At 38.8% G+C, this 107,424-nt stretch overlaps 1 protein-coding gene, 1 long non-coding RNA gene and 1 other non-coding gene across 3 annotated transcripts; 2 read left to right on the forward strand and 1 right to left on the reverse strand.

The window, feature by feature from the left end:
* Positions 1–8,553: 8,553 nt before the first annotated feature.
* Positions 8,554–64,452, reverse strand: SECISBP2L (SECIS binding protein 2 like). The gene is made up of 18 exons (XM_061157102.1): positions 64,254–64,452; positions 56,567–56,745; positions 53,830–54,154; positions 52,077–52,212; positions 45,649–45,881; positions 45,331–45,355; positions 44,871–44,986; positions 38,469–38,603; positions 36,780–36,860; positions 36,085–36,252; positions 35,672–35,813; positions 32,311–32,480; positions 31,430–31,562; positions 29,652–29,814; positions 27,572–27,792; positions 26,464–26,618; positions 22,149–22,368; positions 8,554–12,814 (listed from the first exon to the last, which is right to left on the reverse strand). The coding sequence occupies exons 1-18, from the start codon at positions 64,275–64,277 to the stop codon at positions 12,132–12,134; spliced, it is 3,309 nt and encodes a 1,102-aa protein (XP_061013085.1). The 5' UTR covers positions 64,278–64,452; the 3' UTR covers positions 8,554–12,131.
* Positions 39,983–40,089, forward strand: LOC133067605 (U6 spliceosomal RNA). The gene has a single exon (XR_009695373.1). It is a non-coding gene; the product is annotated as a U6 spliceosomal RNA (small nuclear RNA).
* Positions 64,453–64,604: 152 nt separating the features above from the next.
* On the forward strand, positions 64,605–70,824 carry LOC133067205 (uncharacterized). The gene is made up of 3 exons (XR_009695221.1): positions 64,605–65,222; positions 65,387–65,507; positions 68,007–70,824. It is a non-coding gene; the product is annotated as an uncharacterized LOC133067205 (long non-coding RNA).
* Positions 70,825–107,424: the final 36,600 nt, after the last annotated feature.

The raw sequence follows: 107,424 nt of genomic DNA on the forward strand, positions 1-107,424 counted from the left end.
AAAAGCTCGTTTGTTTTTTTTTTTTTCTTTGTGTTTTTCCTAAATGCCTGGGCAGTTTTATCATCTTGAGTCTTGTTCAGATTTCATGGAAACTGGTGGCAGCCGACCTAAATTGCTGCAGAAGTTGCAAGGACATGAAAAAATTTTCTTCAATTCTTGGAATAGAGAATTTGGTCAATATTTCCGGGGATTGGAGATAGGGGCCATTATAACTGGCAAGGGTGAGTTGGCTGTAGAAACAGGTCCAGTGTCTGCTAGGTAACTGTCACTTTAGCAGTTTGCTGTCTGAATAGCCAGGTGTGGAAGAGTCTTTGAAGAGGTAAAATATCCCTGAGCAGACTCAGGGCACCAGGATCAGGCTTACTCAGCTTCTATTCTGAGCAAGGGATGCCATCATCTTAAATACTATGTTCTTGTTGCTAAGGAAACCAGATAAGTGTGTTGCCAACACAATATTCAATCTTTTCAAGATTAAAGCACCTTGTTCCAGCTAGAGAGCAGATGGGAAAGCCATAGGTGTGAGCCATATTTCTCATTACCTAACTTAGGCCAGGTGATGGATGAAGTGAGACAGTTTCTGGTATATGGCAAGAAGATAAAATTTGTAGCTCTTGGCAACTATTTGCTAAATCAATGAAGATAAGGATTTAATCCTGACTTCCAGCTACATTTTTTGCAGTAATTTTCTTTGTCAATGTATTGAAGGCAGACGGAGTACAAAGTTTGGGAAGTCAGCTACAGAATAGAAAATGGCTGTATTTTAGTTGGCCTGTTTCTTTTGGTTATTCTTATTAAATAAGTATATAAAGAATAATATACCACACTCTATGCACTGGTCATATAGCTTAAAAATTGACACATTACAAATATACCAGAAGTTGCTTGTGCATTCTTGCCCTCTTCCTGTTTAATCTCATAGAATATAATAAGTATATAAAGAATAATACACCACACTCTATGTACTGATCATATAGCTTAAAAATTGACACATTACAAATATACCAGAAGTTGCTTGTGCATTCTTGCCCTCTTCCTGTTTAATCTCATAGAAATGTCTCACATACTTGTCACCTCCACGTATAAAGGAGTCATTAGATACTAAACCTACCATTTGATCAGCGACACATGCACTCTGTCATGTCCAATTCTTTTGCGATCCCATGGGCTGTAGCCTACCAGGCTCCTCTGTCCAAGGGATTCTTCAGGAGTGGGTTGTCATTTCCTTCTCCAGGGGATCTTCCCTACCCAGGGATCAAACTCGCATCTTCTTCTGTGTCTCCTGAGTTGGCAGGCAGATTCTTTACCCACTGAGCCGCCTAGGAAGCTTTATCAGCAACACAGGACCATTAAATATAGAGTATCTCTGGGAGCCCCCTATTCTAGGGTAAAGTCTTTCTCTTGAGATTCAGGTTAGTTCTTCTTCCAATCCCAGACCATAAACAAAAGGGAAAACGAGGGAAATCAAGAAGTCAGAGCATGAGTGACTGCACAGAGCATGGCTGCTCTGCAGATGCTGACTTCCTTCCTTAAGCCTTCCCCCATTCATTAATTCAGTGCCTATTTTGTGCCGGGCATCATGCTAGGTGCTGAGGGTAAGAAGAAACAAAACAGTTTTAGTAAGGAAGGAGAGACAAGATGAATAAAAATAAAAGTTACAGCTTGTAAATACAGATGAGGTGGAGGGATAAGCAGGTTTGGGAAATAAAATGATAAAGATATGTTACATTTCAGATAAAGTAGGTCCTTGACTCCCCTGAGGCCTCACTGTAAAGGTGCATTTGAACAAAAACCCAAAGGAGATAGAGGGATGGGGTGGGTGGGGGGAATAGACTTTCCATCAGAGGGAACAGACAGTGCAAAGGCCTTGAGACAGCGGCATGCTTGAAGTGAAAAGTGAAAGTACAAGTCGCTCAGTCATGTCTGACTCTTTGCAACCCCATAGATTTTATAGTCCATGAAATTCTCCAAGCCAGAATACTGGAGTGGGTAGTCTTTCCCTTCTCCGGGGATCTTCCCAACCCAGGGATCCCACATTGCAGGTGGATTCTTTACCAACTGAGCTATTAGGGAAGGCATGTTCCAAATCCAGCAAAGAGACCAGTAGAGTGAGCAAGGGTTGAGTGGAAATGTGTGGCAGAAGATGAGGTCAGAGAAGGTCTCTGTGTGTGCACACGCATGTAGACCACTGTAGACAAAGAAGGTGGCTTCTTCTCTGTGTGAGTTGGAGCCACTGGAAGGCTTAGAACAGAAAACTGACATGATCTGTCTTAGGTGTGTAATAGGATTATTATGGCTGCTATATCGAGAACAGATCACAGGAGGATAAGAGTGAAGACAGTGTGACCAAGGGGCAGATGGCTGTGAGAATCCAGGTGAGAGATGGTGAAGACAGGAAGGAGTGAAAAGTCATTGAATTCTGGATATATTTTGGTATGAAACTAACAGAATTTCCTGACAGGTTGTGATGTGTGGGAAGAAGAGGGGGTCAAGGATGATCTCAAAGCTTTGGACCAGTTGTCTCTGGATGCCCTACATGGGTGTTGTACAGTGGTTGGAGTGGCTGAAAGGCTTCCGCACTCACAGTTCCACCTGGAGGGAGGACTCTGATCTTCTTGTGTCCCACATGCAGACCCCACTGAAGCCCTGGGACCAGCCACCCACTCGGATATAATGCTGGTTCTTGCCACATGTGACCACAAAGGTAAAAAGTTCTCAAAGCATTTACGGTGAACCCTTCTCTTCATAGAAACATAAGACCACTTGGGTTTGAAGAAACCTTAAAGATCATTTTTGTAAGCCTCTGTTGATTGTCAAAAACAGATAAGCTCTCTATAATTAAAAAATAGTAGTGATCAAAGACCTAGGAACAGGTTAAAAATGTAAAGCTGTCAGCATTCAGTTCAGCTCAGTCGCTCAACTCTTTGCAAGACCATGGACTGCAGCACGCCAGGCTTCCCTGTCCATCACCAACTCCCGGAGTTTACTCAAACTCATGTCCATCAAGTTGGTGATGCCATCCAACCACCTCATCCTCTGTCGTCCCCTTCTCCTCCTGCCTTCAATCTTTCCCAACACCAGGGTCTTTTCCCAATGAGTCAGTTCTTCTCATCAGATGGCCAAAGTATTGGAGTTTCAGCTTCAGCACCAGTTCTTCCAATGAATATTCAGGACTGATTTCCTTTAGGATGGACTGGTTTGCTCTCCTTGCAGTCCAAGGGACTCTCAAGAGTCTTCTCCAACACCACAGTTCAAAAGCATCAATACTTCGGTGCTCAGCTCTCTTTATAGTCCAACTCTCACATCCATACATGACTACTGGAAAAACCATAGCTTTGACCAGATGGACCTTTGTTGGCAAAGTAAGGTCTCTGCTTTTTAACATTGTGCCTAATTTGGTCATAGCTTTTCTTCCAAGGAGCAAGCGTCTTTTAATTTCTTGGCTGCAGTCACCATCTGCAGTGATTTTGGAGCCCCCCAAAATAAAGTCTGTTGTTGTTTTCACTGTTTCCCCTCTTATTTGCCATGAAGTGATGGGACCGGATGCCATGATCTTAGTTTTCTGAATGTTGAGCTTTAAGCCTCCTTTTTCACTCTCGTCTTTCACTTTCATCAAGAGGCTCTTTAGTTCTTCTTCACTTTCTGCCCTAAGGGTGGTGTCATCTGTGTATCTGAGGTTATTGATATTTCTCCCAGCAATCTTGATTCCAGCTTGTGTTTCATCCAGCCTGGTATTTCTCATGATGTACTCTGCATATAAGTTAAATAAACAGGGTGACAATATACAGCCTTGACTTACTCCTCCTTTACCGATTTGGAATCAGTCTGTTGTTCCAAATCTGGTTCTAACTGTTGCTTCTTGACCTGCATATAGATTTCTCAGGAGGCAGGAAAGGTGGTCTGGTATTCCTATCTCTTTAAAAATTTTCCACAATTTGCACGTGAGAGCCTTTCTGTGTCCCCTATTTCTTGTTTGTAATGAATAGACTCCAGCCTCCATCACTTTCCCTGGGTCCCAAAGATTAGATTCAAACAGTTGCTAATCAGGGAAGAGAGGGGGGGTGCAGAGATAAGGGAGAAACAGCAAAGAAACAATAGCCCAGCTTTGGGGCAGGGCCCTTTTTCCACCTCTAGTTATACACATAACAATATCTTTGAGCTCTTTACAGAACTAAAACCCCAACAAGTGGAAGATATTAGCATTCTTCATTCCAGAGATCACAGTTTGATAGCCTCAAGAAACTAATCAGAGTTTAATGTGCCCTGCCACATTAAAGGAACTATAGAAGCTTATCAGGAGACCACCTGAGACCAAATTAAAGGCGTGCAGACCCTGCACACACCCTGATCCTTGTCAGCAACTTGAACCATTATTATAGAGAAAGAGTTGCTCAATCACATCAGACTCTTTGAGACTCCATGGACTGTAGCCTGCCAGGCTCCTCTGACCGTGAAATTCTCCAATCAAGAATACTGGAGTGGGTTACCTTCTCCAGGGGACCTTCCCAATCCAGGGATCAAACCAAGGTCTCCTGCACGGTAGGTATACTGTTTACCATCTGAGCCACAGAGAAGCCATTGCTATAAAACTCCTCACCAAATCCTCCAGGGTTGGGATTTTTCAAAGCACGATCCTGCTGTGTCCCCTTTTGTCTGCCAAAGCAATAAAATGATTTCTTTTCTACTTCACCCAAAAACTCTGTCTCTCAGATTTGATTTAGCACTGGTGCAACAGAGGCCTTTTCAGCATTAGTGGCCTCTCTACTGTGTTGGCACACCCGCTCCAATTCACTTTCTGTGGCCTCCAGTTCAAATTTTCAAGGAATCTAGGTTGACTGACTTAATTACCATAGCCCATTCTGGGTACCAGCTTCCCTGGTGGCTCAGATGGTAAAGAAGATGCCTGCAATGTGGGAGACGTGGGTTCGATTCCTGAGTTATGAAGATCCCCTGAAGAATGGCTACCCACTCCAGTATTCTGGCCTGGAGAATGCCATGGACAGAGGAGCCTGGTGGGCTACAGTCCATGGGGTTGCAAAGAGTTGGACATGATAAAGCCAGTAACACACATAAACAAAAAAAGTGGCACGATGAGGATTAAAATCACAGAATCAGAGCCAACGTAAATTCAAAATAACCCTTCCCAGTTACACTATGATTGAGAAACCAATCATTTTCAAACATTTCTCTTATTCCTCCTTAAAACACAAAATTAACTGCTTAAATTTCATTCATTATCCTTTCTCAAGCAGAGCACTTGCAACGCAATGAAAATGTTTCAACTAAAGAAAACAAAGAGGAAAAGATAACCTGAGGCGTCTAGACATAAGTAGGAGCCACTTTTACTCACATCACTCTTCCTGTAATAGGTAACGGTACAACAAAAACTGCCTTAAATCAGAGTCCCACCATGGGAAGACTGTGGCTATTATCTGAGTAATTCAAGGCTATGACCAAGTCTGATGCTTCTGAGAAGACAAAGCTTCCACAGAAACCTGTACTACTTCAGTCCCCAAACCACAGCTAACTAACTCACAGTTGCATTCTCTGGTTCCTCAGCAAGTGGCTAAAGAACACTATGCTCAGCTAGGAGCTTCAAATTTCATGCAATTCAGTATCTTACTTGCTCTAACCCTCTGCATCCAAAGGCAGTCAGATTATAGCCACACAATTATCCAACTCATTTCTGCAAAAATAAAGCTCTCTTTGCTTGGCAGAAGGCTGCCAAATAATTATTCAGAGTGTGAAAAAAATGAAAGGAGCAGGGTAAGGGGAAATAAAAGAATTGAGACTGGGCCCAAAATGGAAACATCTTCCCCTTTCCAAATTCTGCATTGGGGGAGCTCTACTGAAACATGCTTTGGCCCTGTAATCCACAAGGTTGCCATTAATACCTATTATCTAATAAGGCAGGTGTCATATTTCATACAAGTTAGCAGAACCCAAGTCAAGCTAAAATACTGAATTGCTCATTTAGAAATTTCAAAAAATTGAACTACTTAACATATTATCTAAATGTCTTTTGATGGTGCTCTCTTTCTAAAATGAAAGGATACCTATATGTATGGCTCCTGATTCTGAGCTTAGACTCAGCACTAAGCACCTTTTATGGTCAGGCCCATAGTTCAGGAAACTTCTCATTCCTCTCCCCTCACTTTAAAACATTCATTAATATTACAGTCACCTTTGTTTTCAGGTGCCATGCACACCCTCTTCTGGTCAGTTCAAAGAAAAACTGGTCACTGTTAGGAAAGGAACTCAGTCAGTAGTACAAATTTTGATCCAAAAATGGAACTATTACAATACATATGAAAGGATTTGTGATTCTTCTTTCTCTTTGTGATCATTAAAAATTGTTTTCATCATGAAAATTAGAGAACCTACTATTTTCTAACAGATGAGTTTTCAGATTCCCCTTACTTAATTGCAATGTAATGACAAGATCTAGGACAACTCCAGGCAAGAGGTGATCAGGTGAGGCCCAGTAAATTCAGTCTCTGGGGCCATCAGTTCAGTCCTGACACATGGCACCCGCAGGACATGTGACAGTGAGGGGAAGCACTGCGTAGTCTGCACACGCTGAGCATCTGGTGCTGACATACAAGACATAGTGAAGAAAAGCACAGACTTGATTGGGACTTGATTAACACACTACAATATATAAAATAGATAACTAGTAAGAGCCTGCTATATAGCAGAGAACTCTACTCATCCTGCTGTTACAAATACTCCTGTTACTGAAAACACAAGTCTGTGTGCCCGCTGCATAGCGAGGCCAAACAATACCAAAACATTGGAGTCTGGAACAGAGAAAAGTTTACTGAAGGCCATGCAAGGAGATGAGTAGATCATGCCTTAAAAACCCCAAATTCCCCAAAAAGCTTTCAGCAAAGCCCTTTTCTAGGAAAGGTGAGGGATGTGGTTAGTTGTTGCAAACTTGTGTCAGAATCTTTGTTCTTGAGATCTGGTCATGGACAGGGAATGATGTTCCTATAAACCTCTACTAAATCTCTGTTCTGACAAGAAAGGGCAAGACTCCCAGGCACGACTTTCACACCCTGAGGACTTTGTCCTGGCTAAAAGGAGGCAGATCTCAGTTGGCAGCTGGCTACCTCAGGGCCAGATCCCCAGAACCTGTCCAGCAGTAGCTAATGGAACCAGGCGCCCAGGATCCAGCCAACCCTCATGCTCCTTAGGCCACCTAAACAGTGGGGGCCAGGACTCGTGGTCTGCACAAAGGCGAGGATCGGGCAGAGGTTCACTGCTGCCCCAAAGCCTGGGCCTGGTCAGTTGGTGGCCTTGGCGAGGGCCCTAGAGCCCTGCAGGACACAGCCCTGTCTGTTCCCCGGGTCCCACTGCTCACCCAGTGGCCCAAGGCTGGGTGAGCTGGAGGGCCCCAAGCAAAAGGCCAGGATTTGCTTCTTACCTTACTCTCTGTGCAACAACTACCTCTCCACAGACCGACTAACGGTTGCTCACTGACAGGCGGTTACCTGGGGGAGGGTCCCACTGCAGCACTGACCAGTGGCTGAGTAGGGCCACTAACGGTCTTTCATTGACAGTTGATCCCTTGGGGGAGGGGCTGGCGACGACCAATGGCTGAGCAAGACCACCAGTGGTCCCAGGGTAACTGATGCCTGCTAATGAGGTGCACGGTAATGGGTGCACACCAACGTTTAGTCGCATGCTAAAAGCTGTGAATGACTGGCCATGCTGTAGTACAAATATTCTGTAATGGTCTATATAGGAAAAGAATGTGGATATATAGATGTGTGTAACAGATTCATTTTGCAGTACACCTGAAACACACACAACATTGTAAATCAACTACACTTCAATTATTTAAAAAAAAAAAAAAGGCATGCCAACCACAGGACTGAATTTAAATCCTAGTTCTGCTATTTATTTACCAGCTGTTGAAACTTGAGCAAGTTAACATCTCCATGATTGTTTCATCATCTAAAAAGTGAGAAATTATCATAGCATTTCCTCACAGGGTTGCTGTGAGGATTAATGAGTTAATATTGGGAAATGGCTTAGAACAATATCTGGCACAGAGTAATTAGCATAAAAAGGAGATGGAATTTGTAGGAGCCTTTTCCTTTTGACTTCCCTAGTGGCTTGGATGGTAAAGCGTCTGCCTACAGTGCAGGACACCCAGGTTCAATCCCTGGGTTGGGAAGATCCTCTGGAGAAGGAAATGGCAACCCACTCCAGTACTCTTGCCTGGAAAATCCCACGGACAGAGAAGCGTGGTAGGCTACAGTCCATGGAGTCGCAAAGAGTCGGACATGACTGAGCGACTTCACTTTCACTTTTCCTAACACTAAGATAGTAAGATGGTCACTGGAGAGATTGTTAGACCCATGACACAGATCACACTAATCATCCAAAACAGAGATTTTTACTAATGACTTTGTCTTGCAAATTTCATAACCTTCTTTGGACTAACCCAGGAGAGCACTAAAGGATACTGTAAGCTGAACTCTTCTTTTCCCTATCCTACATGTTGGGAAAGTCATAAATTCCTTAAGCACCTATTCTGAAATGACAAGATTACATTTCAATAATCATTTTATTAGTTACAGAAGAATCTCCACTAGTATTTACATAGTGCAAAAAAGCTGTTATTACCCTCTAAAATGTGATATAACAATCATCCTTCATACAGCAAGAGAACAAGATGAAAATCCCTTCATGTTATAATTCACAATAATTTTGCTAGCTTTTAATTAGAGCATTACAATTAAGACATTAAATTATAAATTCATGTGGTATATTTAGAAATTAAATTATAAAATAATACAAATCCTTTTAAAGTGTGATGTGCCAACAAAGGTTTAAATTTTTATCATTAATTAGCATTCAGATTTCAGATTAGGCAAACAGTTTGGCTGATTCTGGGAAGTGTGTAAAGTTTGGAAGGAACAAGGCAGGAGGAAGATAATAAATTACTTCACAAAAATTTTTTAAACATCAAAAAAAGATAAAGTGTTTAAACGGATAAGTTAATGTTCTACCTTGTTGGCACAACATACAGAAAATACTTAAATGACAGTTTTATTTTTAAAAGCAAACAGCAGCTTTACAAACAGTAATACTTCTTTATACATACATTAAAGTAACAATGTGTTAGGATTGAACAGTTTATGTAAGAGTTGAAAAAATGAATGTGGAGTTCACTACTCATTTGCACACTGTAACTCCCACCCCACCCACCTCCCCCAGCTTATTAAGAAATCAGGCAAGTACATTATTTGGATATTAATTTCTCAATATTTAAACTATGTGAATTCCTTTTGACTAATTCTTTTCCAAATACTGGAAGCATATAAAATACCATCTCTGCAAAAATGACCTCCAGTCAAAGCCTTTAAAAACTTTTCAATGTATAACACACATTTTTCCCCCCATCTTTAGTCAAAAGAAATATATTACATCATTTACAAACACATTTAAACCAAGAGTTAAGCTAATATGAACATTTTGTCTTTTGAGAAGTAATCTTCACAGCAAACAAACCTACTGAAGCAGAAATCTAATTGTGGGAGTGCAATTCATACTTGAATTCATATACTTATGTACTGAAATAGAAATCTAATATCAATTATTGCCAGTAAAACAATCTCTACACACACAGAAAAAAAATCACTATGGTTTTTATTTCTCGTGATGATAAACCCTTACTCTTACCATTAGATCTCTCTAGATCTCCAAAGAGCCACTCACCCAGATCCAGAAAAAAAACCTTTCCTAATTTCACACCTCCGCCGGCATACAATATACACACATGCCAGAATTTATCTAAAGGAAATGAATTATAAAGACATTATCAAAATTACTTAAGCATACATCCTACATAGTAGCATTTCCTTTAATAAATTTTGGGTTGTCCTCTAGAGGTCAACTGTCTCATATAAAAAACGCTGTGGTCCCTTGGTTTGCTTTGCTGGCAGAAGATACTGCACATGCAAGAGCATTTATCAAACACATAATTGAACACTTCTGAAGTCTATAGCAAAATTCAAAGCTACTGGTGTTCTGAAGATTTCCTCAACTTCCCTTTTGATACAAATGTCAAAAATCTAAAATGACAATTCTCATTCAGTAGAGGTATAAAATATAAGAAACCTTTGAAAAGTCATTCATTATTTTAAGATCAAGAGTTATCTGAATCACTGACACAAAGCAAAGGAAATTTACACCATTAAAAAGTATGAAAAGTTTTCAATTTACTTTTAAGACTGTCAGTAATTCAAAATCTCTATCATTTCTTTAAATCAACGAACACTTCCAAATGTACAGAGACACTAAGATCTGCCACATATAAATCCATGATTACCACTTGAGAGGCTTCATTCCTTACATGCTACATTCCTTTAAGTACTGGACACTTTGTGCCTAAGAAGTCTACGCTGAAGAACAGTTTAGACAGGACACTACAGTAATGTCCCCTTTTAGCACACTAATAAAGTTGTTAGACTGACATTTCCTACACAGCAATGCTCGTAAACTTTCACAATTCACAAACAAATAAGTCATCAACCAAGAATCTGGTTTCACCAGTAATTAAATGCCAGGATTATAAAACATCAATATCAGAACAGTAGTCCCAATGCTTCAGTAAAGAATCTGCCCAATTCACCGTGGTGAGGCAAAGCTCTCTGCCCCATAAAACCTGGACAAGGAAAACACCCCTTCCTCTTCAGTTCTGTGCCTGCTTATGGGAGTTGAAAGTGTAAAGCTGGCATGCATCTGTATGTGTGCACGCACACACATATTGGCCAACTGGAAGTGGTTGGAGAGAAGACAGAAAAAAGATAATTCCTAATTCTCCCACCATTATAAACCTGCAAAGGTTACTACCAGGTGGTGACTGATTAGTAAAACATTTAGCTTATTAACTTTAATTTCTCCCAAGAGTTTAAACATCCCAGAAGAAGGGCAGAGATAAACAATGATCTAGAATTAATACCTGCGGCCTTCCTACGAACTCTAAAATCTAACAGTTTCGGCACAATTAGAACAACTTTCTCTTTTCTTCAAAACTTCTTCCAAGCCTTGATTATCAGGATACATGTTACAACTGCATACAGTTTCTTTCCCTGACTCCCATCAGTAACTATGGTCAGTGTTATATAGCAGGTGCTCAAGGTTAGGGACAAAGTAGTTTTCTTAAAAGGCGCAATGATTTTTCACTCTGGACAAGTCTGAATACCCAATCAAATCCATATCTCAAGTCCAGAGAATCCCAAATCAGAAGCATGCAAGAGAACACACTAGTTAAGACTTTGTTTCTGGGTAATTTACATGTAAGTGCTGTAGTCATACAACTGGTTACAGTTATTCACCTGTCAAAGTTTGCCTAATTTTATGCAAATACAACTATGTACAAGAGCATTCCTGAGGTAATAAGAAGCGAATGTGAACCAGAAACCAGAAGGTCCTCTAAGGGGCAACTTCTCACTATTTAAACATCTATCACTTTCCACAAATAAGGCCAGCTCTCATCTGTCATGGTGGTTCCCTTGCCAGCCTAAGTATTGGAGGCTCTACTTGGCCAACCAACTTTAATCAATTATAATGATCAGTGACTACTGAAACAAGCATTTGTGAACTAAATACAAGTTGCATCAATTTTTAACACAAATCACTCTGTGAACTTAGTTATTTACCCTCAGCCATTTTTTAAGTTTTCTAACTCTACCTCCTTCTTTAAAATAAAAGAAACCAAAACAACTTTTTGGTCAGACAATTAAGAGTATAGGAGGTGTTGTCTTGAAGCAAACATTGGTAATTGCTCCTGTCCTTAGAACCTCAATCTTTAGCTTTCAAAATGACTTAATAGGCATTTTAAAATTACTTTCTTTAAAACCTGGTGGTCTTTTAAAATCATTATTGTCCATAAAAAAGCTGAAACAACTCCAAATTTTCCACAGTTTTTAGAAAGACACAAATGCTAATTAACAGTTAAGCCATGGATCACAAAACAAGTAAAAGGCGGCTAAAAAATATTTGTCAGGAATTAAATACATATATTAAATACCAGACAGTGTAAAATGCTGAGATGAAGCATGAAAGATAATGGCTGTAACCCTTGTGTAGTTGGAGACAGACAGCTGACATTTCCTGAGTTATAGATTTGGGGGTGTGTAATTCGAATCAGAGAGCTCCTCATTCAGCGAGCCGCAGTTGCTGGGCTTCTGCTGGTCCTGGCTTGCGTGGTGGTCAGCAGTCCAGGCCTCGCTCTCCACCCCCGGCTCTAGCACCTCAGCTGCCTCCGCTTCCTCTTCCCCACTTTGCTCTGCATTATCTTCCTCAGAACCATTAAGGGTTTTTCCAAGCTGAAGAGTTTCCATCGTTCTCTGGGTCTCAGAGACCCAAGACTCAATTCTACTATTGAGCTGTACTTCTACAGATATGGGTTCGTGAGCATAATCTTCCTCCTCCTCCTCCTCTTCATCATCCTCTTCTTCAAGCATGCCAGGTACAAGGGTGCTGGTGGTGCTGGTGATGGAGGAATTCAAAAGATCCCGGCAACTGCCATCCAAAGAGCCAGTCTCTGTACTCTGCTGTGAGGCCCACTCCAGGTCATCTGGCTTCACTTCCTCTTTATCGCCCACTGTTGATTTTCCAGGGTTTGTAGCTGAGGTAGTACTGCCTGCAGTCACCAATGACGCCTGCTTACCAACAGGGGCTGTGTCAAGCGGAAGTTTATTCGGTTTTTCAGATGTGCTGTGCTTACAAGAAACTTCTCTCTCGTTTTCTGATGTTTCTAGCCCATCTGAAGTTTCCACCATGTTTCTCCAATTTGTTTCTGCAAATATCAAACAGATTTTTTAAAAACCAGAACACTGCTTCAGAATCATGCAACTTTTAGAAGTGGGAAGAATAGGCTACAGAAATCTGTTGGTTCACTAACTGAAAAAACTAAAAACTTAGCTTATTCTAGCACTAGTTTAAATGTTATAAATGGAAAACAGCACTCAAAAAATTTTTTTTTAAATCAGTACATTTAACATAAAGAAAGAGGCCAAAATAAGTATATTAATACTTCAGAATGCAGAAGATCCAATAGTACCAGAAGCTCACTGACTCTCATATATAAAACCATGTATTCACAAAATCAATGAACTGCCTAACATTTTTTGGCCCTAAAGTGTCCTGGGCTCAAGGATCCACAAGTCACAGATGGCAGAGCCAAAATGCCCATTAGAAATGCTCTGATTAAAAAAAAGAAAAGAAAGAGTTCTGACTTGACAGGTTTATATTGTGCTTGTTTAGCAAGTTATCTAAGAGCTGTCTCTTGGTCTGTAATGGAACTTGTATTTCCATTTATAAGCAAAGAACCCATGCATGCATTTCTAACATTTGTGAAAATGTGTTTTATAATATATGTATGTTTATAATATATATATGTTTTATAATATATATATGTATGTTTATAATATATATATGTTTTATAATATATATATGTATGTTTTATAATATATGTATGTTGCTTGGCTTACCAAGTGACCCTGGAGCCAAAAAAATAATGTTACTGTTTAATACAGTGGTGATAGTCTGTATTATTTTTAACAACAGGTAGTCAGTTTACAGCAAAAATGTACTAGGAATCAGGAGATGAAGAGCAAGTCTCACACATACTTTTTGTGTGTTTTACTTTTTCCATTTGATTTTTTATCACTGAGATATAACTGACATAAAACATAACAGCTTCAGGTGCACAACATGATTCAGTATTTGCACGTACTGAGAAATGATCACTAGAAGAAGTCTAGTCAACATCCATCCTCATTCAGAATTACAACTTTTTTTTTCCTTAAGATCTACCCTCTTAGCAACTTTCAAATATGCAGTACAATATTATTATTATAGTCACAATGCTGTACATTAGATCCTTGTGCCTTATTTATTTTATAACTGGAAGGTGGTAATTTTTTAACCTCCTTCATCCATTTAACCCACCCCTAGTCCCCATGCTTCTGGCAACCACCAATCTGTTCTATGTGCCTGGGGAGTTTCTTTTTCAAGATTCCACATGAAAATGAAATCATATGGTATCTGTCTTTCTCTGACTTATTTCACTAATGCCCTCAAGGCTCATCCTTGTTATCATAAATGGCAAGATTTCATTCTTTTTAATGGCTAAATAATATTCCAATGTATGTGGCACACACCCACACTACTCCCCCCACACACCCGCATCTTTATCCACCGATTTTCTTTCTCTCTTTAGTTACCGATGGATAGTTGCTTCCATATCTTAGTTACTATAAATAACTTTGTAATAAACATGGAGGTGAATACCTCTTTTTGAGCAAATGTTTTTGTTTTCTTCAGATAAATACCCAGAAGTAGAAGTGCTAGATCATATGATAGTTCTCATCTTCATATTCTGAGGAACCTCCATGTTGTCTTCCTTAGTGGCTGCACCGACTTACATTCCGACCAACAGTGTACAAGGGTTCCCTTTGCTCCACATCCTTGCAAACACTTGTTACTTATTGCCATTTTGACAATAGCCATTTTAACAACTTGTGAGATGTTTCACTGTGGATTTGTTTGGGATTTCTCTGATGACTGGTGATGTTAAGCATCTCTTCATGTACCTACTGGTCTTTATTTGGAAAAATGTCTATTCATATCCTCTGCCCATTCTTAAATCTGATTGTTCTTTGCTATTGAGTTGCATGAGTTCTTTCTATGTTTTGGATATTAACCCCTCATCAGATATATGATTTGCAAATACTTTCTCCTATTCCATAGGTTGCCTTTTCATTTTGTTGATGATTTATTTCCTTTGCTGCAGAGAGCTGTTTGATTTGGTGTAGTCCCACTTACTTATTTTTGCCTTTTCTTAAAAAATAAAAATTTCCTTCTATTTGCATTGTAGCTGATATCTTCATTTTATAGGCATAATGATCAAACTGTAGTGATTAAGCAAGTCTCTTCATACAAATATACTTGATTGCTACCTATCAATTATATGTTGCTCAGTTCAGTTCAGTTGCTCAGTCATGTCTGACTCTTTGCAAACCCCATGGACTGCAGCACGCCAGGCCTCCCTGTTCATCACCAACTCCCAGAGTGTACTCAAACTCAAGTCCATTGAGTCAGTGATGCCATCCAACCATCTCATCCTGTCCCTACATACCATATTGTGGCCACCTGAAGTTAGGGCACATGGTTTGGGGAAAAAAATCTTTCTTTCCTGCAGCTACTTCAAGTGTAGAACAGGTCTCTCTACTTGCATTCCTACCTCATGACAAAAAATCTAGCACTCCTTCTCATTCTCAGTTAATAATGTCCTTTTCAGTCTCAAAGCAGAAGAAACCTTACAGTAATCCTTAATTCTCTTTTTCCATTGAACTCATAACTATACCATGTCACTTAAGAGCTAAAAAACTACTAAATTTGGTCACTGCTGCCTTTGTTCAAGCCTTCTTTATCTTGCTGTACATCTACGATATCTTTCTAATTGGCTTTGTGAACTGACCACATCACTAACTGGCTTTTTATTACCTTAGTAATCCAAACTCCTTAATTTAGTATATAACCAAGAATTGATGCTTTTGAATTGTGGTGTTGGAGAAGACTCTTGAGAGTCCCCTGGACTCTCAAGGAGATCCAACCAGTCCATCCTAAAGGAGATCAGTCCTGGGTGTTCACTGGAAGGACTGATGCTGAAGCTGAAACTCCAGTACTTTGGCCACCTCATGAGAAGAACTGACTCATTGTAAAAGACCCTGATGCTGGGAAGGATTGGGGTCAGGAGGAGAAGGGGACGAAAGAGAATGAGATGGCTGGATGTCATCACCAACTCGATGGACATTGAGTTTGAGTAAACTCCAGGAGTTGGTGATGGACAGGGAGGCCTGGCGTGCTGCGATTCATGGGGTCGCAAAGAGTCGGACACGACTGAGCAACTGAACTGAACTGACTGAAGCCCCTTCATAATCTTCCTTCTGGTCCCATTCATTTTAACCCCCTGTCATGCATTCCAGGTCAAGGTCACTTTGAATTTCCACTGCTCACAGAAGTCACACCCTTTCTGTTTACTATGCTTGACTTTGCATAAGCTGTTCTTTCTATATGAAATTTGCTTTCCTCCTTTCCCCTTCAGAGTCCTACTCAGCTCTGATAACACCCTTGAATGTCATGTTTTTTGTAAAGCCTTTCCTGACTTTCCTAGGAAAGAAGATCACTAACTTGAAGTCCCACAGCACTTTCTGCATATCTGGTTCAAATGCATTTGTTATGTGTTTGCTGTTCTACCTCCTCCTCCTTCCCCATTGCCATCCATCTGTGTTCCTAGGTTGGCATGCAGTGTGTGCTTGGAAAATAAGCCTTTACAATAAATGAAAATTTCACATATATAATTAATTCTGCAGAAAATAACTTTAAAAAGTAAAAAAATTTAGGTAAACAATTATATTTCCTTCCAACACTTATTTTTCTCTTTCAAAAGCACTGTAAGAATTCACATGGGGTCTCAGAAAAAGCCTCACTTCTCCCCTGACAGTGAGCCAAAGGAACAGGAGAAAGAAAAAGACTGAGTAGGGCTGATCTCTCTCTAGGTTCTATCTTGGGCATTCTGCTACTAGGTAGGTAAGCTGAAAGCCAGATGGGTCCTTTGGAAAGGAGAGGGAGATATGACCTTGGAAGCAGAGACAAGGGACTCTGTGATTAGCCATCAAGAGACTTATCACAATGATCAAAGAGTTCACATATGCAGGGAAGGGCCCAGGCTGCCACCTTAGAGTAACAGGTGAAGCCTGATCAATAACTAGTGAGCACACAAACACATGACTGTGATGGGGAGGAGAAAAGAGCAAGTATGAAAATGCCATCTTTGGATGAGGGGTTGGTGGGTAGGAGGGAGGGAAAAACATAGGCAGTCAAAGCCAGAACAGCACATCTGGAAGTCCACTTTTGAAGAAAGGATTAGGAAGCAATTCAAAGGCAGAGTCACAAATCTCAACAAACCTGGAAATATTACTGATCCAAAGCAAACCTGCTTCTAAACTGCTTATTTTAGCAGAACTTATTCAATACAGCTGTTCTTTTGCTTATGAACCCCTCAGTGCTTTCTGTTTTGTTAGCTGGTTCTTTGTGAAAGTAACTTTTCAACTTTCAAATCACTACTGGGTTTGTCAGAGGATGAGGTATGTATATTTCTCCCTTCAGTTATTACACAGAGGGAAGCCATCCATCTTTAGATTGTATACAGTAAAGGAACACCCAAGTCACTTCAAGAGCCGAGAGAAGAAGGTGTGGTGGCAGAGAATGAGCTGGAAACTCAAGACAGACAGAGGTAGTCCTCCCTCATAAGTGGTTATTGAAAACCTACTGTATGGTCCTACTGGGAATTCATTCAACAGACAGGAAATTCACATCACACTGGCTAAGAATATAGGTTTTACATTGAAACTTATGAGTTGTGTGACAATGGCAGGTTATTTACCTCATTTCATTTTAGCTTTCTAATCTGTAAAATTCTGTACAATATTTCTTATCTCCAAGGACTACTCAGAGGATTAAATGTCTTAATAAACATGAAGAGTTTTAAAAAGTGCCTAATAAGAATTCAGTAAGTGAGCTTTTATTATTATATGTAAAGTGCCCATTACGTGCCAAATTTCTATCTCAAAAAACTTACAGTTTAATTGGGATTTATGTTTGAAACTGTTTCACCTAAGTATGACAGAACTGAGACTCAGCTCAGGTGGAAAGAAAACACAAGCAAACAAAACAATTAAGGTGCACACAAAGAACAGTAACACTGGACCATGATAGGAGCCTTTCTTTTTTTTTTTTTTTTCTTTTTGATAGGAGCCTTTCTATTCCACCAATGTCTAGCAATCCTTTCCCCATTTCGCTTTTTCTTTACACTGTAGAAATCACAAAAAAACATTTTCGAAATCTTACACAAGGATGGCATGGAAGATACTATTTGTTGTCTACCCAACAGTAACTCCTCATTTTCCTCCTGCCCAACAGAGCCCCCAAACTTGGGATGGACTTGAGCTCAGTCCCACAGGAGGAATTAAAATTGTTCTCAGACTATCACAACTATCCCATTCTCCTTTGCCAAATAATCTCTTTCCCACATCTCCCTTGCAGCTAAAAGCAGTGACATGGATTGGCTCTGGCAAAATGAAACAAAAGGTGAAGGCTTCTGAAAACCATTTCCTTCACTGATAAGAGCAGCCCACTGCCTGAACGTTCACTTTCTGACTACGGTTGTGATGACCAGAGCCAACGCAGCTGTTTATGGATAGGAGACGAGAAGCACAGGAATAAGAAGTCTCAGACTGAAAATGGAAAAGAGAAGGAAACAGCTAGAGATCTTGACAACACAGTAAAATAATTAAACACTCTAATTTTTGAGGCCACATCAGTGGGCTTCATGTCTGTGCCAAATACATCTGATACCAATAGAGTAATTTTGTGCTTTATTCTCAAAGCAAATTATTTATGATTATTTCCACTTGTTTTGTTGGCATCCTGGTAAATCAGATCATACACCAGAATCTTTAGTTCAGTTCAGTCAGTTGCTGAGTCATGTCCGACTCTTTGCAACCCCATGGGCTGCTAGACGCCAGGCCACCCTGTCCATCACCAACTCCCAGAGCTTGTTCAAACTCAGTGTCCACCAAATCGGTGATGTCATTCAATCATCTCATCCTTTGTCGTCCCCTTCTCCTCCTGCCTTCAATCTTTCCCAGAATCAGGGTCTTTTCAAAAGAGTCAGTTCTTCGCATCAGGTAGCCGAAGTATTAGAGCTTCAGCAGCAGTCCTTCCAATGAGTATTCAGGACTGATTTCCTTTACGACTGACTGGTTTCATCTCTTTGCAGTCCAAGGGACTCTCAAGAGTCTTCTCTAACACCACAGTTCGAAAGCATCAATTCTTCGGTGCTCAGCTTTCTTCCTGTCCAACTCTCACATCCACATATGACTACTGGAAAAACCATAGCTTTCCTTCCAAGGAGCAAGCGTCTTTTAATTTCATGGCTGCAGTCACCATCTATCTGCAGTGATTGTGGAGCCTAAGAAAATAAAGTCTCTCACTGTTTCCATTGTTTCCCTATCTATCTGCCATGAAGTGATGGGACCAGATGCCATGATCTCCGTTTTTCGAATGCTGAGTTTTAAGGCAGCTTTTTCATTCTCCTCTTTCACTTTCATCAAGAGGCTCTTTAGTTCCTCTTTGCTTTCTGCCAAAAGGGTGGTGTCATCTGTATATCTGCGGTTACTGATATTTCTCCTGGCAATCCTGATTCCAGGTTGTGCTTCATCCAGTCCAGCGTTTCTCATGCTGTGCTCTGCATATAAGTTAAATTAGCAAAGTAACAATACACAGCCTTGACGTACTCCTTTCCCAATCTGGAACCAGTCTGTTGTTCCATGTCCAGTTCTAACCAGTGTTTCTTGACCTGTATACCGATTTCTTAGGCGGCACGTCAGGTGATCTGGTATTCCCATCTCTTTAAGAATTTTCTCGTTTGTTGTGATCCACACAGTCAAAGGCTTTGGTGTAGTCAATAAAGGAGAAGTAGGTGTATTTCTGGAACTCTCTTGCTTTTTCTATGATCTAACAGATGTTGGCAATTTGATCTCTGGCTTCTCTGCCTTTTCTAAATCCAGCTGGAAAATCTGGGAAGTTCCTGGCTCACGTACTGTTGAAACCTGGTTTGCAGAATTTTCAGCATTACTTTGCAAGCGTGTGAGATGAGTGCAATTGTGTGGTAGTTTGAACATTCTTTGGCATTGCCTTTCTTTGGGATTGGAAGGAAAACTGACCATTTCCAGTCCTGTGGCCACTGCTGAGTTTTCCAAATTTGCTGGCATATTGAGTGAAGTGCTTTAACAGCATCATTTTTTAGGACCTGAAATAGCTCGGCAGGAATTCCATCACCTCCACTAGCTTTTTTCGTAGTGATGCTTTCTAAGGCCCACTTGACTTTGCATTCCAGGATGTCTGGCTCTAGGTGAGTGATCACACCATTGTGGTTATCTGGGTCATGAAGATCTTTTTTGTACAGTTCTGTATATTCTTGCCATCTTTTCTTAATATCTTCTGTTTCTGTTAGGTCCATACCATTTCTGTCCTTTATTGTGCCTATCTTTGCAGAAAATGTTCCCTTGGTATCTCTAACTTTCTTGAAGAGATCTCTAGTCCTTCCCATTCTATTGTTTTCCTCTATTTCTTTGCACTGATCACTGAGGAAAGCTTTCTTATCTCTCCTTGCTATTCTCTGGAACTCTGTATTCAGATGGGTATATCTTTCCTTTTCTCCTGTGCCTTCAGCTTCTCTTCTTTTCTCAGTTATTTGTAAGGCCTCCTCAAACAACCATTTTGCATTTGTTTTTCTTGGGGATGGCCTTGATCACTGCCTCCTATACAGTGTCAGGAACCTTCATTCATCGTTCTTCAGGCACTCAGTCTATCAGACCTAATCCTCTGAATCTGTCACTTCCACAGTATAATTGTAACTCCTCTTAGAATTCAACCATTAGTTTAGAGAACTTTAGTTTTGAATTAAACCTTATAGGACCTAGATGAGCCCTCTTCATTTTACTGAAGACAAATCTGAGGCTCAGAAATTAGCCAATTATGGTTAAATGCCCCAGGCAGAGTGTGGAAAAATCAAGGCTTCAATATTTGAACATTTAAAATCTGGTACTTTGTTCTTCCATGGGCCCAAATGTGCCCAGATCACTGTCATTTCCCTAAACCCACAGCTTTAGGAATTTACCATGCAGTTTATCTTTGAGACCTGGCACACTGCAGTACAGAGAACTGATCTCATTTACAAAGTTTGCCCTTTGACTTATTTTCAACTAGTATCGTTTTAGTTGAAGAAATATGTCTGCCTCTAAGCCAGAATCACCTTTCCTTGGCCAAAAGAGTTTCTAAAAGGTGCACAATAACCTGTTAATTGCCTCTAGTCTGGGGCATCATCAAAGTGTTTCAAACGGTGAACAACTCAGTTTTTTACATGTTAAATTTTAGGTGGCAACAAACTATTTGGTAAACTCTCAGGTAAGATTGAAGAGAGAAAGAAGAAGTCATGTTGAAGGAGGTGGCTAAGCTATTTAAAAAAAAAGAACTGAGGAAGTGGATCAGAAACGAGATCAAGAATGTGAGCTAGTATTCTAGTACAAAGTATTATAGAGACAAGGTAAGGCAACTAACTACTAAGATGTAGATTACAGTCAATATTTGTTACCTTAAATCTTATACATAAATGCTGTATTTAGTCTGTATTTCTTTTTGATTACCATCAGATTTAACTCAGGACAAATCTCACACATCTAGATTTGCTAAGTTTAGACTGAATAATCAGGACTTTTACTTATTAGATACAAAATTTTAATAGTCAAGTATGAAGTATCAGGATCTTTGCTAATGTTTTGCTTCTGAAACAAACCCTCTGACCACTCATTCTTGGCTTCCTGTAAGAATTCTTCTTCAGATTTTCACCTACAGAATTTTGTCTTTCATCCATTGCTGTTCACCTGTCTCACATGCCCTAACCTTAATAGTTTTAATTTTTACCTTTATAAACAGATGAGGGCTTAATCACTTCCCAGCCCCAATGTCACATTCTCAAATTATCTGGATAATAGCTTTCTCTACACTGTATTGCAAACTGCAGAAGAATAAACATGATGTTAGGCTTAATCTCTCCTCTATACCCAGAGGGTGTGGCACAAAGTAGATGTTCAATAAGTATTTTTATATGAATGACAGTGAATTAAAAAATAGTATAAAGTATTAGAATGAAACTTCCTACAATTTACTTAGTTATAGGTCAGAAGAATGGTACATTTGGTTTTTTTAAATCCCTTTGGGATTTTTTTCTTTTTAAGATTTTGGAAATGTAACTAATTTCAGGGTCTAACAGAAGCTCTCAGCCCCAAATATTTTCTTAACTTTCAAAGGAGGTGTTTAATGCAATTTTTAAAACAAATATGTGAGCAAAATTTGCATAATCAAGAAAATTAAAACAAAAGGTACTCATGGAAAGTCATTTTTAAAATGACTTTAAAAAAAAATAAATTAAATAAAATAAAATGACTTTAATCATTAAATTATTTCAAAATTTCAGTCATTTAAAATGGTATGTAACAACTTACCATATTCCTTTTCATTTACTTCAGAGATGGGTTCAGAAATAACACTGCAGAAAGAAATGGCACTTGCTGCAGAGGGATTCCGAGAATGCCCCATGTGGTGAGGCACCTTCTTCACGTTCTTTAAGGCTTCCTCAGCTTGCTCCTGTTCCATTGCAGCAACCATATCTTTATATGCTTTCCTGGCTTCCTCAGTGAGTTCTACTAACTTATTAAACAGGCTCTAAAAAAAAAAGAGAGATTGCCTAATCCATTTTGTGTTATACTCTTTATTACCATCATTAGCAATAAATATCTCTACTGTTTCAGGGCTGGATACACTTTCCATCAGCACAAAATCCAAAGGTATGCAAACCACAGAACTCTATAAAATATTGTAACTTATTTTCTTTTTTCTCTGTAACTTATTGATTCTCACAAGTCTGAAGCAAATTCTTGATTCAGTACTAGCCACTAAATTATGCACTATATTAAAGTTCTTGCAGAGTTTATTAACTCAACAGAGTTTACTAATTCAACAACTGCACCCTATAGCATCTAGCACTACAGTGGGTAGACAGACTACTGGAACGGCCACTCTGCTCTCAAGGAACCTTCTATATGGCTGAAAGGAGAGGACAGGAGACAGTAACGCACAATACCTTAAATACCCAGAGATGTACAAAGTGTTTAGCTTTTGGAGGAAACATCTAGCTGCTAGGTATCAGTGAAGAGTTCATAAAGCAATGTGATGCCTGATATATGCCTTGAAAATCTGGCACAGCATTCAGGGGTGGAGACAGTGCATTTTTAGCCAAGTATGCAAAACCATAAACAAAGGCACAGACTTTAATAAAGTTCAAGGCTTGTTTGGGGAGCAGTGAAGAATCTCACATGGGTTTGAATATAAAAGAATGGGTGTATGCAGGGTGATGTTCAAGAATGTAGAAGGAGATGGCAGTCTCCATAGGAATTAAAAGCTCCCTATGATGTTTCTTTGTTGAAAGAATGCTTTAAAAAAAAAACAAACAGAAGTCAAGTGATTGGCTAGCTAGTGTTTGGCTAGCTGGGCCTTGAAAACAATGAAAGGCAAATTATAAAAATTGAATAAAGAACCTAGAAATACAATATAGAGTTAACTAGATGTTCTTCCATCAGCAAAACAGAATGAACATGAATAGAATTATCAATCCCAGTGAAATGATAAGTAATGGAGCACACATGTGTTAGTAAAACAGCAAAATTCATATAGCATTACAATTGTACTTCAGTAACTAGGAGGTATAACAATATCTAAACCAAACTGAAGTTTCCACAGTCACAAAAAGATAATCAAAGAACAACTCAGTGGTTCGTGTGTGTGTATGTTAGTCACTTAGTCGTGTCTGACTCTTTGTGACCCCATGGACTATATCCCACCAGGCTCCTCTGTCCATGGGATTCTTCAGGCAAGAATACTGGAGTGGGTTGCCATGGCCTCTTCCAGGGGATCTTCCTGACTCAGTGATTGAACCCGGGTCTCCTGCATTGCAGGCAGATTCTTTACCATCTGAGCTATAGAAAAGTCCTTTTACTGGTTTTTACCTCACAATTTAACAACATTCTACTCCTCTTTAATGTCTTGATTTAGTATCATAATGCAAAATATATACCCACACATTAAGTAAAAAATTTCAGATGGTAGATACAATCTGGCTACCTGTAAGAATATGTTCAATTATGTACATAAAATTATGTTTTCAGAAAATGGGGGAAAAGTACAACACAACTATTTTTTTCTAAATAAAGCACTGTCATTTAAGTATAAACCATAACATGAAAGCATGGTTTAAAAAAAGTGCCATAATGTTATGGAAAAACACGTGTCTATAAATTAAACCTGAGAAGAAAAAACATAAGTAGCATGCTTTACCCAGCTGCAGCTTAAATGCTTTATAGCAGCAGGTACAGTAAACACTGTTGCTAATTGTTTTGATTTTTGAAGAGAGGTAGGTGACAGTAGTATCAAAAATATATTCAGGATTTACTTAATTTTAAAAGGGAAGGAGGATGGACTCCATTAAAAACATGTAACATGTCATAAATATTTCTTTGCAATATTCAACAAATCAAGCACTTAAGTGAAGCCAACAAAGAAAACAGGCATATGGATACACAATTTTGAGATTTACATTGGTTTTATAATACAATAAAACACAGAAACTGTTGGAAGTAAAATGATAGAAAAGAAAACACAATTGAAGCGAGAAGCTGTTAGGGAATAAAAGTCTCTAGTATCAGTGTAAAGACCGAAAGTTTAATTCAAAGGTTAGTCTTACTAGATGGTAAATTTAACTTAGATGGGCTGCCATATTTACTACAGTAGACACTCTTGACAGTGTATCAGCATTTCCTTGACCTCCATTCTTTGAAAGTGTTTGGTAAACAGTAACTCACCTACCTCACAATGGAAACGGCAAGTAAAGCAATGGACAAATAAAACTGGCAAACATTTTATAATATAAAAGCATTCAAATAACTTAATACATCTAATTGAGTAAGAAGTCAACACAGCTAAAAACAAACATGTCTACTTTTCCTGATCTTGATCCTAGTCCACAAATTTGAACAGTGAACAAAAAAGGACTACATTTTTATTATGTGTCATTTGTTGTTGCGCCGAAGTAGCTGAAGATTCCCACTACACTAACAGGAACCAGCTTGTTCACACAGCGACCTAGAGCTTTTCTTCCAAGGGCAAACACAAATGGAATTTCTTGTTCCCGTGCCATGGCTATAACATTATAGTCATTAGGTTGTGTCTGACTGTTTTGCGACCTTGGGGACTGTAGTCTGCTGGGCTTCTCTGTCCACGGGATTTCCCAGGCAAGACTACTGGAGGGGGTTGCCATTTCCTTCTCCAGGGAATGCTCGCGACCCAGGGATTGAACCTGCGCCTCTAGCATTGCAGACTGATTCTTTACCACTGAGCCTATGTGTCTTTACCATAGAGCTATTTATCATTCAAATCCTCAGATATAGTTTAACACAGCAGGGAGATACACATCTACTACACAATTTATTAAACGTTTATCACCTGTTCGTTTCCGAGTAATATGAAAGGTTGTCAGACACAAAGACAAGGGGCCTGCCCTCAAGAAATTCAGTTACACGAAGAAACACAAGAACTACAGCAAGGCAGTGCTGACTCTATAACTGAGAAAAGCACGGGCTCCTGTGGCAAGCACAAATGTTAATTACATGACTCTTCAGAGTAGGTGGGTACACAGAAAATTTAATGGGAAGTGGGAGAGAAACTGAATAAATAGGGGGATGGGACTATACAAATATGGGAACTGGAAAGGAAAGACAGACACTTAAATATACACAAACAGTAAGGCTGAGAAGAGGGAAAACTGTTCATCAGCAGTGTCACAAAATACTTTAGCTTCAACTGCATATAAAAGTCTTATTTTATGCACCAGATTGTATACTATTTATTTATTTATTTTAGTTCTACCACTTTATTGCTACCAACCCATCTCCCTCCACCCTCGTGCACACATGCTCAGTCATGTAATCCCATGGACTTCAGCCCTCGAGGCTCCTCTGTCCATGGACTTTTCCAGGCAAGAATACTGGAGTGGGTTGCCATTTCCTTCTCCGAGATTGTATACAATTTAAAACAAATATAACTGAAAACACGTCAATGTAAAAAATCACAATAAAGTCAAATGATACACTAAAAAGAACCCCACATATTAAAACAAAACAAAACAAAAACCAATTTTATGTTATCAGTTAATAAGCATTAGTTTAAATAAGTAACATTTACTTTATCATTTAGCAGCTCCAATGGGCAAAGTTTGTGTTAGCAGACTATGAGAGGAAAATAACTATCATAGGTGAAGAACTGTTCTCTCAACAGGTTTAGGAATTTGGTTTTCTAAAGGAAAATCCTCTCCAAATTAAAGGGTTCTTTTCTCACTTGACTCCTAATAGCATACAATAAACCCAACATATAAACTGAAGAAAATTATTTTACATTACACAATACCGGATATCTTTACCCAGCAATTATATATATTATCAAGTACTACATATCTGAACCCAGAAAAGAAAAAAAACCCACTGAGGCAGAAATATGAGCTAAAATCTTTTCAAAATGCTATAGGATTAACTTACACAAATGTTTTCAACACTAAAAAAGGAAATGTAATACTCAAGAATTTTCCACTCATTCCTGGAGAGTCACCATATCACTTCTGCAAATTCTCAAACACAACACTGGCATGTGTCCAAGGAAAACGTACTGTGGGGGTGGTGGCCGAGGGCACCAAGGGGCTGTGTCTAGTCTTACCTCAGCGCCGAAGTAGTTGAAGATTCCCACTACACTAACAGGAACCAGCTTGTTCACACAGCGACCTAGAGCTTTTCTTCCAAGGGCAAACACAAATGGAATTTCTTGTTCCCGTGCCATGGCTATAACATTATAGAGAGCCTCATCCAGGCCACCTGAGACATATAGGTTTTATTTTAGTTATTTCCTAAATGAAGCTATTTCAGCACCCTAGAGCTAAAGCAAAAGACACAGCAGCAAAGGATTCTATGAATGCTTGGGGTCACTTAGGCTGTTCTACACATTTTCGTATCTATGGATAGAGGTACATATTTTCTTTCTCCCCAATTAAATACCATATTTCTGTAATGCCAGTATTTTTGTTTCCCCACAGGAATTAGCACAACAGGAATCAAATTTCAATATAATCAATACTTTCCATTTTTTTAATTAATTATAATTGTTAATAGTAGCTGATGCCTTTTATCCGATCTCTCAGCTCATGTAAGCCCCCCATCACAAGCAGGAAGACCGATTATAAATGACTGTTTTTACTAGTATGTCTCCCCTGTGCAGAATATGCCTGTTACTGCTATTGATGCATCTGTCTACTCCAATCATCAAAAAGGACAAAAAAGGGTGCATGACATGGTACAAAGTACTTGTGTGCTGGCTCACCCAAAGGCCTCTGTTACTGCTGATTTCTGAGACAAATCTCCACCATAAACAGAAGCAGACACTTTTATCTTTTTCCTAATTCTTTTTAAGAGAAAAGAGCTATCAAGGGTAATGTGAAAATTTTTAAAGTAGTAAACTTGTAAGAGTGCATTTCTTTACCTCTGTAAATAAATTCTACTGAAGAAATTTTTACAACAAAGGGGACACTTGGTTGGCTCAACCTAAATCCTTCACCAGGGTTCATAAATGGGGATTTTCTTTACAATCTGATCTCAATTTTATTAAAATGAAATAAGTGAAATATTTCATTTTCTTTACTCATATTCAATATTATGTTTTATACCTAAACTCTCCTAAAGAAGACAAATGGCTTCCACTTTTAAAAGTCACCACATATTCCACAATTATACCACATAAATATCAAGACACTTCAAAAGTAAAATGCTCATACCTTTGGATTGGATCTTTTCACAATTTGGAGAAATTATCACACACTTGATCTTGTTTAACTTCATATGTTTCGTAACTTCTCTAAGACCCATAACCAGCCGTCTCCTTGCTTTTGCTCTCACAGGGTCCTTTTGATAGATGCGTTCCTGGAAGCTGACAAGCTCTTGAAGAAGAAGAGTCACACATTCATCAATCTCTTTACAAAGAACCTGATTACAATACCTGTAAAGGAAACCAAAAATAGGTAATTATAAAATTATGTAGGAAAAAAATACATCCAGGAACAGGTTTTCATTAAAAAACAAACAAACAAAAAACCAAGTCTTTAAAATCTCCTAAATACTTCAGTCAGTGAGAAAAATAACGGAGTTCTTGTGAATTAGAACAGATTGGCTTTTACATAAAGGACAGACCTCAGGGAAATACTATCTAAACACCTAATTACTAAATTCCTAAGGGTATGAATCAAATATTAGCCTTCTATTAGATAAAAACAGGCATTTTTTGGTAAAGAGATAATGCATAAAGTTATTTTATTCCAATGAATACCAAGGATGCCTCTAATAGGAAACAGATTGATTTCATAAAAGCTAACCAAATGCCTAATACCAACAGTTCATCATCCATGCTTGGATATATCACAGTCTCCAGGCACTGGCTTCCTGAACCATAAAAATAGGGATGACAGCCTCAATGGTCCCTCTAACTCTGAAAATCTATGACTAGAGAAGATGAATTCAGTAATTAAATTGAAGTCAAAACCAAAGAGATCTTCGAGGTAAAAGTCACATGCCCTTATAATGGGCAAAACAACTGAATGGGGCTCTCTGTGACAGAGCCACAGCCCAGAAAACCGGAAGTGAAGTGCGAAGCCATCGCAGTCCTTAATTTCAAGGGTAAGGAAGTCATTCAAGTTAAAGTAAGTTCAGTTCAGTTCAGTTGCTTAGTCGTGTCTGACCCTTTGCGACCCCATCAAAGTAAACTACTTATATATTCTACTTTGCTAGTTCTCATCCATAATCTCTATCATAAGCAGGTATTTAACAAGGAGAACTGGGATAATTTCTAATCTAAGAATGCTGGGCCAGCAAATTGCCACTTGTAAACAACATTATATGGTGGGAAAATCCAGGCTTGCCTTTCTCTAGTGAAAAAAATAATGTTGGAGGTCTTTCTAATGTTTATGTGAAAAATGCTTATATACTTATGAGTATGGCATTACTTCAGAACGGAGGATACAACCGGACAGATTGTACACAAGATTAATAAAGTACACAAAATTAAGGAATGCAATTAAAGAATAAAATGCCAAAAAAGCAACTTTCTTTATTCTGCTTTTCTTCCAAACTGTTTATTTCATACATGAGCAAAATTTTATTCTCCAAGTATTTACTTGCCCTACATCTGTTATTTGACACTTAACTAATTAACTTTTCAAATCTAGATGGTAAGTATTTGCTCAAAACAGTAATATAAAAAAAAGGAACAGAACAAACCAATGTGGTTTGAATTCACACCCATTTTATTCTTACCCTGGGATTCTTTCATAAGCAAGAAAGAATAAAGGTAAAATTAATTCATCTACACAAATGTTCATATTCCCAAATCCTTCAGAGCAATGACCATCAGTTCAAGATTATTCACAGATGGGCATTTTAAAACTTAGAAATATACACTTAAAAACAAATAGCTTTAGGTAATAGGTTGACTTCATATAGTAGGGTCTTAGAATTGTCATTGATTAGAGAGTTTTTTTGAAGGACATTATGAACCAAAAAGCAAAAGTACTGGAGAGGGAAGATGTCATAGTATGGCATTTTATAGATAAGCTCTAAGAGGCCAAATTTCCTAGGGATGAACACTAGTTGCTATAAAAAGAATATTTATTGTCAAATCACTTTTACATGAACACAGATAAAATGTTTTCCATATAATAAAACCAGCTGTTAAACTAAATCTGAAAGAACTTAAAGATCTCTGGTATTGTTGGCTCAACCCACCAAGAAACAATAACAATATTAAATTCAGAACTACAATCAAGATATTTAAACTATTCAACCTCAATAAAGACTAAAACTTACTCTCTAAATCTTTTGCTGTGGATTTTGGTTATTGTTGAAGATGCCATTGGACTGCCTATCCCAGAACTAGCTGGAGAGCCTTGGGACACAGGTGTCATACAGTATGGAGAGTTTTGACTTGCTGGAGACAGGGACGTATCACTGGGCACGCTCAGTCCAGTATCTGTGGAGAAGTTGGGTGAGGAGAAAGAATTTAGAAATTTCAAATGCTGAAAAGTCCTACACCAATCAAAACAACTTAGAATGGCAGTATCTTTTGTATCACTTTCAAATTCTCCAGAAGCTACCAAGTTGGGCATTGTTCCTATCACAAACATTTCTCATATACTACAAGTATCAAATCTTCCTATTAGGTCTTAAAATATACTCTGAAAAAAATCAAGCACAGCCTGTACGTCTTCACAGAAAAGATGAGAGACGGCAAAGCAACCTAAAACACGTACCCTTAGAGGATCTAAACTGAAGAACAAGGAGACATGTCTGCTTCTGCACCTCTTTCCGGATCATATTACCTGTCTCCTACATTTCTATTTTTCCACCTCTTTCTTAGAAATAATTTTTTAAAACTGCCTTAAAATCCCCATTGCTGCTAGCAATGATGGTCCCACCTCTCTCACTCCCTCCACACCACTTCCGATTCTCCAAGCACCACCCAAGTTTCTCTTTCATCTGGTCTCTGCTCCTGTGCTCAGGTAGCCACATTTGTCATCTTTTGACTCAACTGCTTCCTTTAGTTACTGCTTCCTTCTCAAACAGATGAACTCAGGAAATGAGTTAGTATTTGTCCAGTCCATTAATTTGCAAAATTACATATATACCTTATCTCTCTGCTAGATTGTAAATTTACTGTAACAGGGACAGCCCACTACATAGCTTTATTACATTTCCTGAGCTTCCAGCCCCCACTCCAGTTATTAGAGTACACACAGCAAGTATTCAAAAACACTTGTTGAATGAATGGATAAATAGGTAACACCCAAATACAAAGGGGAAGATGTTTAATTGAGAGTAAAGGGGAACCCTAACCAAATATATTGGAACAATTCTTAGAAGTAAATTTATTTTTCTAAATCCAATGGAACATTGCTACTATATCTACGTGTAAATCGGATTTAAATAGTTTGCTGAAATTTGAAGAACAAATAGCAGTAGAAAAAGGGACCTAGTCAGGTGTCTCCCAAAATCTTTCTTTCACAGTAGTAGAAATTTTTTAAGGTATCTGCAGTTGGCCTGAAGTCCAATTTGGAATCATGTGCTGGCTACCCGCTGTATGGGACTGAATCCTATCAACCCACTGGACTCCGCACGGCAATGAGCTTTACAATTCTCTACTCATTGTGGCATGTGTGTTAATTCCACAAAATTAACTGAAAAATATCTGTGTACAAGTGGACCTGTGCAGTTCAAACCTGCATTGTTCAAGGGTCAACTGTAGTCCTGCAAAGAAAAGACAGCCAACTGTCTTCTGGATATAAAAGAAGACAAAATAAAAGGAACTGTGACAGTTACAGAGGAGACATTAGTGAGATCATAATTATGAGAGTTCACAATAAATTCAGGATTTAAGCCTCAAAACTGCCACAGACCTACTATTAACACCTGCCCCTCCTGTAAGTATCTCCTTACAGAAGCATCTTCTAAATAAATGCTCAAACATAAAAAAAACTTAGATAAAACATGGAGCATATTTAGGAGAGTAACTAGTGATGTGCTGTTACCTACCAATTAAAAAACTCTGGATCACTTTATGAAAAGAAAGGGAAAAGGAGTGATCTTACCTTCCTGGGAAACAATCTCTTGCGGCAAATCATCAATAAAATCTAAGTGCATTTCTATTGGTTCCTCAGATCCCAAAAGGCTGTGGTCCACAGTTAAACGGCCCTTCTTTTCCTCTCTTTCTTTCAAAATAACCTAAAAGTCATTACCAATCTTATATTACTCTTTAAGTATGTACTGAATAATTAAAATGTTCACTATTATACACTTAAAAAATGGACATGAGGATTTTGTCTGGCTATGTGGAAACTGGCAAAAAGGTAAATGTAATTTTAGGCAGTGAAGCTGAAGGAAGTACTATATCCAAAATAAAGGAAGACAATATAATACTACAGCTATTAAACCAGATCTGCTTCATTGTTTAAATCCTAGTTGACAAACTAGGGCTTCCCCCAAAATGGGTAAAATAAAGCTTGGAAATCAGACCACAGAGTTACATTAGATTTATTTGGTTATGTATTATCTCATCCTGCTCCTCCTAATAATAAAACTGAGTTAAAGAGAGCAGATATTATCCCCAACTTAAAGACAAAGAAGATAAAGGTAAGAAAGGTTTGCTAAAACATAACACTAAGTACCAAGTTGGTACTAGAACCTCAGGCTTCTGATTCCTAGGGTCCAAAGTTTTTGGATACCTAAATGTTTAATTTTTTTCTCTTTAACCTTACAGACAGAACTCATTCTACAGGGCCTTGGTCAACACAGGAAAATAGTCATGATGCTGAGATGCTAACCTCAAACTAACTAACTAGTCATCATGAAGATGCGTGCTTAACATACTTTCCACAATAATTTGTTGGCTAAAATGCTACAACTACATTTGCAAAACAGATTTAAACCCTTATTTATCCTATAAAATAAACATCCCCCAGTTTTGATTTACCTTTTTAAGTGCTGTGGGCCGTTTTAGTTTCGCAATTTCCTTTTCTTTTCCTTTTTTTGCTTTAGAGGAAGTAATGTCCAAAGAATTAAAGGATGTCAAACAGGGCTGACTTTTGGTTAAAGGTTTTCTGTTAGTAGAGTCTTTAGTGTGAAACGAAGCTGCAGTGACCACTAAAAGCAAACAAGAACATTAGTTTTACTCTTATGGCCAACTCCACATACTTTCAAAATTTCTAATGATAAATGTCTAAGAACAAGAACATCCTTTTCTTGTGGAAAACTGACATCATAATAACAGAAGCAGTATATGGCCGTGCAATGTCCCTCAGATACAGCTCCAAAGAACCATTCTACCTCTGAAATTTCAAAACTCTGTACCTCTTCTTATTGCTAATGAATCTGAGAATGACCCTCATATAAGGTAAGTACTCTGTCACTCCTCATTTCAGCCTGTCGGTAAAGAATGATGATTTTCCCTCTCAGCTGTATTCTTCAGTACTATTCAAGCAATTCGTTTATGCCTGATCGATCGTTACCCTCATTCTCCAGTGCATACCGCCCATCCTTCAGTAAACCTTGCCTCTATTAATCATCTCAATCCTCTCACTCTAGCAGAAAAGCTTTCCTGTCACTTCCCTGAGCAGATGCTTTCCAATATCAGCTTTTAAGCCACCTGACAGGAGGCAGCAGGCATCCTTACTCCCACCCTAGGCTCACCAACCACCTCTGCTAGCAATCCCATCTCGGGATTAAATTCCTCAAGGGTTTTGCTCTATCCCTTCCCCCTTTAATCTTTCAAGTTCTTCCCTAACTCCCCAAAAGAAGTTAAAACCTTCTCTCCATGAAAGGATGAAAAACAGCAGGCACACCAACAAAACCTCTCCCCTGACTGGCTTCTAAGGCACCACCACTCCCTCTCCTCTCTGTAACTTCCAAACAGTCAGCTTTCCCACCACTTTTCAAATCATTATCATCTGGCCCCTGCCTTACCCACTTTCCTGAAACTGCTATTGCCCAGATCACATATAATTTTACAACCGCCAAATCTAATTCTGAATCTTCGCTCTACTCTAGTTTTTTCCTTCCTCTTTTTGAAAAGTCTATCCTCATCTTCCATTACATTCCATTCTATTTTTCTTACTTTTTCTCAAACCTGTTTTTCTGGTTCTTTTTCCTTCCATGTTTTAGGTCTGAGCGTTCTACATCTTTTATCCTAATTTTTCTTTCCCCTGACAATCTTATGTATTTCCAATTACAACAATCATCCCTATTTGAAATTTACTGACTTCTAACCTGAACTTCATACCTAACTAAATAGGAACCACCAAGATCTCCCTAACTTACATTTCAAATACAACAGGGCCAGAGTCTGCTCTTCCCAAGAAAATTCTTCTTCCATGATTCTTGTCTATTTGGAATCATCATATCTCTTACCACCAACACAATGCTCTAAGTCAGAGAGTCTGGAGTCATCTTTGACTTGTTTCCACATTCCATCAATTAAAAAATCCTAGTAACTTTCTCAAAATCCTTTTACATCTTTGCCATAGTCCCATCCTTCTTTTGGACTTCCCAAGAAAGCTGACTTCTTTGTAATCAACCCTTACCAATTTAAACACAGTGACAGGTTAGAGATTAATCTCACTTTTACCTGTCAAGAACTTTACTCTCCCTTCAAAGTCCAGTTCAAATCACATATGAAGTCATTTGTAACATCCTCCCCATATGGTCCTGTTGACATAAATCACTCTTTCTTCTATAAGTTCATTAAACTTTGCTGGCACCTTTCCCGAAGCACTGCTTTTTATGAGCTTTGTGTTTATGTCTTTCTGACTACACTATAATCTTCTTGACCACAGACATATCTTAATCATATCTGTAATTCCACAGTTCCTGACACCATGCTTTGCATGTAGATAATTACATTTGTATATATTAACATGTGTTAAATGAATCAAAGTTATAATAAGCCACTTGAAGTATCACAGACTAATGGTCTTTTCCCCTAAATAATTAGTTACACGTTACTGAGCACTTTACATGTATCATCCCATTTACTCCCTCAAAACAATCCTGAAGCAGGTACTGTATTATCTCTATTTTAATAAGAGGAAGTTGAAGCACAGGAAGATTAAATAACTCGCCAAGGAAATATATGGAAGAACAGGATCCAGGAGATAGTTCAAATCCAAAGCCCCGCATGCAAGCCCTAGACCACACTGACCCCGAACACTGTTAATTCTCAGTTCCATTTCCCAGGCTCCTTTGCTCTTAGTAAGATGTTACCACCACTCTCCCCATCTCAACAGCATGTAACTCTAAAGCCTGGGATGTGCTCAATATTTTTTTTTTTTTTTTCAGTTCTTTTTTTTTTTTTTCAATATTATTTTTATTAACAGTTACTCTAAGCTAAGGTTCATACTGGATGGGTAATTAACTATAGGTTTAAACATTTTGCACACACAATTAAAGCTATAAACTGTTACTTATCTTTTTGTTTAAAAATAGTAGATCCTTTATACAGAACAAAAGAAACAGAAAATTCAATTCTGCCTCTCAACATCAGTGCTTTTTATTGGTGCCTTTCCCTTTCCTTTATTTTATTTCTCATCCTCTAAAACAAAGACTATGAAAGCAAATAAGGGAGCACTTCAAAGCTGCTGAGCCTAACTCTGATGAGGTCTGTTAAAATACACTGTTTCAGGAGAAAGCGAGATCATTTTCTCCCTCGGAATCCCACTCTCTTTCTCTCACATACACACAAAATTTGATCAAAACTCCTAGGTTTGCCATTTGGTTTTAAATTGGATAATTTAACAGTTATAGAGCCAAATTACTTGTGGTCCTTACTGCTACCTTCAAAGTTGGTTAATGATATGTACCAACTGACAAATCTGAACAGAGATCCAGAGGGCCTGAGGGAACACACTATACTGATGCCTGAGGGAAGACAGTTCCAGGTAAAGCACAAGCCTAAAGAACGGAGCTAGGAGCACATTAGAAGTGTCTGTGGAACAGCAAAAGGGCTGAGTGGCTAAAGCAGAGTGTGCCAAGGGAGAATGGTGAGGAAGGGCAAAAGGTAACAGGGTCAGCTGAGATATGACTTAGAACTCCAGCTTCACTCCAAGTGAAAAGAGGAGTTACTAGAGAGTTTTGAACTTATATTTGAAGAGGATCACTCCTTTAAAGATAGACTGGGGGTTAGGGTGAATGAAAGGTAGGTAACAGTGTGGCAGGAGAGGAGCTACTGAGTAATTAGACTCTGGATTTTTTTTTTTTTTAGGTATATATAATTTAGATGAACAATATCCAAAATATATTACCAAAGTCAAATAACATACTGCTCAGATGAATGACATTACCTGTATATGACAGAGGTCTGGTGTTAGTAATTTGCCGTGCTTTCATGGCTTGCTGTTGCTTTTCCAGAGCTGCTAACATATCCCCCAAATCTAGCTGCACAGGTGTTTTATTCTTTTTTCCAGCTGCCTTTGATAAAGCTTCCTGCAAGATAAATATGAAAACATTTTTGTTATAGTATGAAAATGTGACAATTTAAGGGAATTCCCTGGCAGTCCAGCAGTCTGGACTCCATGCTTTCACTGTGGAGGGTGTGGGTTCAATTCCTGGTCAGGGAGCTAAGATCCTGCAAGCCATGCGATAAGATAAAAAAAAGTGGCAATTTAAGATAATTATATTTGTCACTCTTCCATCCACCCTCTCCCCAAACCTACCAAATAAACTACCATATTTATTCATAAAAATGACTACATACCTGTAGTTTTTTTTGCTCCATACTTATTTCTGAATATTCTTGAGCGGTGGCAAGGGCTGCTGCTAAAGCTTTCTTCTTTTGACTTTTTGCACGTTTAGGAACTGAGGTTGTAATGGGAATTGGAGTCTGAACTATATTGATTGGTGAGTTTTCTGGTAAATCATCCAACTATGATAACCAGAGAAAAACATTTTTTATTGAGTCCATAAAAGTCTAATCATAAGGAAAGACAATCTAGAATGTGAGAAGTTCTCAAGTATAACTGGGCTAGACTGTTCAAAAGATTCAATGTCATAAAGAACAGTGAGGTGGTAGGACCATTCTAGACTGGGAGACTGGAAAATGATAGTGACAAAACAGCATACTGCAGTAGGTAATATAACCATCTGGATTCTGTACTAAAAACAAAAGAACTCCAAAGTAAAGTTTTGTAACAACTGGGGAAATTTTAGCATGGACTGTACACTGCATGATGTCATTTAATAAATGATATTTACTTCTCTGAAATGGAACTATGGACTTCAAAGGACAGTGTCTGTTCTGGCTATGCTGAAAATACTAAATCAGTCCTAAATACGGTGTTTCTTCAATACCATCTGCCCAAGTCTTTATACTTCCCTGTAGTATTTCTTTCCAACACAATCATGGCTCAAAAGATTCATACATTTTACTTATCATTTTTAAAAGTCACTTACTACTTTTGAAGAAAGTTTCTGCTGCATATTCTCATCTTTAGCATTTCCATTCTCACTTAGTTCTCGAAATCCATCTTCATCCTGAAATAGTTCCACATTTTAAGTAAAACATAGTCCAAAGCAATAAGTTCTTTTTTTTTTTTTTATTAGTTGGAGGCTAATTACTTCACAACATTTCAGTGGGTTTTGTCATACATTGATATGAATCAGCCATAGATTTACACGTATTCCCCATCCCGATCCCCCCTCCCACCTCCCTCTCCACCCGATTCCCCTGGGTCTTAATAAGTTCTTAAGAACAACCTTTTATAATGCTTGAGAGTAATGAGAAATGGGGAAGTAATCAACTCAAATAATTAACTCAGTATTGAACTATTTTAAGTCAGTCTTAAAAAGGAAGTCTCATTTCTCACAGGCTAACACAAAGCCAATTTAATTATTCAAGGATGAGGACATCCATCCTTTAGATTTCTGCATCTACAACTCCATTTTTATTAGTAATTCTACCCAAGGTAGTCAGATAAATAAAAAGAAATTCAAAAAGGATTTTATCACATTTCACATAATTTGGATTTTAAAGAAATGGCTTAATGTGAATTTCATTAATATATTCCCTGTCCCACTGCTACATATACCTAGCAATAAGATTAAAAGTTAAAAAATAAAAATAAATTCCCTATTCAGAGTAATTTCTTAACGAATATCCTCCTTTACACTGAAAATTATATCTAATATCTTTAAATACAACTATGGAATGAATCATGATTAAGGGTAAATAAAAAATCTGCCACAGCTACCGTTCTTGATATAATACTTCAGATGCACTCTCAAGTCCTTTAGGGCAATTATCAAGCTTATGTAACATATTATTCATCTCTAGCCTCTGGCCTCCAATATATTTAAAACCCAACTATTAAGCCATTTTATAGAAACTATGTTAACAAAAATGAGTTATTCAATTGAGTTACCTGGGATGTTGTTCACCATCTTGACACAAACTCTACTCATTCTTTAAAACCTATTCCAAATGTGAACCCTATCCTGCCTCAACCTAAAACTTACTACTCCTTTCAACTCTAACCACACCTAAGGATTACCAGGTGTGTACATGCCTACATTCCTCTTTACACAGTAATCTCCCTAAGGGTAGTGTGTTTATTCATTTTAATGTATCATGCAGAGCACCTTACTAAATACATAACAGGCCTCCAATGAGTGCCAGTTAGATGAATAAGTAATAAAAACACTGCCATTAGGATATAAACTGTCTGCCTATTAGAGAAAGTAAAATAGCCTTTTATCTTCCTTCTCAAGACTCCTCACTAGCAGCACAAATTAACCAGATTTAACTATTTTCAAATTTGAAAGCCTTAACAAAAGAGACTCAACACTGATAATTAAAGTTGAAAAGATTCATATTAGGTGAAATTCATAAAAAATTAAGTTCTATCTCTGCATGTTACTTCAAAATGATGAATATTCATGATAAAAATTTATAAAAACAAACATTAATAAAGCTAATGTTTAGGCTAACTATGTAACCAAGAAAAAATGCGAGTCAATACTTCTAGGTAACTTACAATCTAACAGCAGTGATGGATTAAGACATAAAAAGTACTTATAATGTAATAAAAATTAATTTCTTAATGGGAACATTTGCTATAACAATTTACAGTTTGAAATAAATACCTCAAAATATAAAGATTCAGAATTTGGGTCGCCTCGGTGAGACTGACTGGGGTTTAACTGCTTATTATCTTGTCTCTTTTGCAAATTCTGTCTTCTTTCTGAGGAAGTACTATGTCCTCGGCATCTGAATCCAACCTAAATAAACCCCAGAGGAGGAGAAAAATGTATTATTTTTAAGTAAAATGTTTTACTGAAGTATAACATACAGAAATGTACCCAAAAGTATACAACTCAACAAGTTTTCATAAAGTGCATAATTTGTTATAAAAAGGTAAAACTTTGACAAATGAGGTAAATATAATGAAAACACAAAAATGTGATAATTAGTGCATGTTACTCCCCCCCATGCATGAACACTTATATTGTCTTTATTTGTAATACCCAAAACAAGAAACATCCCAGATGTCCTTCATTGAGAGCATAAACTCATTGTGGTATATTCACCCTATAAAACAGTAGGCAATCATAAAAACAAACTAGTGATATAACTAACAATCTGTAGGAATCTCCAGAAAACCACACTAGTGAAAAAAGTCAATCCTAAAAAGACTGTATCAGTTTATGTATACAACATTCTGGAAATGACACAATCATAAAATGGGGAAACAGATTAGTAGATTCCCATTAGTGGATTCTAGAGTTTAAGGAGAAGCTAGTGAGGAAAGGAAGGGAGTCTGGTTATAAAAGAATGACATAAGGGATCCCTATAGTAAGGCATCTGTTTTGAATCCTGACTACATTGATGTCAGTATCGGGCTTGTGACATTGCACTGTAGTTTTGAACGATGTTACCATTGAGAGAAACTACGCATTACCTTTTTATAAAAAACTATTTCAGATCTATTAGTATCTGCAGCTTTCATATTTTTTAATCCTAAGACATATTAAAAATTTTAAATCTTGTTTATAAGAAAACAGATTTGAGGATAAAAATTTCGGTCACACAAATTATTATCCTATTAATACATCTGCAAAATGTTCAACTGTCATACAGAGAACTTAAGAGTAAGAAAAAGCATTATCTTAAGGCAATTAAGTTCCCTCTCTTAAGTACCCAATGCAACTTATATGAAATGCCCTTCTTAACCAGGACACTTTAGAGAAGATGTGAAAAGTACAGTCTTCTTTACCAGTTACTCAAGAATCCTAATAAACAGAACTTGAAGTGGACCTGGACTGCAGGTGCTGGTAAATAGGCTTTGGGTATGAAATAAAAAATACGCACACAAAGCCCTGGAAGCACCTGGCAATTCTCATGCTAATCAACAGGTCCAAAAAGACTTGCTGATAAGAAACAGAATTTTTACACTCTTCTGGGAAGTAGGTTGTATGGCAGAACTATAAGCTACAGCACAGTCCACATAGTAAATGTAATTCTTCCTTAGAGGATCTATTGTGAAAACTGGGCTACTTCCTATAAACTATAAGTACATGTTAAGAAACGAGATAATTTTCCAGGTACCCAACAGATTCTTGGTTTTAAATATTTACTTCATCTTAAAATAGACTCATGAGTGCTCGCTTTGGCAGCACATATACTAAAATTGGAACGATACAGAGAAGATTAGCATGGCCCCTGCGCAAGGATGACACGCAAATTCATGAAGCGTTCCATATTTTTGAGTGAAGTAAGCCAGAAAGATAAAGAACATTACAGCATACTAACACATATATATGGAATTTAGAAAGATGGTAACGATAACCCTATATGCAAAACAGAAAAAGAGACACAGAAATACAGAACAGACTTTTGAACTCTGTGGGAGAAGGTGAGGGTGGGATGTTTCAAAAGAACAGCATGTATACTATCTATGGTGAAACAGATCACCAGCCCAGGTGGGATGCATGAGATAAGTGCTCGGGCCTGGTGCACTGGGAAGACCCAGAGGAATCGGGTGGAGAGGGAGGTGGGAGGGGGGATCGGGATGGGGAATACGTGTAAATCTATGGCTGATGCATATCAATGTATGACAAAACCCACTGAAATGTTGTGAAGTAATTAGCCTCCAACTAATAAAAAATAATAAATAGAAAAAAAAAAATAGACTCATGAACATGGATAGAGAGACAGACAGAAAAATACACCATGTGATGAAGCCAATTTTAGAAAAATCTTTGATAGTATCTAGCAAGGAATGTTCTCAATAAAATTATTTCAACTTTAATGTCTGTTTAAAATTTTTCATAATACAGTATTTTTTAAATTGGTTCATGAAAAGAAGCTCACACAAAGGATGGCAAAACAAACACAATTTACAATGTCCAGGTACCAAAGAAACGACTTAATTCACAGAAATTATTCACACTGAAATGAGTACTAACAATCAAGCCCCAACATAGGGATGAATAGGAAGCAAGAGAGTAATTCTTGAGTAGAAATCTTCATTCCTTTGTACAGTCACTATCACAAAAAAGTAAATGTAAATCTGCCTTCCAAACAGCATTACAATTACATCAAAATGTTAGCCTTCTTGTAAACCACAGTTACTACATATGCATTAATGTTGTTACAAACACAAAAATAATTCTTTTAAAAAATAAATGCAACTTAATTCTTGGAGACAAAGTTTGAGGATTAAATTAAAATCCCCAACTAATAGTTCCAACAAAGTTCATGGGGATCAAATATGCAAGTATTTCAATTACCTCCTGGAATGAACCTTTGTTTTTTTAAGTTCTTCTCAAAGAGTTTTGTTAATAGAGACTGGGCATACAGAACCAAACAAAGCAAAAACAACAAATACATATTAAGATTTTTAAATGACTAGCATAAAAGTAATATATAAAGATTTAAGTTTTCATACTCCATTTACGTAGCAAAAAGAAAAACACTAAGAATTAACATATGAGGAATATGTACCAATTTGTTTTCAGAAAACTATACAATACTTCTAAAGAACACAAAAGGTGACTCAAAAAGAGAATGACATATTTTTTTTTCTAGAAAGATGCCACATCATAAAGGATGTCCATTCTCCTTAAGTTGATAGATTAATTTAATGACCAAACAACAAAACAGAAAATCCAGAAACAAGATTTCAAAATACATGGAAATTTAATAGGTGATAAAGGTGGCTATCTCAAACAGATGAAGTAATGGACTTGTCAATTCACAGTGGTGGGAGACTTGGGTAGCCACATGAAAAATACAAAATAAGACCCATTTCTCACAACATCCACTAAGACAAACTCTAAATGGAATAAAGATTTAAATGTAAAAAACATAAGAGCATAAACACACTGGAGGATAATTTCAGATAAATTTCTTTATAAAAAATCAACTTCTTAACAGTATTTAAAACAAACTTGTGCATGGCAATTATTAAGCAAAGTCAAAAATAAAAATGCAAATCTAGTAAAATATTTGCAACTCATATAACAGACTAAAGGCTCTTAAAATTTCTTTAAATGTGGTAAGAGCTTGATCAAATTGCTTTTAAAATGTACAAAAACAGAGAAAAAGGTCAAAGCACAATAAATGGACAAAGAACATAACAAGTTCACATAAGAGTACAAATGGTCCTTAAACATGGAAAGATGCTCAACTACATGAATACACTATTTCTCCTAACCCTGGCACAAATCCAAAATATTGAAAACACATGATTTCTGAGGCTCTATGGAAATAAGCACTCTCCACATTACTGTTAAGAATGCAAAATGGCACAATCTGGTGATATTTACCAAATAACAGAGGTGACTTCACCTTTTCACTCAGCAATACTTATCCAGGAATATATTCTACTGCTGTACACACAGATTTCAAAATAACACTGTGTCCACAATAGCAATAGTTTATAAACAAAGTGTCCATCAACAGGACTCCAGAAAATATCAAGGATGCATCAACATTAGGTGGTGGTGGTGGTTTAGTTGGAAGTTGTGTCCGACTCTTGTGACCCCACGGACTATAGCCGGCCAGGCTCCTCTGTCCATGAGATTTTCCAGGCAAGAATACTGGAGTGGGTTGCCATTTCCTTCTCCAGGGGATCTTCCCGACCCAGGAATTGAACCCAGGTCTCCTGCATTGCAGACAAATTCCTTCCCAACTGAGCTACAAGGGAAGCCCCAACAACACTGCTGCTAAGTCACTTCAGTCGTGTCCTACCCTGTTCGACCCCATAGACGGCAGCCTGCCAGGCTCCCCTGTCCCTGGGATTCTCCAGACAAGAACACTGGAGAGGGTTGCCATTCCTTCTCCAATGTGTGAAAGTGAAAAGTGAAAGTGAAGTCACTCAGTCATGTCCGACTCGTAGCAACCCCATGAAATGCAGCCTACCAGGCTCCTCCATCCATGGGATTTTCCAGGCAAGAGTACTGGAGTGGGGTGCCACTGCCTTCTCCACCAACAACATTAGGAGTTGCTTAAAAAAGTGCAGAAACCCTCTGAGTAAATAATACAGCAATATCTCTATGATACATTGTTAAGAGATGTGAACAGAGCACAGAACAGAATGAATAAAACATGAGATACATACTTATATATTTACTTATAATGACATGAAGAAACTGGGCAAATACACAGGTACAGGTAAGAGGAGAACACATGTGGAGGCAGGATGCAAATGAGATTGTTTGTTGTATAACCTTTTTCATATATTTTTTTCAACCTATTCACAAAATAAAACCATTTTTACTTTATTCAAAAATAAAACTTAAATTTTTAGACTCTATCATTTACAATTAAGGTTACATCAGAGTATAGAAAAAACCTGCTGTTTCAAATGTTAAGACGCTGGTAAAAGTATTAAAAAATCATGTCATTGTTCAGTAATTAAAACCACACTGTACAGGTGTACAAATCTAATAAATGGGGAAAAAGGTCAAAAACAGAACCTGAAACATAAGAAATTAGCAGATGACTAAAAGAGTAAATCAGAAAAAAATTAATATATTACAACATTAAGACAACTGGTTAACTACTGTGAAAACTGACATCATTACGTTGTACCACGCTTCAAAAGAAAACCTTGGATAAAAAAGTTTTGAAAACATTACACTGTAAAAAAGCAGCAGAAAGTACAAATGAATATTTACTGCATTTCTAAAAGGCTTTTTTTAAGCCTTAAAACGATCAGAAATTGCAAAGGGAAAATATTTTGACTTAAAAAAAAAAGATTATCCCTATCAAAAAATCAAACAACTGCACACTTAAGAAAAGTACAACAAAGCCTCAGAAGTAGAAAAGAAAACACATTGTTCAACACCTGGCTCCAGTTCTTTTGGAATGAACAGATACAAAGTAAACAAATGTTTATGCATTTCCATAATTTTCTGTTTTGTGTTTTTTCACCATTCTGCTTAGCTTTGGGGCAGAGATAAAATATTTTTCTGTATCAGTATTATTTACTCTCTAGAGGACTACTGACATCAAAAGTACCAATGCTGAGACTGCAAGCTTGGCAGGACTAGCAGTTACAATTTCAAGATAAAATTTTAGTACTTGACCAAACATTCCACAGATTTTGTTTATCTAATCTATATAAACAATTCTTGTTTCAGCTCTTTTGTTTTTGATCAAATAAAGCTAGACTGCTTCACAAGCCTGCCACAAACAACAATGACTCATTTTTCCAATAACCGTAGGGAAGAGGCACTATTCTACTTGTTTTCCTGACAGCAAAATTAATGCTAGGGAACTTCACTTCAGGGAGGCAAGGCACAGGCAAGTATTTGGTTTATTCAATCCATTATTAACTTACTTCTATTTCAGTTCATCTAGATCTACTCACATGGTAACTTTAATTCCCATTAACAAGATTTAAGAAATCCAGGCATGCTATCTAAAAATTAAAAAAGGAAAAATACTGACCAACCAATGCCTCCCTGATTTCATAGACAACCAACACAGGAAGGTAGTTATTGGAAGCCTGTGGCAGTATATAACTTGCTCTGCTGCACTGCAGCTGAATCTTGCTCCCCAAACCCAGGAAGCTACGCAGTCTGGCCACATCACAGCCCGAGGTGGCCATCACTGTGGTACCGCACCAAGCATGGCTGGTGGTGTTTATAGTCAAGGAAAGACATGGACAAGGCTGTGGTCCTGAAGGTCAAAAAAATCAATATTTAAGGCATTAACATGCTTTATGTTTTTTATATAGATAGGAAAAAGTCACAGAAGATGAAGCAGGACTGTATTCTTTTTTTAAGTTATAAAATATCCAAATACATTTCTTAAATAGAGAAAAGTAGAAAATGGTACAATATATATCCCACCTATTCAACATCTTGTCATTTTGTTTCATTATTTAAATAATAGTTTTATTTGTTAAACTACTTCAAAGGTACAGATTACCATGTTAAACACAATATGCATCGCCAAAAATTAAGGACACTGCTCTTCAAAGCCATAATTTATAATAATTCATTTCACACCTCTTTCTCCAACCTAATCCAAATTACCTGTGAATTATTTCTTTGTTCAGTCTGCCTTCCACCTCTAGAAAATGTCTGATTTTTTTCCATCCAAGGTTTTTTCTGAGTTGCCTGGCAAGTTACATTAGACCAATTTACACCACCTATAATAAATGAGATTTTAAAATATAATTATAAAGACGCCAAAACCTAAAGTGCCCCCTAACATCATGTGTTGAAACTCAGTCATTCTAAATGTAACTCTGGAAAATTTCCATAAACTTTAAGTGGCATTCCAGTTCTTGGTAATGTTAAGTGTCAACTTGCAGAATACCTCCAGCTGACATTCTCCCAATTTCATCAACAAAACCATATTTTCAAATTAACTTGCATTTCTTTGGAAGACTTCTAATTTTTTTGTAGCATCAGCAAGCTTCATGCTTAAAGCAAAACTGTGACATGGACAGAGAAGAAAATAGAGCAAAAACACTATGCAGAAAATAAGTACCTGCACATACAGATGAGTCCACATGCTAAAAATAGAAACAAAAAAAAAGACAATTATTTTCTGCTTAAGAGTAAACACCATATTCCTTGCAAAACATCTCACAATTCCATCTACTGTGAAGTACACTTATTATAATCTTAGAAAAAATACTTCTCCATAAATGAGTATTTTTATATTAATAGTAAAACATACAAAACACATCTTTAACCATTGTATTATAGGAACTATTAATGAAAATAGATACTTCAGCTTTAGGCAAAGACACAAAGATAACACTGACAGAGATGACAGATGAGAAGATAAAGCAACGTCACATACACTGATGGAGCCAGAATCGGGATTTCTCAACCCCCCCGCAGCAGGCTGCTGGTTGTTGCTGTGTTTGGGGCTGCAGTAGCCACTGTCACTGTCAATGTCAGCCTCACTAGCTCCCTGCTCACTAGAGGACTCGGCAGTCGGGTGGGAGGCTCTTCTCCTCCTGCCTTTGGCCTTCCAGAGCATTGCGGCAGAGCTCTCAGAGAGAGATTTGTTTGCGATGTCTGATGGGAAATCTGTAAGGCAAGGAAAGTGTGAAAACTCTTGAGGAACAAGCTGACCAATTCTTTTAAATTATCATTAAAATTGTAAGAAAAGAACAATATTGAACTTTGTAAACAAAGAAAACAGGTGGAAACTTTTTGAAAAGATCAGCAAAAGATGTTCCTGACAAGTTGCTTTATAACATGTGTTTATTATGGAGAGTATCTGCATAACTATTTGTGTATTTAATATTATATAATTAAAACAAACCACTATCATCCATTAAACATCACCAATCCTTTGAAGTCCACTGCATGCTTCCTCCACCACTTTATTCTCTTCCTCCCTCAGAGGCTATTCGGAATTGTGTTTATCACTCCTTCAATTTTTAAAATAGATTTACTGTGGACTTCTGTATTTCCAAAACATAAATTACGTACTTTTGCAGTTCTACCTTTATAAAAATGGAATCACACGTCCACATTCTTCTGTGACTTGCTTCCCCCTGCTGCTGCTCTCTCCCTCAAACGCTGATTGATTTTGAGATTCTGATGCATGTGGCTATAATTCATTAAGATCACTGAAATCTAGAATGCCTGTGTATGAATATACCAGAGTGCCTTTGTCCTTTGTACCACTGATGGGACACTTGGGTTGTTCTGGGGTTTTGCTCTCAACAACAGTACTTCTGTAAACATTCTTATATAGATGAAAGAGTATGTATGTGTGCACATGAAGGTTTCTCTAAGGTAAATACTGGTAGGCTTAGGGGTTACATGTAATGTTCAACTTACCTAGGTAATGCCAAATCATTTTCAAAGGTGGTTAAAACAGTTTGCACTCTAAGAGCAGGATATAAATAACCCTGCTGGTGCACATATTCACCAAATACTAGACACTGTCCTCTAGGCTGTAATTTCTCTCAATTGCTGGGTATAAAAAGATGGCTCATTGCAGATTTTAATTTTCATTTTCCTGCTTAATAATGAGGTTGGGAATAGACATGCATGTTTTCCCCTCTGTGAAATACTTGTTAGTTTTACTTTTGGATTGTTTGATTTCTGTCTATTTTTCTACTAAGTTGCCTGTTTCTCATTTTTGTGTTTCACAAATTGTACTTACAAGACATTTTAAAAAACAAGACCTCTTAGCAATTCCTCCCAACCCAACACACCACTAAAATTCCTTTTACTACATAATCTTCCCCTACAACCCTTCTCTCACAATCACAATTTTTCTATATATAACTTTTATACAGAATCAATATAATTTTTAGTTGTGCTGTTTAATATTATATGTATGTTCTTTGTTAATTATAATATATGAAGGTTCCATATTAGCCCACTGAGTGGATGTCCTGGGCACTTCTTTTGACTTATCGCCTATTACTGGACTTTGAGAAGTTTTCAGTGGTTTTTTATGTGCTGCCGCAGTATACGCACCTTTAATCAAACAGTTCCTTTCCTTTCTGGGAGGAGATTCCATTTGGATACACTGTCCTCAGTAGGCCAACTGGAGCAAAACAAAGATTCCTACAGTTCTGCCAAAGTGTTTCAGCCCCATGGCAGCACTGCATTCCAGGGGCCCTGAGCGCAAGGTGAGATCATTTTCTTACTGATTCTTATGAACTCTTCACATGTCCTCATACTAATCGTTTGTCAGTTACACACATGGTAAAATCCTTACCAAGATTTGCGACTTGCTCCTTCATTCACTCTTTTTCCCCTTTTGGCTGTGCTGTCTTTGCCGCTGCACAGATGTGCTTTCTCTAGATGTGGCTGCTGGGAGCTGCCCTGCAGTTGCAGTGCTCAGACCTCTCACTGCGGTGGCTTCTCTTTTGCGGAGCACAGGCTCTAGGGCGTGCAGGCTTCAGTAGTTGCGGCTCGTGGCCTCAGTGACTGCATTTCTAGGCTCTAGAGCACAGGCTCAAAAGTTGTGGCACAGGCTTAGTTGCTCTGTGCCATGTGGGATGTTCCTGGACAAGGGATTGAACTTGAGTTTCCTACATTGGTAGGCAGATTCTTTACCACTGAACCACCAGGGAAGCCCCTTCATTCACTCTTGATAAATAGAAATTCTTAATTTTATAAATAGTTTTCTCCATGCAATCATAAAGGTATCTGTCTATATTTTCTTCTACATGTGGCTTTCTCATTTAAGTCCTTAATTCATCTGGAACAGATGTGCATGATATAAAAATTAATCAGCCAGTTAAATAATTAATTAAAAACATAAGATTTGCAAGTTGTATATGTTAAGGGTCTGTAATGCTATCTCTGTCATTTTCCTTGTATATGTTTTCACATACATGGGTCTGTTTCTGGGACTCTGTTCTGTTTAACCTTTGTATACTGTATTTTGTATATTTTTGTATAAGCCTATAAAAAATAAATGGCTTAGTAGGTCTTGCTACCTAGAAGAAAAAGTTCTTTTGTTAATACTTTTTAAAAATGCTTTTAATTAGAAAAAAATTTTTTTTTAATTTTTAATTTTTTTGGCCATATCATGTGGCATGTGAGATCTTAATTCCCCGAACAGGGACTGAACCCATGCTCCCTGAAGCGGAAGTAGAGTTCTAGCCACTGACATACCAGGAAATTCCCAAGAGGAAACGTTGTTTTCCAGGAAGTCATGGCTCTTTTCAGATGAGTACTCTTTTATTTTAGAAATTAGTTTGTCAAGTTCTCCAAAAATCCCCATTGGAATTTTTATCAGAAATGTGTTGAATTTGTAGATTAACAAAGGGAAAAATGCCATTTGCAACATCAGATCATCCTGAATGAGCAAGCGACAGGTTTTTTTTACAATGTCCTATAATAAAGTTAGTTTTCAGTATAAATGTCTTATACTTTGTCAGTTATCCCAGAAACTGTATTTTTGTTGTTATTGTAAATGATATCTTTTCTTAAATTCTGATTGTTGGTAACACACTGTAATGAACTTCTGTGTATTATCTTATACCTAGCCATCTCACTAAACTCTTTTAAGTAATACAAGCTTGTGTTCAAGAGTAAAAACGTATTACAAATTCTTTAAACTATAATTTGCATTCTACCTATCAGTTCAGTTCAGTCGCTCAGTCGTGTCCGACTCTTTGCAACCCCATGAATCGCAGCACGCCAGGCCTCCCTGTCTATCACCAACTCCCGGAGTTTACTCAAACTCATGTCCATCGAGTCGGTGATGCCATCCAGCCATCTCATCCTCTGTCGTCCCCTTCTCCTCCTGCCCTCAATCCCTCCCAGCATCAGGGTCTTTTCCAATGAGTCAACTCTTTGCAAACTCTTTGAACAACCCAGTTCAAAAGCATCAATTTTTTGGAGCTCAGCTTTCTTCACAGTCCAACTTTCACATCCATACACAACCACTGGAAAAACCATAGCCTTGACTAGACGGACCTTTGTTGGCAAAGTAACATCTCTGCTTTTTAATATGCTATCTAGGTTGGTCATAACTTTCCTTCCAAGGAGTAAGCGTCTTTTTAATTTCATGGCTGCAGTCACCATCTGTAGCGATTTTGGAGCCCAAAAGAATAAAGTCTGACACTGTTTCCACTGTCTCCTCATCTATTTCCCATGAAGTGATGGGACCAGATGCCATGATCTTAGTTTTCTGAATGTTGAGCTTTAAGCCAACTTTTTCACTTTCCTCTTTCACTTTCATCAAGAGGCTTTTTAGTTCCTCTTCACTTTCTGCCATAAGGGTGGTGTCATCTGCATCTCTGAGGTTATTGATATTTCTCCCAGCAATCTTGATTCCAGCTTGTGCTTCTTCCAGCCCAGCGTTTCTCATGATGTACTCTGCATATAAGTTAAATAAGCAGGGTGACAACATACAGCCTTGAGTACTCCTTTTCCTACTTGGAACCAGTCTGTTGTTCCATGTGCAGTTCTAACTGTTGCTTCCTGACCTGCATACAGGTTTCTCAAGAGGCAGGTCAGGTGGTCTGATATCCATTCCCATCTCTTTCAGAATTTTCCACAGTTTATTGTGATCCACACAGCCAAAGGCTTTGGCATAGTCAATAAAGCAGAAATAGATGTTTTTCTGGAACGTTCTTGCTTTTTCGATGATCCAACAGATGTTGGCAATTTGATCTCTGGTTCCTCTGCCTTTTCTAAAACCAGCTTGAACATCTGGAAGATCACGGTTCACATATGGTTGAAGCCTGGCTTGGAGAATTTTGAGCATTACTTTACTAGCGTGTGAGATAAGTGCAATTGTGCGGTAGTTTAGCATTCTTTGGCATTGCCTTTCTTTGGGATTGGAATGAAAACTGATCTTTTCCAGTCCTGTGGCCACTGCTGACTTTTCCAAATTTGCTGGCATATTCAGTGCAGCACTTTCACAACATCATCTTTCAGTATTTGAAATAGCTCAACTGGAATTCCATCACCTCCACGAGCTTTGTTCATACTGATGTTTCCTAAGGCCCACCTGACCTCACATTCCAGGATGTCCAGCTCTAGGTGAGTATGAGTGATCACATCTTTGTTATTATCTGGGCCATGAAGATCTTTTTTGTACAGTTCTTTTGTGTATTCTTGCCACCTCTTCTTAATATCTTCTGCTTCTGTTAGGTCCATACAATTTCTGTCCTTTGATAAAGGACAGAAATTCTACCAGTAATTGACACCAATTCATCCTGATTAAGAACAACCTGAAGAATAAGAATACTGATAGAAGGTATAATCTTCTACTCAAATTATATCTTCATCTTTTCACTTTCTAACTCTTGAGATTCAGAAGGTTGTCTTTGTGGTCACTTAATGAGCAAACCAAAGACATTAGAACAAATTTTTAAAGTAGTTCTAGGGTTCAAAGCATGTAGAAATGGGTCATTGTGTCTAGGAACAACCAAAACATACAGAACTTTGTCATCTATTACCCTATGGCTCTTTATCATAAACCATGCCAAGCATTCATCAGTCTGTTAATCTTATCACTTTATGCCCTACAAACCATACAATGACTGTACTATCAGCAAGCTGTTTTTTAACCGATTCCCGGATTCTTTCTTACTCCTAAGGAACCTAAGCAATTGTGAAAGGATAACTGAATGGATGTCCAACATAAAAGCTACAGTACAAATGAAAGAAAGTATGTACCATCTAATTCATTTCAAGCAAGACAGCATTTTTGTAAAAACTGTAAAGGGTAAAAAGCAAACACGCCTTTGAACAGATCTAGTCTGGATCATCAATAAGGATTTTTAAACGACAATGAACAGAGAAGACAGCTCCCCACTCCATAGTTACCAAGCGCATTATCAGGGGTACAACATGAAGCTTCACATGTAACGGGAAAACAGTGAGGATTTTAAGACTACTTATTAATTCTTACCTATTGTCAGGATAAAGCTTTTTACTTTAATGTTTACACAGTCCTCTTAAAAACTTTTAACAAAATGATATAAAACTAGCCCAAAATTTTTTTGTTTGAGGATACATGTTACCGCTAATAGGTCTGGTTCAGATCTATGCTAAAATATGGTGCACAAAACTTGGTAAGTTCTTCTATAAAGATATTCATAGAATGTTTTAAAAGAGATTTTAATCTAGTTATTGACAAACCTATGAAAAATAAAAATAAAATAAAACATGTTTAATTCTAACTTCTACCAAAAGGAGTCCCTCAAATCTCTACAATGTCTTCAAAATTCCATCTCTGATTTCTGAACTGCTTCACTCCTATAAGGGGATAAGGAAACCTCAAATTCTGCTCAAAACTACATAAGCCAGCCCCCAAGTTGAAAGAACTTTAAGAACATGGGACTGTTTTATCTTTCCTGAAGAATTCCACAAAGTGGCAGGATAAACAGAAGACTCAAAGTCCAAAATCCTAAAGAGTGGTAAAGTCTACAATTACAAAGTCAATGCATGACAACAGATAAAAATCAATGTATACAGACATAGAGAACAAGCTTGAGGTTGCCAAAGTGTGTGTGTGTGGGAGGGGTGTGTGGGGAGGGGTGAATTGGGAGTTTGGGATGAGCAGATGCAAACAAACAAGGTCCTATTGTAGAAGACAGAAAACTGTATTCAATATCCTATGATAAACCATAATGGAAAAGAAAGTTAAAAAGAATGTACTGTATATGTATGTATAAATGAAACCACTGCTGTACAGCAGACATTAACACAAGACTGTAAATCAACTGTATTTCAATAAAATAAAAAATATTTTAAAATCTATGATGTATATACATAAGAAAAATCTTGCCTTACCAGTTTGCTGTGAAGCATCTACCAGGAGCACAATTTTTGACCGATTATCGGGACCTGCTGCACTTGTCTCTTTCTGAATAGCTACATTTTTCACCAGTGGTCTTTTGCTTTTTATGTGCTGTTGTATGAGTTGTTGCTGATTGAAGTAAAAAAAAAAATTAAAATCCTATTCAATGTACTAAAAAACATTGTAAAATATATCAATTCATCCTTCAAAAATATACTTAAACGTAGGCCACAAATGAGTGACTCTCAATCCATAAGGAAAAAGAGTTACTGTGTTAGGATTTCATTCAATTATCTACAGCCAATCATAGTACGCTATATAATGTAATTATATACACATTTTTATACTACTTTTCAAATAATCATTAATACTATTATAATTAGTGAGACATTCATTTAATTGCCATTTGCATTTTAAATTTTCTTACTAATAAATAATAAGAGTATAATCACATTAAATAAGGGGTTATAAATTTTTACTTAAAAAGGCAGTATTGATAAAATGAGTGGTAACTTAAAAAAAGCTCAATTTTAGTTTCATGAGAGCAATGAAGTGCAAAAGAAACTTCTGCTTTAGAGTTTAAAAAGAAAATATTAAAAAGCTGATCCTTTCCTTCATTTTTTAAAAATATGAGTATCCATCACATAATAGCAATTTATACAAAAGAACTCCAAATTTAACTTCTTAGATAACTTCTTGAAGTGCTGGAAATGCAGTCTGAGAAATCATGTTACTTCAATACATGAAAGTTATATACTATTGTCTATTTCCAATACTTATTTCTTTTCATTCTGAGATATCCCAAAAGGATTTCCCTTGACCCAGAAAGTTTCCACGGACAAAAACTAATAAGCTTTTCCAAGCAACTTCTGCAGCTTGTTTGTATTTTAACCTGAACAAAGTATGCCAGAAGATAGCATAGACTTTTCACCGAAGACGCTGGGCTAATGGAATCTAGGAAAGCATGAACTCCTTGACAATAACAGACGTAAAAGACATCTAATCACTCTGCTTTCCATTAGCTCAAAAGTGCTGAGAAGAAATCTGGTTTTTCTTATTTGCTTTGACACTATGGCTTCAACAGAAAAGTAATCTTTTAGTTAAGAAACAGACACCTAGAATTAACCTTAACTCTCCTGTGATTTCAAGGCCTTTGTGTCTTTTTGTTTAACTTAGTCAAAAGGCTGGTGTTGACAAAAAGTCATTTCGCACATTTATCTTTAATTTTTTTTAGCCCTAGGAGATCCTGTGTCCATATAATATAGTAAAGCATTCTCTGAAGAACAAAGTGCTGTTCCTAATAAAAATTGACAGAATAGAAAACAATGAAGTTGAAGAGACTTAATGCATCACAATATTCTTTTCCATAATATCTCCTGCTTATTTCTGAAGACTGAAATATCTAAATGTACATCAGCCTCTTAACACTGCTAGGAAAGGAGTCAAACTAATCCCTTACTAAAACTGTGTCACTATGCAATTTTTATCACTAAATTAAAATAATTTGGAAATATTTGTGCATTATGCTTATGTAAACTCTCTGATTTGAAAATGACTGTAAACCATATCACCATTTAAGAATGAGGAACAAAAGTAATGGAAAAAGTTATTTTTAAAATGCTACATCCTTAATTGTTTTTTAAAAAGTAAAACTCTGAGGTAAAGGCTAATCAATACAAGTAGCAAATTACTTACACTAACAACAGAAATATCAAACACAAAAGCCAATCAAATTTGGTCACTTACTTTTGGTACCATTGGTCCTCTATTACTATTTCTGTTTCGATGGCCAGACAATGGGAAGACCTGTCCAAGATGATTTGGACGCTCAGTGCATTCTGTGGTTATAGTATTGACAGTATTTGCAGCCTGAAAAGTGTTGGAGTAAGGTGCAGGGAAAGGATGATAGAAACCCATAACTTGTGCACATGGTGCTGGCATCAGCTGATAATATGTATACTCTGTAGAAACAGGTGGCTGAGCAGATATAATGGGGTAAGCAAGGTATGGTCCAGCAGGGTTTGGATTAGGCTGTTGCCATCGTATATCATTGTTATATAATGGAAACTGTCTGTAAAACCAAATCAAAAAAGAACAAATCTATTGACATGCATGTCTGAAAGTAATACAAAGCAAATTCTCAACTTATTTTAATAAAAGAAAATAACAGTATAAAATGTGCTAAGTTGCTTCAGTTGTGTCCGACTCCTTGTGACCCTATGGACCGTAGCCTGTCAGGCTCCTCTGTTAATGGGATTCTCCAGGCAAGAATACTGGAGTGGGTTGCCGTTCCCTCCTCCAGGGGATCTTCCTGACTCAGGAATCGAACCTGCAACTCTTAAGTCTCCTACATTGGCAGGCGGCTTCTTTACCACTAGCGTCAACTATAGCCTCATAATAATTCTGAAAAAGAGATTATTTTTTATCAATTTCCTTGCTATAATTAGTTTTTACATATGTGTAATAATAATTTTAATTGATAGTATAAAGGAATCCGGGCTTCCCCGATAGCTCAGTGGTAAAGAATCTGTCTGCAATGTAGGAGATGCAAGAGCTATGGGTTTGATCTCTGGGTCAGGAAGATACCCTGGAGTAAGAAGTGGCAACCCACTTCAGTAGTCTTGCCTGGAAGTCTCATGGACAAAGGAGCCTGATGGGCTACAGTCCAAAGGGTCACAAAGAGTCAGACATGACTCAGCGCATACACACACACATACACAAAGAAATTTAACCTGAGAGTTTACTGCATTCCAAAATTTAAAATGTACAGAGTATTCTTATTTGTAGCTCTCTCCCTCAACCTCACAATATTTCTGCCTAAAAGTTAAACACCTATCTGCTGAATCTGCCAGTAATGGCAGTCCAAAGTTCCCATTCAGTGACAGCAACTAGCTGTAACAGCCTTCTGCAAAAAGCAGGGTAAGGCGATCATTGTATAAGGTGGTCTTTACAGTAGGTGACTTGATTATTCCACCTCCATTCTTTAGCTCAGGCCAAGGGCCTCCTACTCCTTTCCCATATTCCCCTAACCACTTGGCCAAGTCCAGCTCTTTCCCCGGCTCTCCTTCTTGACAATGGAAGCAGGCGCCAGAGGTCCAAGAGAAAGAAAAGAAAAAGGCAGATTTGTTCAGTGCCATCTTATCTCCAGCATTAGGGTTCTTCTAGCGTGATGCCTTCCTATAAAGCACCAGTCCTTCCCATCTCATCAGTCCTCCCTGCAGACAGTTGCCGCTGATGACTGAGAGGTCACAGGAAGCTGGACTACAGAGCTTTTCCTCACTATTCCGTGACAAAGCACAGGGGAAAAATGTCCCCTGCCATAATTCTAAAAATATTTTAAAATAATCTGATGGCTGGCCTACTCATGAATTCTCAAAATTATTTGGTAAGATAAGAAAAGTTAAACTTATTATACTGTACACTTGGCCACTTTGACAAATACTGCAACAGTATTTTTAGTTTATAAATTACTCCAAGCATAGTCCAATATAGGTCAAAGATTTTTAATGTAATATTACCCTGACTCAATTGAGCAGAATCCTTTAGCTTCTACTGTGCCTAATGCCCCAGACTATTAAAGAGTTCTAGAGTATTAACTTGAATATTTAATTCCTGAGAGAGGAATTTACTGACCATATATCTCATATATCCAGAATTTCTCAAAGAATGTGCTTGGACACACTAGTGTGACGCAATGGTTAAAGATGAATAGAAATATTGACTTGCCTTAGCCCTCAGGGGTGGTTGGGCAAAGGCTAGAGTCCAGCTACCTCATCCATTTATCCTACAGTGCTAGAGAAGTACAATTTTTATGTGTGATATAATATGAAACAGGCTGAAAGTACTTTCATACAGCAATAAAATGAACTACACCAATGAAGTGCTAATCATTCAGACAGTCTAAGCAGGGTTAGAAAGGCTATCACAAGACACACCCTAACCACTAGGTCACACATTATCCGAGCAGTAAACATTTTGCTAAATCACTCTGTGACTATAGCACAGAATCTAAATTTAAACTACAATCAAGAGTCGAGAGATATAATAAGCTAACTGGCCACTAAATCTTCAAAGTTAAGGGCCACCCCTTGATACATTCTTCTTAGCACAGACTGTCTTGGCAATTAGGATTATATGCCTATCCTCAAAAAAAGGGTTTCTGTTCACCTCTTTCTGAATAATTCCTTCCTCCCGTTGAGTCAGTTTATTTCAAAAAAATTTCAATAACTTATTATAGGTGATACACACAAAGAATTTCATTTTCTCTTAGAAAGAATGAGAAAATAATAATAATCCAATAACAATGCCAACAATTTTTAAATTTCTACATCATTTGGTTTCATTTACTCCTCTTAGAAAGTAGAGAAATAATTAATATTTAAATGTTACAGAAGGAAAAAATTAAGAAGTGTGCTTTGCAAACTTCTACATTTCCCTACCCCTTTCTTCCCCCACCAAAAGAAAATAATAATAAACAAATTACCTATTGGACTGGTTTTCTTGCACGAATGGATAACAGGTAATCAGGTAGCTGGGAATTGGAGTTGGTTCTACACCAGAAACATTTCCATTATCATTTGGGAGTGCCATAGGGATCATAAATGTATCAGGATTCTTCTTCTGGGGAATAAATGGTTCTACCTCAGCTGACAGCTTGACATTCTTCAAAGAGAAAGTGAAACACATTACTAGCAAGCAAGCAAAAACTTAAATAATACAAATTCACAACTTAACAATAAAAGAGACAGTCTTCTCAGTATTCACAAAACATTCAAAGGAAGAGCAAGGTCAAATTTTAAAAATTTAATCTGATTATGTTATTTAGACAAAGCCATCAACTGGAGGAAAAAATTTATCAAAGGTTACTACATTTCAATGAAGTCATTTCTTACATAACCAAAGCTGTTAAAACAATCAAGAGTACAAGGAAGTCATACCTCGGAGTCCAAAAATAAAGCTGGTAGTAAAAAAACAAAACAAAACAAAAAACAAATTCACTCTTCAGACAAAACACTGTGTTTTAAGTTAATTTTGTTAGTGGAAAAAAATCACTGAACAGAGTTCTGAAGGATAACTACTCTATATTTGTTTGAATAGCCTAAAAAAGTTTACTTCTGTCCATTGCAGGAAATTAGATTAGTATGGTTAAATTAAAAGGAAGGATAATGTCTACAATAAGTGAAAAAAACAACTTAGCACAAGGGAGAAAAACTTGCTTCACAGTTAAATTGAGAAAAAAGTGAGCACTTCAGCTTTCCAGCAAACAAACTGAGTAAATAAGGTAATCCAGAATACGTGCTCCATTTTAGTTTATTTTTATCTTTTCTTATAAATCTATAGAGGTTTAACAGACATAATACACTACCATACTGCTGCTGCTGCTGCTAAGTCGCTTCGGTCGTGTCCAACTCTGTGCAACCCCACAGACGGCAGCCCACCAGGCTCCCCCATCCCTGGGATTCTCCAGGCAAGAACACTGGAGAGGGTTGCCATTTCCTTCTCCAATGCATGAAAGTGAAAAGTCAAAAGCGAATTTGCTCAGTCGTGTCCAACTCTTAGCCGACCCCATGGACTGCAGCCTACCAGACTCCTCCAAACTACCACATTAAGGATGCACAAATTAGAGACAAAACTATAAAGAAAAGTAAAGAAGAGCGATGAAAGTCAGGACACGAATTACTCTTAGGAAAGAGGAAGTTGTGATTGGGAAGAGGCACCTGGGAGAGCTTCTGAGGTACCCGACAAAATACTATATCCTAACATGGGTGGCACAAGGTCTTCATCCAATAACTCATTTAGCTGTACACTGGTTTTATGCATTTTTCTTTCTGTGTTTGCTACATTTAACTGAAATTTTTAAAATTTTAGTATAAAATAATCTATAGGCATATTCTGTAAAAGTAGAATGTTAAAAAACCACAAACATCTCAAGGAGACTTGGGGGGAAAAAACCCCACAAACAACAATATTAAAAGATAAACACTTTGCAAAACCAGTGAGTGGAATGCAATCCAATACTTCAACAACTCAAATCAACTACGTGAAAGCAATAGACCTAACCAGAACTTTTTCCCCACTGGGATGGCATTTATTAGAAGCTCCTATCAAGGCATATTTCTCTGAATAAATTTCATCCATGTTTCTCACAAAAGTAATCAGTAGAAAATCCAAAAAAATCTAAAGAAAAGACTCGACATGCTAAATATACGTGCTGAATATACAGCCTTTTTCGAAACTGTTCAAAAAGAGTTCACTGTGAACATTCCAAAACACATGTCTAGGGGAAGAAATCTGAACTATACAGCAGTATCAATTTAATATCCTTCCTCCCCACCTGATGTAACTTTGAGGTCTACTTTTGTACTACTGACCAAATCTGAAGTAGATAACATAATTGTACTCATAAATACGTGTGAGTTGGTTTCTTGAATCTCAACATGGGAGGCAAAAACAAATGTTAATAGGCCAGTGATTTTCACTACGATAGTCATTAGGACTCAAAACTTATTTATTAACGTATAAAATATTAACCTTTGAACATATGAGAATCCTGAACAGTTTTATAAATCTGGATTAGAAGACACTTGGAATTTTTTTCTAATTCAAGGTATATGGTTATATTAAATCCTCAATCCCATATGAAAAAAAGTAAGAATACTAATATAAAGAAATAAGGCAATTTAAAAATAACTTTTCCTGATACCCCCAAATAATACCAACTCATAAATTACTTTGGTAACAACAAATTCATATCCTTGCTCTTTCCCAGCAGTGTAGTGTTTAGGACTCCATTTCCACTGCAGGGGGCATGGGTTCAATCCCTGGTGAGGAAACAAATACCCCAGAAGCCACACAGACTAGCCAAAAACAAAAAAAAAGTTGCAACAAATTTTTTATACCTAGTCTCATCTGTTCTTTATATGTTTTGTGAATTTAGGTAATCACTATTCAAAAAGTGTCATGCATAATTTATAACTAATATCTGCACATATACACAGTATATGTCCCAAAAAATTAAAGTCTGTGTTGGCTTCTATTCTAAGTGCAATTCTAGATGTTGGCATTCAACAATAAAACTCACAAACACTGAAATGATCCTTTGTTTTTACCAAAAAAGAGAAGCTGCTGTAGTCAACAGCTGCACAAACAGAAGATGTCACTAGTAGGAACAGACTGGCAAACTTTCTCCTATAGTTACAACTCCCTATGGTTTTAAAAGTTGTTTGTCGTGACTTTGGGGCCTTCAGTATCATACATCAAAATGCAGCCTCAGTTGTCCTCAGGCCTGAAAAGTAATGTTCATATGGCAAACTATTTTTTAAAATTTCACATAATAAAGGTCATACAGATAATATGTTAAGCAAGCAACAGATTTTGGCAGTTATTTCATTATATTAATATAGAAATTAAAGGAAAAGATGTCTTACATAGTAGACAACAAAATGTTATGAAAAAATTAACCAGTTACTTCATACAATGATACTCCTCAGTTTGTATTTGTTTAGTCTATTTATGCCATGATCGTTAAGAAATCAGAAATTTTATAGCAAATTTTTGTCTCCTTAAAGAAAATAAAAATATGAAAGAAGTCTAGACACAGAACAAAATCTACTCCTGTATTACTATTTGCTTAAAAAACAAACAAAAAAGTAACTGTACTGTAAAATTACCTTTATCTTTCAGAAATTAGTTCAGAATTTTCCAAGTTAATGAAAATCATAATCCCAGAAACCTGTATTTGAACAAGAAACTATAGAAATCTTATTTAAAAGTTTATTAAACAAATGTATTCAGATCACTGAGAGCCTGTATAATTTAACAAACACACTCTGAGCTCATGTACTGAAGAGAGTACCACGCTAGTATGAAGCACGCATCAGCAGAGAACTCATACTAAATTCTTCTGAGATAGAACTTTGATAAGAGTACAAATAATTTCCCCAGATTAAGCAACAGAAAAATGACACCCACTTAAAATCAAAACTGAAGTAGAACATAACAAAGCGTGCTCCTACAGTGAAATGTCAGTACAGACTACACACCTACAGAAAAAATACGACTATGGAAACCCTCCACGTTCTTGCTATATTAACGTAAATAGGATATATCAAACACTAAGATGTTTTTATGTATCATGACCAAAGATTAAAACAAATGTCTCCTGAAAGAAAAAGTGCTTAAGAGATACCTGCTGGCTTTATTGTTTTCTAGTTGGAACATCTTTTACTGAAAGTAAGCCACTTGCCAAAATTTATCAGTAGTTATACATATCAAGTTTTGCAAGACTTTAGAAAATACTGAAGAGAAAAATCAAAGCATATAACTTAGACTCTGCCTACTTGCTTTCCTATTTATACATTTTCCCTCTTTTCTTAAAATGGACCACATTTAATCTTGTTAAACTCTGATGGTACTTTTCTAAAACCTAACTTTCTAAATTTAATACTAGTTTTTGGACTATCTATTCATTTTCTCTCTTTCTTTGAAGAGTTCTCCCCCCCCCACTCTTTCCTTGGATGCTTAATTTTTAACTTCCTTTTAAAATGCTGAACAACGAAAACATTTATGACTACGCATTTGCCTCAGAGTATAGCTTCAGCCACATCCCATACATTTTAATATGCAGTATTTTATTACGTTTTAAAAAATGTTTAATTACACTTTTTAATTCCCCTTTGACTTAAAAACTTAGGGGGAATGCCTCTTTAAATTTTCAAATGATATTTTCACTAAATGAGCATTCTTTACTTTCTTTTTGATTACAAAAGCATTTTTAAAATGTTAAGGCAATCGCTTACTTAGATCTATAAAAGCTAACTCTAAGTATTACTGAATAATAAACATTTTAGAGTAACTTATTTAGAATATAGTTTGCAGTGCTGACTCTATTTTACATTTGTAATTATTTAAAGAAAAAAATTATAAGCCAGATAATTTTATACCTTTATTGGTAAACAGCTCTTTGCATCAAACCATGTATACTTATCACACATCTGGTTTTCTAAGAATTAAAGGCATTAGTGATCAATAATTTTGCAAATTACTTTAAAAGAACTTATCTAACATTAATGTACTAAAAACTAAGCCAGTGTTTAAATTATTTGATAATACAAGAGATTGTCAACCTCAAGTGTTCTGTCACTTCTAAAGTCAGTTTATTTTTTAAAAAAATCTCAAAACACTGTCCTAAATGTTGTAAAAATAGAAATACAAAAACTTTATAAACAAACTCCATCATTTAGTCTTCACATCCCTTTATATAAGGTTTTTTTTTCCCCTTTAAGGACAGGAAAAAAAAAAACACCTAAGATCCGGCACAGCTAAATAAACAAAACAGATTTTTTTTTAAAATGCACTAAAAAAAAAAAAAAAAAAAAAAGCACTATACTAAGCAGTATTCTTTCTCAGAATTAACTCTGGAAATTAAAATAAGCTACTCATTTTGATTTAAAACAGTCTTGCTAAAAGAGGTTACTCCTGAGATTCTCTTATGGTTATAACTTTTTTTTTTCAAATAGTCATTACTGCAATTAAGATTACTAGCTAACATGTATTCCCAGTAACTTGCTTTTTATAATCTTGATCAACACACACAGAATTTATCCGTTTATACAAAGATTTTATATATATATATATATATGTATACATATATATAAACAATAAGTAATTCCAATAACTACAACATGAATATCTTCAGGCAAAACACGCTTAGATGTTTTTTAAGTTACACTTGTGCAATACTCCAAGGATTTCACTTAGATTAAGACAAAGTGCAGAAAGTCTGTATTAGTACTAGTCTTTAAAAATCAAACTTTTATGAATACTCAACCACTATAGTATTATAATAACTTTTAATACTGTAGACATTCCCAGAAATTCTGAATATAAACCAACACTGGTTTAAAATAAATGTTTTGAGAGAAAAGCGGAAATTCAGCACATGTGGCATCTGTTTTTAATGACTTTTACCTATTAAATTCATTTAGTAAAAATATAAAAGTACATTCCAAATAACTTGGAAAAGCCATTACATTACTCAGTGGTATAGTAAAAGCAATCAAGAACTCCACACAGTGGACAGATCTCAGTTCCAGCCCCTAATCTATCATTAAGTTAATAGTTCTGTGCCTTTTTCAATGATGAATATGAGAATATAATGAAAATAATGGAGTTTTGCCATCAGAAAAGTGCTAATTTAAAATGAAGGAGACTCCTTCCAGGTCATCCATTGACCCCTGAATTAACTGCCTACAGCATGAACTAGGCAAAGTAGCATCACTTCTTGGGATCTTAGCTTCTTTTGAGTGTGGGGGAAGAGGAATTGATTCAGATTATTCTCTCATAATCCCCTAAGATTAGCCTAAGGGAAGAGGTAGGAGGTACTGGAGAGAAAAAAAAGAAAAATTCTTCAACCTACATTTATGTTTTTTTCTGAAGCTTAAATTTCTACAAGATTTTAATAGGCTGTGGACTCTGGAAAGATACGGGATGAAAGACAAAAGGGCTCTGTAAAGAATTTGCTCATAGCACTTGCTATCAAGATAATTACATACAAATAACTATGCTAAAAGTTACCATCTAAATAGTTAATTACATTTCCTCTAGGATGAAAGAAGCCATAAGTATATACATGGAACCATATACATGGAACCATAAGTATATACATGATAGCATTACTAGTTACAGCTCTGTCATTCTAGTGAAGGACCAAATGTTTAACCCTTTCATTAGTGACACAAGTACTGGAAAATCATTCAAGAAAATTTCTTATTCACTTCTCAGGCTTTGAAATTTCGGGTGCTTTTTGATAGGTATCTTGAAAAATTAATTTTCCTTAAATTGGATATGGGGGCATATAAAATACCTTGGATCACAGGAAAGCCTGCACTAATTTGTCAAGGGGCCCCCATCAGTTTTGCTTTGGTAAATACACATACTGTTTCATAAAACTCGCTTGTGTTTTCAGTCATATTCACACAAGCTTTTATTAAATAAAGATTTTTTATACAAAGGAAAAAAAAGAAAAAGAAAAAAACAAAACAAATATCCACAACCAGGAAGCAGCGGTCTGCTGAAAGAGCCCGATTTCAAAATCTGAACTCGCTCTGACTAGTTACATATATACACATAAATTCCAGCTACATATATACAAATACAAGAATTTGGGAAATCTTTTCTCGTTATTCAGGTGTTAATTATCCATTTGTAAAGTAATCAGGCTAATCCCTAATTTCTCCTTTTCCTTCATCTATTTGCCGAGTTCATTACTGGGCAAGGCCTTCAACTGAAGAGGGGGAATGGACAGTGAGTAAACTTCGATTTCATCAAATTAAATCCTTTCATACAGATCTCAGAATGGAAAATACTGAAAACTTTTTGGAGGGAAGAAAAGTATTATTTTAGATTTTTCTCCTTTTTTTTTTAAACACTGTCACCATCCCAGCCTCCCAGCACCTACTAGCTTGGATAATCAATAATTTGATGCAACTGAAACACTAATGGGACTTCGTGAATACGAAAACGGGCTCGGAAATGAACTCGTCCTTCGGGTCCTACACCTTTAAAATATAAAATCGATGTTTTAAAAATACTATTTTGGGGGGGGGGGGGGCAAAATAACTGGCTAGAAGGGCAAAGGGAAACCGCAGTATTTCATATCTAAAAGGAACACCTCCCTAAAACCACTGCAAAAACAATGCTTCGCTCAAGGGAACGTAGATCTTTAAAAGCCCATAACCCCTCCTTCATCTGTAGTTATCACACATTCCCTGACAGTTTTTCTAAGTGAGAAGCCTTTCCACCTTGAAAACACATTCCAAAACTGAAGGGAAGGGGGAGGGGGGTAGCATTTGGTGAAGTTATAAACCCTCTCCTTGGAAAGAACGGACAACTTAGGAATCTTCTGGCCCTTCACCAAACAAGTCAGGGGGGCCAAAAGCAAGTCCCCAGCCCGGGGGTAATCGGGGCTGAAAAAGCCCCCAAGCTCGAGACAGCATCTGAAACAATGCAGGAAGAGGGGCGCCGCCAGGATCCCGGGGAAAGGAGGTCTGCGCCAGCAGGAACCCGAGGGCTCCGGCCGTCCGGGCCCACGCTCGGAGACGAGGGCCCGCCCGGGAGGAAGCCGCGACCCCCAGCTCCCGGCCCGACCGGCCTGGCTCAAGCCCGCGTACCTGGTCTGCGGGGGCTCGGTCCATGGCGCCTGCAGCCGCAACGGGCGCGCGTTAGTCGGTGTGGAGAGTGCCTCGGGCCGCTTTCTCCATGGCCCCCCGCTCGGGTCCAGACCGGGCTCCGGACCTCCGCCCCTATCTAGCTGGCCGCGACGCAGAGTCCGGCTACGCCACTGGCCCAGGAGGCGGCCCCAGCTCCGGGAGGAGGAGGCAGCGGCAGCCTCGGGGAGGGATCATCTGGGACGGAAGCCGAGGAGGGCCCAAATGAGCTAGAGGCGTAGTCGGAAATGGCGGAGCGCGGAAGGGAAAGAAGGGGGCGGAGGTCCACAGAGGCAGTGGGCGGAGTGACCGCAGGCGGCCTGAGCTGGCGGAAACCCAACGGGAGCTGGCGGAAACCCAACGCGAGCTGGCTCTTCTGGAGGTTGAGGCCAGCTGGACATTCCCAGGAGCATGTACCCTGAGCCACTCAGCGCTTTGCGTGGGCTTTTAACTGCCCCTCTGGACTGCTAAACTAAGGAGTGCGGAGCCACTTGGACACGCGCATTTTAGACTTTAGGGACCTCGGAGACCACTTGAGTCTGTCAGCCTCAGTCCTGTGGGACTCTGCAACCCTATCGTGGACTGTAGCCCGCCAGGCTCCTCTGTCTATGGAATTTTTTAGGCAAGAAAACTGGAGCTGTTTGTCATTTCCTACTTCAGAGATCTTCCTTCCCAAACCAGGGCTGGAACCGGTGTCTCTTGCGTCTCTTGCATTGGCAGGTGGATTCTTTGCCACTCCGTCACCGTGGAAGCCCAGAGACCACTTTCCCATCCCAAACTACCTCTGGTATATCGGAAGAGCTTTTAGCTGCCTGTACACATGTTATTCTTTCTTATGTCATCTGGCTAAAGGAAGCCTTGACTGTAAAGGAGAATACCACAGTATGGCGACCACTGAGAAATGAGACAGGAAGCTCCACAAATACTGGTTAGGTAATTCGTTGTCAAGGACCAGGTTCAACCCTAGGCTCACCTTCAGGCTTCTCTGCCCTATCTCAGAACCCCTAATTTTTCCCACCACTCAACAGGTAACATACTCTGGTATGTTGCTTTTCCACCGTGCTTATTGATTGTTCCTTTTACCTTCTGTTCCTTAGTTCCTTGAGGAAGGAGACTGCCATGAAATTGGACAATCATTGTGGATTGCCTCTGGATATCTGCTCAAACACATCCTCCAACACATCCCCTAAGAGCTCTTGTTTGCTGGTCAGTTTCAGGGTAAGGAAGAAAAATTAAAAGCTATATAAGCTTGTTGTTGTTCAGTTGCTAAGGCATGCCCAACTCTTTGCCACCCTATGGACTGCAGCATGCCAGGTTTCCCTGTCCTTCACTATCTCCCAGAGTCTGCTCAAACTCATGTCCATTGAGTCGGGGATGCCATCCAATCATTTCATCCTCTGTCACCCACTTCTCCTGCCCTCAATGTTTCCCAGCATCAGGGTATTTTCCAGTGAGTCAGCTCTTGGCATCATGCTGGCCAAAGTATGGGAGCTTCAGCTTCAGCATCAGTCTTTCCAGTGAATGTTCAGGGTTGATTTCTTTAAAGATTGACTGGTTTGGAAAAAAAAAAAAAAAAAGATTGACTAGTTTGATCTCCTTGCTGTCCAAGATGCTCTAAAGAGTCTTCTCCAGCACCACAGTTCAACAGCATCAAAGCATAAAAGCTAAATTATACTTAAGTGAAGGAAGGGAGTAGAGGTGGCTCCTGTTTTGAAGGGCTGGTGTGGAGATACACAGCTGGAGAAGTGTTTTGAGAAGCTTGCTTTGTTATGCTTCAGTGAAAACTTGCATTGCCTTTTCAGATAGTCTGGCTCAATAGTCTAGTTTTATTTGAATAGGACTTCAAGAAGAGGTAGTCTGTGGAGGCCCCAAATGTACTTAAGTTGGTACTATATTTTGACCTGGTGAAAGGAGTTATGTAAAGTTAATAAGACTTACATCAAGGCTGGCAGCAGAAATTATTTCTAAGGAGAAACATATTTGTATGTGAAGATCTCTCATTTATTTAGTTTTAGTAGCTCTACTTCCTCAAATTTTTTGTGTGCTTGTGTGTACATATATGTGTGTGTCTGTGTTTTGGTTACACACTTGAGTGATTTGTGTTTCATGTTAAGTCTCTAGTGTCTGTCAGTGAATGCTGAATGAATTTAGGTTTGCTCAGAAAAACTAAACTATTTAGAATATGTAGTTATGTAAACTAACAGATGATCATCTTGCTTCACACTTGAAAGGTAAAAAGAACTCTGAATTTCCAGAATTTCCCACATGGTGTCTTTAGCATAAGATACCCCTATCTGAGTAAAAATTCAGTAACAGTACAGTCATAAAAGTACCATAGTACTTTGGTTTTCTTCCTTTAAAGAATGACCTAAGGAAATTGAAATATAGGATCTTGAAGGATCTTTCTACTTTATAGAATTTTAATGACTATGAAATAGTTCTTGCAGAGGATCTTTTATGTATAAGACAGTCACTTAAATTTTAGAACAGATTTATGAAAAATTATAAGAACAAAAATGTCACAATGCCTTTCTAATTTAACCCAATCCTAGGAAATCTATTATTCTAATAGCTATTAGAATAAAAATTTAAATCTATGAAGGAAGAGAAGACATTTTAAAACATTACATTTTACAGATGATTGAATTTTAATTAAGTCTTTCATTCAGCAACAAATATTTAACGTGCTAGGTGCTAGACTAAGTACTGGAGGTTAGTAGTTAATAAGACACTGAGGACAGAGGCCATGTTTGTCTTGTGGGCAAGACATACATAAAACAAATAAAGGTGAGCTGAGTGTCATGAAACAGGAAGCTCAATAGTTTCTACCATAGTGTGGGATGGAAGGTCAGGGAAGTTATATCTAAGTAAAGAGAATCTAATGAAACACCTGAAGGGTGAGTAGGGTTTATGATAAATAAGGGGGAAGAAATAGGGAAATTGTTCCAAGTAAAAGGAATGGCAGGTGTGAGGACTCAGTTAGTAGAGGGAATCCAGCATTAGTTCTTAAACAAGCTCGCTCCTTGAAATGAAAGTTCTAGAGGAGAGGAATAATCCAATAAAGCAAGGCTTCTGAGAGGATTGGAAAGGATAGGATGAAAAACCAGAAGAAGAAATTGACCTCAGATGGGAGTAGGTGTATGTTGTTTACAATGACAAAATGAAAAGAAGAAAGGAGAGGTTTGGCTACATTTCTAAGTTGGAGAATGCTTGTCAGATGGCTTCTGTTTTATCAGTGAAATGGGAGGCAAAATTATCTTCTGATAGTGGAGGAAAGCAGAGTTGTGATGATCACGCACTTTTCAAAACTCAGCAAACACTTTAGACTTGTGCATGTTATTTTGTGTAAATTTTACATCAAAGTATAAACACTATGAATAAATATTGAACTCTAGTTTTAACAAATATATGTACCTATGTAACCCAAATCTCTATCAAAATATAGAATGTTACCATTCTATAACATTCTTTTAAACTTTTAAAACTTCTCAGGAATTCCCTGGTAGTCCAGTGGTTAAGAATCTGCCTTGCAATGCAGGGGATATGGGTTTGATCCCTGGTTGGGGACCTAGGATCCCACATGCTGCAGAGCAACTAAGCCCACTGTACCAAAACTATTGAGTCCATGTGCCACAAATAAGACCTGACACAGCCAAATAAATATTTTTTAAAAAGCAGTTTATGAAAAACAAAACAAAACTTCTCTACTTTTCCTAGCCACAGCAATCAGAAAAGAAGAAATAAAAGGAAGAGAAGAAAATTGGAAGAGAAGAAAAACTCTATTTACATATGACCTGATATTATATATAGAAAACCCTGAAGTCTCTATCAAAAAAGAGAAATTAAGGAAATGATCCCATTTACAATGACATCAAAAAGAAAGAAGTACCTAGGAATAAACTTAACCAAGAATGTGAAAGACCTATACTCTGAAAGCTATAAATCATTAATGAAGGAATTTGAAAATGATACAAAGAAATGGGAAGATATCCATAAGGGATTAATATCCAGCATATATAAACAGCTCATGTGCTGTGCTATGCAGCGCTCAGTCGTTTAAGTCATGTCCAGCTCTTTGCAGCCCCATGGACCATAGGCCACCAGACTCCTCTGTCCATGGGATTTTCCTTGCAAGAGTACTGGAGTGGGTTGCCATGCCCTCCTCCAGGGGCTCTTCCCAACCCAGGGATAGAACCTGAGTCTCCTGTGTCTCCTGTATTTCAGGCAGATTCTTTGTTGCTGAGCCATCAAGAAAGCCCAAACAGCTCATATAATTATATATATATATATATTTTTTTTTTAACTAATTTAAAAAATGTGCAAGAAGAAGCTGAATAGACATTTTTTTTCCAAACGAGACATAAAGATGGCTTACAGGCACATGGAAAAATGCTCAGCATCACTAATTATTAGAGAAATGTAAATCAAAAGCAAAAGGAGATAGCACTTCACACTTGTCAGAATGGCTCTCATTAAAAAGTCTTCAAATAACTAATGTTGGTGAGGATGAGGAGAAAAAGGAATCTGGTAAACTGTTGATAGGTGCAGCTACCATGAAAATAGTATGCGGTTTCCTCAAAGAACTAAAGATAGAAATACCATATGATCCACCAATGCCACTGTTGGGTATATGTCCAAAAATAAAAGTCCCACTAATTTGAAAAGATACATGCATGCCAATGTTCATAGAAGAATTATCCCCAATAGCCAAGCTATAAGGCTATTTCAGACCTTAAAAGATGATGTTGCTAAAGTGCTACACTCAATATGCCAGCAAATTTGGAAAACTCAGAAGTGGCCACAGGACTGGAAAAGGTCAGTTTTCATTCCAATCCCAAAGAAAGGCAATGCCAAAGAATGTTCAAACTACCACACAATTACACTCTTCTCACAGGCTAGCAAAGTAATGCTCAAAATTCTCCAGGCCAGGCTTCAATACTATGTGAATTGAGAACTTCCAGATGTTCAAGCTGGATTTAGAAAAGGTAGAGGAACCAGAGGTCAAATTGCCAACATCCAATGGATCATAGAAAAAACAAGAAAATCCCAGAAAAACATCTACTTCTGCTTCATTGACTACACTAAAGTCTTTGACTATGTGGATCACAACAAAATATGGAAAATTCTTAAAGAAATGGGAATACCAGAACATCTCACCTGCCTCCTAAGAAACCTGTATGCAGGTCAAGAAGCAACAATTAGAACCAGACATGGAACAAAAGACTGGTTCAAAATTGGGAAAGGAGTACATCAAGGCTGTATATTATCACCCTGCTTCTTTAACTTCTATGCAGAGTACATCATGAGAAATGCTGGCTGGACGAAGCACAAGCTGGAATCAAGATTGCCAGGAGAAATATCAGTAACCGCAGATATGCAGATGACGCCATCCTTATGGCAGAAAGTGAAGAGGAACTGAAAAACCTCTTCGTGAAGGTAAAAGAGGAGAGTGAAAAAGCTGGCTTGAAACTCTAACTTCAAAAAATCAAGATCATGGCACAGGTCCCATCACTTCATGGCAAATAGGTGGGGAAACAATGAAAGCAGTGACAGACTTTATTTTGGGGGGCTCCAAAATCACTGCAGATGGTGGCTGCAGCCATGAAATTAAAAGATGCTTGCTCCTTGGAAGAAAAGCTATGACTAACCTAGACAGCATATTGAAAAGCAGAGACATTACTTTGTCGCAAAGATCCATCTAGTCAAAGCTATGGTTTTTCCAGTAGTCATATATGGATGTGAGAGTTGGACCCTAAAGAAGGCTGAGTGCCGAAGAATTGATGTTTTTGAATTGTGGTGTTGGAGAAAACTCTTGAGGGTCCCATGGACTGCAAGGAGATCAAACCAGTCAATCCTAATGGAAATCAGTCCTGAATATTCATTGGAAGGACTGATGCTGAAGCTGAAACTCCAATACTTTGGCCACTTCATGCTAAGAGTCAACTCATTGGAAAAGACCCTGGTGCTGGGAAAAATTGAAGGCAGGGGGAAAAGGGGACGACAGAGGATGAGATGGTTGGATGGCGTCACTGGCTCAATGAACATGAGTTTGAGCAAGCTCTGGGAGTTGCTGATGGACAGGGAAGCCTGGCGTGCTGCAGTCTATGGGGTTGCAAAAACTCGGACATGACTGAGTGACTGAACTACAACAACAACAATAAGATATAGAAGTAACACAAGCCCATCAGCAGATGAATGGATAAAGAAGATGTGGTATATATATACAATGGAATATTACCTAGCCATAATGAAGAATGAAATTCTGCCCTTTGCAACAGTGTGGATGTACCTAGAGACTATTATGCTTAGTGAAGTAAGTCAGATGGAGGAAGACAAATATTCTTATGTTCTCACTTATATGTAGAAATTAAGAAAATAAAGCATACAAATGTGTATAACAAAAAAGAAACAGAGTCAAGAATATAAGAACAAAGTAGTATTTAGCAGTGGGGAGAGGGAAGGGAAGAGGGACAAGATGGAGTTATGGGATTAAGAGACACAAACTATTGCATATAAAATAAATAAGGAACAAGTAGATATTGTACAGCACAGGGAAAGATAGCCATTATTTTGTAATAACCTTAAATGGAATATAATCTATAAAATATTGTATCACTATGTTGTATACCCTAAACTAATAAATCAATTACACTTCAATTTTTTTTTTAAGAAATAAATCTTCTGTACTTTAGTCAGATGCTTATCTTTTTCACTGTTGTAAATTCACTACCTACACCAATGTCTGGTAGATAGAAGTTGCTCAATAAATATTTGTTGAATAAATGAACATTTGATAGGCTATTAAATTAGAATTCTTTCAGCCAGGGTTGGGTTTTGTTAGACATGTACATTGTATTAAATGAGCAGGATTCAGTAAAGTGTGAATGCTTTTATATTTTGTCTTCAAATTCTCTGAGGGCCACTTTTTTTCCCCCTGTGTTAGATGAAATCTCATGAAGATCACACAAACTTCATTTCAGGTTAAAGCTTTCCCTTTTCCCGAGCTCAGTTCTGCTTCAGGCTGGAAACTTCAGTAGAGGAAGCAACACAGGCCACTTTTGTTTTGTTTTCTATCTTTATATCTATGCCTCCTCTTCCTTAACTACATGCTGGTTACGGTTTTAGATTCCTCCAGGTTTGGTCTGTGAAGGGGAAGATGGTAGACCTTCTCAGAGGTCTCAGATGTAGGCCATGCACGGCACTTTCAGGCCATCACTAATGATCCCAGCCTTCAGCCCTTGGGTTTCTGAAGTTTCAACCCTCAGCTAGATCCCTTGTGTGCTCAGCCAAACAGCGTTCTTGCTGGACTCCCTTTTAAAACAGCTTTTACCACCATCCCTGGGAACATTTTGCTACACTTGATTTATGACATATCCATCCATCCACCCATCTAGCAATCCCATTAACCAATCTTACTTTTGGTGTGTTACAAAGTAAATTGCTAACACAATACACTTTCCCCTGAGAAAAACTCACATGTATCTACAGTTGGTGAACATGCAGCTGGTTTGCAGCATTCTCTCTGATCTGATTTGGTTTTCTCAGGAAAGATTCAGATTCTAGGTCCCTGTATTCCCCCAGACTTCAGGGGCCATGTGTCAAGTTCTCCAAGTATTTCCCTGAAACCTCCTCTCAGGTAGCTTGAGGTAAGGGGAAGCATCTCTTTTTTCCCCCGGTGGGAGGTGTGAGTACATATCAGGTAGCTTCAAAGCAATACCTCTTCATGAGTCATCAGATCACCCCAGCCATCCCCCAACCTTGAACTGGAGATGAGTGATGAATAATACTGAGCCGCAATTTCTTGGCATATTTTACATGGTAGACTAACATCTGACTTTAGATGTAGGGGAGATTGGCACATATCTATTGTCCTTTTGGGACTCAGTCAAAACAGCATGTATGTCAAGTTATATGTGCGTTTATTTAACAAATATTTTTTGAGCACTTGTTCTATGCCAGGCACTAGTCTAAGTAGTAAGGATACAAAGTTGAACAAGACAAAGTTCCTGCTCTCATGTAATTTACCGCTAAGTCTGGGTGACAGATAATAAGTATATTTTAAAAAGAAGATAATTTCATGTGGAGATAAATGTTATGAAGGAAATAAAGCATGCTAATGTGATTAATGCAGATAAAGGTGGAGGTGGACCACTTTCATAGGCTGACTTCAAAGGAGGTGATATCTGGCCTGAGATTTGAAGAATACAAAAGGTAGAGGGAAACAAGAGCAAAGGCCCCAGGAGGAAAAACTCTTGTCATTAGAGGAACAGGAGGAGACAGGTGTCAAGCGGGAGGAGGAAAGTGGCATGAGCGATGAATGGTACATGAGACCAGAGCCAAGCCAGATCATGTTAGAAATTTATAGGCCATGGTAAGGAGTTAGGATTTAACTTTAATTTCAAAAGTCATTCAAAAGACTTCAAAGAGGTGCATGGAATTCATGTTTTGACTGAGTGCTGAAAAGATAAATGTTAAAATTAATACTTACCTTCTAGTGTATAAGAGGGCTTCTCTGTTGGCTCAGATGGTGAAGAATCCACCTGCAACATGGTGTATGAGAACAAATCTGAATGTTTATATAAGAATTGGGTTAAAAAAAAGAATTGGGTTATTATTACAATTTTATCATAAAAAATTTAGTAACCAAACTTTAGAAGTTTCAACTAATGCAGGAACAACTTCTCAGCATTATAATTTCTACATGTTCCTGAAGTCACGCTACTACACATTGTGATTTTAAAGAACAGCCTACTCTCAACTATGGTCAGGTGAGGGGCAAAGTATTTTCTGGCTAGTTCTTCTGTATAGAGTACTTCTCTACACAGTAATGTTGTAATATGTAATATGATAGTGACATTGCACCTACTGTTAAACTTCCCTTCCTTTCTAATAGAAGCTGGATACGATAAATTTTATTTGCTTTATCTCCTGGCCAATGGAGAAGATTCAATTTCATAGTAACCCTCTAGAATCTAGAGGGCATGTGCTCTGAAGAAAATACTTTATGAATATTTTCATAAGCAGATCTAAGATTGTTACTCTCATTTAGAGTTTTAGTTTCTCATGTGCTTATTTCTGCATGCCTTTGTTACTAAATTAAATGTATATTTTTGGCTCAAGAGGGTATCATTTTCTTCCTAAAATTATCTAGTCAAATCTTTCTTATATTAACTTTCAGTTAATCCCCCTGTTTATTTAAATATTGGAAAGCTCTCCATAATCTCTTTACATAAAATTAACAACTTTCACAATCACCATTATTACCTTACTCTATATTTAAGCTACTAATAGAATTTCAACATAAGGATTCAGTCCAAAATGCTTACTTATATTTAAAAGTATATATCTACATATTAATAATAATGCTCTCTGACATACCTTGTTCTTACAGTTTATATATGTATGTGACATGTGCTCAGTCATGTCCGACTCTTTGCAACCCCATAGGCTGTAGCCTGCCAGCCTCCTCTGTCTATGGAATTTTCCAGGCAGGAATGCTAGAGTGGGTTGTCATTTCTGCCTTCAAGGGATCTTCCCGACCCAGGGATTGAACCTGTGTCTCCTATGTCTTTAACCCATTGAGCCATCAGGGAAGCCCCATAGCTTATATAGTTATGCTGATTAGAAATGATGGTAACCCAGTGAGATCACCTGATGGGGGTTAGCAACTTTTAAATACATAGCACAGTATTGTTAACTATAGTCACTTGCTATATATTACATCCCAAGGACTTCCCTGGTGGCTCAGAAGGTAAAGAATCTACCTGCAATGTGGGAGATCTGGGTTTGATCCTTGGTTTGGGAAGATCCCCTGGAGGAGGGCATGGCAACCCACTTCGGTATTCTTGTTTCCATATCTTGTCTGTTGTAAATAGTGTTGCAATAAATAGGGTTGTATAGCTAGCTTTTCAAGATAGTGATTTCGTTTTCATTGAATAAATACCCAGAAGTGGGATTGCTGGATCGAATGATAGTTCTATTTTTAATTTTTTGAGGAAACTTTATAAATTTTCCATAGTGGTTGAACCAATGGGAATTTGGCATTTTGGCCATATAACAAGGCTAGAACATAGCTGAAGTTGAGTATATATCTCGTTTTTTTGCAGGAAAGTAACATGATCTAATGTCAAGAAGGTATTTAAAATGACAGGCCATGGAATTAAAGCTGCATAAAGATAGTATTAACTGAAAATTACTAGAGGTAATATCTGCTTGTTTTTTCCATATAAGAGAAATCCACCAAGATTTCCATGTAGTAGTAGCAAACTGATAGGAAAAAAGGTTCCATTGACAGTATCAGTGGTGTGATGGAAAGATTGCTCCTATTCCCCTATTCATACCTGAGAGCCTCCAAGCTGCCCCTCTTGTTCAAGTTATCCCGCAGGGCTCAAGCTCTCACTTGAGACCTTAGTTGGAATGTATGTGACCTTTGGTTGAAGCCTTCCCTGACCACCTTCTTTAACATAGGTATGCACATAGTCCCTTTCCCCTTCTAGCATTTTCCACAGTACTCATCACCACCTAAAATGCTACTTATTTTGTTTTGTTTACTGATAATCATTTTCTACTAGAATATGAGCTCCACGAGATCAGGGATTTTGTTTGTTTTGTCCATTGCTGGGTAGTCCCAATGCTTAGAAACTCAGAAGCCCTCAGTGTGTATTAACTATTGCTATTCCAATTGGACACTCTAAACTTGCTCCTTAACCAGCCTAACCACTTCAGGGACAGCTCACTGCTTACTCTGAATGTATTCTGTGCTTTCCTACCTCCCCGACTTTGCTCATGTGGTTCTTCCTACTCTGTGCCTGTCCCATCTTAAAACTCATTTCCTTGATGAAAAGGGGTCTCTTCAAAATTCCACTAGCTAGTTATGCCACATTCTACCTTAAATTGCTTGTGTACTGTATATAATTATTTATGTAATTATTTTCTTTCTCAGAGTGTACACGCCTTGAAAACAGTGTTGCTTAACAATGTTTGTTGAATGAGTGAATGAACTTGCCTTTGCAGATGACTCAGACACTCACCAGAAGAAGGAAGAGAGGTAATTAAGTGGTAGGCCTAAATGGCAACCCACACCCCCTCAGTTCTTGCAAGAATACAGGTTGCATATGAAAAAATAAAAACAGAAGATGATAACATCCAAAAATAATTTGTGGATGGTAAGATCATCCATATAAAACTATAAACTGTCTAATGAATAATCTAGTTTAGGTAAGATTGAGTTGAAAAGGAATGAGTTTATTGCATAAAGGAACTTGGAGAGTCACATAATTAGACATGACATTCTTTTTTATGGTGGTGAGGTCTTTAAGCCAAGCCAGCTTAAAACAGGAAATAACTTCCCAGATTTATTATGGTGTCCTTCAGATTATTTTCATGAACTGTTTCAAATCTCAGTCTTTTTAGAGGACATTCCCTAATGATAGTGAAAAAAATAAATCTCTGATATTTCCCCTTCATTCCGAAGTGCTCTGTAAATCTGAAATTGAAAAATCTCCTTCAACTCAACATGGTTTTTTTTTTTTTGCCCTGACTTTAAAAACCTTTGTTAACAAGCTATTTAGACTTTTTCAAGTCAGTGACTCATATCTTCAGCCCCCCAAACCTGGGTTCTTTCTGGAATGTCCTTTCTGAGCCAGCAGAAGCTCACTTCATCAGCAGAGCTTGATTTTTGAAGCCAGGAATTTATGAAGCTGAACCTGTGAATATATAAATCTTATTCACCTTGATATGTACCAAGTTTTCCTAAGGCCTTTAATCAGCTAGACTGAGCAAGAAATGTATCCATCTCAGAAGGGAAAATAACAAGTGCTAGCTAAATAACTAAACCTGGCAGAGATAAAGCCTCTGAAAAGAATCCCACTCAATGGAATACCATCAAAAGAAATATATGTTATAGATGAGAGAATGTTTTTTTCTTTGAGTTTTAAATGTTTTGCATAATAACACCATAACAATAAGAGAAAAATGAAAAAGAAAGTTACTCAGCACCTCATCTGTTTAATATATGAAGGATTTTTTTTTTCTAGTTTCTGTACATCTACATGCATCGCTATCTATAGGACATAGTTTAAATTTATGTAACCTAGAGGCTCTCAGAACTACTGTACAAAGGAATGATGTTACTATCTAGTAATGAAGTAGGAAGAAATAACGGCTCCCCCTGCCCAGAGCCTATATAAAGGAGATCTGGGAGCTGGGGAAGAGCCAGAAGCAGGTAGGGGAACTCTGAGAGATGAGGCCCATGACTGATCTCAGAGAATGCTTCACTCAACTGAATGTATGACCCAGGAGGTCCAGACACCTGTCACTGACCTGAGAACACAACAGGGTTTCTCCATAGGATCTCAGCTATCATTCCTATTCTTTTCAACAACTGGCATCTTTACGTTGACAATGATATCAAATCAGTTCTCCCTCTCCAGATGATCTAGGCCCTGTATTATCTCAGCCCGTGGATAGAAGGTGGTATCTGATAAATGTTGAGAGGATAAATAAGGTAACAACATAAAATTCTAAAATCGTGTTGGAAATACAGGGAAAACTCCCGCATGGTGGTATCATCCCCAAAGATCCATCAGCACCAGAGTCAACAAGAAACCACATGGCAAGGTGTTTTTATTGTCTCACCTGCATGGGGTCTCAAAGAATTGGACACGACTGAGCACGCACATGCACACATGCTTATAAAATGCCAGCCTCTTTCCCAGTCTTTCCACAGTCAGAACACTTAAGGAAGACAACTGTAGCAATCCCAGGCTTGTTGTTTCTGGCCGTCTGCCCTGTTTCTTCACATTTACTTATAACAGGCCAGGCTTTCACCAGCCAGGGGACCTTGGGGTCTCTGAATTCCCAGCTGTTCTCAACCCTAACAAGCTGCATTTCATAGGCTTTGAACTGGTGAAGGTCTCTGAAAGAGAAACAGTAGGAACCGCAGTCCCTGGGAGTCAAGAATGAAGATATGTAAAGGCTGTTCAAAATGACCCCTTGCTAAGTAGTAATAAAAACAAGAGCTTACACTGATTGTGCCAGAAACAGTACTGAGCCCCTCCCAGAAAGCATCTCATTGAATTGTCACAGTGATCCTCGAGGGAAGATCGAGGATCTTTTTTTTTTTTCTTTTTCTTTTTTTTTCTTTCAGAAGGGAAAACTGAAACACATTAAATTAGCTTACGTGAGGGAGTTCCCTAGTGCTCCAGTGGTTGGGACTCCACATTTCCACTGTAGGGGACATGGGTTCCATCCTTGCCTGGGGAACTAAGATAGGACCACCATATGCCCCGTGGCCAAAAAGTAAAATAAAATCCACTACATAGATATTTAAAAAAAAATAAGTTATGAAATTAGCTTACATGAGATTCAGTATAGTTAAAAAGTGGCAAAATTTGAATTTGAATACAGTGAACAAAGGAACATAAGGAGACCATGCTTTCCTTGTAGTGAGACTCTTCCTTGGGACTCTAGCCTAAAAGGGGTGGCAGTGGGAGGGGCAGAAGGTGGAGCGGAGTTCTGAGGGAATCCCGCCCACACCTGTGCTTCATCCACCTCCATCCCACCTCAGCAAATCTCTTCCTCTCCAGCTCTTCCTTCCCATCCTGCCCCTACCTTTCCCATCTCCCATCCTTTAGTTTTTTCTTCTCTGCCTATTTTCTCACCCTGTAAATGCTCTACTCAGAAGGATGCGGCCCTAAAACAGCTGCCAGCCCTGGCTCTGGAGTATGACTCATACTGCAATGCTTTACCCAGAAAGGAGCTGAGACACAAAAGCCCAAACCACCCAGTATCCCTGTTTGCTGAAGTCAGGTGCTGTGGGTTAGCACTTGATAGCATTGTAGCACTTTTCAAGTTCTTTGGATTTTTGTAACTCAGTCCTGAGTCTTTGCCTATACCACCTGCAATCCTGTGGCAGCCTTTGAACTATGTCTCGTACAACATCTTGCAATTCCATTGCTGCAGGGGAAAGATGTTTGCACGCTGTGGGAATCTGTGGCCCATGCTATTCATTCTTATTCCTTCTGAGATCTAGATTGGTGTTTTTTGTGCCTTTCTGTTCTTGAAATTGTACGTTAGTGTGATTAGTTTGGACTTAGTTTCAAAAGCATTAAGGGATTCTTTTTTCCTGCCAGAGGAAAGGGTGTTCTGAGAGAAATACACATGCTATATTCAGAGGAAAAAAATACATTGCCATTATGTCGAAAGTTGGACAAAATTAGGTGATAAAATTTACTCCCTAGCACTCTTGGTAAGAGTGATACACCATTCAATCATGAGTTCAACACAGATTTTAAAATGTCACACGTGTATATGCTATAAATAAAATTAAAGTTTGGTAAAGGGGTAAAAAATGTAGAATGGCTATATTAGATAGACTGGCAGGGAAAACCTCACTGAAAAAGTGCCATTTAAGCAGAGTCCTGAAAGGAGTAAGGGAATGAGCCATGCACACAGCTGGGAAAGAATATTCAACACAGAAAGGACAGCAAGTGCAATGGCTCTGAGATGGAAATGAGCTTGGTGAGCTTGAAGAAACGCAAGAAAACAAGTTAGGGGACTTTTCTAGTGAATAAGACTCCATGCTCCAAAAGCAAGTTCCATCTCTGGTCAGGGAACTAGATTCCACAAGCCGCAACTGAGACTGTCACAGCCAAATAAATAAATAAAATATTTTTTAAAAAAAGAAAACCAGTTAGGTTAGAATAGACTTCAGAGAAAAGAAGCTCCATCACAGAGGTATGCAGAGCTTGCTGGTCTATAACAAGTAGCTTCAGTTGGATTGTAAACATGATAAGAAATCACTGGAAGAATTTCAGTAGATAGTGACAAGATCTGATTTGCTTTAGAAAGATCACTCTGGTCTCCGGTTAAATAATAGACACTGGAGAGCATGGGTGGAAGCAGGGGAGCAAGTTGAAAGATTGTTACAGAGTTAAAGTAAGAGGACAAGGGCTCTTTGGTGTGAAGTATATTTTGCAGATAAAGATAAGAGGATCTGGAGGATTTGGATGGGGGTTGTGAGGGAACAAAGACAGTATATTAAAAAGCAGAGACATTACTTTGCCAACAATGGTCGGTCTAGTCAAAGCTATGGTTTTTCCAGTAGTTATGTATGGATGTGAGAGTTGGACCATAAAGAAAGCTGAGAATCAAAGAATTGATGCTTTTGAACTGTGGTGTTGGAGAAGACTCTTGAGAGTCTCTTGGAATGCAAGGAGATCAAACCAGTCAATCCTAATGGAAATCAGTCCTAAATATTCATTGGAAGGACTGATGCTGAAGCTGAAGCTCCAATACTTTGGCCACCTAATGCGAAGAGCTGACTCATTTGAAAGGACCCTGATGCTGGGAAAGATTGAAGGCAGGAGGAGAAGGGGATGACAGAGGATGGTTGGATGGCATCACTGACTCAATGGACATGAGTTCAAGCAAGCTCCGGGAGCTGGTGATGGACAGGGAAGCCTGGTGTGCAGTCCAGGGGGTCACAAAGAGTCAGACATGAATGAGTGACTGAACTGACTATGAGGTAAAGAGAAGGTTCAAGCTCACCTCTGAATTTTCAATCTGACTATGAGTGAATAATAATGGAGCCATTTACTCAGACTGGAAAAGTCTGGGAGAAGATAGTTAGCAAAGTGTTCAGTTTGTGCATATTAAATTTGAGATTCCGTGGAGGAGGACATGTAAACCCACTACAGTATTCTTGCCTGGAGAATCCCATGGACAGAGGAGTCTGATGGGCAACAGTCCATGGGGTTGCAAAGAGTCGGACATGACTGAGCAACTGAATACACACGCAAGTTTGAGATTGCCTAAGACACCCAAATAGAGGTGACAAGTAGGCAGTTGTGAAGCAAGCATGCAGCACCTTGAGAGGTGATGTCTACTATGGTGTTGACTAAGGCACACTTCTTACCACCACTGTTAGTCAACAGTTAGGGATTTGAATTTCAAAAAAGGGAATTCACCTCCTGTGAGGGCACTGCACTCCATCTTGCAAACCCTTGCTCTCTGTTGCAGACATATAGAAGAGTTTTAAATGAGATATTAAGGCTTATGGAGTTCACCATCAAATCCTCCAATTGTGCCCCTTGAGCAATTAATGTTTGACATTTCAAAAGGGCCTCAACTAGTGAGACCCTGCGCTCCTTTAAATGCTGTCCTTAACTAAGGCAGAAGCTCTGGCCAACAGAAGTAGCTGAACCCAAGGAATGTGTGTCCCATAATATCTGCAGATCATTTCCAGGTATATGAACCACTTTTAGAGGATGTGGTGAGTCACAGATTTAAAGTAGAGCATGGATCCTGGATGCAGAAGGGCCACCTTAAAAACATACACTATTCAAATGCTGCTGGAGGGAAGCCCAGAACTTATGCCATAAGGTCACATCACCTGACATCAAGATGATCTAGATTATTCACAGAACACTGCAGTCCAAAGATTGCATCATATTTAGAAGGTTGAGGAGATATGCCTCAGGGTACTTTAGAGTACATAACAGGATTAACAAATAGCCACACATACAAAAATGGAAGAGTTTTCTCAGCCACAGCCCTTCAAAAATCAATAAAGACTGCCCACAATGTTGTCTCATGAGTTTTATTTTTTTGTTTTTGCCAGAATTACTGAGCAAGCGAGAACTTCTTCAACATTACAGTGTTCACACAGCTGAACTTACCAATGACATCTTTGTGGAGAGTGTATAACCGTTCCTTTCCAGAGATGAAGACTCCTGGGAAGGAAGACAGGAACCTACATGTAGAACATCTGTGCCATTAGAAAATGTCTGATTGAGGACTTCTGTGGTGATCTAGTGGTTAAGGATCCACCTGCCAATGCAGGGGTCACCAGTTCTATCCCTGGTCTGGAAGTTTCCACATGCCACGGAGCAACTAAGCCCATGCCCCACAGCTACTGAAGCCTGTGCACTCTAGAGCTGGTGCTCTGCAACAAAAGAAGCAACCACAATGAGAAGTTCACACACTGCAACTAGAGAATGCCCGTTCACAGCAATGAAGATCCAGTGCAGCCAAAAAACAAAAGTTTGATTGAAATAGGTGTCAGCAGAATTCTCAAGGTATTTCCCAAGATACTAAGAGCTTATAAAGCCCATTCTGGCTTTGTCCCTTTTACTTGAGTCAATTCTGTTTGACATCTCTTCCTTCAAGGGAGTTGTTCACCAACTAGTCCCCATTATTGCATTCATTCACTCGAAAACTAGGTATATAGTTTAGCTATTAGAAAAGCATATAAAGAGCTTGGTTATCACACAAGGTTGCTTTAGATCAGTTGTATGGACCACCATGGGCTGTATCAGTTGTCGGACCAGATTCGTAAACGGCAGGCATAGGCTTTGAATAGGTCAGGTTAGAGTTTTGAGCTCAGCTTCGCCACCTATGGGCTTCCCTTGTGGCTCAGCTGGTAAAGAAACCTCCTGCAATGTGGGAGACCTGAGTTTGGTCCCTGGGTTGGGAAGATCCCCTGGAGAAGGGAAAGGCTACCCACCCCAGTATTCTGGCCTGGAGAATTCCATGGACTGTATAGTCCACGGGGTCACAAAGAGTTGGACACAACTAAGCAACTTTCACTTTTGCCACCTATGGCTCTCATAGCCAAATTTAGGTAAGTGTAAAATTAGGGTAATGACAGTACACATCTCATAGGGTTACTGTAAGAATTAGATGAGTTAGCAGCCTTAAGGAGATTAGAAGGGTACCTCGAACATAGAAACCACACAACACATGTTAGCGGCTGTTGCTACTAGCATCATCATTTTAAAAGCCCACTGGCAAAGAGACTTTTTTGGAACTATAGACTCAGGATGAATAAGATAGTTAAGTAGACCCTCACTAAGTGTCTGCAGTTAAATAATACCATGTTATTTGTAACTTCAGAGCATGAAATTTGATATAACTCTTGACCTAGTTCAAGGTTATCAGTGACTTGTATTTTTTTCCTTTGAAGTAAATGTCATATAGCATAAAATTAACTATTTTAAAGTGTGCAATTCGGTGGCATTTTATGCAGTCACAATTCTATGTAAGAATCACTTCCAATCTAGTTACAAATCATCTTATCACCCCCCAAAAGAGATCCTTACCCAAAAGCAGCTTTTGCCTCTCTCCCTAGCCCCAGACAACTGCTGAGCTGTTTCTGTCTCTATAGATTTACCTATTCTGGATATTTCATATAAATGGAATCATATAATATGTGATCCTTTGTGCTGCTCTTCCACTTAGAGTGATTTATTATTGAAGAGCAGACTGCAGATCCCCAGAGAATCTTCATCTCATCATCCCATCATCTCTGATATGCTTGGAGGTACATAGTGCCTAATGGAGACCCTGGTCTCTAGGGTATCAGATTCTGTTCTTTATTAAGGAAATTTCTGAATGGGAACTTCCTTGGTGGTCCAGTGGTTAAGTGTCTGAGCTTCCAATGCAAGGGGTGCAGGTTTGATTTGATTCCTGGTCAGGAAACTAAGATCCCACATGCTGCTTGGTGTGGCCAGAAAGGGGAAAAAAAAAAGGCTGAATCAAGAGTGGGTGGATTTGGGAGAAAACTTCAGGCAGTTCTAAATCACTTCAACATATTAAGAATCTGAGAAAAATGATGCCCTCAACATTTGCAAGAGTGAAATTTAATCCTGTCATTTTATAGAGAATGCCTTTGTGACCTAGTTTCTTTCTTTCTTTCTTTCTTTCTTTTGGCTACTATAAGACATATAGAACCCCAGATGCACTATTACAAAAACAATTCCTTTAAGGAGAATGTGTAATGGGCCTAATGAAAGACACAGTCCCTGACATCAAGCTGCTCATAGTTCACTGGAGAGAAATGACCAGACATCAAAACACAATATAATAGATGCTGTGACTGAATTAAACACAGGGTACCATGGGAACATTTGTGAAAGTACCTAGCCCTCTTGGCAGTGTTAGAAGGGTACTCCTTATACTCTTTTTTCCGCAAAAGGCTGAGTCGTTGTATTGCTGATGGAAAAGTAAATTTTGTACACCACAAAGCAATATTTTTCAGAATGTTAAATAGCTGATGACTTTGGAACCCATGTTAATTTATTATCACAAAGAAAGAGCACTGTTACCACAGGTACTTCTCCTTACATTACTGCTATTCTGTTTAGCCACTGATGCCACATGGCATTAAGGTACAGATTGCAACCCAAGGTTAACATTCCTTATTGTGTGGAATTAGACATTTATTGACTAGGAAATCCTTGCTGGTATAGGGGAAGTTATTTTCTCCATAATCTATTTTACAACTTGAACTTCTCTGTTTTTTGAGGGGGAGTCTATTCTAAGATAAGAATAAGCATATTGTCTTATATTCTGTCTCAACCCTCTGCTACTGTCATGACCCTGCCCTCATTCTTTGACACATACAAGTGTTGTCACACTTGGCCTTGTTGTTTATGCTTAATATCGCCCCCCAGCTAGATATCTGCTGATTGTATCGCTAAGTCCTCCAGCATTATGGGCACACCATTTTCGTAATATTTAAATAAAAATGGTTCTGAGCACCATTTCATCCCTTTTTCTCCTGAGGGACTCTAGCGTTTCCATTTCTCTTCGTTACTTCTGATTCTGAAGTCCCGCTTTTGCTGAATCCTGGGGCCTTGCCTTGGTTCCCACCTCCTGCATATGCTGTCCCTTTTCCCCTCCACATCACCCCATAGAGGACACATCGGATCCCTCCACTCCCCAAAACGCTATTGACCACAACAGATATCAAAATACTTAGAGACAAATGCAGTACAGAACAAAACTTAAAATTAAATTTTAATTTAAGAAAATTAAAAACTTGCCCTAAAATTGAATATTTCCATCATTTCCAAAGTCCCTTTGACCATTTCTCTGTTTTTCCCCCTATCTCTTTTTTCCTTTCTCCCACTCCATCAGAACTCAGATTTGCTCCCACTCTATTACTCTGCAGAGTCCTGCAGAACATACTGGTGCATGCTAAAGTTTGAGAAAACTTGACTTAAGCAAACTTTGAGAATATATTTATGCTGTGCTCACATTTACAGATCTACTTCATCATTTTTAATGGTTGTATGAATTTAATGATTCCACGAAAAGAAAAAGTGAAAGTGTGTCTGACTCTTTGCGATCCCATGGACTGTAGCCTGCCAGGCTTCTTTGTCCATGGAATTCTCCAGGTAAGAATACAGCAGTGGGTTGCCATCCTCTTCTACAGGGGATCTTCCCTGCATTCTAACCCAGATCTCCTGCATTATGGGTAGATTCTTTACAGTCTAAGCCACCTGGAAAGTGCATAGTGACAAACATTTAGTTTGCTTCCAGTTTTTATATATGAACATACACTAGTAAAACACATGGAAAAATCAAAACAATTGTGAGAAGTTATAGCTATTTAAAAAACAAATTTTTTTTTCCTAGCTACCCCATGCAGCTTGCAGGATCTGAGTTCCTGAGCAAGGAATTAATCTGGGCCCAAGGAAATGAAAGCATAGAGTCCTAAGTACTAGGTCACCAGCGAACTCCCATAGATCTAGCTATTTTAGATAAAATGTTTTTCTTTTAAAAATTCCTTTAATGTTGTAATATTGTTTAACAACAAATCAAATTGAATTGCTGGATAAGTTAAATGAAGGAGGGTGTTATGGATTCTTCTTAGAGGGTAAGAGAGCACATTGTAGTAGGCACGAAGCTCCTAGAGACCAGGCACCTGTCTGATTTCTTTACTTCTGTGTGTCCAGTGCCTTGAACAGTGCCTGACACAGAGTGGGTACTTAGTATTTAATGAATGAGTGGATAATGAATGAATGTCAAAATAATTACACTGAGTAAAAGAAGAGTACATGCTATGTGACTCTATTTACATAAAATTTTTATAATTTTATGTAAACTAAAATTTTACATAGTGACAGTAAAGTGACAAACTATAGTTTGAGTAAGTATTTTTAAATGCACATGAGAAAGTATTTTTAGTTTATTGACGTATATCTATCATACCTCAATAAAGCTGTTTTAAAAATGAAAAGACATCGCCTAGGTATTTCTTGTCTGGGTAATTTTTGGTAGTTCACCAAAATGGAGGATGATGAGTTCTGTTTGGGCCATCCTGAGTTTGGGGCAACTGCTGCTGCTGCTGCTGCTGCTAAGTCACTTCAGTCGTGTCCGACTCTGTGCGACCCCATAGGCAGCAGCCCACCAGGCTCCCCCGTCCCTGGGATTCTCCAGGCAGGAATATTGGAGTGGGTTGCCATTTCCTTCTCCAATGCATGAAAGTGAAAAGTGAAAGTGAAGTCGCTCAGTCGTGTCCGACTCTGTGCAACCCCATGGACTGCAGCCCACCAGGCTCCTCCATCCATGGGATTTTTCCAGGCAAGAGTACTGGAGTGGGGTGCCATTGCCTTCTCCCTGGGGCAACTGTGGAATATCCAAATAGACATGTCATTAAGTTTTGGGATATAAGGCTCTCTGAGGAGGAGTATCTGGGCTAAAGTTGTTCTTTCAAAAGCTGAAATGTGCACATCAAATTTTGTGACATCAGTCCTTATGATTGAATGATAACAGAAGCCAGACTGGAGTAGAAGGAGAGAGAAGCAAAGAAATGTAAAGGGAAAATTATAAGTTTGGCTATTCTGGAAAAGAGAAAAATATGGCAATTACTGGAGGAGGTATCTTAGCTGAGGATGGTCCTCAGTGATAACCTGGAGTCCCAAACCTTCCCCCAGCTGCCTTGCCTCTGACATACTTCACTTTTAGTTGAGTCCTCTGTTCCTTGGCCTCAAAGCACACTAATACTCTCCTTTTTCCTTTTTTCCTGCTTTTTTCTTTTTCAGTCAATAGCAAAGTCCTTTTACTCTTGTTTCTTTAGTAGTGTTCAAATCTGTTCACTTCACTGAACCCGTGTGCTGCTCTCCTAGGGCAAGTTGCTATTATGTGATTTTTGCAGAATCAGAAGGTTCTGTTCATAGTGCAGCAGTCAAGTACTTCCTTCCTGGATCAGGGGTTCAAATCCCAGCTTGCTTCTTAAGAGTTTAGTGACTTCTCTGTGCTTTGGTTAAAAGTACCTTCTTGCCAAGATTGTTGTGAGAGTTAAATGCAATAAAATCTGTGCAGCATTTCCTGCTTTTTAAAAACATGTTTGTCTTTTTCCCCACCTCTGACATCCATGTAATTGCTTGTGTTATTTGCTTTGTTTGGAAAACAAACTTCTCTGGACATCACCAACTTATTAAATCCTGCTTGCTCAGTTAAGGTACCAGCTCATTAAGAAAGGATTACTTTCTTTTTTTTTTCTTTTTTGGCCATGTTCTGGGGCACGAGGGATCTTAGTTCAAACCCACAAGAAGTCTTAACCACTGGACTGCCAGGGAAGTCTTTTTTTTTTTTTTTTTTTAGGATTTCTTGATTGAGCTACACTTTACCTAGCTGAGGGTCTTCTCTGGTAGCTCAGATGGTAAGAATTTGCCTGCAATGCAGGAGATCTGGGTTCGACCTCTGGGTTGGGAAGATCCCCTGGAGAAGGGAATGGCTACCCACTCCAGTATTCTTGCCTGGAGAATTCCACGGAATGAGGAACCTGGCAGGCTACAGTCCATGGGGTCGCAAAGAGTGACATGACTGATCGACTAACACTTTTAACTAGCTAAAGCACTCACAGTGCTTAGCATACTTTTTGGCTCTACTGTTTCTTTCTCTGTATCTTCTCCTCCTTCTTATTTTGTTTCTGAATCCTACACTATTTAATGATGAACTTTTTGAGTCCCAGGAGGAGATAAGTGTTAGCTAAAACTAGGAGCCTGGGGAATTCCCCGACAGTCCAGTGGTTAAGACAGTCCAGTGGTTTTCACTGCCCAGGTTCCATTCCTCATTGGGGAACTATGATCCCACAAGCTAGGAGGTATGGTCAAAAAAAGAGAAAAATTAGGTGCTTAACATACTGTTTGATTCCAACTGTATAACATTCTGAAAAGGCAAACCTATGGAGACAGGAAAATGATCTGTGGTTGCCTGTGGTTTGAGAGGAAGACTAGGCAGAGTGCAGAGAAATTTTAGGGCAGTGAAACTACCCTAGCGCACAGTGTATGAGCATTACATGTCATTATATATTTGTTGAATCCCATAGGATGTATAATACCAAGAACAACTTATTAATGCAAACTATGGATGTTGAGTGATTAAGATGTGTCAGAGGTAAGTTTACCAATTGTGACAAATGAACCACTCTGAACACAGTTGGGCACGCTATGCATGTGTGGGGTTCAGGAGATATATGGGAACTCTCTCTCTCTCTTTGTGCAGAAATAATCATCCCTGCCTTTGTGAGGCAGATGTTGAACAAATAATTATGCAAGCTATCATTTATTTAATGTTAAGGAGCACATGGAACATAGGGACTTCCCTGAGAAAGTAAAACTTAAGGTGAAGCCTCAGGGCCAGGGAGGAGTTAAACCAATAAAAAGTCTCTTTAAGGAGCTGAAAGACTGGAATGAATAGTGTGTTCCAGGACCACAGGCAGAAAGGAGAATAGGTACAAGCAGGTCAGACTAGTTGGAGTGCAGTTAGCTAAGGACATAAAACTGGGGAGTTGAATAGAGGGCAGACTGCCAGGGCTTGCGTTCACAGTTAGGTTGGGAAATGTGTCCTAAGAACAGTGCAGTATCATCAACAGATTTTAAGTAGAAGAGTGATATGGTCAGACTAGAATTTTTAAAAAATCTTTCTGGCTGTTGTGTGAAGAATGAATCAGAGGGACAATCTAAAAGTGGCTAGACCAGGAGGGAGCATATTGCAATAGTCCAGGGGAAGGATAAGCATATTGCAAATGTGAAATACTTAGCTCCTTGCAGACATGTTCCATGTGGCCATGAGCAATGCAAACAGTAGGGGAAACAGTAGGGAAATAGGAAAAGCATGTGGAAAAGGTAGAAAATGTGAGCAGGCAGTTCATGGAGATATATCATGATATAGAATGTTTTTTAAATAACATCATTTTCATAAATTGATAATAAAATAACCGTAATACCTAATATTTACTGAGTAATTACTATGTCCTAAGCATTTTAATGTTTTTTATACAGATTAATTAATTTCATCCTTGTTCTAGTTATCTGTCGCTTCCTAACAAATCACCCTAAAAATTAGTGCTTAAACCATTCTCTCTCTCTATATATATATATATATATATATTCTATATATCTAAAATCTGCAGCTTGGGCAGGGCTTGAGGGTTGGGGGAAGCTTGTTACCACTCTACTTGGTGTCAGCTGCTGCTAAGTCACTTCAGTCATGTCTGACTCTGCGCGACCCCATAGATGGCAACCCACCAGGCTCCCCCGTCCCCGGGATTCTCCAGGCAAGAACAGTGGAGTGGGTTGCCATTTCCATCTCCATTGGTGTCAGCTAGGGTAGCTCAAAGTCTGAGGTCTAGAATCTCTGAAACTTGCTCACTTCACTCACCTGCCATAATTGATGCCAGTTGAGGGCTGCAACACTGTCTACTTTTCTGCTTTTGAACTCAACACGCTCTTCTTCAGTATATTTGTTCACATGTCCAATTCTCTGCTGGACTTTGAGCTTCTCCAAAACCCAAAGCATGTCTTATTTATCTTTGTATCACCTCTATTTGGGGCACCATCCACAAATGAATGACTCCTGAACCTCACTAACAGAATGCTTTCTTTTACCAAATTGAACACTCCTAGTGAATGGATTCTTGTAACTTTGCAAGACTACAAGTTTATTAGGTAGTTTTTCTTTCTCCTTAACCACAATCTACTTTTGTGTAACTTTTACTCAGTGGTCCTACTTAGGAGTTGTGGAACTCCAGAAAATGATTTAAGCTAACATCTAGAGAACATCCATTCTCTCAGTGACAGCTATAAAATCACATCTAAATCTTTTCTAAGCTTAACGCCCCAGTTCCTATGACTCTTCTTCCTGGATGTGGTTTCCTTAGTTACCTCACTCTTGATTCATTCTTAGATAGTCATTGTCGTTCACAATGCCTGGATGAATACAAAATGCCTGGATAAATATTAAACAGTGAGTCTGTGGACACAAAGGAATGAAGGGGGATAGAAAACTATTCTGAGACCACCACGAGCAAGTGGGCTGCAAAAAGAAGTGCAGGATGGGACTGAGGAGCAAGTACATGGGCTGGGAATTGGGGGACTTCATCCTATCATCGATCTTCCCTGGTAGGCAGATCCTGATGAGAAGCAGATGGAGAATATATGGGAAGGTAATCTGGGAACCTGTCTGATTGTAAATGGAGAAGGAAAATCAGGAAAAGTGGAGTTGAAGCCCAGCTAAAACCCAGTTGCCCACTTCTTTCTTAAAATAGTGTTTCTTGAAGCATAGTTTATTGTTCATAAGAATTTCATAACCTATGATAGACATGCAGTCCATGAGCTCAGCCCCACACCCACTGAATGTTTATTCTTTACAACTTCAAGGTAATTCTTAAGTACACAGAAAACCTTGTTTTAGAGGCCAGAGTAAGATGGAAACTGCTCCTATTCAGATTTAGAAGAATGTTTTTCAAACTATTGTGCAAATCAAAAGAATTTCATGTTCTTCAGAAATTTCTTTGAAATATAAAAATTCCCAACTCAAGTGTTCAATCTGCATGGTTCCATCCCCATAAATCCTTATCCCAACCCATAAGGGCCTGAAAAACAATAAAAAAGAGCTGCCTTTGTCAAAAGATCCTGTCACAATAACTCTTAGAGAAAAGCCTCCAACCCCCACCCCGCCAACCGCCAAGCCCCAACTCCCAGGGAAGAAAGCAGTTGAAGAATTCAAAGCCATTATACATTCTTTCCATTCCCTGTCCTCAGCTTCGCTGAAATATTACATCTGTTCCTCTGTTCTATGTATGGATTTTAAGATAAATATTCCAATGAATTTTCACATAAATAATGAAGGGAAAGTGTCAAAAAAAATGTAGATTTTTTTTTTTTTTTTTTGCTTAGAAAAAGAGAGAAACTAAAATCAAGCTTATCTAAATACATGCTTTTTCCTCTTTTAGGAAAATGTTTTGAGAACATTTACTGAGTGTCCTAAGGATATATCAGTGCACATCTTTTGTGAAGTTGTAACAGGTAAAAACCTAACATTACTAGACAAAAATACAAGGGTCATGTTTTCACATGTCAAGAGTCTTGCTTTAATAAAATGATTTTGCCATAGCATTTCTTTGAGTAGAATCCTTTGCCTTTTAGCTTATCTCCTCCAATTACTGAATCATTTGTTTACGGAGAACAAAGATCAATGAAAAAGGGATTCTTTTAATGAGATAATGCCAACTGAAAAGCATTTGGAAATGGGGAGAAAGAATGAGTGATTACTTCACCGTCATCAGAAAAAGAAGAAGATAGATTCAAAATTGTTGATCTTACAGGGACTTCCCTGGTGGTTCAGTGGTTGAGACTTTGTCTTCCAATGTAGGGGGTGCAGATATGATCTCTGGTTCGGGAGCTAAGATCCCACATGCCTCATGGCCACATGGCCAAAAAACCTGATGCATAAAACGGAAGCAATGTTGTAACAAATTCAATGAAGACTTTAAAATGATCCACATTAAAAAAAAAAAAATCTTCAAAGTGATTGACCTACAGCTTTTCAGAAGTACTGCTTAAAAAGAGACACACACTATAACGCTCACTTACTGCCTGCTCGAATATTTATTGAGATCATCTACAGTGGGTCAACTGGGGGTAGAGAAGTGCCCAAGACAGGCACAGTCCCTCCTTTCAAGATAGAACTCCAAAACGCCTGGGTCCAAGGCATTTTAATTACAGTTGTAATATTGTGATGAATACTACCAAGGAGAAGTGTAAAATGCTTTGAGAATGAATTTATCATCATTTGAAAGTCAAGTTGAAGTTAGACTTAAATGTGGGGACAAATTTTAAAACCTTTTTCTTCCCAAGCTTAATTTGGATGTACTTTTTTTTGTTTCAACATTTTGATAGTTATACGGGAGAGTGATTTTTAAAAAACATGTATTGTGTGCCAATATATGTTTGTAGTTACCTACAAGCTCCTTCTTTGAGGGCAAGGAAATTCACATTTATTGAGTGCCGACTCTGTCGGAAGAATTGGACCCACTTAGACCAAAACTAGGAGAAGGCAATGGCACCCCACTCCAGTATTCTTGCCTGGAAAATCCCATGGATGGAGGAGCCTGGTAGGCTGCAGTCCATGGGGTCGCTAAGAGTCGGATACGACCGAGCGACTTCACTTTCCTTTTCACTTTCCTGCATTGGAGAAGGAAATGGCAGCCCGCTCCAGTGTTCTTGCCTGGAGAATCCCAGGGATGACTTAGCAGCAGCAGCAGCAGCAGACCAAAACTCAAGATATGCATGTTGCTTGCTCTGCTTCCTTTAGGGTTAGGGTTAGAAGCGTCACTCCAAATTTTTGTTGTGACAAGAACTGAGGAGCATACACTCGCCTGACAGAAGCACAAGGAAAGCACAGGAAGCACAGCAACATGTGCAAAGGAAAAACCTGAGACTCAGAGATGAAATAATTTGCTTCAAGTCAGCAGCAGAGTTTTTGCCCTTGATGCTGCACTTAGCTAGACAGTGGAGGAGGGGAGAGAATGACAGATAATAGGCTAATTTCACTGACAGTTAGTCTATTGTTAGTGCTGCTTATGGGGTGAACCAAAGTAACCAGGGGCCACAAAATACTGCCTTTTTCTCAAAAGGAAATGCAGGGTCTGTAGATGAAGTGTTAGGTAGTTAGAATAGGGAAAAGGAGTCCAGAATGGCGGTGGCTAAAAGACCTGGAAGGGAGAAGCCCGCGAAAATAGAACAAAGGAAGGTCCGAGGACTGGAGTGAGAACCTCAGCTAAAACAAACAACACTCCTGGCTGGCCCAATTTACATAAGACAGGCCCAGGGGCAGAGAAACATATAAAAAGAGGAGCCAAAGCCCTCTTAGCTCTCTCTCTCCTGCACGGTGGGCGCTCTTCTCTTCCCGTCTTTGGATCGATGTGCCCTCACACCTCGAAGACGGATTTTCCTGCTATCATCTAAATAAAATGGAGCTGTAACACTGAGCTGTAACACTGATTTATTTAAGAGCTATAACACTGGTCTGTCCAAGACCCAAGAGCTGTGACCCGCCGAGGGGGCTTTAATGTCTGTCACTCCAAATTTTTGTTGTGACGAGACAAAGAACCGAGGAGCATACACTCGCCTGACATCTATGTTGCCATGACTCGGGTTTAACCTGACTGAAACAACTCCACGCAGAGGAGGCCAAGCGCAGCAGGAGCCCAACTCAGCGAAGCTCCCAGGATAGAAGCGGAATGCAAAGAAAACCCAGCACAGAGGAAGGCCCGTCGTGCTGGAAACCGGGGCAGAGAAAAACTTAAACTCAGCAGAAAGTCCACGCAGCTCAGCCTTAGATTCCAGCAGACCTCCGGTTAAGGTTAGAGGTCCTCAGTCCTATGGCTGGAGGGACATGCCTAACAATTACAATCTCTCATTTCTTGTTTCCTCAAAACCCCTGCGAACAGGTGGGCGGCAGTGGGTGCAATCGAGGGACTCTGGAGAGGCTACTCTTCAGTATGTCCCAAAGCCACTATCTGCTGGGCCCCAGTAATGGTTACCCAAGCTGGTGGGGGTTCTTCTGTCCTTACTCTTTGTGCCAAAAATCAGACCAATGAAAACTGAGCACAGGTCAGATATCTAGCAAATTTTCCAGCAGGCTATGAAGGGGATTCCTTGGCACATCTTTCCCACTGCTTTTTCCTCCTGTCCTTCAGCTCTCTATCCCTGGACTCTAGCCTGGCCAAAAAGTAAGAGGTAGATTTGCTAAGATTCACAGAAAAGCGGAATGCGGCCTAAGTTTTGCGAGCTCGGGGTTAATTCATATGCTAATGAGTGGGAGGATCATCCTAGCCATTGGGGAACCACCCATTCCTCCCTCTGTTGACAGTGCCTTAGAGCTGTTCTGCCACCTCTGGGTGTGTCTTTTTGTGCTATGTCATTCTTCCAAAGGTTGTGCTCTGCCCCCCTTCCTTCCTGTTTCATGCTCCTTTCCTCCGTCCCATCCGGGCCCACAATGTTGCCTCTACAATCTTCTAGAGAGATAACCAAAAAAATAGCTGGCCTTGGGAGGGAAGTACTACATAATATCCAACCCCTTAGTCCTACCTAGCACTGGTCACACTGGAGATCTTGGGGACGCCCGAACTCCAGCTGGGGGATCCCAGATCATCACGCCTTGACCTGCCTAGAGATCTGGTCCTTGAAAGGTTGTCACGCCTCAGCCTTTCGGGGATCCGCTAGTCCCAAGGGTCCCAGGAGGTTGTCACTCCTCGACCTGCCCAGGGGCCCAATTCCCGGGAGGCCGTCATGTCTCAACCTGCCTGGGGATTCGATCTCTAGGAGGCTGTCACGCCTCAGCCTGCTTGGGGATCTGCACCCTGACCCGGGGACGCCTGGCTCTCAGGTTGCGACAGTACTAGGTAGGATGAGCTTACATCATGGCATCTGTTCCCATCCATGGTGGACAAACTAGCAATGAGTTACAACCCCTTAATTCTACCTAGTACTGGTCACGCTGGAGACGTTGGGGACACCCAAACTGCAGCCCAGGGGTCCCAGGAGGTCATCACGCCTCAACCTGCCCAGGGATTCGACCTCTAGGAGGCTGTCACGCCTCAGCCTGCCTGGAGATCTGCATCCTGACCCGGGAACGCCTGGCTCTCAGGTTGTGACAGTACTGGGTAGGATAAGTTTCAAAAAGCCTATTAGTTTTTTCTTTTCCTTTTCCTCCCTAACATGACTGTTTTTCAGATGGGAAATAACCAATCCACTCCCCGGCAGATGCCCTTGAGATGCATACTTGATAACTGGAAGCTGTTTGATCCTCTAACTCTGAGGAGGAGTCATTTAAAATTCTTTTGTGCCACTGCGTGGCCACGGTATCCACTGGGGGACGAGGAACACTGGCCCGAGGATGGGACTTTAAATTACAATACCATCCTGCAATTAGAATTATTCTGCAAAAGACAAGGGAAATGGACAGAGATACCCTATGTCCAAATTGTCTTCAGACTGAGAGATACGAAGGAACTCTGCCTTAAGTATGGGATTGTTGTACGTCCTAAAAGTGACCCCACTAGGCAAATGGTGTAAGGCACAGGCAACCCCCCTGTGAAGGCTCACCTCCCACAGCTCCTGAGTTGCCTGGTGCTTCTTCCTTGTATCCAAGCGTGCCCCCATACCCAGGAGCACCCCCTCCACAAAAGCCAGCTCGAGTATGTCCCTTAGTTGAAACTGGAGGAGAATTCGGACCAACCTGCGTCCATAAACCTTTCTCCCTCTTAGAACTAAGATCAAACAAGACCTGGGAAGCTATACAGATGACCCAGGCAAATATATAGATACATTCCAACATATTACCTTGGCCTTTGACTTGACGTGGAAGGACATCATGGTCATATTTAGTCAAACTTTATCTGATCCTGAACATACTAGGGTCTTAAAGGAAGCCCGGAGGTATGCAACAGGGCTTCACATGTCAAGCGATAGATACCCAATAGGGGAAACTGCAGTCCCGTCCTCCGATCCTAACTGGAATTATAGTGACCCTGAGCACATCTAGGAAAGGGATCATTTCCTAATCTGTATAAAGGCAGGACTGAAAGCAGCCCAGCAAAAAGTAATCAGCTATGCCCAGGTCTCAGCAATAACTCAGGAGTCCAATGAGAACCCCAGTGCCTTTCTAGAAAGGCTAAAAGAGGCCCTCCAAAAGTTTACCAATCTGGACTTAGACTCTTATGAGGGACGGGTGATTTTAAAGGACAAATTCCTGTCCCAGTGTGCATCAGACATCAGAATTAAGTTACAACAGCTACAGCAGCAGGACTCTGCTGCCTCTAGATGAGATGATCCAGACAACCACCAATACCTTTTATAACAGAAAACAGGAGAAGGAGGCCAAGGCCCAGGAGAGGGAGAGAAGGAAAGAGACAAGGCATGCTCAGATGCTGGCCGCCCTCCAGGGAATCCCTATGACACACCCCGAGTCCTTGAAGGACAAGGCAAGAGGCAAATGCCTAATCTGTAGACAGGTGGGGCATTGGGCCAAAGAGTGTCCTAACCACGACAAGTCTCCTAGAATGGCTTGCCACAAATGCCATCAAATGGGACATTGAGCGGCACCCTGCCTCTGGGACCCAAGAGCCTCAAGGTCAAGCGCCAAGCCTTCCCTCATGATGGTTCAAGAGGACTGAAGCGGCCCGCTCCAGCCAGCCCGCCTGTCACAGATAACCATCACGGGGCTGGAGCCAAGGGTGCTACTGGATGTGGCAGGTAGGTCCGAGAATTTCTTGGTTGACACAGGGGCTACCTACTCTGTCTTGATCTCCTACTCCGGAGCCTTCTCCCAAACCTGTACCATTTTGGGTGCTACAGGAAAAGCAACTACTAAACGATTCACCCAAGCACTTCTTTGTTGCTGGGATGGACAGATATTTTCCCACCAGTTCCTGGTGGTCCCTGAGTGTCCTGCTCCCTTAATGGGAAGAGACGTACTCACTAAACTGGGGACCACCCTTGTGATGGGAAGCTTTTCAGCCCCTAGGGCCCTACAGCTTCTGGTTACTACTGAAGAATCCATTACACATTCTCCAATAGAGAACAAAGACTATGGGAGGACAAAATTAACCCCCAGGTGTGGGACCAGGGGATTCCTGGACGAGCCCACCAAGCTGAACCGGTCATCATTGTCCTCCGAGATGGCACTCGGTTTCCTAACCAGAAACAATATCCTCTCAAAAGAGAGGCTCGGGAGGGACTACAGCCTTTAATAAATAAATTCCTTGCTTGTGGGCTATTGGTCCCCACCAGTTCGCCATGTAACACCCCAATCCTCTCAGTAAAAAAACAGGACAGAACCTGGCAAATGGTTCAAGATCTCCGGATCATAAATGAAGCTGTAGTCCCCCTCCATCCCACAGTACCCAATCCCTATGTAATCTTGGGAGAAATCCCACCCATTGCCAAGTGGTTTACAGTCTTGGATCTCAAAGATGCATTTTTTTGCATACCACTGGCTAAAAAATCCCAATATTTTTTTGCCTTTGAGTGGGAGGCCCCAGGAGAAAAACACCAACAGACTTGGACAGTATTACCTCGGGGGTTCAGAGATAGCCCCCACTTGTTTGGACAGGCCCTTAGCCAGGATCTCCTAGATCTGGACCTGGGAACTAATGGGAAAATATTACAATATGTAGATGACCTACTAATCTGCTCTCCAGATGAGAAAAGTGCCCAACAACATGCAATTCAGATTCTAAACTTTTTGGCAGAAAGGGGATATAAAGTCTCCCGTGCTAAGGCACAGATGGTTGAGACAAAGGTCACTTACCTGGGAGTTCAGATTACACATAGGTCCAGGAGGCTGTCCTCTGATCGGGTACAAGGAATCCTCCAGTTGCCCTCCTCCACGACTCGAAAACAATTGCAAGCTTTCCTGGGGCTAACTGGGTATTGTAGAATCTGGATACCCAATGGTCTAATTTCCCAGCCCTTATATAAAAGCTTAAAGGGACGAGATTATTCAATCCAACTAATGTGGGGAACTCTTCAAAAGGAGGCAGAGGCTACACTAAAACGGCCTTAACTCAGGCACCTGCTTTGAGGTTGCCAGATCCAAAAAAAACATTCCAACTTTATGTCCATGAAAGAGAGGGAATAGCCTTGGGAGTGTTAACTCAAAGGTTGGGATCTGAGCCCCAGCCTATAGCTTACTTATCCAAGAGACTTGATCCAACTGCCCAAGGCTGGCCCCCCTGCCTTCGAAATCTCGCAGCTATTGCAATCATGATAGAAGACCTTTTGTTTATGTCAATGACCTTCCTAGATCCAGAGGTTCAGGCCCTCCAGTCTTATACCATGGCCTTTGGGCAATTCCAACAGGATATATGCTTGTGGGGTATGAACCAGGACCCAAAAGACTCTAAGGAGTCACCACTATATGCTCCAGGGACTCAAGTCCTAATTAAAGTCTGGAAAGATGGGTCCCCAAAGGCTCAGCTCCAGCCCACATGGAAGGGCCCCTACCCTGTAATACTTTCTACTCCCACAGCGGTCAAGGTGCCAGGACATGATGCCTGGATTCACTACTCATGAGTCAAGCCGTGGAAGAAAACAGAAGAGGACACTCAATACACCTGTGAGCCCCTGGGAGATCTCAGATACCTATTCAGAACTACAAATGAGTGCCATTCTAATAAACAACCCCAAAATCTGATCTCTGGGGATAAGATTTCTCAAGACAGCTCTAAAGAGCTTGGCAGAGATTGTACTCCAAAACAGACAGAAGATAGATCTTCTGATCTCTGAACAAGGAGAGACTTGAGCCATCCTGGCGATGTAAATTTAAAATTGGCTAATGCCCCCACTAGTCCTTGTTACACCATACTGATGCTGCTAATGATTGCTCCATGTACTGTCAATTGTCTGACCTGTCTTGTCTCTGCCCAGGTCAAGCTACGACATGCAGCGCCAGTTCAACAAAGATATAGAACTACAGCCAACCACGGAAAACATCAGTCACCCTTAGATGGACTCCGCTATAAGGACTCTGAGACCTGAGACTAGCAAGAGGGAGAGGCCCAATGCCCCTAGCCGTCCCAGTTCAGCAGGAAGTAGCCAGAGAGACCTCGATGCCCCTATTCCCAAAGAATTGGGCCTCCCATCTCTTGAGGGGGGAACGTTAGGTAGTTAGAATAGGGAAAAGGAGTCCAGAATGGCGGTGGCTAAAAGACCTGGAAGGGAAAGCCCGCGAAAATAGAACAAAGGAAGGTCCGAGGACCGGAGTGAGAACCTCAGGTAAAACAAACAACACTCCTGGCTGGCCCAATCTACATAAGACAGGCCCAGGGACAGAGAAACAGATTAAAAAGAGGAGCCAAAGCCCTCTTCGCTCTCTCTCTCCTGCACAATGGGGCGCTCTTCTCTTCCCGTCTTTGGATCGATGTGCCCTCACACCTCGAAGATGGATTTTCTTGCTATCATCTAAATAAAATAGAGCTGTGACAGTGAGCTGTAACACTGATTTATTTAAGAGCTGTAACACGGACTGTCCAAGACCCAAGAGCTGTGACCCATCGAGGGGGCTTCAATGTCCGTCACTCCAAATTTTTATTGTGGCGAGACAAAGAACTGAGGAGCATACACTCGCCTGACAAAAGGATAGCTGGAGGTTCTTGAGGGAGATACGGTAGTTATGATTTTATGTAATATATAGTTCATAATAAAATTAGATTGTGCTAAAATGACTAGAGGAGACTGAGCATTGCACTTCAAGCACTTGGTTAAGATGTTTGTTTTACCTTTAGCAAAGTTTGTAATAGATAACAAGGTGAGATTACAGAGAATTTATTTTGTGAAATACAAAAATTGCACAATGTCAATTTACACAAGGACTGAAGGTTTTTAGTTTTAAGCAGGAAGTGAGGGGGAGAGTTAAAGTAATTGGATCAGAGAAACCGCAGAAAGAGTTAAGATTTGTCAGCAACAGTCATGTAGAAAATCAAGACTTGCCTCCTCCAGAAGAACAATCAGTTATAATGGTAAGTGATGACAATCACAAGATTAGTGAACTCTAGTCTTAGCTCTGCTACATCTGCCCAATGAGGGCAGAAGCCAGTTACTCAAGAGTTTGAGGATTTTATTAAGTCCCCAAAACAAGTGGTGAAAGTCAACATATAATTTACTCTGAAGTCAAACCCGCAAGGGTCTCATGGTCCAAGATGCCCAGCAAGAAAATGGGGAGGTAGGGCTGCAGTGGAGAGAGGCTGAGAGTCACATTGAGTTTTTATTCTCCCTTTTCTTTATTGATATGAAGGTAAGGGTCCATTGTTTGTAGTGATGCTTTCTAAGGCCCACTTGACTTCACATTCCAGGATGTCTGGCTCTAGGTGAGTGATCACACTTTTGTGATTATCTGGGTCGTGAACATCTTTTTTGTACAGTTCTTCTGTGTATTCTTGCCACCTCTTCTTAACATCTTCTGCTTCTGTTAGGTCCATACCATTTCTGTCCTTTATTGAGCCCATTTTTGCATGAAATGTTCCCTTGGTATCTCTAATTTTCTTGAAGAGATCTCTAGTCTTTCCTATTCTGTTGTTTTCCTCTATTTCTTTGCATTGATCACTGAGGAAGGCTTTCTTATCTCTCCTGGCTATTCTTTGGAACTCAGCATTCAAATGGGAATATCTTTCCTTTTTTCCTTTGCTTTTCACTTCTCTTCGTTTCACAGCTATTTGTAAGGCCTCCTCAGACAACCATTTTGCCTTTTTGCATTTCTTTTCCATGGGGAGAAGACTCTTGAGAGTCCCTTGGACTGCAAGGAGATCCAACCAGTCCATCCTAAAGGAGATCAGTCCCGGGTGTTCATTGGAAGGACTGATGCTGAAGCTGAAGCTCCAATACTTTGGCCACCTCATCGAAGAGTTGACTCATTGGAAAAGACCCTAATGCTGGGAGGGACTGGGGGTAGGAAGAGAAGGGGACGACAGAGGGTGAGATGACTGGATGGCATCATCGACTCGATGGGCATGAGTTTGAGTAAACTCCGGGAGTTTGTGATGGACAGGGAGGCCTGGTGTGCTGCGATTCATGGGGTTGCAAAGAGTCAGACACGACTGAGCGACTGAACTGAACTGAAGGGTCCATTGTGTGCGTAGAAATATATGCACATAGAAATCATATTATAGATAATGTTCAATAATGCTATTCTATTGATCTAGTTATAAAACATTCTCTTCAGTGATAATTTTGGTAGCAAATCCTCTCACAAAAGCATTCATTTTCTGGGAATTCCCTGGAGGTCAGGTGGTTTGGACTACGATTTCACTGTCAAGGAACTTGGCTCAATCTCTGGTTGGGGAGCTAAAATTCCACAAGCTTCATGCCTCAGCCAAACCTTAAAAAAAGAAAAGCATTCCGTTTCCATAATAAACATGTCTGATTTTTAAAAACTCTTCACCCTTCTTTAATTCTACCACCAAGTATCAATGACCACTTACTCTTCCCCTTCCTCCACTAAACATCTTAGTCCCCTTCTAACTAAAATCAAATCTAAGGTCTCAAACCACCCACCAAATGAAATAATGTTCTAAAAGGTCCAGACAATTAAGGGAGAAGTTGATTTGAGGTTAAACTGTATATAGGACATAACCTACTTTCCCCAGTGCATTTAAGATAATTCACATTTTTTATTTATCTACTAGATATTTTGCCTGTTTAGCCTCTAGTTTTTATAAAATTCAGTATGAATTCTAGCAATTCACCCAGAATAATAGAACCCTAGTTCAATAAAACAGTGCATGTTATTGTTGTTCAGTCACTAAGCTGTGTCTGACTCTGCAACCCTATGGACTACGACATGCCAGGCTTCCCTGTCTTTCACTATCTCCCAGAGTTTGCTCAAATTCATGTCTATTCAGTCAGTCATGCTATCTCACCATCTCGTCCTCTGCTGCCTTCTCCTTTTGCTTTCAATCCTTCCACCATTAGGGTCTTTTCCCATGAGTTAGCTCTTCACACTAGGTAGCCAAAGTATTGGAGCTTCAGCTTCAGCATCAGTCCTTCCAACGAATGTTTAGGGTTGATTACCTTTAGGATTGGCTGGTTTGATCTTGAAGTCCAAGGGACTCTGAGTCTTCTCTAGTACCACACAATTGTGTATTTAAAACAATGCTGATTCATGTCGATGTATGGCAAAAACCATCACAATATTGTAAAATAATTATCCTCTAATTAAAATAAATAAATTAATTTTTTAAAATGCTACATTCTTTTAAATATACATTACATATTTACAAATAAATGAATTTGAATCTGTATGTCCAATTTTCTCTTTTTCCTTTTAACATTCTCTTTTCTTTTTAAGATGAACTTAAGTTTGTATGTCTAATATTCTCCTTTCTTTCCAATTATCTTTTCAATCCTCTTTCTACAAAAAACAGAGAAGGGGTAACAGGGAGAGAACATTGGTGATGAACTTTTTTTTGGCTGTGCTAGGTCTTAGTTGCAGTACACAGTGTCTTCATTGGGGCCTGCAGGTTCTTCGTTTCCCTGACCAGGGATTGAACCTGGGCTCCTGGATTGGGAGTGCTGAGTCTTAGCCACTGGACCACCAGGGAAGTCCTGTGATGAACTTTTAAATTTTGACAACTCCCAGAAAGCAGCACTCTACATAACTTTTAAATAAATGCCCCTGAATAAGACTGGTTCTTTGAAATGAGTTTAGTCAGACCTCTTTCTATGTAGTACAGAATAATAAATTGATGTAAAATTAGTTTATTGACTTTCACCTTCAGAGAGAATTTTAGGCAGCTCACAAAAATATACAAAATGACAGAGTCATAAAAAAGACATAGTGAGAAAAATAAGACGAGTCGAGTCATGAGATAAGTCCATGTACTTTGAAGTCCTATATACTTGCTACAGGTGGGCCCCACACATGGATTTGGTCTTTCTGGCGAGGAAGAGACTTGGTCAGTAACAAGATTCACAGAATTTGTGAGAAAAACTGGTCTTTCTTCAGGTGAAGCACAGTCACTCAGAGCTGCCCAGGAGGGCAACACTTCCGACAGATGCCAGAGAGTGACTTCAGGGGTCACACTTGGTCAGCACTAGGACAAATTGATAATCCAAGGCCTCATGCTCTGTGTCTGGGCAGCATAGCTGGAGTAACACCAGTGGAGAACATTTTTAAAGGTTTTACTGAAATCACAAAAACAAACACGAAAACAACTCTCACAAACATAAAAACAAACAAACAGAGTCTAAGTTTGAGGTATCTTCTGGATTAAGCTGTTTGCCAGCAGTATACTGGGTGGATATCTGAGTGAAATCACTTGTTGAATGTAGTTAAGTCAGTTATCATAGAAAGACAAATCATATGATATTGTTTATACATGAAATCTAAAAAAAAAAAAAAAATGGTACAAATGAACTTATTTACAAAATAGAAATAGAATCACAGATGTAGAAAAACAAACTTATGGTTACCAGGGGCAACAGAGGGGGAAGAGGCAGATTGGGCATGACATATACACACTCTGTGTGCTTAGGTGCTCAGTCGTGTCTGATTCTTTGTGATCCATTGGGCTGTAGCCCGCCAGGCTTCCCTGTCCATGGGATTTTTCAGGCAAGAATACTGGACTGGAGGCCATAAACACTACTATCTATAAAATAGGTAATAATAAGGATCCACTTGTATAGCAGAGGGAACTTTACTCAATACCCTGTAGTGACCTATATTGGAAAAGAAGCTAAAAAAGAGCAGACACATGTGTAGGTGTAACTGATGCATTTTGCTATACAGCAGAAACTAACACAACAGTGTAAACCAACCACACTTCAATTAAAAAAAGTTTAAGTCAGTTATATTTCTAGACGTCGTTACCAAAACAGATGACTTTGGCTTCAGGATTGTTGAGTTCTTTGTTAGCGTAGCCCTTCCTACCATCTCATGACCGAAGCAGTTCATGTGGGATTAAGGAAGAGTTCATATGTGTTGGTGCAGAAGGAACAACTCTTCAACACACTGAGATGGGTTTAGGGAGATGTGTGTGGTTACCGGATATGTGACTGTTAAACCTGTGTTCAGAAGAGGGAATGTGTATAGACGTGGGCCCCAAGGAAGGAGACACAAGAAGTTGAGGAGGAGAGCCACAATCGCAGGCATTGTGTTGGGCTCAGCCCGCTGCGTGGCTGTGTGGTGCTTGGTATAACAGATTTTGTGGGGGTGCTATGAAAAAGCTTTTCATCCTCCAAAATAATTAAATAAAAAGGAGGATGCTCTGGAACGCTGCATAACTCGGGGATTTTTCTGTTGTGGGAAAAAAGACTGAAAATAGGATCGAATAGGATATGACTTACAAATGTTGAAGATTTTCTTAAATTCCACTTTAAGGAATTTGCTAAAGCCTCAGCCTGTAATTTGAAACAAGGCATTCAAGTAGACTGGACACATGCCTATAAATTTTTTAATTTAAAGAGGTGGTAAAAAAAAAATAAAGAGGTGGTATGTGGGAATAAGTTCAGGAATATCCTAATATCACAGGGTAAAGAACTAAGAAACAAGAGAGAATTATTTTTTACCAAATGTCAAAGACCTAACCAGACTATATCTCATTATAAGTAATCATTACATATATTTAAAACAATATAACATGAAAAAGAGAGCAAATATACTACAGAACTTCTATTTTATTTGCTGGTTTTGAATATACAAATATATAGCAATGACCTCTGAATACTCTAGAATGAAGAATTCCAGAATTTCACTTTTTTTAGCTTTGAATTATCCATATGTATTTAAGTATGTATGTGGGCTTCCCTGATGGCTCAGACGGTGAAGAATCTGCTTGCTATTCAGGAGACCTGGGTTTGATACCTGGTTTGGAAAGATCCTCTGGAAGAGGGCATGGCAACCCACTCCAGTATTCTTGCCTGGAGAATCCTCATGGACAGAGGAGCCTGGTAGGCTACAGTCCAAGGGGTTGCAAAGAAAAGGAGATGACTGAGTGACTAATTACAAGCACAAGTATGCATGTAGGTATGTATCAGTGACACTGTATTACTTCTTTTTCTTGTATGGTTAGTGGAAAAGCACTGCATTTGAAGAATTCAGACAGGTAATACATATTATATTTTTCCAATAGTAGAAGTATCATCCCTAGTGCATTTTAAACTGTGTCATGTGATGCTCTGGGTTGATAGGTTTCTTAGGTGGCCTAAAACTGAATATGGCTTGGAATGAAACAAATACTCTTTTGCAGTCAGCAGGCATTCCCCATATGTAGGTGTTTCTTTAATAATCGACATATAGCCTAAAGTTCATAGCAGTGTGGATAAAAAAAGTCAGTTTTTTTCAGTATTAAAAGATACAGTTAAAAAGTTTTTTAAAATGTATTTTTTTTGTTAAAAAGACTTCTTATCAGATTAACTGTGTACTTTTTAATTTTATTAAATATTTTTTTAAATTTAGCTATGACATTCTGCATGTAGGATCTTAGTTCCTCAACCAGAGATGAAACAATATCCCCTGCAGTGGAAACACCGAGTTCTAACCATTGGACCTCCAGGTAAGTCCCAAGATTAACTACATACTATATACTTTGATTTTAATTTGTTATATTGCCACAATTTTTCTATTATGTAGCAATAACTTTAGACCATATTCAGACGTTTGTTGTTGTTCAGTTGCCCAGTCCTGTCTGACTCTTTGTGACCCCATGGACTGCAGCAAGTCAGGCCTCCCTGTCCCTCACCATCTCCCAGATTCTGCCCAAGTTCCTGTCCATTGCATTGGTGATGCCATCCAGCCATCTCATACTCTGATGCCCTTTTTTCTTGCCCTTGATCTTTCCCAGCATCATGGACTTTTTCAATGAGTTGTCTGTTCGCATCAGATGACCGAAATACTGGAGTTTCAGCTTCAGCATCAGTCCTTCCAGTGAAGAACTCCTTTCAGGAGTTTATCTACTAAAAATATTTTGAGGTACCCATTCTTCAGCATTCATTTGCAATTGAAATAAACTATTTCTCATTATAGTCCAATATTTAACTCGCATTGGTCTCCTAGTCCTAAATTTTAGAGCAAGGTTCATTCTTCTTTTTCTGAATGTGTATTAAGTATGTGAAAATAGCTGTATCATCCTCCTTATGCTTTCTTTTGTCTAAGCTAAAAATTCCTAGTGATGCAACTTTTTAAAAACTTGAATATAAGTTTTTATGTTCAGTTCAGTTTAGTCACTCAGTTGTGTCCAACTCTTTGCACCCCATGGACTGTAGCATGCCAGGCTACCCTGTCCATCATCAACTCCCGGAGCTTGCTCGAACTCATGTCCACTGAGTCAGTGATGCCATCCAACCATCTCATCCTCTGTCATCCCCTTCTCCTCCTGCCTTCAATCTTTCCCAGCATCAGGGTCTTTTCCAATGAGTCAGTTCTTCGCATCAGGTGGTCAAAGTATTGGAGTTTCAGCTTCAGTATCAGTCCTTCCAATGAATATTCAGGACTGATTTCCTTTAGGATGAGTTGGTTTGATATTCTTACAGTCCAAGGGACTCTCAAGAGTCTTCTCCAACACCACAGTTCAAAAGCATCAATTCTTCGACGCTAAGCTTTCTTTATAGACCAACTCTCATATCCATACATGACTACTGGAAAAACCATAGCTTTGACTAGATGGATCTTTGCTGGCAAAGTAATGTCTCTGCTTTTTAATATGCTGTCTAGGTTGGTCATAGCTTTTCTTCCAAGGAGCAAGTGTCTTTTAATTTCATGGCTGCAGTCACCATCTGTAGTGATTTTGGAGCCCCCCAAAATAGTCTGTCACTGTTTCCATTATTTCCCATCTATTTGCCATGAAGTGATTGGACGGGACGCCATGATCTTAGTTTTCTGAATGTTGAGTTTTAAGTCAGATTTTAAACTGTCCTCTTCCACTTTCATCAAGAGGCTCTTTAGTTCTTCTATGCTTTCTGCCATACAAGTGGGGTCATCTGCATATCTGAGGTTATGAAACAGTATGAAAAGGCTTTTATGTTAATTCCTACTAAATTTCCCTTCATTGCTCTCATTAATTAGCTCACTCTATGAGTATATACAAATATTTATCCTGGGATCCAATGTATTAGATACATCACCTAAGTTTTCTTTCTGCCCTTGAATACACTGAGAAAACATTTAAAACTATAAAAGCAGGAATTATCTTTATTTTCCAGTTCATGAATAATTAAAAAAGAGGATGATGATGATAAAATTATTGAATCCATCCCTTCTTAAAATTCCTCAAGTGGATCTGTTAGAAGTGTTTCATTTTTATTTTTAAATGATACATAGAAGTCATATGTATGCATACATGTGTGTTTTTAAATATTTAAAACATATTTTTTATTCTAGTAAGATAATTTAAACAGTGACACATTCTGTACTGCACAAAAATATTTTCTGAATAATCAGATGAAGCTCATGAATTAGAGATGATTTCTTTTCTTTCAACTTTTTTTTTTTAATTGAAGTATAATTGACTTATGTTAGTTTCAGGTGTTCAACATAATGACTCAACATTTAAATATATTATAAAATGATCATCATAAGTGCAGTAACCATCTGTCACCATACAAATTTATTATAGTATTACTGACTATATTGCTTATGCTGTATATTACATCCCATTTTACAACTGGAAGTTTGTGCCTCTTAATACTCTTCACCTATTTTGCCCAATTTCCTTGTAACTATAAATGCTAGTTTGGTTTGTTAGAATAATTAAATCCAATTTTCCAATAATACAAATTTAATTTTTTTTTTACTAATTTAATTTTTAATAGTCAATCTGTATCATGGCTTTGAAATAAGACCTTCATCTATCTTTAAGCTATGAACAGCATGCTTTAGAGTTTTACCAATCTATGCTAACATATTTTTGCAAAAATAATTTAGGCTGAATCTTCCAATTTTTAAAAAAAGAGCATTTGGGGGATTTCCAGGTGGTTCAGTGGTTACGACTTGGGGCTTTCACTGGTGTGGGCCTGGGTTTGATCCCTTGTGGGGAAACTTAGATTCCGTAAGCTATGTGGTACGGCAGGGGGAAAAAAAGCATTTTAACATAAAGGGATTAAATTAAATAATCTCTAAGATCACCGATTCAATGTACATGAACTTGGGCAAACTCCGGGAGATGGTGAGGGAGAGGGAGGTTTGGTGTGCTGCAGTTCATGGGGTTACAGAGTTGGACATGACTTGGCGACTAAACAACAAGTTCACTCCTAATTTTGCTTTTTTAATCCATTAGAGAAATATTCTTATCCATTGAACTAAACCTTCAGTAGAGTTGGTGTACTCCATTTTAAGATATGCTTTTAAATGATTACTCATCAATTTTCACATGAAAACAATTCTGTTAGATTAGGGGAATTCAGCAGTTACCTATGAATACTTAGTTAAACCTCAACAAAAGATCAGAAGAATTGGTTAAAGCTCTTCAGTGGAATATATAATCTTGCTGATTCTTAAAACATATGAAAACACTGTTTTTTGTTGTTGTTGTTGTTGCTGCTGCTCTTGTTTATGTCCAGCACACCTC

The sequence above is a fragment of the Dama dama genome, chromosome 12 (genome assembly GCF_033118175.1).
Source record: "Dama dama isolate Ldn47 chromosome 12, ASM3311817v1, whole genome shotgun sequence".
Classification (NCBI taxonomy): Eukaryota; Metazoa; Chordata; class Mammalia; order Artiodactyla; family Cervidae; genus Dama; species Dama dama.

What these genes read in the sequence shown, in the direction of transcription:
- SECISBP2L (XM_061157102.1), bottom strand. Translation starts at nt 64,277, where the DNA reads ATGGACCGAGCCCCCGCAGACCAG. An exon ending in GGACTCATCTGTATGTGCAG is followed by an intron (nt 44,987 to 45,330) that starts GTACTTATTTTC and finishes CATTTATTATAG; the next exon opens with GTGGTGTAAATTGGTCTAAT. An exon ending in TGGAGCAAAAAAAACTACAG is followed by an intron (nt 35,814 to 36,084) that starts GTATGTAGTCAT and finishes TTTATCTTGCAG; the next exon opens with GAAGCTTTATCAAAGGCAGC.